The sequence below is a fragment of the Gossypium hirsutum genome, chromosome D04, assembly GCF_007990345.1.
Source record: "Gossypium hirsutum isolate 1008001.06 chromosome D04, Gossypium_hirsutum_v2.1, whole genome shotgun sequence".
Taxonomy (NCBI): Eukaryota; Viridiplantae; Streptophyta; class Magnoliopsida; order Malvales; family Malvaceae; genus Gossypium; species Gossypium hirsutum.
Window position 1 is genome coordinate 40,288,550 of NC_053440.1, and position 124,252 is coordinate 40,412,801.

The following is a 124,252-nucleotide window of genomic DNA, read 5'->3' on the forward strand; positions in this document are numbered from 1 at the left end:
CAGTTTGGAAAAACTCCCAAGTTACTTGCTCTCGGGGCACAATAGAAGTCAGAGTACTCCACCAATAGTAGGCAGAATCACGTAGCAAGGAGATAGCACACTTTAGGCATTCATCGGGTGTACAAGATAGCTCATCGAGTACCCGGATAGTGTTGTCCAGCCAAAATTCAGCTTGCTCGGCATCATCGCTATCCATAGCCTTAAATTCAGTAGCCCCATGTTTTCGGATTCTGTCAACTGGGGGCTTATTTGACCTTATTTGGTCCGTTACCGGTGGTATTGTAGGTGCGGGGGTAGTATTTGTCGGGAATGGAGGTTGTGGAACAGCCATATTAGTTCGAATGTATTGGTTAAACCAATCATTCATCACGCTATAGAATGCTTGTCTAGCTTCATCATTCGGATTACTAGCATTAGGTTGAGAGTCTGCCGGCACTGTCCCTTGTGCGGGAGCAGGCGCTACACTCTCAAGATCATCAGCTACCTCTCGGTCACGATCGGGATCCATTACTATAAACACATTTACAATTGTCGGAAATCACCACACTATCAAGTAATCACATAAAATGGCATGTATAGCTAGACCCAACACATTACGGTAGTCCTAGAATCGACTAAACCGTAGCTCTGATACCAATAAAATGTAACACCCCGAACCCGAGACCGACACCGGAGTCGGACACGAGATGTCAACAAGCTTTGAAAAATTTTTCCAGACACTGCCCAGTCTGAGTACTAGTCGCTTCAAAAATCATATCTTGAGTTTCACAACTCGAAAATCAGTTTTGTGATTTTTCCCTGAAACTAGACTCATGTCCCCACCTATGTATTTTTTTCTAGAATTTTTGGTCGGGCCAATTAGTACAGTTTATTAGTCAAAGTCTCCCATGTTACAGGGGTCGACTACACTGACCTTTTCCCATTACGACTGGGATATCTCTCTGCACAGAGCTTCAATGCTGATGCCGTTTGTTTCTATGGAAACTAGACTCAGAGAGGAATCCATACATATATGGTATGACCCCTAATTATCTCTGGTAAATTTATAGTGAATTTCTAAAGTCGGAACAGGGAATCCAGAAACTGTTCTGGCCCTGTTCCACAAGAACCCGAATATCTCTTACTGTACTGTTCCTATGATTGTTTCGTTACTTCCATATGAAAGTAGATTCATCAAGGTTCGATTACATAATTTATTCACTATTTAATTCCACTCCTACGAATTCTTGTGATATTTCCAATCCACACCACTGCTGCTATCAGCTTCTGTTTTCAAAGTAAACCTTACCTAATTTGGGGTTTCATGGACCAACTAGGGCCTTGTCATACATAAGCCCACATATGATCATACTTAGCCATTCTAGTGGCTGGTCATTTGCTCAACACTTCCATTCCAACTATAGTTACATCATGAAACCATCTATACATTCATAAATACGAATGGTCTAATGCCATACTCCACTTCTACAAGCCATTTTCGCATGGCTGTACACTTATACATTTCATAAAGTACTCGAAAGACAACAATGGGTAGTCCTATACATGCCATATCAAAATTCAACCAAAATAGTACCCAAAAGAGCCTTTGATAGTGTGGGTGACTTCGACTTCAAGATCCCGAGTCCGATAGCTGGAGAACCAAAAATCTATAAAACAGAGGAGCAATGTAACGAGTAAGCAATTTATGCTTAGTAAGTTTGAGCAAGGAATTCCAGCATGCACAAAGAATAGCACACATTTAGCTATACGGAATATTTCATAATAAGCAATTTACCGATATCAAACTTGCTTCACAACATTAACAACCCTTATGTACATACACAATAAACTAACTCGGCCGAAGGCCGGTAGCTCGTTTATCAACTGAGCGAACATTTATTTGTAAGGGCTCGATTAAATTTAACACATACGTAACATATCCCCATATTGGGATGTTTTTCGAGTATTCGCTGGAATTTTACAGCAAGCTCATTCATTACCAAATCACGTACCTTCGGGATTTAACCGGATATAGCTCCTCGTTCAAATGCCTTCGGGACATAGCCCGGATTTAACAACTCGCACGAATGCCTTCGGGACTTAACCCGGATTTAACAACTCGCACGAATGCCTTCGGGACTTAACCCGGATTTAATAACTCGCACGAATGCCTTCGGGACTTAACCCGGATTTAATAACTCGCACGAATGCCTTCGGGACTTAACCCGGATTTAGTATCTCGCACAAAGGCCTTCGGATCTTAATCCGGATATATTCACTTAGCACAAAGCCTTCGGGACTTAGCCCGGACAGCATTCAATTAATCATGCACATCTAACAATAATTCATGGCACATTCATATTTCATTTTCGTTTACGAAACTCAAACACAAGGCACATATTGTCCTTGCACATTCGGCTCAATAGCCACACATAGAGCATGATTTAATCACATCGAAATTTAAGCTCTCTTACTCAAGAACTTACCTCGGGTGTTGTCGAACGATTCCGCTAGCTATTCAACCACTTTTTCCTTCCCTTTATCAGTTTTATTTCCCCTTTGCTCTTGAGCTTAGTCAAACAAATAGATTGATTTCATCATTTAGGCATCAAAAGATGAACACAAGGCACTTAGCCCATATTTATACATTAGACATTAAAGTCTCATACATGCAAAAATCATGCATCAACACTACATATTAGCTAATTTCTTTCCCCTTGGCCGAATATGCATGTCCATTTTTGGGGTCGATTTCAACACTTAATACACACATATACACACTAGTAAAGCATCCTCCCCCTTTTCATCAATTTAACACATGCATTGCTCATTAACATGCAAAGTTACATTCGGCCTTAGCACACATCTTGCTAGCCGATTCTTCTCCATTTAGCAACCAATGCACATATGTGCTCACACAAAAATGCTAAAAAGGAGGTTCAAGAATCATCAAGCCATCATCACATGCATCATTAACAAGCTTCATATTTTGCATGCAATGGCATTAACACAACCTCCACCTAGGCCGAATCTTAACTCATCCTCATGCCTCAACACCACAACATCAAACATCAACCAAGAATGATGCATCCATGGTCAAGTGCCATTTCCATCACATAGCAAGATTTAGACCATGGGTTAGGTAGAACTCAAGCTAACAACTAAAACATGCATGCCTCTCATGGAACATCATCAAACATACCTTAGCCTAGCTACATACATGGCCGAATCTCTTCACCTTTCTTCTTCTTTCCTCCTTAAAATTTTTGGCCAAGGATGAACCAAAGGATGAGAAAATTTTTCTTTGTTTTTCTTTCTAGTTTTGGCAAGCATGAAGATGAGAAAAGGATGAACAAAATTCCCCCTTTCTCTTCTTTAGCTCACGGCAATGGGGGGGGACAAACACTACACACACATTTTTTTTTTCTTTTGTTTCCATTTCTTTATTACCCATACTCCTTATTTTATTCTTCCACTAACAAAACATGTTTCATGACATGTTTTGCCCATCATTCTTTGTCATGGCCGGCCACTACTCATTAGGGGGGGGGAATTTGACATGCAAGTCCCCCCCTTTGTCCACATGCACCAATAGGTCCTCACACATTGACCTATCACATTTTAGAATTTTCTCACATAAGTCCTATTGACTAAATTCACATGAAATCAACCAAATTGAAGCTTGAAATTTTCACACATTCATAATTACATATTCTAGACAATAAGTATCACATTCAAACGTTTCAGTGACTCGGTTTAGCGGTCCCGAAACCACTTCCCGACTAGGGTCAACTTTGGGCTGTCACATTTTCTTTGTTATTTTCGGCAATGGTGGTGAAAAGATGAACAAAATAATGTTCTTGTTTAATTTAATAACATTATTTACAAAGTTACTTTAATGCCATTGATGAAATCATTACAAAATCATATAATGGATGACCATTTATGTCATTATCCACTAAATATGGTCTCATCGCATCATAAGGACCTCATATTTAGTTAATCATAGCAAATAAACACTTAAACAGTTAGTATTCCACTTTTGCATTTTATGCGATTTAGTCCTTTTACCAAATTAAACATCCAAACGATAAAATTAAATCACAAAATTTTCACACATACATGCTATCATGTTGTAAACACATAAAATAATATTAAAATAATTTACAACTTCAGATTTGTGGTTCTGAAACCACTATTCCAATTTAGCTAAAACCGGGCTGTTACAACTCTTCCCCCTTTGGGATATTCGTCCCCAAAAATCCTACCAATGAATAGGTTTGGGTATTGCTTTCACATAGCATTCTCGGTTTCCCAAGTAGCTTCTTCGACCCCATGTCGATGCCATTAGACTTTCACTAAAGAAATTTTCTTATTTCTCAGTTCTTTGACTTCGCGGGCTAATATTCTGATTGGTTTTTCGTTATACGTCATATCTGACTGAATCTCAATCTCAGAAGGGGAAATCACATGTGAGGGATCAGATCGATATCGTCAAAGCATCGAATCATGAAATACATTATGAATCTTTTCTAACTCAGGTAGCAACAAGAATCTATAAGCAATCGGTCCAATTCGCTTGATAATTTCATACGGCCCGATGAATCCTAGACTTAACATGCCTTTTCTGCCAAATCTAATATTTTCTTCCACGGAGATACTTTCGAAAACACTCGATCCCCAATCTAAAACTCAATATCTTTTCATTTCAAGTCTGCGTACGATTTCTGACAATCTGACGCTGCTTTCAGACTATCACGAATCACTTTCACTTTCTGTTTAGTCTCTTTAATCAAATAGACCCCGTGAATCTTATTTTCGCTGAGCTCCGTCCAATGCAAAGGTGTTCGGCATTTGCAACCATACAAAGCTTTGTAAGGTGCCATTTTTATACTCAATTGAAAGCTATTATTATAGGCAAATTCAATCAATGGCAAGTATCGTTCCCACATACCTTCAAACTCAAGAATGCAACATCTCAACATATCCTCAAGTATCTGAATAATCTGCTAGGATTGACCATCTGTTTGCAGATGAAAAGTAGTACTAAAGTGTAGCTTTGTACCCAGTGTATCTTGCATTTTCTACCAGAAACGCAATGTGAATCTTGAATCTCTATTCAAAATAATAAAAATAGGAACTCCATGTAATCTCACAACCTGAGAGATGTACAACTCTGCAAGCTTATCAAGTGAATAATCCGCGCGTACTAGAATGAATGAGCCGATTTAGCCAGTCTATCCTCAACCATCCATATTGCATCTTTCTTACTTGATGATAGAGGCAAACCCAAAACAAAATCCATCGTGATTTTCTCCTATTTTCACTCGGGAATCATAATTGGCTGTAGTACCTAGACGGTACCTGATTCCCAGCTTTGACTTGCTGACAGATTAAACAATTTGAAATAAATTTAGAGATATCACGCTTCATACCAGGCCACCAGTAAAGCTGTTTTAGATTGTTATACATTATCGTATTTCCCGGATGAACAGATAACCGACTGCTATGAGCTTCATTTAAAATCATCCGAATCAACTTTGAGTTTCTCGGGACACAATTTCAGCCTCTTAATCTCAAACAATCATCAACATCAATCCAAAATTTTGAATTAGGGTTCAAATCACATTGAGCTCGTTTTGCTAACATTTCTTTATCAAATTTCTCATCTTCACAAATCTGTTGTAGAAACAATGATCTCGCTTTCATCTCAGCTACAATCGCACCATCATCAGATAGGGCTAACCGAGTATTCATTGCACGTAGATCAAACAGAGATTTCTAACTTAAAGCATCAACAACCACATTAACCTTTCCCAGATGGTAGTCAATCACTAGCTCGTAATCTTTTAACAATTCTAACCATCTTCGCTGTCGTAGATTTAGATCTTTCTAAGTCATCAAATATTTTAAGCTCTTGTGATCAAAATAAACATGACATTTCTCACTGAACAGATAGTGCCGCCAAATCTTCAACGCGAACATGATAGCTATTAATTCTAAATCGTGCATCAGGTAATTCTTTTCATGCGACTTTAATTGTCTCGAGGCATAAGCTATGACTTTGCCTTCCTGCATCAAAACACATCCCAAACCATTTAACAATGCATCACTATAGATTACAAATTCTTTACCCGATTCTGGCTGTACTAACATTGGAGCTTTAGTCAATAGAGCTTTCAACTGATCAAAACTTTTCTGGCACTTGTCCAACCACTTGAACTTAACATCTTTCTGAAGTAGTCTCGTCAACGGTGTTGCAATCATTGAGAAACCTTTCATGAATCGTCTGTAATAACCGGTAAGTCCCAAAAAATTCAGACTTCAGATACATTTTTCGGAGGCTTCTAATCCAATATTGCTGAAATCTTACTCGGACCAACTCAAATACCCGATACTGACACAATATGCCCCAGAAAACCAACTTCTCGTAACCAAAACTCACATTTACTGAACTTTGCAAATAGTTGTTTATCTCGCAAACTCTGTAGCACTATTCTCAGATGTTCAGCATGCTCAAATTCATCACGGGAATAGATCAAGATGTCATCTATAAACACAACAACAAATCTATCCAAATACAGTCTGAAGATCCGATTCATTAGGTCCATAAAAATAGCAGGTGCATTCGTTAGTCCGAAAGGCATAACTAGAAACTTATAACGCCTGTACCTAGTTCGGAAAGCAATTTTTGACACATCAGAGTCTTAAACTCGTAGCTGATAATAACTCAATCTCAAATCTATCTTAGAAAACACTGTACCCCTTTTCAGCTGATCAAACAAATCGTGTATTCATGGCAGAGGATATTTATTCTTGATGGTCACTTTATTGAGCTGTTGATAATCAATGCACATTCTCATAGTTTCGTCTTTCTTTTGCACAAACAAGACCGGTGCACCCCAGGGAGAAAAACTCAGTCATGCAAAACCACTATTTTTCAACTCTTGTAACTGAGCTTTCAACTCTTTTAATTCGGTCGGTGCCATTCTGTACGGAGCTAGCGATATCGAAGTTGTTCCCGACACTAACTCAATATCAAATTCAACTTCTCTGTTCGGTGGCAAACCCAGTAACTCTTCAGGAAACACATCTGGGTATTCACACACAACTGGTACTGATTCAATCTTCTTTTTGGTCACTTTAGAGTTGAGTACATAGGCAAAGTAAGCTTCACAACCCTTTCTCATATATTTTCGAGCTAACATCGAAGAAATCACTGCCGGTAAACCATTCAAATCATCTGACTCAATTCGGATAATCTCATTCTTCTGACATCTCAAATCGATTGTCTTTCGTTTTCAGTTCACAATCGCATCATGCAATGTTAGCAAATCTATACCCAGAATTATATCAAATTCATCAAATGGTAACAACATCAGGTCCGCCAAAAAGAAAAAATCTCAAATCATCAATGGACAGTTCTTGCACACTTTATCTACCAAGACACACTTGTCTAAGGGGTTCAATACTCTAATCACAAATTCAGTAGACTCTACAGGCAAAGTCTTACTGGATACTAAATTTATGCATATATAAGAATGAGTTGATCTTGGATCTATCAATGCAATCATAGTAGTATCATAGAGAGTGAAAGTACTGGTTATAACATCTAGAGACAAAGCTTCTTTGCGAGTGCGGATAGCATAAGCTCTAGCAGGTGCGAGGGCTTCAGACCTAGCAACAGTGTCTTTAGTTCCCCTCTAGCCACCACACACATTACCCGTGTTTCTGGGTGGTCTACCTTTAGCTGCAGTGGTACTCGGCCTCGTATTCTGCACTGTATCTTCCTCGGCCAACTCAGGACATTCACGGATAAAATGATCTAATGATCTACATTTGAAATAGGCTCGATCATTCAATCTACAATTACCGGGATTTCGTTTACCGTAATGTTTGCACTCAGGTTGATTTGGTCTGACATTTCCAACACTAGCTATTGAAGTAGCTTTCAAACTCACAAGTGGTCTATCTCGATCTCGTCTAGAATAACCCACAGTAGCCTTATAACGGCTAAAATCATCTCAAAACTTCTTTGATGCTGACTGAAATGACTTACTCGATGATCTTTTTCATGAATCTCTAGCTTCAAAGTCACCTTTTCTTTTCTCTTTCCCAAGTTCTTCAGCTTTGCATGCTCGTTCGATAAGTACCACAAACTCTTTTATTTTCAAAATCCCGACTAACAACTTAATGTCTTCATTCAAACCGTCTTCAAATCTTTTACACATTATAGCTTCAGTAAAAACACATTCCCGAGCATATCTGCTGAGTCTCACAAATTCTAGCTCATATTCTATCACTGTTATGCGACCTTGTTTTAACTCAAGGAATTCTTTGCATTTTTATATATGAATCTCTGACTGATATATTTCTTCCGGAATTCAGTTTAAAGGAACTCTCAGGTAACCTGTTCTTTTGGAACCATTGATATTAATGTATTCTACCAGTGATATGCAGTGTCCCTTAACAATGGTACAACACATTTGATACATTCATCAGGAGTACAAGATAATTCATAGAACACTCGGATCGTATTATCAAACCAGAATTCAGCTCACTCGACATCATCATCAACAATAGCTTTGAACTCTTCGACCCCATATTTTTTAATTTTATCAACCAGAGCCTTATTTAATTGCATCGGATCAGTAACTTGAGGTATCACATGTATTTGGGGAGGATTAGGCGGGGGTAGAGGTTGTTGAGCAGATGGATTTATCTAGATAAACTGTGTGAACCATTCGTCCATCATCTGAAAAAAGGCTTGCTTTGCCTCTCCCTCTTGGCTACTAACAACAACTCTAAAATCAGACTGCACTGTCCCGTGAGTGAGAACAGGTGCATTACTTTCAACATCGTCAGCTACGACTCAATTGGGATCCATTTGCTATACAAAAACACATTTTGAATTGACAGGAATCATCACACTATCGCAATTCATATATATATGGCATGTATAGCTAGACTCTCACATACTATGTTAATCCTAGAATCGACTAAATCGTCGCTCTCATACCAATAAAATGTAACACCCCTAACCAATACCCGTTGTCAGAAAGGGGTTATGAGGCATTACAAAACATAATACAGTTCAATACATACATTTATCAAAAATTATCACATTATAATTAATTTCATAAAATACTCTCATAATATACTTAAATCGAGCATACCGCTATTAAACACCCAAAAACTACAGCTAAATAAACATAATTAATTTAAGACATCACAAGGCATTCAGTCATACATTTGTAACATTTAAACATCAATGACCATGACACATATAATACCATTTCATCATCACATTTCGATACCATTTATCTCATTCAAATAAGCAACTATAACTAATTTTATATATGCTCAATTCGTAACAGAATCATGCAACCGTTTTTAAATACATTTAGCCTAAACAGAACATACTAAATTCGCATGTTAATCTCACCAAATTAGAAACTACCACTACTATAAAAAAATACCAAATCAAATCATACCAAAACCTCAACTATATCTTATACTAATTATACCAATTTCAATTTTCGCAATGTCAATCATATAAACAAGAAGACATGTCTAATAATTTGGCCAAATGCATACAGCATCACAAAACATATATATACATTCATACCATATACCAAAATCTCATACTTATCAAAATGAGACAAAGAAATTTTCATCATTCACAAACCAATTCACAAGGCAATTTTATACATCAAAACACAGGTTAATAATAATTCACACCAAATAGTCAAATTCACACGGCATAGCATAGCCATCACATAGAAAATATGAACACATACTAACATTAACATTTAACCAAATAATTAACCACATGACTATACCAAATTTGCCGAATCTCAAGATAGATTATAAACATCACCTATCATTTGTCAATTCACAAAATAAGCTCATCTACATAGCCAAATTCCAACAACTACACCATTTATAAACCAACTTACATGGCTACAATCACAACCCAAAAACATACCACATGATCACTAGCCTATACATGTCATATACTATAATTACAAGCTTCAAAAATACCAAAATGACGATCAATAGTGTCACAACGATTCTTGACGATCCCTGAGCTCGAGCTAGCTTCGATAATCTAAAAAAATAGGGAAAGAACACACACAAAGTAAGCTTTCAAAAGCTTAATAAGTCATATGCAAATAAATAGTCATAAAAACATACATTTTCTATTTCAATTAAGTCGAATATAACTAGTCTCAAACACATATAGAAACACTTTTCTCATGTATTTCACTCTGTCTTATTAAACAACATCACTTACCTTTTTCTTTCAAAGCTCATATCAATTTCACACATACCTGAATCGTTTATCTCTTATACCCATTCCGTATCGTATCGACTTTTCCTGTTGAACCATTCGGAATCGTTTAGGATACTTCGAAGCACATATATCACATACAATGTCATATCCCAGATATGGTATTATATGTTATCGCGTATCGATGCCACTATCCTAGATAGGGTTTATACGAAATCATATATGATGCCAATGTCGCAGACATGGTCTTACACGTAATCTCATATCGATGCCAATGTCCTAGACATGGTCTTACACGAAATCACACCTCGGGAGTCCTAATGTCATGACATTTGTATCCTATAGTATTCCTAAGGTTCGTACTGGACTTTCGGACGTCGTAACTCTATCAATTTTGGCTCGTTTTCATGTTTTCAACATTTGATACAATTCAATGCTAATCAAGCAAAATTAACACAACTTAAACACATTTATTGAATATGAACTTACCTTGGATACGAAACAAACGGATCGAATCGACTACTCGATAACTTTCGATTTCCCCCGATCTAAATCTGATTCTTTTTTTGTTTCTTGATCTATATAAATTCAAATTTAACTTATTTAATCTTGTACTCATTCAATTTCATCTAAAAACACATAAATGGGTATTTTTCACTTTAGCCCTTAAAATTTTACATTTTCACAATTTAGTCCCTATTTCAAAACTACACAAAATACACAAAATTTCATCATACCAAAGCATAGCTAAATCTTCCCTAGGTCCCTAAAATCCCATTAATTCCATTTATTCCACATTTCAATCCCCCCAATTTACAAATTTCACAATTTAATCCATAATAAGCATTTTTATCAAAAGAATCACTTAATAAAATATGATAATCTATCAAAAAATATTTATTTTTCATCATCAAAAAATAAAAAAAGTTTGAATATTCATCAATAGCATTTCACAAAATCATCATCAAATTCAAAAATTAAAGCATGGGCTAGCTAGAATACAAAGCAACGATTTCAAAAACGTAAAAATCATCAAAAACCGAACTCAAAACATACCTCAATCAAGACTTCAAAGTGCCAAACCTAAAAGCTTCAAAATGGTTTCTTTTCTTTGTTATTTTCGGCAATGGTGGTGAAAAGATGAAAAAAATAATTTTCTTGTTTAATTTAATAACATTATTTACAAAGTTACTTTAATGCCATTAATGAAAACATTACAAAATCATATAATGGATGACCATTTATGTCATTATCCACTAACTATGGTCTCATCACATCATAAGGACCTCACCTTTAGTTAATCATAGCAAAAAAACACTTAAACATTTAGTACGCCACTTTTGCATTTTACGCGATTTAGTCATTTTATGAAATTAAACATCCAAACGATAAAATTAAATCACAAAATTTTCACACATACATGCTATCATGCTGTAAACACATAAAATAATATTAAAATGATTTTATAACTACAGATTTATGGTTTCAAAACCACTATTCTGATTTAGCTAAAATCGAGTTGTTACACATGTGACTAGACATGATATAGGGTGTTACATTTAATGATATCAGAGGTACAGTTTAGTCAAATTCTAGGAATGAACGTAGCATGTATTAATTCTAGAAATACATGTCACTTTATAACATGTGATAGTGTGATGAGTCCTGTTCAGTTAGTGTGATGAATCCTATTTAGTTTGACTTGTTTTCTTATAGATTAAAGATGTCAACTGAATCCAATCAAGCAGAATTTGATGGAATATAGAGTTATATTCTAGCCATCGATCAATAGGCTGCTCATAATGTGCTTGAGTTTCAATGGCCCAAAGAAGAGGCTCATAATGCCTTTTTGAACATGACAAAAGATATTTTTAATGCATTCATGAGAATCAACTCCACGACAACCTCCATCCCCTCATTCTCAAAGCCCTGTACAAAAAATATTCACAGGCTTTCTATGGATAAAGCCTAAGCTAAAGAGTTTCGTGGTAAAGTGGGTGATTATCCAGCCAGATTTGAGTATTGGTTAAAGCACACAAAGAGAGTTCTGGATGAAATGTTGTGTCCTCTTGAAGATTGTTTGAGATGTGCAGTGTCACTATTAAAAGATGAGGTTTTTCATTGCTGGTCGAATCTAATTGCGGTTGTACCAAAAGAACAAGTTAACTGGGAATTCTTTAAAATTGAATTTTGAAATAAATATGTTAGCAAACGATACATTAATGAGAAGAAAAAGGAGTTCCTCGAGTTAAAATAGAGAAATAGATCAGTTGCTAAATACGAGCTCTAGTTTGTACAACTCAGTAAATATGCTCATAAAATTATATATACTAAGGAATAAATGTGTATCCACTTTGAAGATGGATTAAACGATGAAATCAAGTTGTTGGTTGGTGCGATAGAAATTTGAGAATTCGTATTTTTGTCTGACCAAGTTTAGAAAATGGAAGAAGTATACAACCATAAGAAACAAAATGAAATGAAAGCTCGTGATTTTAGTAAGCGTTAAACATCCAGAACATTTTTTGCTCCCCTACAAAAGAAAATGAAAGAATTAAGTACTAGTACGAGTAGTGTTCGAAATGTAAGTAGACCTGAGTGCAGTCATTGTGGCCGAAATCATTTTGGAGTTTTTAGTTTGAAAGACTAGTCCTATTTTTTTTTGTGCATCTCCCTGTCATTTTAAGAAAGATTGCCTGAATCGAGCTTAATTGAATAGATATCAGAATGCAAAACATTTTGTTACATCTACGAGAGGTAGACGGCCAAGAAATAGTGGCATAGCTGGAGTTACTAGAAGCGGAACCAAAGATACAGAAGTTCGATCTGAAACCCGAGCTTCATATATATACACTATGTTAGTAACGAAAAAAATTTTACTGGTTGAGTCAACTAATTATGTTATTAAAGTAATAAACCCTTTAAGCCAAAGTGTTATAGTTGGTCTAGTTTGCAAATAGTGTCTACTGAAAATTCAAGGTTATGACTTTACTGTTGATTTAATGTTACTGCTTTTTAATGAGCTTGACATTATTCAAGGTATGGATTGGTTGACAGTACACGATGCTGTAGTGAATTGCAGATAGAAGCGTATTGATTTGAGATGCCAGAATGGTAAATTGATTTCTGTTGAATTTACGAAGTCTAATTATGTTGTAAACATTATTTTGCCAATGTCCGCACAAAAATTGATTAGAAAAGGTTGTAACGCGTTTTTAGCCTATGTTCTAGATTCCAAAGTATCTGAAAGGAAAGTTGATCAGGTACCAATAGCTTGCGAGTTTACAGATGTATTTCTTGAGGAATTATTAGGTTTACCACCAGAGCGAGAATTTGAGTTTGTTATAAAATTAGAGTCAGAGACTGCTCTGATCTCAATTGCTCCGTACAGAATAGCTCTAGTAGAATTAAAACAATTAAAAGCTTAGTTGGAAAAATTGATTTACAGAGGTTTTATTCAACTGTGTGTCACCTTGGGGTGCACCTGTACTGTTTGTGAAAAGAAAAGACCGAACAATGGGGTTATGTATAGATTATCGGCAATTGAATAAGGTCATGATAAAAAATAATCATCTGTTGCCTTTTTTGACGATTCTTTTTACTAGTTGAAATGTGCTATAGTATTTTTGAAGATTGACCTCAGATCTAGCTCAGTTGCGAGTTAAAGATGTTGATGTGTTGAAAACAACATTCACAACCCGTTATGGACATTATGAGTTTTTAGTTATGCCTTTCGGATTGACTGATGCCCCTATAACATTTATGGATTTGATAAATCAGGTTTTTCAACAGCATCTTGATAGATTTGTTGTTGTTTTTATTGATGATATCCTAATCTATTCTAAAATTGAGTTAGAGCATGCTCAACATTTGAAATTTGTATTCCAGACGATTTGTTAAGAATTTCTTGATAATAATTTTACCGTTGATGAAACTAGTACAGAAAGATGTTAGTTTTGTGTGGTCTGCAAAATGTCAACAAAGTTTGATCCATTGAAAAGTATGTTGACAGAGGCACCAGTGTTAACACAGCCTGAATCAAGGAAAAAATTTGTTGTTTATAGTAATACTTCTTTGAATAGTTTATATTATGTACTGATACAAGAATGCAAGGTCATTTTTTATGTCTCCTAACAATTGAAATCGCATGAAAAGAATTGTCTAACACATGATCTTGAATTGACAATTTTTTATTTTACTCGAAAGATTTGGCGACACTATTTTTATGGTAAAAAAGAAATGTCACGTGTTTACCAATCATAAAAGTTTGAAATACTTGATAAATCAAAAAGAGTTAAATTTGCGACAACAAAGATGGTTTGAACTACTAGAGCACTCGGTTGACCTTGAGTTATAATGGTTTAACTATTACAAAGCTAATAGTTAAATCGTTATTTATTTAGAGAAATTGTGAGCTGCAAAGAAAAGATTAAAATTCATTAGCTAAATGGGAATAGATTCAGAATTATCAGATCACTACAGTATTAATACTGAACAATTCTAAGATTAAACAAGACAATTTACACAAGGCTCATATTAGCATCTACTTGATTCACCTAGGCAACAACAAAATGTGTAATGACTTGAAACAGAGTTATTGGTGGCTGAGAATGAAATGTGAAATTTTAGAGTTTGTACCAAGATGTCTAGTATGTCAACAAGTCAAAGTTGGGCATCAAGTTCTATCCGAGCTATTATGGCCTGCTATGATTTCCGAATGGAGATGGGAGTGAGTCATGACGGGTTTCGTATCTAGGCTACCTTTGATGTATAGAAAGAAAGACTTGATCTGGATTATTATTGATAGACTAAAGAAATCGACTCATTTTATTATAGTCAGAATAAATTACTCGTTTAAAAGGCTAGTTGACTTACATGTACCAGAGAAAGACAGATTATATGGAGTGCCATTGTTTATCATTTATGATCGAGATCAGAGATTCACCTATAAATTTTGGATTAAGTTTCTCAAGGCTCTAAGTATTAAACTTAACTTCAGTACAACATTTCAACCGTAGTCAGATAAGTAGTCAGAGTTGATTGAGAACAAGTTAGTTTGGATAGATTTGACTTGGAAAATCGAAGAGTCTATGAGAATACAATAGCTAAAACTACTATCAAGTGAGAAATTTTGAGGACGAAATTTTCTAAGGGGGGAGAGTTGTAATAGCTTGTTTTTCAGTGGTGTCAAAAACAGTGGTTTCGAGATCACAAATTCAACGAGTGAGTCTATAAATATTAATATTTAATATTTACGAGTCAAATATAATATTATATTAAATTTTGATCTGATAGTTTTTGTTAATTAAATGAATAGGTAAGTAAAAGTGGTTTGTCCCTAAAGTCAAGTGGTTTTGGAAAATGAGATATCGAGACCTCATTTCTATAATCCAAACCCGTAAATATTTTGAAACGGAGTTATTATATAGGTGTACTGAAATTTAGTCCAGAAATTTTAACATTTAGATAGTTAATTTAGTAAAAAAGACTAAATCGTAAAAGTTAATTAAATTGAATTGCTATTAGTTTATTTATGCTTAATAGCCATAAAACCATTATTGGAAGGCCTTACGTTGCAATTAGACCATATTAAGTTAGCCTGGGCGATTAGTGGGTTGTTTTTAAGTATTTTATATTTTAAAAAATCATTTAATTAAAAGTAAAACATGTTTTATAATAAAACAAAAGTAGAAGCCATTTTATTTTTTAATCATCCTTAACTTATTCCAACCGAAACTCTATAGCTAGAGAAACCAAAGCTTCGGCCAAGGTTAAAATCAATTGCATGATCAAGAAATGAATTAGTCAGTTGATAATCGAGAGAAAGAAAAAGTCGTTGAATAGTCATTGTCGAGGTGTTGATAGCTATTGTGTTTTGGTAAGTTCGTATTATGTTTATTATGTTTGATAATTAATTTATTGATAAGTATGATCAAATAAATATTTATAATCATGTCGATTAATTGAAGTAGTTTTGAAATTGAAAAGTAACGGATTGAAATGAAAAGTTTGGTATGGTATACGGTTACATGGATATACATTAGTATACGCAATGTATGTAATCAATGTGATCATGGTTTAATATTTGAACATGTGATGACCACGAAAAATAGGATAAAGCTCGTGTGAACTTAGTGAACAACTAGGATACTAATGACATGTCATTAAGGCGTTTCAGGCACTTTGTGCCAATGATTACAGTTCCAGGTACTATGTACTGGTGTTTCAATTCCAGGCACCCTGTGCCGATTTTTACAGTTCCATGTACTATTTACTGATGGTGGATGCGGTACCGATAGCTCGAGTCTTGCATGTGTTGTGGATTCTCTAAAGCTTGTATGAACAACATCGTGTATTGTTTAATGTCCCATTTGTAAGCTTGTGTGAGCATTACCCTTTCACGTATCTGAATTCAATTTACTATAGTTCTCTGGGCAAAGCAATTGATTATTGAAATGAAAATGAAACAAGATGATATGATGAATTATGTTATGTTGGTTATAACTTGGTTTGTGAATCTTAGCATGTTATGTTTTGATGATTTGATTTATTCAGACCTAACCATTTGATACGATAGGAATTATGAAACAAGGCAAATGAATGTTAATTCTATGTTTTGAATGATTTGTAAACTTAAATTGACAGGTATGTGATGTTTTGTTTTACGAACTTACTAAGCTTTACGTAAGCTTACCCTATTTGGTTTTATTCATTGTATATTGTCAGACTCTTTCTGTCGATTGGAACATCGTTGGAGATCACACTATCTGGCAACTCTTTAGGTAGCTATATCTTTATTTTGGTCGGTTATAAGTGTCATGTAAATAGGGTTTGGGTATGTTTATGTTAATAGGTATCTTGGTGATGTTTTGTGTCATTTGAGATGTAAACATGTATATGGTTGTTTTGGTAACTTGAATTGGTAGCATTCTACTCGATGTCTATCTTGATAATTGTTGTGAAATGGTCGTTTTGTTTTGGTAATTTATGAAAATTTGGTTGGGTTGTGTTAGCATTTGAAAACTTGGTATTAACAAATGATTTTGGCATTTGGTATTTGTGGTTAGTTGATGAATAAATAAGCTTGATAAGTTAGTTATGTTTTAGTTTGGAACACAATTAAGAGAGTTTCGTGGGAATTTTGTGAGAACTTTGTATGTTGGGTTTGGGTTTGTTTTTATTTCTCTATCTTGTACTCTTCTTCTTTAGATATTTGTCATTTTGGTGAAGTTTTATTTGTCATTGGTTTTTTATCATCTTTAAAGGAATTTTTTTCATGTAAATATTTGTGTCTAATTGTTTCTATTCATTCTTGTTCGTTGCTTAATTCGAGTTTATTCCAACACAAATTTATACATTAATCCTAATAAAAGATATTCATGCAAAAATAAATGCTTCAACATGTGTATGCTACACATTAAAATACGTTTAAGAGAAAAAAAGTCTCATCGATTCATTTATAATCAACCATTTTAATAGTTTGACCTGCTTCACAAAGGAAGTAAAAGCGTAATTTTGAAGAGAGAAGGGAAAAAAAGCTATAAATTTGCATTTTGACTACAAGAAAAGAATTTTATACTTGATGCATATTACAAGAATCTCTCATATCTCCTCAATTCCCGTCTCACCGTCATGTGAGACTGAAGTCAAATCCAAACACATATTTGAAGATTGTTGGATGATGTCTTCGGTTAACAATGTGATATTTAGGTAAGAAGAGCCCCCAACTTCAATAGCTTTTTTTGCCTTCTCTCCAAACACTTTAGCACGTTTCCTTCTCTCTATTCCTTCATTTCCTTCATCAATCAATTGGTATATCGCGTTTTTAACTTCTTCTATTTTCAAAATGAAACCAGATTCCTCATCGCCAAACATCGTAGGTTTTTCAATTCCAAGGTTGACTCCGATTTTTAATATTTGTACTACAAGTTTCTGGTTGCAAAACTGGTCTCCAAGGAGCGGCAATGTTATCAATGGGACGCCAGCAGAAATACCTTCAATTGTTGAATTCCATCCGCAATGAGTTAGGAAGCCTCCTATAGCCGAGTGTGACAAAATTAATACTTGGGGAGCCCATCCCACAATTATAAGCCCCCTTCCTTTTGTTCTTTCCTCAAATCCATCCTCTTTAATCCACTTCTCTACTTGGTTTGATGTTGCATTCTTTCCTCTTAAGACCCAAATGAATGGCTTGTTGGATGCCTCTAACCCCAACCCCAACTCTTTTAGTTCAGGAAACTTGATAGTACTGATGCTTCCAAGGCAAGCATAGATTACAGAGTTGGGTTCTTGAGAATCAAGCCACTTCAAATACTCTTGCTTATTGATTGAAGTCTTGTTGCCTCTTTTATCCGTATCCAACTCATTTTTGTGGCTGAGAGAAACTGGACCAATACACCAGGATTTCCTTATCTTCTTGTACTCTCTGACATAAGCTGACTCCAGCTCCTCGAAAGTATTAATGATAACCCCATATGATGCTTTGTCAGCTTCTGTTAATGGTTCCATAATTGCCTTCCAGGATTCATCGCGGATAAGAGGCAACTGGGCTTTAGTAAATTCGACCTTTTCAGTCAAGCCAGGCACCCTGAAGTATTCCGAATCAGATGTTATGGTCTGTTGGAGCAAGAGGCAGCAGCAGCAAGCTTCAGCAGAATGCTTGTTTGGCAAGTCTCGTGACTTGTAGGAGAAACAAAGCAGAAAACTCAAATGGATTTTTAAGCAAAACTAAAAATGGAGAGAATATGGATGAAGACTTGTTGAATTCATTCCTAGAACTTCAAAAATGGCCCAAAGCCAATACATAAACAAGTTTACAATCTTGACAAAACAGTAGGTTGACCTAAACTTCACCTACTACCACTAATACACATAGTAACTTGTGCTAATTAGCTTGAACAAATAAACAAAGCTGATTTATCAGCTCAATCAACATCAAAATTACATCAAGCATAAACCTAACATAGTTATAAAGCAACTAAGTTACATTACACTAACTTAAAATTACAAAATGAAACATAAACAGCTTGCTGACTAGGTAAACCAGCAGCTTCTGCATGTAGTGCCTTTGACAGTCTTGGTTGCTGCATGCTGACCATAACTTCAATACTCCTCCTTGGTTAGCATGTTGCAAACTCCCATATTAGCTCTCAGGTGTTGAAACTTGGAAACACTTAGTGCTTTTGTTAAAATATCAGCAATTTGCTCTTCAGAACTGCAATGTATCAGCTTAACAACATGAGCTTGTTCCATTTCTCGAACTGCATGAAGTTTGATGTTGAAGTGCTTGGTCCTTCCATGAAAAACAGGATTCTTTGCAATAGCAACTGCTGATTGGTTGTCACACATTATCTCAGTTGCTTCCTTTTGCTCATGATTGATATCTTTCAAAATTTTTCTAAGCCATATGGCTTGATTGACTGCTGCAGCAGCAGCCACATATTCTGCTTCTGCAGTCGACTGAGCCACTACTCCCTGCTTCTTTGAGCTCCAGCAAATCATAGCAGAGCCTATGTTGAATGCATAACCTGTAGTGCTCTTCATGTCATCCAAGGAACCAGCCCAATCACTGTCACAATATCCAACTAGCTTCAAGTTCTCAGCCTTGGTAAACTGCATTCCATAGGACAAAGTTCCTTTGATGTATCTTAGAACCCTTTTTGCAGCTCTAAAATGACTTTCATTTGAACAATGCATAAACCTCGAGAGTAGACTCACAGCATACATTATATCAGGTCTAGTAGCAGTCAAATACAACAAACATCCAACTAGACTTCGATAGGTTGTTTCACAAACCTTTTCATGCTTGTCTTGGCTCGAGAGTTTTTCTCCAACAGCAACTGGTGTGCTGGTTGCTTTGCAATTCTCCATTGAGAATTTGTTGAGAACCTTCATAGCAAAGGTCTTTTGACTTAGCCAAATCCCATTCTTAGCTTGGTTTACTTCCATGCCTAAGAAGTAAGACATCAATCCCAAGTCTGACATTTCAAAGTGCTGTTGCATTTTGACTTTAAAGCTGCTTAGCATCTCATGATCTCCTCCTGTCACCAGTAGGTCATCGACATATATTGAGACAATGAGCTGAGTTTCAGCACTAGTTGATTTAACATACAGAGTTGGCTCGCTAGGACTTCTTTCAAATCCTTGACTGGTCAGATAGCCATCTATTCTGCTATACCAGGCCCTTGGAGCCTGTTTCAAGCCATACAAGGCTTTGTTGAGCTTGTACACCATTTCTTCCTTGCCAGACACCTTGAAACCTTGAGGTTGCTCCACATAAATCTCCTCTTCAAGGAATCCATTCAGAAATGCTGATTTTACATCAAGTTGGTGTATCAGCCACTGTTTTTGTGCTGCTAAGGCAACTAGCAGTCTGATAGTGTCTAGCCTGGCCACTGGTGCAAAGGTTTCCAGGTAGTCTGACCCATACCTTTGACTAAAACCTTTCACAACCAATCTAGCCTTTAACTTGTTTAGGCTACCATCAGCATTGTTCTTTACTCGATAAACCCATTTGACACCAATAATCTTCCTGTTTGTTGGTTTATCAACCAGACTCCAGGTCTGATTCTTTTCAATCATTCTGATTTCTTCAATCATTGCTTGCTTCCAGTCCTCCTGGTTTTCTGCTTCTTCAAAGCAACTTGGTTCAACAGTAGCCATTTGTGCTCTTTCATAAACATCAGCCAGTGATCGAGTGCCTCTGATTGGAACATCATCCACATCCATTTCAGGTGTGTTTTCATCATTTTCAACTTGGTCCACTGCGAGATCTTCAGCCACTGCCTCTGGTTCAGCCTTCTCCCAATTCCAGTGTCCTTTTTCATTGAAAACAACATCCCTGCTAACCAATATCTTATTTGTAGCAGGTTCTAGGATTTTGTAGCCCTTCTTAACCAAGCTATAGCCGATCAGGATCCCTGCTTGAGCTCTTTTATCTAGCTTGCTTCTCTTCTCAGCTGGAACTTGTGTGTAGCACAGACAACCAAAGGTTCTGAGATGAGCCAGTGATGGCTTAAACTCAAACCAGGCTTCAAATGGAGTCTTTTCAGCCAGAGCCTTGGTTGGGAGCCTGTTTTGGAGATAGACTGCTGTGTTAACAGCTTCAGCCCACAGAGTTTTGGGCAAATTCTTCTCAAACAGAAGACATCTTGCCATGTTCATCAAGCTTCTGTTTTTCCTTTCACTGACCCCATTCTGTTGGGGTGTATACACATTAGTCAACTGGTGTTTGATACCTGCTTCTTCACAGTAGGCTTGGAACTGAGCTGAGGTGTACTCAGTTCCATTATCTGACCTCATTGCTCTAAGTTTGCAACCAGACTCAGTTTCAACAGCAGCTTTATACTTCAGGAACACAGATGGAACTTCTGACTTCTGTTTTAGAAAATAAATCCAGCAGTATCTTGTTAAGTCATCAATAAATAAAATAAAGTACCTGCTTCCTTTGAGAGACTCAGTCTTCATTGGTCCACACACATCTGTATGCACAAGCTGGAGCTTCTCTGATGCTCTCCATGTTGTGCTTGTTGGAAATGGCATCTTGCCAATTTTCCTTGCTGACATATCTCACAAAGCTCATCATTCTTCACTGAATCGATGAAATTTTCTGCCAGACCTTCATTGACCATGCGGGCTATGGATTTGTAGTTTGCATGTCCAAGCCTCTGGTGCCAGAGTCTCGAGTCATCAGTGGAGGCTATGCAGGCTGAATGTGAGTCATTTGGCCAGTCTACTTCAAAACATTTATCAGTCATGGTGACTGTTATGAGATTTGATCCACTTGGATCAAAATTTGACATTCTTTCTCCTTGAAAACAACTGAGTAACCTTTCTCAAGTAGTTGAGTTATACTGAGAAGGTTCCTATCGATTTCAGGTACCAAAAGTACATTTGAAATGATTTTGCCACCTGTAGAGGTATGAATCAGCACATCTCCTCTTCCTTCAGCATTGATTAACTGACCATTTCCAATTTTTACTTTGGTTTTGCAGGTTCTGTCCAGGGTTTTGAAGATAGTTGCATCTGGTGACATGTGGTTTGTGCACCCACTGTCTAGAAGCCAGCCCTTTGAACCCTTTTTCTGATTTGCTGCACATGACACAGCAAAAACATGTTCTTCTTGATCACTGCTTTCTTCAGCTACTCGAGCTTCTGCCTTTTGTTGCTGAAATTGATTCTGTCTTGGTTTGCTTCTATTCTTGCAAACTTTTTCAGCATGGCCTTTTTTCTTACAGTGTTGGCATACTGCATCTGGTCTAAACCAGCATCTATCTTCTGGATGACCAGCTCTTTTACAATGTCTGCAGAGTTGATCACTGCTCCTAGCAGCATCAGGCTTATGCCTGTTTTTCCAGAACTTTTTGCCTTTATGAGTTTTGATGCTCGAGGCTTCTTTGGCTTGAAAAGCCCCTTCCTGGTGCTCCTCTTGTCTGCTGGCTCTTCTTTGCTCTTGTGCATACAAGGCATTGATTAGCTCAGTTAAGGAGATAGTTGTCAAGTCCCTTGAGTCTTCGAGGGATGAAATTTTAGCTTCATACCTCTCTGGTAGAGTGGACATGACTTTCTCAACCATTCTAGCTTCACTGAATTGCTCTCCTAGGAGCCTTATGCTGTTTACAACAGCCATAATCCGATCTGAGTACTGCTTAACTGTTTCTTCCTCTTTCATTTTGAGATTTTCGAAATCTCTTCTCAAGTTGAGCAGCTGTTGTTGCCTTGTTTTCTCAGTCCCCTGAAATTCTTCTTTCAGCTTGTCCCAAGCCTCCTTTGGTGTTTCACAGGCCATGATCCTCATAAAGATCACATCTGTCACACAATTTTGTATGCATGACATGGCCTTGTGCCTTTTTGTTCTTTCATCAGTGTGTTGCCTTATTTGAGCAACTGTTGGATTAGCTCGAAGAGGTGCTGGCTCAGCATCTGAGTTGACAACTTCCCATAGGTCGAATGCCTGCAGGTAAGTCCTCATCTTAACTGCCCAAATGTTGAAGCCCTCTCCATTGAAGACAGGTGGTGAAGCTGGTGAAAAACCTGATGATGCCATCGTTTTGATGTTGAACTACAACAGGTCCTCTAAGAATACGGCTCTAGATACCAATTGTTGGAGCAAGAGGCAGCAGCAGCAAGCTTCAGCAGAATGCTTGTTTGGCAAGTCTCGTGACTTGTAGGAGAAACAAAGCAGAAAACTCAAATGGATTTTTAAGCAAAACTAAAAATGGAGAGAATATGGATGAAGACTTGTTGAATTCATTCCTAGAACTTCAAAAATGGCCCAAAGCCAATACATAAACAAGTTTACAATCTTGACAAAACAGTAGGTTGACCTAAACTTCACCTACTACCACTAATACACATAGTAACTTGTGCTAATTAGCTTGAACAAATAAACAAAGCTGATTTATCAGCTCAATCAACATCAAAATTACATCAAGCATAAACCTAACATAGTTATAAAGCAACTAAGTTACATTACACTAACTTAAAATTACAAAATGAAACATAAACAGCTTGCTGACTAGGTAAACCAGCAGCTTCTGCATGTAGTGCCTTTGACAGTCTTGGTTGCTGCATGCTGACCATAACTTCAATATGGTCTCAAGTATATTGGAGGATTTTAAGTTGTGATCACAAAGAAGAGAAAAGCAACAAAATCCATGGAACGATATCCTTGGAACCTGAAACTTGGTAGCAATTTTGTGAGTATAATGGAGGCACATGTCTGAAATAATGCAATTGGGTTTTGGTGTCATCTTCTCAAATATTTTATGCACTGCTTCTTCCATCTTGTTTGCTGCAGTGAATAATTTGATTATGTCATTCGTTGAATACAGCATGTCTACATTCTCAACCCCGTCTTGCAATCCTACTTCTTTGCCAGGAAACTGGAGTTGTACTAAACGGATAGGGCACCCCGACTCAATGGCACGGGCGATTGTATATTGGACTCTCTCTGCATTATGAGGTGTTGTAACTATAGTAACAATCACATTACATTGTGCTAACAGTAGGCCAATATCTATCATGGGGATCAAGTGGCCTTGAGCCATGAAAGGGAACAACACAAAGTGAGGCTGGCCGGATAGGTAACTCATAGAAATACGAGTAACTGGAACACGAAAGTTAATTTGTAATAGAAGGGAATCAACATCTGTTATATATAGCGAAGTTTGAAGTTCTTTTCAGAATGGTATACTTGGCTGCTGATCTAAGAGCGTGCGTAAGAATATTGTTTTATAATGTAGAAGGATAAGATTGGCTTGAAAAAGTTGAATTCTGTGGACTGTCGAGCTTCGATGTAAACCATCTTTTTTCTGTTCCATTTCAGTCTGTACCTGACCAATGACCCTGAGTTTGGTCCTAGTCTTGGGACATTAAACATGTCTGTCACATCTTATGGCGATCGCCGTAGAACAAACAGACGAACAAATAAAAAGAAGTTTGAGACGGTAATCAAGTAGAGATATTGTTTGTGGAACTTGGTTTAGGCCTGGAAGCTTTCTATCAACATTAAAACAAAGTCACCATATTTGGAAAATTATCCTCAGCAATTGGTGCATTATCAATAAGTTTCACCTACGTTTCGTAGGCTACAACTCAAAAAAGAAAAAATTGGGGTTTGTCCTGCTCTTGTAGGTGGTAGTCTATAGATAGACGTATCATTTTCTAGTAATATTGGTAGGATCGGTATCAATCTGTTTCAATATACCATTTTGAATTTACAATTATTTTTTAAAAAAATATTTAATATATGTTTAAAAATGTATATTTATAAATATTAAATAAATAAGATTAAATCAATTTTAAATATAAATACTCATTAATAAATTTCATAAATTCAATCTAATATGCTTTCAACCCAAGTGTATCATTAGAACAAGTATCATCTCTTATTTCATTCTCTATTTGTATGGTAAATTTGAATAAAGACCCACTTGCCAAACTTGCATATCTCATAAATCAGTACTGCGTCTTATGGTTTTTTTTTCTCTCGGTATAATGTAATTATCAAACAAATTTTACAAACTCTTACACATAATTCAAGAAATCTAGTTTTCTCTACCAATATTTTTGTTTGGAAGGGGACCGAATCAAATCATAATAAAAAAAGAATAATGAAGTATATGAGAACACTCGCAATCTCCATCCATTCAACATGGTCTAACTTCCTCAAAATACAATAACCAAAGTAACTAGAAATGGTTGAGCAGTGGTGATAGCTTGTTTATTTTGCATATTTCACGTACTCAATTTGACTTATTTTTGAATTAATTCCTACTAATTGGTAAAATTTATGTTTAAATATTGTCAGGAACGAAATTCAAATGTTGTAAATCAAAGACAAGCAAAAGAAAGAACATTAAATTGAAGCATGGGAAATAGAAGATGCGTCAAATCGTAAATTTGAGACATTTGAGAGGAAGCCAAATTTTTAACCTTGTAAAAGTCAAATTTAGAAAATAAAATCTGATGTTATTTCATGTAATCAGTGGGTAGGTGGAACTAGCCTAATTTTAATATATGGTTTATGTATAAATAGGTGGCATGGTACACTTGAAAAGACACACCTTGATTTGGCTAGCAATTAAATATAAAATTTGTTTCCTTATTTTGCGTGAAAGAAGTGCAGGCCAACTTTTGTTTCCATTTCAATTTTTGGCTTAATTGTTTCCCAAGCCCTCCCCTTTTCATCTATCACTATTTTAATTTAAATTCACTTCCATAATCAACCAAAGAATGATTAAATTAATGCTTCATTAAATTCAAATTAGCTTTAGGTTGGTATTCTTTTCGATCAAGAATCGTGAGAAAATGTATCTGCATTAAAAATCCTTCAAATTGGTATTCATTATCTCTTCGGAATATCAAGATTGACAAATTCATCTCTTAAAGTTAACTCGATTTAAATTCAAAAAGTGTGTTGGCTTGGAGTCATTTAACTTGATTTCAATTCAAAAAGCGCATTGGCTTGGAGTCGTTTTGGGGTACAATTGGGAAGACGAGTCGGTCATGCTGTATTTGGATTCTCGCAAAAACATCCCAAGCGGTTGAGGTCGTTAATCCAAGTTGGGCTCTTCAAAACACATGGTTGTCAGGGTCTTGAATTGTGAACGCGTGTATCGTGGTTAAACAATCGGTAAGGGTTGGTTTGCAGGATGTATCGGGATCAACTACGAGAGGAAGAATTGGTGATTAAGACGTTCTTAGTTGCTATAACTAGCTTATAGTTTGGAGGAGAAAACTAATTTTGAAGGACCGACTCAAAAACCGGAATCCACCGAGTCAAGGGCTATGGCTTTATAACTCTATCTACAAAATTCGAATATATTTCCCAATTTAATTTAATTTTCGATTTATTGAATTGTTTATTTTTGCTATTTCGTTTATTTAATTTCTATTCATTTCAAAACCCCCTAATTTATTTACCTTTCAGTAGGTCGTTTGGAGTTGTGGGCACGTCTTTTGTCACGATTATCGGCACGATAAAAATTTTGTTCACAAGAGAAACACGAAATTTGATCATAATCATCAATCCCTGTGGAATCGACCCTACTACTCTTTACTACTGTTTAGAGTTATTTTATTATAGGAATTATTTCTATTTTAAGGTTTTGACGCCCATCAAATTTTGGTGCCATTGTTGGGGACTAGAAATATTTTTTTAACTTTTGTTTGCTTTCCTTATGACCAGATCAGAACTGGGGTCTCTAGAATTTGAACCAAAAATGGAGAAGTTGGCTTGAAAGTTGCGAAGAAAAGCCATTCGACACGGTAAACGACCACATCGCAAGTTTGAAACCCTATCTTACATCAAGGACATTTTCCCATTCGACGAACCAGACGAGTTGGGAGAGCAAAATATACACCAACTCACAGCAGCCCTAGATGAACAAAACCCCTATGTATAACTTATGCAGCGAGAGGAACGCCATTCGAGTTGAAGTCGGGCCTGATTCATCTATTGCCCACCTTCCTTGGATTACAAAATGAAAAGTCACATACTCATCTCAAAGAGCTTCATATGGTTTGCACGAGCATGAAACCTTAGGGAGTAACCAAGGATTAAATTAAACTTCGTGTTTTTCCTTTCTCGTTAGCCGACTCTACTAGAGAATGGTTATTTTATTTACCTTCAGGATCTATCAATACATGGTCTGACATGTCTCGTTTATTTCTTAACAAGTTTTTTTCCAGCAGTCGAATTAAGGAGGGACATTATAGGAATTCGAAAAAAGGAAACTAAATTGCTCTATGATTACTGGGAGCTATACAAAAAGTTGTGTAAGTTACCCACAACATGGATTGAATGAACAGTCACTATTGCAGTATTTCTTTGAGGGGTTACTCCCGATAGAAATGAAAATGATAGATACTACTAGTGGAGGAGCACTTGTTAATATGACGCCTCAGAGAGCGAGAGATTTGATTTCAACCATGGCTACAAATTCTCAACAATTTCGACCGGCTACATAACCTACGAGACGGGTTCATGGGTTAAGTTCTCTATCTCTAGAAGATAAAATTGATAAGCTTACTAACGTTATTCAAAATTTTCTTATAGATAAAACATGTCTAGCACGGTTATGTGGAATTTGTGCCATGCCAAACCACTCGACGAATCCATGTCCCATTTTACACGAGGGTCCAAAGGAACAAACAAATATAGTCAGAAACTATTCCGGGCCACCCCAAAGGTGATATGATCCTTATTCAAACACCTATAATGTGGGGTGGAAAGATCATCCAAATCTGAGCTACAGGTCGAGTCCTCGATGCAGTCAACAATACCAACAAAGGCCACTTGCGAATCAATAGTTACCACCTAAAAATCATCCTTGGAAGCAATAGTGGAAAGGTTATCCAATAGTACCGAAAAATTCCAACAGAAGATGGAAACACATCTTTAAGAACTAGATAAACAGATGAGTAAGCTTGCGCTTACAGTGAGTCAATTAGAGTCGCAAGGAAAGTTGTTGTCTCAAACTGAATCTAATCTTCGACATAATGCAAGTGCTATGACGTTGTGAAGTGGAAAGGTTTTGGAACCCATACCTGGCATGAGTCATGCCCACGATGCTGGTCAAGACGAGAAGAAACTTGACTAAGAGGCTCTAATGGAGTCAACACCATAAAAACCATTTGCAACACTATAACGAATTGTAACGTGTTTACGCAAGTGTACATAGTCGTTCAAGTAATAAGTAAAAATGAGTTATCATCTCCACAGGGACTATATAAGCTTAAACATTTAATTGCAAAATTATAATTAACAATTTGATGTAAAAAAACTCAATAAATTTGGATAGTGTTGATTACATACATTAAATGCAAGAGTGATCCCTAATGCAATTTCTAATCTAAATGCAATTTACCAAATTGTATGAATGAAGTCTTTAGCAACAAAAACAATCAACATTAAATGGGCTAGGATAATTATATTAATCAAATCAATTTACTTTCATCATGCTAACATGTTTGGAATTATTTCCATGGCAACTCGATCTCTTATAGGCTTGGAAACCAAATTAAGTCCTCTCGAATCTTTTACTTAGTTAAATATACAAGTTACTGATCACATTAGACTAAGGGTTTCTTGGCATTTATGCAAGGTCATAGGGACATTTACGTTTACAATAGTTTAATTACATAAATTTAAAAACCATGCAAGATAATAGAGCTAACTAAAGATATTATGAACCTTAACGTAGTTGGTTTTAATGACCTAAATTAAGCATTGCACTTATGCATCTACTAGCCGTCGCCTGGTTAGGATCACTAAGCTAATCTAAGTGCACCCAATCACGTATAAGTGAAATGCATCATGATATTAATTGAAAACATAATCGACTGAGGCACAAAACATGTTAACATGAATTAAATAAGTCTCATTAACTTAATATAATTATTTTAGCAAATAGGATTTAAAACTTAATAGTTGATGTCAAAAGCATAAAACTCAAAGCAAACATGTTAAATAGATAATCAAAAGGAAATAGTAGACTCAGTTCAGTAGCCTTTCGGATCTATTCTGACTAATGTGCTCAACTCTACTCAATTCAGCAGCATTCCGAATCTATTCTGACTGAAGCGCACCTCCGTTCTGATTGAATCTTCATTTGCTAAGGGTTTAAAAGGTAGCCAGCCAAAGAGTGATTTTGACAAAGCTTTTGAGGCTAAAGAAGGGAAAGGGGGTAGACGGCTAAAGAATTGAGAAAAAACTAAAGTGTGTGAGAGAGGAATGTTGAGAAATAATTATGATGGAAAAGTGAGGAATGGTAAGGTATTTATAGGTGAAGGTAAGGGGTTTAGTGTACTAAAAATAGGTTTAAATTTTCTTCCTTCCCTCTCTCATGTGGTTGGCCATGCTTCAAGGAAAATGGGTGACCAAGTCTTCTCAATTTGAATTCGAATTTCAAGCTGAAAGTAGCTATAGAGTGGACGATTTCAATATAGAAGTTGTCCAATAACTGAACAAACATGTCCATCTTTTATCACCTTATTTACTGGGTCAAGTAGTCAACCCCATGCCCAAAATTTCATAGTCTTGCTGTCCATATGGATAATTTGTGCATGACCATATTCTATTTATTTAAATCATGTCTTCAATGGACCTCCTACATAGTAAAAAGTACATAAATTAATAAATTAACATGAATTAATATAAAATATGGATGAAAATCATGTAATTAAGCATAATTTCACATACTTTCTAAATTCATGTCTAAAATTACTAATTAAGTAAAATTCACTTATTTCAATAATAATTACTCAAGATAAACACATGTATTAAGTAAAATATGGTAAAAATATATAGAAAAACCCTATATAATTTCGAGTTTACAAATACCACCTCCATTTCCTAGAAGACTTTTCCAATACAAGGAGGAGCAAGAAGAGAATTAGATCCTTGATATCTTTCGAAGGGTGGAAATCAACATTTTCTCCTAGATGTGATTAAGAAAATTTCACGATATGTAAAATTCTTAAAGAAATTATGCACGAGTAAGAAGAAGCTTCTAGGCAATGAAAAGGTAAGTGTTAGAGAAAATGTCCCTACAGTTTTACAAAGGAAAATACCAACTAAATGTAGGACCAATGTATGTTTTCCATGTCTTGCAAAATAGGTAGTGTCGATATTAAAAAAGTCATGTGCAACTTAAATTAATGTTATTCCTTTGTCTGTTTATAAACTACTAAATGCGGGTCCTTTAAAGGAAACATGTGTAATCATTCAACTTGCAGATAGGTCGATAGTGCATCTGGTAGGAGTGCTAGAGGATGTTCTTGTCAAGGTAAACAAACCAATTTTTCTTGCAGGTTTTTACATTATCAACATGAAGGATGATAACTCAGCCAATTCTTCTAATATACTACTTGGGAGACCATTTTTGAGTACCGCACAAACAACGATTGACATACAAAGTGGGATACCCACTATGGAGTTCGAAGAAAAAGTGGTGAAATTTAATGTTTATCAGGCCATGAACCGTCCTAGCACGATTACTAATGTTTCTAATGTTGATATAATTAAGCCTTTAACTGAATTGCATTTGGAATATCATGAGGAAGATAAATTACGAACTACTTTTTATAGAAGTCTAGACTTTGATACCATGGAAGAACTAGAGGAGTGGATATCTATCGAAGAGTCTGTTCATGAAATAGTGGCTCATATAGAGGTATTGCAATTACAGAAAAATTCAGGTAAAACTTTTAAATTGTCTCATTCACAAACTAAGCTTTTACTATCTATTTTGCAAGCCTCAGAATTGGAACTCAAACCACTTCTTGACCATTTGAAGTACGCTTTTCTAGACCAAGGAAATACCTTGCCAATAATAATCTCGAGTAAACTCTTGAAGTTAGAAGAGGAAAATTTGGTATGAGTTCTTAGAGATTATAACGGGGTGATCGGGTGGACGATTGCCGACATAAAGGGTTTGAGTCCCTCAACTTGTATGCACAAAATTCTAGTTGTAGAGAATGCAACTCCCAAAAGAGAGACCCAAAGATGTCTCAATCTACCCATGGTGGAGGTAATAATGAAATAAGTTCAAAAGTTACTTGATGTTGGGATGATCTATCCCATTTCTAACAGCAATTGGGTCAGCCTAATTCATGTAGTGCCGAAAAAATCAGCGTGACCGAAATTGAAAATTCAGCAGGTGAGATGGTTGCCACTCGGGTCCAAAACGGGTGGAGAGTCTGCATAAATTACAGGAAGTTGAATTCTTTAACTTGGAAACATCACTTTCCACTTTCTTTTATTGACCAGATGTTAGAACGTTTAGTTGGAAAGTCTCATTACTGTTGTCTTGATGGTTACTCAGGTTTTTTCTAGATTCCAATGGTATCGAAGGATCAAGAGAAGATGACATTTATGTTCCCCTTTGGCACATTCGCCTATAGACGGATGCCATTTGGACTTTGCAACGCACTAACTATGTTTCAAAGACGTATGGTAAGTATATTTTCTGACTACGTCGAGAAAATAATCAAGGTATTTATGGATGACTTCACTGTGTATGGTGAGTCTTTTTATATGTGTTTGTCAAATCTTGCAAAAATTTTAGAAAGGTGCCTAGAATTTAACCTTGTTCTAAATTATGAGAAATGTCCTTTTATGGTTGATAAAAGATTAGTTCTAGGTCATACCATTTCTACTGAAGGAATTTCTATTGATAAAGCAAAAATTGATATTATTAACTCACTTTCATACCCCACAACTATGAAGGAGATTCGTTCTCTTCTTAGTCATGTTGGTTTCTACAGGCGGTTCATAAAAACATTTTAAAAATTGCACAACCGCTTTGTAATCTCTTACAGAAGGACAAGAAGTTTGAGTTTGACCAATCATGCAGGGATGCGTTTGACACACTAAAACATAAACTTATCTCATCACCAATAGTTCAGCCACCAAATTGGAATTATCTTTTTGAAATCATGTACGACGGAAGTGACCACAGCGTAGGAGCAGTCCTTGGGCAAAGAATCAAGGAAGAACCACATGTTATCTCTTATGCATCTAAGAACTTGGATGCCGCCCGAAGCAATTACTCAACCACTCAAAAAGAATTTCTAGCTATAGTCTTTACTTTGGAAAAGTTTCGGTCGTATTTATTAGAACTAAATTATTAATTTCTTTGACCATGAAGCTCTTAAATATCTGATCGGGAAAAAGAAAGCAAAGACAAGGCTTATTAGATGGATATTACTTTTGCAAGAGTTCGATCTCAAGATTAAGGATAAGAAAGGACACGAGAATCTGGTAGCTGACCATTTGAGTCGAATACCTCCGCCAAAAGTTGTCACATCGCTTAAAGATGATTTCTCGGATGAAAGTCTGCTTTCTGCTCAAACAATTTTTCCTTGGTAGGCAGACATGGTGAATTACCTTGCAACAGGTATAATTTCTTCTAATTTATCACGATCTGAAAAGGATAAGATCAAATGAGAATCGTGATACTATATTTGGGATGACCCCTACCTTTGGAAATTGTTCTGATAAGTTAATTCGACGATGCATTGCAGAAATTGAGTTAAAATCAATTCTATCTTTTTGTCATTCTTATGCATGTGGTGGACATTTTGGCCCTAAACGAACTATGCATAAAGTACTTGAATGTGGACTATATTGGCCACATATTTTTCGTGATGCATATTTATTCTATAAAACTTGCGAAAAATGTCAACAGGTAGGAAATTTGAGCAGAAAAATGAAATGCCTCTAACACCTATACATGTATGTGAAATTTTTTATGTATGGGGCATCGACTTTTTGGGGCCTTTTGTCTCATCATTCGGTAACATTTATATTTTACTTACAGTTGACTATGTGTCAGAAAGGGTGAAAGCTAAAGCCACCTATCGTGCTGATGCCAAAATTGTAGTGGATTTTTTTAAAGAGTTATATTTTTTCCAAGTTTGGCACATCGCGAGCTTTGATAAGCAATCAGGGAACAAATTTCTGCAATAAGGTAATCGACACCCATTTGAAAAAAATATGGGGTAGTGCAACGAATTTCTACAGCTTATCACCCTCAATCAAACGGTCAAGCGAAAGTGTCAAATTAAGAAATCAAGTTGATTTTGGAGAAGACCGTTAAGCCAGATAGGAAAGATTGGAGTTTGCAACTAAATCATGCACTATTGGCTTACCGCACAATTTATAAATGACCCATAGGTATGTCTCCTTATCGACTTATTTTTGGCAAACCATGTCATCTTCTTGTAGAATTAGAACACAAAGCATTTTGGGCGGTTAAGCAATGGAACTTGGAGCTGGAAGCTATGGGTAAGTATCGTAAATTACATATTCAGGAACTTGAGGAAATTTGACAATAAGCATATGAAAGTGCACAAATTTATAGGGATAAAATCAAGGCATACCATGATCAAAATATAACCTGTAAAGAATTTGTGGTAGGGCAGAAAGTATTGCTTTATGACCTTACACTAAGAATCTTTGCAGGTAAGCTCCGGACTAAGTGATTAGGGCCTTTATTTATAACTCACATATTTTCGCATGATGCAGTCGAAGTCAAAAGTGAAAAATCTAGAAAAATCTTCACAATCAAAGGACAGCAATTGAAGCCTTTCTATGAAAATTTCCAAGTCCACATGTTTGAGGAAGTAATCCTCGAAGAGCCGATTGAATAATTTCCAGGTCGTCGAGCTAACGATGTTAAACAATAGCGCTTATTAGGAGGCAACCCAAATTTATTTTATTTTATTAAATTTTTGAATTTTATTTTAGGTTGAAAATAAAATGAATAATAATCGGATTATAATTTAATCCAGTTAATGTGATATTTTATAGGGACGTAATGGAGGTTGTCAATCAGATACTAATGGTGGGATGGGCACGTCGTGCTAACTACTGACATTTATTTTCCTGCAAACAAAACCCAACACCTCTAACCCAAATAAAAACACCAAAACCCAAATCCATTTAATCTACCTACCCCTAAATTAATACCAACACAACACCCAAACAAACCCCAATTCCCCAAAACCCAAACTTAGCCCAACGAAACTCAAAAGAAGAAAAACGAAAGGAGGGTCGAACGTCCAATAGCCCAAAGGAAGAAAAAGGGAAAATAAGGCCCAAACTGGCCAAAAAGAAAAAAGAAACCCACAAACTCCCCACCCTTCCTCTCCATTTCCGTTTCTTCTTCATCTTCTCCACACAAAAAACCCTAACCCCTTTAACACCATAGCACCGCTACCATCGCCGCTCAACCAGCCGTCATTTCTACACACCCGCACCATCACACGAGTCAACACGAAAGAATGCCATTTTATGAGAATCGTCACTCGTCTCTTTCCTCCTTTCTCACCATCGAACATGGACCCCACAGCATCACCACAATCTCGTTGTGTCTCTTATTGCCGACTAACTCCCTTTCTTCTCCTTCTCATACACGTTCGTTTCTACCGTTAGCACCACCGCCATTAAATTGCAAACTCCACCACACTCCAAACACCACCAATTTTTAACAACACCAACCCCCACTCCAACATCTTTAACCAGTCGTTTTTTCTACAACCCCCACCACCACCCTTCAAAAGTCGACCCAACCCAAATCCCTACTACCCAACCACAAAATACTAGTGAGAGCCATCATCAACCACCGTTAACTGCCACCACAAATAAGCATTTCTATTTTCCAAGTCTGACCGCCTACCATGGTTCGAACAAGAAACCAATCGACCTATAAATTTCTAGCTTCGCTCAATCGTAGATGAAATTGGTTTTCAATACCGCCAGTGGTCGATTTAGATGATGAAGACTCAGAACCATCTCTATCCTCTACAAGACGAACAGTTCCACCTACTAAGAATCATCGTCGACGAAACCCAACTTTGATTGTGGCAGAACGTTCGCACAGTAGCCCCACTACTTCCGAAAGGTTGATTCCTAACTTACAACATGTTTTACCTTTACTAACATACTATGTAGGTTATTCTGACGAGGCTGGGACTTCTAACTACCATGGCAAAGGTCCTTCGACTAGAAACAAGTATGTTTCTCAGTGCCCAACACGGTCGTCCACCACTAGCGGGCATCGACCACAAATTTTTTAGTCAGTGACGCCTCTACATAGTAGTACTGACGCTGCTAGAAATTTGAGTCCACCACACGGCTCACCTAATGAAAATGTTCAACCATCCTAAGACAATCAACGTAATAGGTGAGGCCATACCTACACTACTCCCACCGAAGGACGATTACGAGGGTTTCTAAATTTTACAACTCTAGAGCATCACACAAGATACGACAACATTCGACAACATCCACTCCTGGTCTGTAAGTAAATTGATCTTTACACTCTTGACATGTTAAATATACGTGATGTTGTGTTGAATTATTTTGATGCTATTGGTTGGAATTTATTTGGAAATATTTCGTGTACTACATATTATGAACTAGTTTATGAATTCTACACAATATTTAGCTTTAATATTAATGCATTACGAACTGTTGAAACTCAAAATTTTGTCCATTTTTGATTACTTGGTAAAGATTTTAGGATGTCGATTTTAGATTTTAATGTCGCCATAGGTTTCATTAACATTAACGATGTTCAAAACGATTTTTACCATATTGCTTTAATGGATATACCAAGCGATTTTGATGCAACTATTGTCTATTCTGCTTTAACTCATTATGGCAATTAACTTTATAACCCCAAAACCTCTAAGGACTTGTTGGTGCATGAACCCACTTTGAGATACATATATCAGTTTTTAGCTTTTAGCAATTCTAGTCGAAATGATTCGTCATCTGTTTTAACTAAAATAGAATTTTTTTTGTGGTGCAAGCATTCTAGATTTAAAGTTAATTTAGGATATTGTTTTGCACAAAATTTTCTTTCTGTTTAACGCTCTAATTAACCATTAATCCTTGGCCCATATATTACAAATTTAACCTCTCAACTTTTTCCCTCTGAAGTCGATTTATCATCCTTAACATGTGCATATACTATGGATAATCTAGATGAGTATTGTTTGGATTCTATGGGTTTGTTTACCAGCAACCCTACTGCGTATTATTTTGTTCCTCGAGGTGCACGAACTGCTCATAGTAATAGGATCTTTTGCCAACGTCCCAATTTCACTACTAAGGAGAAATAGGAGTAGCCTCCTTCATCTGTAGAGACACATTTAAGCTGGATCGAAGCTCGACTTGAAACAATGGAAACCCAAGTCTCCACGATCCTTGACATCTTGCAAAGTCATTACTCCCAGCGGTGACAATAACATTAGAAACACATGGGGAGTATACTTAACCTTTATCTATGCTTGCTATTTGAGTTTCTATACTTTAATTCATATAAAACATGCTTGAGGACAAGCATCAGTTAAGTAGGGGGATTTTAACTAGTTAGTATGCATGGTTGACTTTCTTTTGCTGCATGTTTTTCTCTCACAGCTATTAACTCTTATGTTGGACTATTCATGAAAATTGACTGTTTATAATTGCTTGGTATGAATATTGTTTTTACTTGTAAATAAATAATTTCTAAAAAAAAAGAAAAAGAAGAAGAAGAAAAGAGGGATCGAGTTATGAGTGAAGATTTCAGAAAAGTGACCGAATTTAGTAATCGAGATGAGGTGCTTGGGTTGTCATCTCATCTCGCATAAAAAGATTTGAGTGATGAACCGAAAACTTGCAAATATTCTGCTAACCAAGCTGCCTTGAGTAGGGTAAAATAGTCTATTTGGAGACATGTCAAATTGAGTAACCGAGGTAGGGTGCTTAGGTTGTCATCCTAGTTCACGTAAAAAGGTTTGACTACATCCCAAATTTACTGCATAATTAATTAAGAATAATACTTTGCAAATTTTGGTTCAAACTCAATTTAGTGAAATGATTTAATTTACATATTTGAATTTTATAGAAACTTGTTGATCAAACTAAGTATTTGAGCACTTATTCATTTTTCGCCTAATTGTTTGCATTGATCATGGTTGTAGAAAATAGGCTTGATTTCTAATAAATTACTGAATAATTTCTAATTAGGAACGAACAGTATGCTTGAGGACAAACATAAGCTAAGTAGGGGATTTGATAGCTTGTTTATTTTGCATATTTCACGTGCTCAACTCGACTTGTTCTTGAATTAATTCCTACTAATTGGGGAATTTTATGTTTATATATAGTTAGGAATGAAATTCGGATGTTGTAAATCAAAGACAAGCAAAAAAGGAGTAAATTTAAGCATGAGAAATAGAAGAGGGGCCGAATCATAAATTTGGGATATTTGAGGGGTTGGCCAGATTTTTGACCTTGTAAAAGCCAAATTTAAAAAATAAAATTTAATATTATTTCATGTAATTAGTGGTTGGGTGGAACTAGCCTAATTTTAGTATACGGTTTATGTATAAATAGGTGGAATGGTACACTTGAAAAGACACAACTTGATTTGGTTGGAAATTAAATAGAAAATTTGTTTCCTTTCTTATTTTGCGTGAAAGAAGTGCAGGCATTCTGCCAACTTTTATTTGCATTTCAATTTTTGGCTTAATTTTTTCCCAAGCCCTCCCCATTTCGTCGATCACTATTTCCATTTAAATACACTCCCATAACCAACCAAAGCATAATCAAATTCATGCTTCACTAAATTCAAATTAGCTTTAGGCCGATATTTTTTTCGCTCAAGAATCATGAGAAATTGTATCCGCACTAAAAATCCTTTAAATCCGTATTCACCATCTTTCTAGAATATCGAGATTGACAAATTCATCCGTTAAAGTTAACTCGATTTCAATTCAAAAAACGCATTGGGTTGGAGTCGTTTTGGCGTATAGTTGGGAAGACGAGTCAGTCGTGCTGTATTCGGATTCCCACGAACAAGTTAAGGGAGATTTTGATCGGATTTAAACGTCTCGCACGGTTGGGGTCGTTAACCCGAGTTGGGTTCTTCAGATTTCAAGGCTGCCAAGGTCTTGAATTGGGAACGCGTGTATCGCGGTTAGACAATTGGTAAGGGTTAGTTTGCAGGGCGGTTAGCAGGTTCTTAGCTGCTACAATCAGCTTATTGTTTGGAGGAGAAAACTAATTTTCGAGGATCGACTCAAAAACCGAAATCCACCGAGTCTAAGGCAAAGGCTTTATAACTCTGTCTACAAAATCCGAATTTATTTCCCAATTTAATTTAATTTTTGATTTATTGAATTGTTTATTTTTATTTCTACTATTTCGTTTGTTCTATTTCTAGTCATTTTGAAACTCCCCTAACTTATGTATTTTTCAGTAGGTCGTTTGGAGTCGCGGGCATGTCTTTTGCCATGACTATTGGCACGACAAAAATTATGTTCACAAGAAAAACATGAAAGTTGATCATAATCACAAATCCCTGTAGAATCGACCCTACTAGTTTCTACTACTGTTTAGAGTTATTTTATTGTAGGAATTACTTTTATTTAGTGGTTTCGACGCATATCAAATGGAAAAGATTTTGATTAGTGTACCAGCTGAATCCGAAAGTGACTCCCATGAGTCTATCACTGGTTTTAGCTTCAAAAGAATAATTAGGAAAAATGTGTGCTCACAGTCCTAGCTTTCCTTTACACTAACGGATACAAAATTTTGAGTAGGTTAAGCAGCACTATGAAAATCTACAATTATGAATAACATCGAAAAGTTTACAACTCATTATCTAAAATTTCGAGTGTATGTTAAATATTTTGAATACTATTATGTATCACCATAGAAATTAGAAAGTAATAGATTGAATTCTATAAGTTTGAATACCGTAAATTTAGATAATATTTTTATTACAATTAATAATGAACTTTATGCGAATATAAAGCCTTGAATATTCATTATCAAAATTTACTTTGTTTTATTATTAACAAGTTTATAAATACAAATCTATTATTCTCTTTGATATGAATCCAGATTAAATAACATTATTTGAATCCACAAATTTAGTATTTCCGTTTGTGAATTTGTAATCAAAATATGTTGAATCTTATAAATAATATATTGTATATTCGCAAATATTTAAATTAGGATTTTAATGCATTTTCCGATATATTGATACATTTATTTATTTGGTTTTTGTTTACCTATTTTATGACATTATGGTATTTAAAATTCTTTTGAATTTTATATGTTAATAATTGATACTATATTCATATCATCGTAAAAACACAACGTTCATAATTCTTTTAAACAAGTTTTCATTAAAAATTTTGTAGCTCAAATTGTGTAAAAATCATATTAAAAATTTAAGTTTTTGAAACATTTTATGTATAATTAATTTTACAAATAATTTATATTAATTACTTAAAAGGTATTTAAAATTTATACTTCATGTATTATTATATTAGATCATGTAAATACCATATAACTTAATTAATTTTTAACTCAAAAAGTAACATTTTAATCTTTAACCATAATTTTTTGACAACAATTAAATATGGAACACTAAAAATTAACAAATCATACATTTTTACTACACTATTCAAAAGCACTTTTTAAAAAGCAACAACAATGAAGAATCAACCCTAAATCAACCCAAATGGTGGGCAATGAAGATTGCAAAAATATATGGTAGTTCAATTGTCAAGTCTTGTTAAATGGTTACTAGCTTTAGAAGCCATGCAAATACTTTAATTCTAAGCCTTGAGACACACCAATTTTTTAAAGTGAACTAATTTGAGAGAAATTATATGATAGCTTTTCAGTATTTTTGAGTGTGAGATGTAAGTTTTTCAAATTGTGATTAAGTGCTAAAACACTTACCTATCAAACAAGGAAGGGTAGTAAGTTCCATAAGAATTTACCTTTTGGAACATAAAATGAGTAAATCTTTCAAGGTTTATTCCACAACTTTAGCTCTTCATTTACAAGCTCCACTTTTTTCCAATTCTTACTGTAACACCCCTAACCCGTATACGTCGATAAATTAGGGTTACGAAGCGTTACCAGATAAAACGCAACTTAACACAGACATTCAGTAGAATTCAAGAATTTTACATCTATGTTAAATTAGTCAAATATGAAGTAGGTATATTTATAAATTTTACTTTAACCTTTTATAACAAAACATAACATTTCAGTTCAATTAAACCATAAGAAAAATAAGCTAGTTTCATATGGCTATTAATTATATATATACAGTACATTAAAGTACGACTCCCAAAATATTATCTAGCCTATACATGCCATAAGTTAAAATTTAAACGTTTTAATACCGAGACAGTAGATAGAGTGATGATCTTCGCTAACGATCCCCGAGTCTGCAGCATGGTTTTTATCTATAAAACAAATGGACAAAAACAATCAAAGTAAGCTTTTATAGCTTAGTAAGTTTATAGCATATCTAAAATACATATAAACGAACATATGTATAAACATTATATGCTTATAATCAAGTTACAGGCATAATCATTAATTGCATATACTGATTTCTAATATGCTTATCATTTGCATTTCATCGAATGCATATCTATGATCTTTCAAATACATATGTCAAAAGCTTATATTTTTACTTATCAACTACATGAGCCAAATGCACATCTATACTTCTATCCACATGTGCCGAATGCATACTTGTATATTAACAATTTTCATAACAACCCATATATGTGCATACTTACTAAACAAAAGATCCAAACATTTATATGCTCATCAAATACATATAAACAAATGTTCATATACCTATCCATTACATATAACCCAAAATCATTTATATATATATCAAATGCATATAATCACTTAATTTAACATATTCACCGGCAATTAGCCTGCTAGGCTTATAGCCTGATTCAGATCACCGGCACTTAGCCTGCTAGGTTTATAACTTGATTCAGATCATCGACACTTAGCCTGCTAGGTTTATAACCTGATTCAGATCACTGGCGCTTAGCCTGCTAGGTTTATAACCTGATTCAGATCACCGGCACTTAGCCTGCTAGGTTTATAACCTGATTCAGATCACCGGCACTTAGCCTGCTAGACTTAAAGTCCGAATTATTTCACCGGCCTTAAGCCTGCTAGGTTTTAAACCTGAACATTTCAATTTCACATATACGAAATACTCCTCAAGTAATTCTTTAATGTAATCACATAATTGTAAAAGATCATATTCAAACATAAGAGAATTTATAAAATTCTATCTTCAATTCAATTCAAACATCTATAAATTGTATGCGCACACATATATTCATATACATTACTACTTAACTAAATTTAATACAAAACTTTACATACCTAAATACAGTTATTCGAACCTAACTAAATATATATATGTAAGTATACATTTGATGCAATCCATATATGTACATATATTTAAATATATATACTTAACACTTAACATTGAATTTTATTAAATACCTATTCGAATATAAACATATATGCATCAATTCATATAGAAACACCCATTCGAAATTTCTTATGCATATACAATATACATACCTTTTTTTCAAACTTAAAAATTATACATAATTGTACATATACTTATTTTCGAAACTTATTTTGCATTTATAATCCCCATATCACCAACTATTTTCAAATAAGTCATAAACATATATATATATATATTGAAATATTTAAACAATGTATATACATATATCTATGTACTATTCTTCATTATATTTATTATCAAAACTTATATAAATATACATCCTTATAGCCGAATATAGCTTATACACAATTACTATCCATATTTCAAGTCTATTCAACCAAAGTATGCTTGATTATAGATCAAAAATAATTCAATATAGATTCATACACACATATATATACAAATTTAGTTCCATTTAGTAGCTAGTAGACTTACCTCGAATAACAGCGGACACGATCGACTATTTAATTACTCACGTTTTCCCCCGATCCAAATCTATTTTCTTCATTTCTTGATCTAAACATAATCAAATTTAACCTTTTTATTCATCAAAACATTCAATTAAGTCCAAAAATACATAAATGGGCAAATTACCATTTTGCCCCTAACATTTTACACTTTTTGCAATTTAGTTCTTTTTGCACAAAACACAAAATACACAAAATTTGCCCACACTAAGCTAGGGCCGAATGTTCCTTGTCTTCATACAAGTCCACACATTTCATTTATTTCACATTTTAATCCCTCAAAAATTCATTTTCACAATTTAGCTCTAATTTCTCAAATTCACTAAAAATTCAAAGACAAAACATGTTAATCTATCACATTTCTTTCATTTTTCATCATCAACTATCACAAAGTTCAAGCATTCATCAATGGCACATTTCAAAATCATCAACAATTCACAAAATTAAGACATGGGTTTTGAATTATTCAAAGCAACGATCTCAAAAACGTAAAAATTATCAAAAATCGAGCTAAAACGAACCTTAAATCAAGCTTGAGTATGGCCGAACCTATGCTTGTGTTTTTCTCTTCTTTCTTTTCTCTAGTTTTGGCTAAACAAGGATGATAACAATTGAATTTTTCTTTGTTTTTAATTAACATATATTAGTATTTTATTTATTTACCTTATTAACCTTTAATAAATAATTTATATTTCATATAACATAAGGATATAGTTGTCCATAGCCACCCACTAACATTTAACTGGTCTAATTGTCATTTAAGACCCCCATTTTTAAAAGACAACAACAATTAGGTATTTTTAGATTTAACCCCTAAATTTTCATTTTACACAATTAAACCCTTTTTATCGAATTGAACATTCAAACGATTAAATTTCCACACGAATTTTTCACACCTATAACTTAACATATAATAGACACTAAAAATAATATTAAAATATTATTCTAACTCAGATTTGTGGTCTCGAAACCACTATTCCGATTAGGGTCAAAACTGGGTTGTTACACTTACTATATACAATTATATACACATGTACATACCAAATCAATGTCATGAATTAACATATAATAGCCATTCAATGGTTCACTAACAATGATGCTATGAGACGCATGACCTTAGTTAATCCCCTTTTTAAATCCATTCTTATTTTTCATTTTATTAATTTTAATCTCTATACTTGGAATATGCATACTTTTCAATATCTAACTTTGAATAAAAATCTGATTTCACATTCTTTCATTATAGACTCTATACTTCCTATTCATAACATAATTTCATAATATATTTTTCACTTATTCAATTTAGTCTCTAATGTTACAAAGTTAACTAAAAAGCTTATTTAACTTTACAATTTAGTCCTTATCATGATCTAAGCTTAATACCTACCAATTTCAAGCCAAATTCATAATTTTTTAATGATAATGTAACAGACATTTTTCAGTGGTGATAGAACAGTGGTTTCGGACTACAAATTCTGACATGTCTGACCGTAAATATTATAAAAATAATATTTACGAGGTCATTAGGGTCGTATTAAAATTTGGTTAAGAAATTTTAACGTTTAGACAACTAATAAAGAAAAAAGGACTAAATTGTAAAAAGTACAAAGTTAATAGCTATTGATGTTTTGGAGTCGATTTGATATTTTATTAAAAGAGGGGGGTTTAATATGGCAATTAAACCATCCCAATGGTTAGTGGGCTGTAATGGAGATTAAAAAATTGATTAAAATATGTTATAATGGTAATTTTGTAAATAAAGTGAAATTCAGTAAAAGAAAATTTAAAAACAATTCATCATATTCTTCATTTGGAATTTTTTTGGCCGAAACACCATGAAAGGGGAGATTTCAGACGTTTGGATGGTGTATGTCCTTGCATGAGTGATTTTTTTAGTCTCATTTTAATGAATTTTATGTTTTTGAGATGGTTACAATTAGGTCCAACTAACCCGTACCTTTGTTTTTGAAACTGTTCAAAATTTTCAATGTTTTCATTGATGAATATTGATTGTTCTTGATGTTAATGATGAGTTTGATGTATTTGCTAGTTTTTAGTTAAAGGATTAAATTGTTAAAATGTTAAAATCTCATGGTATAATTGTGAAATAGTGATATTTTAGAGACTTTTTTGAAGCCTTAAATATTTGGCTGGATGTAGTGATTTTTAAAAGTGGCTAATTTGATGATTTTCGAGTTAAGGGACTAAATCGCATAAAGTGTAAAAATTAAGGGCAATTTTGTAATTTTTGTAAATAGAAGGGTACAAATTTTAAATTTTATTAATATATGAGTTTTAAGCTAATAAATGAAACGAATTATATTTTAGATCAAGATTCTGTTGATATACAGGGAAAATGAAAAGTAGCGGAATAGTCCCTAAACTTTTACAACTACTGCAATTTAGCCTAGGTAAGTTCGTACAGTTTAAAATTTTATATATAATGCCTAATGAATTATTATTGTATTATTGGATGTTAAACTATTATAATGGTGATATGAAATTGTTTAGGAAATATGCTTTAAAATGTTATTCTTGAGCCGAATGAATGTTGGATAGAGTATAGTTGGTAATGCAAATGGATTATATTGCATGTTAAATGGGATTGATGGAGAGGAGGACGTTACATGATTTACAGTTATTTCCTAAGTATACCGCAGTTTAGCATTTGTTGCAAACCATCGGGTTATACTATCCTGATACTGTGTGTTACAGGGCGAATGTATAGCCTATGGGCTGAGCACTTGGTGCCGAGGCATGTTTTCAGTTGGACTAGCTCTTACAAGCGTTTGACGTGTTCCCATTGGTTTACCTATGTAACCATATCCATATAACATTTATCGGGTGGTAATTCTCGTATTAAAGTATTGTATTGAATTTTTGGATAGTCTAGTATTATTCATGAATTCTTGGTAGTAACTTATTTTGAATCTGATAGACCTCTTATGAAATTATTAAATGAAGCTTGTACTCGAAGTGTATAAACTCACTAGATATGAATTGTGTCTAATAGGAAATACTGACCATTAAGTTTTAATAGTTTAAAATATCATGTTTAGTTTGGTAAGATTTACTATTTTTATTCATCGAACTTACTAAGCCTTATAAGCTTACTTGTGTTACTTTTTGTTTTCTTGTAGATATCATTTTGTGGAACAAGCGATCGGATCAACCTTCGAGTCACACTATCTAGTTGATTTCGGTAGTTTTTGGATGTGTATTTTGGCATATAATGCACGTAGTAGGTTGAGATGCAAATGTTTTGAGATTTGGTATGTATATATGATGTGGCCTATCATAAGTGTGGTTGCTTGTAAGATTAAGATGTGAATGACATGGTAATGTTATGTGTTCACTTGTATTGTGGTTAGTTTGTAATCTTTTTACATTGTTAAGGTTTGGAGAAACACTTTGATATGTTTAAAATGGGTAGAAATGTGTATAATTGCGCTAGGTGTGAGCTAATGTTCTATATTTGTCGCATGAAAGTATACCTGTTGTCTTAAATTGTTTTGTTTTGATTTGAGGTGCCTGTAACACCCCTAACCCTTATCCGTCGTCGGAACAGAGTTACAGAGCATTACCAGACTTTACGGACTAATTACAAATATTTCATTACCTTTATTATACAAAACAAGAATCAATTATATAAAACACATATTGTCCCTTAGATGGGCATTCGAGACCCAAAATACACCTTAGAAGGTGAATTGGGACTAAACCGGAGACTTAGGGATTTTTTCCCAAAATCTTAAAATTTTTCTTAGAAACTGGGGACACACACCCGTGTGGCCGGCCCGTGTCTCAGGCCTTGTAGGCATTCGATGTGAGGCACACAGCCGTGTCCTAGCCCATGTCCTTACCCGTTTAACTCTCTGACTTGGGTCACACGGCCAACCACATGCCCGTGTGCTAGGCCATGTGCTAAAACTTGGGCATTCTATTTCGAAATTTTAAGGTGCAGGGGACACACGGCCAGACTGCACGCCCATGTCCATGGCCGTGTGTCACACACGATTGTGACACACACCCGTGCCTCTGCTCATGCGGACGAAAATAGATAATTTTCAGGCCACTTTTCTCACCCTTTTTGACATCAACCTACACACAACATTTAAATACACTAATATATCCCAACCAAGCAATCAAAACCAACCAATACGTGTTCTAAACATAATATAACATTGCATATACATCAATTACTTATACTTACCCATTTAACTCATTTCATTGATTTATCAAATTCTACTACTAATTACACACATATAAACATATAAGATTCACAACCACAATTCGAACTATTTCATTGTCAAACCAACCCTATACATGCCATATAAACCAAAATTTACATTTCAAAAACTACCGGATTAAACTGGATAGTACGACTTGATGTGTTGATCCGATCTCTCAATCACACGTTAATCCACAAGAACATAAAACAACACGAGTAAGCTTAATAAAGTTTAGTAAGTTCAATAGATTAAACTTTGATCTTACCGAACTTAATATAATAAACTAAATTGTAAATAAATCATGCATTCTCCCTGTCAAATACAACATAAGTCAATGAACACACTTACTTCAGATCAATATCATTAATAATTAATATATCTTTCAATTCATTCACATAGGTTTTTTTACTAATTCTTACTGCATCGAGGAATTACTTACGGATGTGAGTATATCATTTTCTTTATGCCATAGTCCAACTATGGTCTTACACATGCATTGTCATGGCCCAGCCATGGTCTTAAATTCGTAGTGTCATAACCCAGTTATGGTCTTATCATCTTAATGCCATAGCCCAGCTATGGTCTTATTTATAAATATTGTCATGGTCCAACCATGGTCTTACGTTCAAAGTGCTATAACCCAGTTACGTTCTTTTCATTAAAATGCCATAGCCCAGCTATGGTCTTACAAATAAACATTTCCATGGTCCAACCATGGTCTTATCCGTCAATTCATCCTTTGCTATAAAATGATTATACTCTATCCTACATTCTACTTGTTTTAAGCATTCATTTCAATTTCATATTTTAACAATAAATTTTAATTTCAATAATAAAAATATGAATAAATACATTATATCATTCATAAATCAATAAATAATCATGAAATTTTAACCATACGAACTTACTTGGGGTAGATTTGTAGAATTTGTAGTAGCTTAGGGACTATTTTGCTAATTTCCCTTTTTTCACGATTATCTTCAAGCTCTTGATCTAAAATATTAAATTATTTATTTATTTATTAGCATATAATTCAATTCTAATTCACTTCACAATTTTATACCCTTCAATTTTAAAATTTACATAATTACCCTAACTTTTACAATTTTTACAATTTAGTCCCTCACCAATTAGCCTATCAAATAAGCTAATTTTTCTTAATTAATAATTTTATAGATATTCTAAGCTATCACACAGCCTTTTATAAACATAATTTAATACTAAACCGTAACATGTAATCTTTTTCACAATTTGGTCCTAAAATCAATTCCCCTTGAAATCACTTGATAAAATCATCATATAAAAAAATTAAAGCTTACAATTCATGTTCATTCATCATAAACATCTAGCACTCATAAATTATAACTTTCAAAATTACCCATAGAATAAAAAAACTAATGAAATAGCTAGTTGGACCTAATTGTAAAAGTCTTAAAAACACAGAAATTACAAGAAAAAGGCAAGAATTGAACTCACTTGTAGCAAACATATGAAAGACCAGCTTAGAAGGACTCTTCTATGGCATTTTTGGCTGAAAATTCATGAATAATTGTCAAGATTTCTTTTAATTGTTGTTTTATTTATTTAATTTTACAAAATTTCCAATTTTACCCTTATTTCACCTAATTTCCTATTTTTTTTCTAGCTAATGTCGCCTCAACCATCCTCTTTGGGCTAATTTTCCCTTTTAGTCCTTCCTTATTTATGACTTGAGCTATTTAATCATTATTTCTTTAATTAACAAGTTTTGCACCTTTTTCAATTTAGTCCTTTTTAATTAATTAACTATCAAAACGTTAAAATTTTCTAACGAAACTTTAAAACTAACTCAATTACATTCCAGAAATATGTATAAAAATATTTACGACTTGGTTTATGAAATTGAGGTCTCGATACCTTGTTTTCAAAATTACTTAACCTAATAATTCCTTCTAAAACACAAATTATTAATTCAAAAGTTTTCCTAAAATCACATTTAACGCATAAATAATAAATAATAAAAAGTTTAAACTGACTCGTCTGTTTTAGTGGTCTCGAACCACTATTTTCGTCACCACTGAAAATTGGATTGTCATAGTGCCTTTGAATGACATATTGGTTAGAAGGTTTAGGTTGTTTGAATTAATATGTTTTTGAATGTTTAAAGTGTTCTTAAGTTAATTGAATGCAATATCAATTGGGGTAACTTATTGGAGAGTTTAGGTTTTGAAATGGCTTGTTTTAAGGGTTCCTAAAACTCGTTTTAAGCCTTGTAAATGTATCCTATGATTGAATTTCGATTATTTATTTTATTTTAGTTAAATGTTTATTATAATGACTTGATGTTACTTGTTTTAAATTGTTAACGTGTCATAGTATCCCATAACCCTAATTTAGCGACAATGACGAGTGAGATGTTACGTTTAGTGGTATTAGAGCTATGATTTAGTTTGTTCTCAGACTGAACGTAGCGTATTAGAAGTCTAGAATTACATGCTAGATAAATATGTGATAGTATGATGTGATTGATCTGATCTAACCCTTATTTTTCTTATAGATTGTAAAGATGTCGGTCGGATCTGGTCGTGCTAACACCAATGAGGTAAATACCAATGTACCGACTTTGGAACAAGGAACAAGTCATAGTATTTCGATTCACGAGTATCTAAAAATGAGATTAAACAATCTCCATCCCTTATTATACCTCCTATGGCACCTCCACATCCTCATATAACTGAATCTAGACGATGACCATCGATTGACAAAATTAGAAAGTGTGGTGCTGAAGAATTTTGAGTTAGATTGGAAGATGACCCTATTAAAGCAGAGTATTAGCTTCAAAATATTTTGTGAGTATTTGAGGAAATGGATTTTTCTCCTAACGGCTATCTTAGATATGTTGTTTCATTATTGAAAAAGGAAACATATAGTTGGTGGACTATATTGACAACAGTAGTACCAATATATAAAATTTCTTGGGATTTCTTTCAGTCAGAGCTTAAGAAGAAACATGTCGACAAATAATATCTGGATAAAAAGAAAATAGAATTTCTCAAATTGAAGCAGGGAAATAAATCAGTAGCTGAGTATGAGAGAGAATTCATATATCTCAGCAAATATGCTCGAGAAATTGTACCTACTGAAGAAGAAATGTGTATCCAGTTTGAAGATGGCTTGAATGATGATTGGAGAAAATGAAATTTGAGAATTTGTTGTTCTATCTAATCGTGCACAAAAAATGGAAAAAAGTATATAATCTCAAGCTATAAAGAGATAGACGGGCCTGAGAATTTAACAAAATAGACGGGCCTGAGAATTTAACAAAAGAAGTTCCTCTAAGTCGTTTTTTGTACCATCGTCAAAGAAAACCATAGAAGAATTCAATCGTGCCACATCAGCATCAAAGTATCCGAGTAAAAGTAAGTCAGTTTAACATGATTTAAAGTCTCAAATGAAGCCTATTGATAGTGTGAGAAGTGTTCGGAATGCTCCGAAGACAGCCTGTAAACACTGTGGAAAACTTCATACTGGTGAATGCAAACTAAATAGGGAGCATGTTTCAAATGTGGTTCGACTGATCACTTTCTGCAGAACTGTTCGAGACTAGCGAGAGATAAGGAGGATCAAAATGAAAAGCAAACGTCAACGTCTTAGAAAGGTAGATGTCCTAGCCAGAGCAGTAATACCAAGACTCCTCGTACGGGAATGAAAGACACAGTTGCCCGGTCAGAAGTTAGAGTACCTGCTTAGATGTACGCTATCTAAACTAGAGAGGAAGCTACTGTGTCTGATGTGATTAATGGTACACTCTATCTCTTTGATGTTACTATGTATGTACTGGTTGACCTTAGGTTAACCCACTCTTATATTTGTACTACATTAGTAACAGATAAGAATTTACCTTTGAATTGACTTAATATGATGTTCAAGTTACTAATCCACTTGGTCAGAGTGTGATAGTCAATTTAATTTGTTGTAAGTATCCACTGAAAATTACGGGCTGTGAATTTCTTGTTGATTTGATGTTATTACCCTTCCGGGAATTTAATATTATTTTAGGTATGGACTGGTTAACATTACAAGATGTTGTGGTTAACTGTAGATAGAAATGAATTGATTTGAAATGTCAAATGGGTGAGATGATCTCAGTTGAGTCTGACAGATCGAGTAGTACTGCCAGAATTATTTCAGTTATTTCAGCACAAAAAAATTGATACGTAAAGGTAGAAAGGCATTTTTGGCATATATACTTGATACCCAAGATTTAGAGTTGAAATTAGATCAGTTACCAATTGTTAATGAGTTTACTTATGTGTTCCCTAAAGAGTTATTAGGTTTTCCACCTGAGCATGAAGTTGATTTTGTTATTAATTTAGCACCTAGAACTGCACGGATATTGATATCGCCGTATCGTATGGCACCAGTTGAGTTAAAAGAGCTGAAAGCACAGTTTCAAGAATTATTAGACAGAGGGTTTATTCGGCTGAGTATGTCTTCCTGGGATACACCTATGTTATTTGTGAAAAAGAAAGACAGATCGTTGAGATTGTGCATTGACTATAAACAGTAGAATAAAGTTACAATTAAAAATAAATATCCTCTACCACGTATCGATGATTTATTTGATAAGTTAAAAGGTGCAACAGTGTTTTCAAAAATAGATCTCAGATCATGATATTATCAGTTGTGGGTTAAAGATTGTGACCTACTGAAAACTACTTTTTGAACCCATTACGGCCACTATGAGTTTCTGGTAATGCCATTCAGATTAACGAATGCTCCTGCTGCTTTTATGGATTTAATGAATCGGGCTTTTCAGTCCCATTTGGATAGATTTGTGGTTATGTTTATTGACGATATATTGATCAATTCTAAAACAGAATCCGAACATGCTCAACATCTAAGAATCGTGTTACAGACTTTAAGAGAAAAACTGTTGTATGCAAAATTCAGTAAATATGAATTTTGGCTTCACGAGGTTGGATTCCTAGGACACATAATATCAATGGATGGGATTCAAGTCGATCCGAGTAAAGTTTTTGTTAGTGTTAATTGAAACGGTCCAAAGAATATTTCAAAGGTGCGAAGTTTTCTAGGTTTAGCAGGTTATTACTGTTATTTTGTTAAAAACTTCTTGATAGTTGCATCGTCGATGACCAGACTGTTACAGAAAAATGTTGATTTTGTTTGGTCTGATAAAGGTCAAAAGAGTTTCGATTAATTGAAAAACATGTTGACAGAATCCCCAATATTAACTCAGTCTGAATTCGAGAAAGAATATGTTGTTTATAGCGACGCATCTCTTAGTGGACTTAGTTGTGTTTTAATGCAAACCAGGAAAGTAATAGCATATACTTCTCAACAGTTGAAACCACGTGAGAGAAACTATCTAACTCACGATCAGGAATTGGCCGCGGTTGTTTTCACTTTAAAAATTTTGGAACCCTATCTATACGGTGAAAAATGTCACGTATACACCGATCATAAAAGCTTGAAATATTTTGTGACTCAAAAAGAACGAAATTTGAGACAAATACGGTGGTTAGAGTTATTAAAAGACTACGATCTAGTTATTGAGTATCTTCTGGGAAAAGCTAATGTGGTTGCAGATGCACTTAGTCAGAAATCATTATTTGCCTTGAGAGCGTTAAATGCTCATTTGATTCTGAATAAAGATGGTTCTGTTTTAGCATAATTGAGGACTAACCTATTGTTTCTTCAATGAATACGAGAATTGCAAAATGATGACTTGAAATTAGTAATGAAATGAAATTTGGTTCAAAGTGATTTAACTACTGAATATACTATTGGTACTGATGGTATGTTGTATTATCATGGTAGATTATGTGTTCCAAATAACCTAGATTTGAAACGAGACATTCTGTCTAAAGCTCATAGTAGTACATATTTGATTCATCCTGGTAGCGCTAAAATGTATTATGATTTGAAACAGATGTAGTGGTGGCCAAGGATAAAACGCATAACTTCTGAATTTGTAGCTAAATGTTTGATTTGTCAACAAGTGAAAGCTGAGCATTAGGTATTGTCGAGACTATTACAATCTGTCATGATTCCTGAATGAAAATAGGTGCGAGTCACGACGAATTTCGTATCTGGTTTACTTGTAAATCCAAGGAAAAAAGATTCGATCTAGGTGATTGTTGTCAGATTGACCAAATAGGCTTATTTTATTCTGGTCCGGACAAATTATTCACTTGAGAGATTAGCGAAGTTAGATATGTCTGAGATTGTTAAATTACATGATGTTTCGGTATCTATTATTTTGGATCGAGATCCGAGGTTCACATTGAGATTTTAGAGTAAACTTCACGATGCTTTGGGCACTACCCTCAATTTTAGTATAGCATTTCATCCTCAGACTAATGGGTAGTCAGAACAGGTGATATAGATTTTAGAAGATATGTTACGGTGTTGTATCATTGAGTTCGAGGGTAACATAGAGAAATATTTGTCGTTACCTGAGTTTTTTATAATAACAGTTATCGATCCAGTATCAAAATGGCACTGTTTGAAGCTCTATATGGTATTGGTCTAAATTGAACAAATCCAAACTACTTGGGACTGACTTGATTCGTGAAACAGAAGACAAGGTCCGAACCATTTGAAATTGTCTGAAAGCTGCAGCTGATCGTCAGAAGTCGTACTCAAATTTGAAAAGAAAACATATTAAGTTTGTTCTTGGTGATCGAGTGTTCTTGAAAGTCTCCCCATGGAAGAAAGTGTTGCGTTTTGGTAGAAAGGGAAAGTTGAGTATGAGGTTTATCGGGTTGTATGAAATTATTAAAAGAATCGGCCTTGTAGCTTATAGATTATTTTGCCTCCTGAACTTGAAAAGATAATGTTTTCCATGTTTCAATCCTAAGACAGTACATATCTAATCCTTCACACGTGATTCCTCATAGTGAGATTGAACTGCAGCCATATTTGACTTGTTCCAAAGAACTAGTACGAATCTTGGCTCGGGAAGTAAAAGAACTTCGAAATAAATAGGTACTGCTAGTAAAAGTTCTGTGGCATCAGCACGGTACTCAAGAAGTTACCTAGGAAACTGAGGAATCGATGAAACTACAGTATCTGAATTTATTTTAAGGTAACAATTTCATGGACGAAATTTCCTAATAGGGGAGTTGTAACAACCCGTTTTTTCAATGGTGACGGAACAAAGATTTCGGGATCATAAATTCCAACATTTCGGTCCATAAATATTATTTTTATAATATTTATGAGGTCATTAAGGTCATATTAAAATTTGGTTAAGAAATTTTAACGTTTAGACAACTAATTAAAGAAAAAGGACTCAATTATAAAAAGTGTAAAAGTTAATAGTTATTAATTTCTTAGTGCCGATTTAATATTTTATTAAAATAAGGGGTTTAATATGGTAATTAAACCATCCCAATGGTTAGTGGGAGGTAATGGAGATCAAAAAAATTGATTAAAACATGCTATAATGGCAATTTTGTAAATAAAGTGAAATTAAGTAAAAGAAAAGTTCAAAAAAATCATCGTCTTCTTCATTTGGAAATGTTTTGGCTGAAACACAATGGGAGGGAAGAGCTTGGAGGTTCGACTAGTGTATGTCCTTGCATGAGTGAGTTTTTTAGTATTGTTTTTAATGAATTTTATATTTTTTATATCGTTACAATTAGGTCCAGCTAACCCGTACCTTTGTTTTTAAAACTGTTCAAAATTTTGAATGTTTCCATTGATGATTATTGATTGTTCTTGATGTTAATGATGAGTTTGAAGTATTTGTTAGGTTTTAGTTAAAGGATTAAATTGTTAAAATGTTAAAATATCATGGTATAATTGTGAAATAGTGATATTTTAGGGACTTTTTTGAATCTATAAATATTCGGTTGGATGTAGCGGTTTTCAAAAGTGGCTAATTTGATTATTTTCGGGTTAAGGGACTAAATCGCATAAAGTGTAAAAGTTAGGGGTAATTGTGTAATTTTTGTAAATAGAAGGGTACAAATTTTAAATTTTATTAATATGTGAAATTTAAGCTAATAAATGAAATAAATTATATTTTAGATCAAGATTTTGCTGATATACGGGGAAAAAGAAAAGTAACAGAATAGCCCCTGAACTTTTTCAACTACTGCAATTTAGCCCTAGTAAGTTCAGTCGGTTCAAAATTTTATATATGTAATGCCTAATGATTTATTATTGAATTAGTGGATGTTAAACTACTATAATGGTGATATGAAATTGTTTGGGAAATATGATTTAAAATGTTATTCTTGAGCCGGACGAACGTTGGATAGAGTATAGATGGTAATGCAAATGGATAATATTGTGTGTTATACAGGATTGATGGAGAGGAGGATGTTACATGATTTGCAGTTATTTCCTGAGTATACCGAGGTTTAGCATTTATTGCGAACCACTGGGTTATACTATCCTAATATTGCGTGTTACGAGGGTGAATGTATAGCCTACGGGCTGGGCACTTGGTGTCGAGACGTGTTTCGGTTGAACTAGCTCTTACAAGCGTTTGACGTGTTCTGGTTGGTTTACCTGTGTACTTATATCCATATAACATTTATCGAGTAGTAATTCTCGTATTAAAGTATTGTATTGAATTTTTGGATGGTCCAGTATTATTCATGAATTCTGGGTAGTAACTTGTTTTGAATATGATAGACCTCTTATGAAATTATTAAATGCAACTTGTACTCAAAGTGTATAATCACTAGATATGAATTGTGTCTGATAGGAAATACTAATCATTAAGTTTTAATAGTTTAAAATATCATGTTTAGTTCGGTAAGATTTGCCCTTTTTATTCGCCGAACTTACTAAGCTTTATAAGCTTACTTGTGTTACTTGTTTTCTTGTAGATATCATTTTGTGGAATGGGCAATTGGATCAACATTTGAATCACACTATTTAGTTGATTTCGATAGTTTTTAGATGTTTATTTTGGCTTATATGGCATGTAATAGGTTGAGATGCAAATGTTTTGAGATTTGTTATGTATATATAATGTGACCTATCATAAGTGTGGTTGCTTGTAAGATTAAGATGTGAATGACATGGTAATGTTGTGTGTTCACTTGTATTGTGGTTAATTTGTTATCTTTTTGCACTTTAAGGTTTGGAGAAAAACTTTGGTATGTTTAAAACGGGTAGAAATGTGTACAATTGTGCTAAGTGTGAGCTACTGTTCTATATTTGTGGCATGAAAGTATACCTTTTGTCTTAAATTGGTTTGTTTTGATTTGAGGTGTTTTTGAATGGCATATTGGTTAAAAGGTTTAGGTTGCTTGAATTGATATGTTTTTGAATGTTTAAAGTGTTCTTAAGTCAATTGAATGCAATATCAATTAGGGAAACTTGTTAGGGAAGTTTAGGTTTTGAAATGGCTTATTTTGAGGGTTCCTAAAACTCGTTTTAAGGCTTGTAAATGTATGCTATGATTGAATTTTTTATTTATTTATTTTATTTTATTTAAACGTTTATTATTATAATGACTTGATGTTACTTGTTATGAACTGTTACCCTAATCCGACGATGGTGATAGGTGAAGGTGTTACAAGTAACTTGCTAAAAACTAAACAATTGAAAAAATTGATACATGGGCTAGCTAAATTAAGCTCTCATGATCGTGAATCTATAAAAATTACAAGAAAATGGTTTAACTACCTTATCAAATTGATAGTTGAATGTGAAAGGAAATTTTTGAAGCTTTCTTCCTTTTCCATCTATGGTGGACGGTGGGAGAATGAGGAAGATGATGAATTCTCCACTATCTATTATATTTATACTTTAATTAGGCTTTAATTAATCTAGTTTTAATTAGCTTAATTAAGCTTATTATTAATTAACCTAAGTGGAAACATCATCAACATCCATCATCTCATGCTATGAATTTGGTTTATTTACCATTTTGATCTTTTAGATAATTGTTATTTAGGTCCTCAAGCCTTTTTTAAATTAAAACTCAATAGCAATTAGACTTTTACAATTTAGTCTCTGAGTTTTAATCAATTATCTTTTCGGCTAAATTGCTTAACCAATATTTATTATATTATCATATCTACTCCATAAATATTCCTATTTTATATTTACGGACTCAATTTATGAAAATAGAATTTTAAAATCATATTTTTCGAGACCACTAAAAGTCGAATTGTTACATCACTAGCGGGGGAGAGGGGAGGGCTTATTGACCATGGGTAGGGTTAGGGAAAGAAAAAAAGAAAAGAAAAGAAAAAGTAAAGATTATTTCAAAGTAATTCCTTAAAAAAAATGTTATAATAAAATGCATACATAGAGAAATCAATTATGTAATGTGCATATATAGAGACATTTTCTAAATGTGATAATTAATTTTTAAAAAATTTATGTTAAAATTAAATTTTAAAATATTTAATATTATAGATAATATATAAAAGAATATTTAAGTTAAATAAAATGGGAAAATTATCTAATTATTTTTATTTAAAATTTAAATATTTTTATTATCAATGAGAAAAAATGATGTTATAAAAAATGCTTCCATGTAAATATTTAACTTCAACAAAAATCCACCTAAAGTTTTTTTTTTCTAACATTAATTCTATTAAAAATATTTAAACATCAAAATAATAACAATAAAATCACTTACGTGTTTTTATACTTAAAGAGTTATCGCTCGTAAATGTTTTAAGTATATTTTGTACGATTAGTTAATATTAGAGGCGCTCATGGGCTAAGCCAGGTTCGGGTTAGTCCAACCAAAATTTAGTCCCATTTTTTAGGCTCGGCCCGAAGAATGGGCTTAAAAATTTGCTTAAAGAGTAACCGATGATCAAATTAAACTTCGAGCTTTTCCTATTTCATTAGTCGACTCCACTAGAGAATGTCTATTTTATTTATCTCAAAGATCTGTTAATACATGGTCTGATATGTCTCGTTTGTTTCTTGACAGGTTTTTCCCAACAGCTCAAATAGCCGAATTAAGGAGAAGTATTGTCGGAATACAACAAAAAGAGACATAATCACTTTATGACTATTGGGAACGATACAAGAAGTTATGCGCAAGTTGCCCACAACATGGCCTAACTGAACGATCGCTTCTTCAATATTTCTATGAGGGGTTACTCCCTATGGAAATGAAGATGATTAATGCCGCTAGTGGAGGAGAACTTGTTAACATGATTCCTCAAAGAGCAAGGGAATTAATTTTGACCATAGCTACAAATTCTCAATAGTATCGACCAATTACAGAACCCATAAGAAGGATTCATGAGATAAGTACTCTATCTTTAGAAAATAAAATTGAAAAGCTCACTAATGTAGTTCAAAATTTGATAGTAGCAAAAACAAACCCAACTAAGCTGTGCAGAATTTGTGACATGCCTGATCATCCAACAGACTTGTGTCCAATCTTACACAAGGACACAACATAAGTCAATGCCATTGGAAACTTCCCAGACCCACCTAAAAGGCGTTATTATCCATATTCGAACACTTACAATGCAGGGTGGAAGGACCACCCAAATCTAAGTTATGGATCGAACCTTTGATACAATCAACCGTATCAACCAAGGCCACCACCTCCTCAACAGTATCAACCCCCTAAGTCATTCCTTGAAACCATAGTAGAGAGGTTAGCCAACAGTACCAAAAAATTCCAAAAAAAGACGGAAACACATTTTCAAGAGCTAGACAAACCAATGAGTAAGCTTGCGCTTCCGGTTAGTCATTTGGAAAACCAAGGGAAATTTTTATATCAAACTGAGCCGAACCCACGTCAAAATGCAAGTGCTATGACCATAAAAGATGGAATGATTTCGAAGACAGTACCTAGCATGAGTCATGATCACATCGTTGAACAAGGAGAATAAAAACCCAAACCAATAGCTCCCATAGAGCCGGCACCTCAAAAACCATTCATTGTTTAACCCCCATTCCTTGGTAGGCTCGCCTAAATTAAAAATGAGCAAGAGAAAAGAGAAATCCTTGAGACATTTCGAAAGGTAAAAATTAACATTCCCTTGATGCAATCAAACAAGTTCTACGCTATGCAAAATTCTTGAAAGAATTATGTACCGGAAAGAATAAACTCCAAGGAAATGAGTGGGTAAATATGAGAGAAAATGTCTCTACAGCACTACAAAGGAAGATTCCGCCTAAGTGTAAGGACCAATGTATGTTTTTTATATCTTTCAAAATAGGTAACATTGGCATTAAAAAAGCCATGTGTGGTTTAGGAGCGTCTATTAATGTAATGCCTTTATTTATTTTAAACTGCTAAACATGGGTCCTTTAAAAGAAATAGGGGTGATTATTCAGTTGGCAGATAGGTTATGTGTGTATCCAGAATGGGTGTTGGAAGATGTCCTCATTAAGGTAAATGAGTTAATTTTTCATGCAGACTTTTACATCATCGACATGAAGGGCGACAACTCAAAAAATCATTCCGATATACTACTTGAAAGGCCATTTTTAAGCACTGCACGTACAAAAATTGATGTTCAAAATGGAACACTTACCATGGAGTTCGATGGGGAAGTGGTAAAATTTAATGTTTATAAGGCGATGGACCAACCTAGTACAATGTCAAATATCTCTAGTGTTGATATTATTGAACCACTAACAAAATTACATCCTGAATATCATGAAGATGATAGGTTACAAACTATGCTTTGCAAGAATTTAGACCTTGATACTATGAATAAAATGGAGGAATTAATGGCATTCAAAGAGTCAATTCATGAAGCTGTTATTCTTATGGAGACTCCACAAGTTCCTAGAAGTCAAGGTAAATATTTTGAACTGTCACATTCTAAAACTAAACTTTTGTCTTCTATTTTGCAGACTCCGAAACTGGAATTCAAACCGTTACAAAAACATTTAAGGATTTCGATAAAGGAAAAGGAAAACTAGAATGGAGAAGCTCAAAGACACCTCAATCCACCAATAATGGAGGAATCCAGAAAGTGCTTCAAGGACAATAGGAAAAGGTTGAAACATTTCTATAAGAACTTCCAAGTGCACGTAATGAAAGAATTAATTCTTGAGAAGCCAAATGAATAACACTCAGGTTGTCGAGCTAACAACACTAAACAAAAGTGCTTTTTGGGAGGCAACCCATATTTATTTATTTTAATTTATTTAATTTTGAATTTAGTTTAATTTATGTTGAAAATAAAAAATAAAGATTATTACTTAATCTATTTTATTGTGTTGTTTTCTAGGAATGATGGTAGAGACTGTCTTTTTCATCCAAAAATAAATTAGATTTAGATTTCCATGGTGTGTGCACGTCTTGTCAAATTTCAATGCTACCATTTGCTAAAACATACAGCCAAGACCAAATCGGCTAGAATTAACCCAAACCAGCCAGAACCAATCCAAACTGCCTAAACCACCCTCCGTCAAATTAAATATACATGGGGAGTACACTTTACCTTTAACTTTTGCTATTATTTTAATTTGCACATTGAGGGCAATGTGGGCTAATTAGGGGGGACATGCCATGCTATTTCTTTTTTGCATGTGTTTATTCACTAAGATAAATTCCTTAATACGTTTCAAAAATGAACCTCCAATCCTTATACTCTTAGTTTATTTAAATAATTGGGTGAATCATAAATAACTATTACTCACTTGATCAATACATATTTTGTAGAATTGAAACTATTATGACTTAGTCAATGTTTTAATGTAAATTGTTGGCTCTTTTAAACTTGCCTAATGAAAGTACTCATTTAAATAAATAAATAAATAAATGAAAATCTGCTAATGACTTCGTTAAGAGTGAAGATTCGGAAATGTGACCAAATTGAGTAACCGAAATGAGATGCTTAGGTTGTCATCTCATTTCACGTCAAAAAGTTTGAGTGACAAACTGAAACTTGTAACACTCCGCTAACCGAGCTACCTTGAGAAAAGGGAAATAAATTGATTAGAGACATGCCAAATTGAGTAACGGGGTGAGGTGCTTGAGTTGTCATCTCATTTCACGTAAAAAGATTTGACTATGTCTCGGATTTGTTAAAAAAACATGTCGAATGGAGTAACTGGGGTAAGGTGCTTGGGTTGTCATCTCATGTCGTATAAAAAGATTTGACTATGTCTCGAATATATAAAAGTAAAAATAAAAAATATTGAGTACGATTATTGTACAAGTTTGATTAAGCCTAAATTTAGTGAAGTAGTTGAGTTTGACATAATGTTCGAAATTTTATAAAATGTTTATTGATTGAACTTATCAATTACTTATTTTTTATTCACCTAATTGTTTGCATTACGTTTGACTGAGGAAGGGGGTTTGATTTCAAAAAAGATTATCGAATGGTTTTTAACAAACATCATGCTTGAGGACAAGCATCGACTAAATAAAGGGAATTTGATAGTAAGTTAAATTTGTGCTTTTAATGTATTTATTTTTGACTAATTTTCGAATAAGATGCTACTAAACTTGTGTTTTTCTTATCAGGGATGAAATTGGTGTGCCAAAATTCAAAATCAAACAAAATAGACTAAATTATAAGGGAAAGCAAAAAGAAGGGCCAAATTGAAGAATTAAAAGAATTAGTGGTTGTCTGTTTCAAATCAGATTATTTTTTAAATTGTCAAAATCCTATAAATAGTTTGAATTTGATCCTTAGTTTAAATTTTGATTTTTAAATTTTAAATTTTAGTTGATATTTTTTAGGATAAACATGCTAAATTTAGCATGAGGAATGTGTTGGTGATACTTAGTGTTGGTGATACTTGAGGACACACTTGGTTTTAGAATAAAACATTTCCTTTCTTTTTCTTCATTTTTACATCAGTAAATTTTAGCATACAACCATTCATTCTTTTTCCATTTCAACATTTTGAGTAATCTTAAACCCCTCTCCCTTTACACCTTCCACCAATTCCATTAAAGATCATTTCCATACACCAACTAGCATGATTAACTTTATGTTTAGCTAAGTCCCTTTTAGCTTTAGTCTGGTTATCGCTCCGACAAGATAATCATGAGATATGAACCCACACTAAAAACTTTTCAATTCGGTATTCACTATCTCTCCGTTACATGGGATAGTACAAATTCATCCCTTAAAGTTGATTCATTTTCAACTCAAAAAGCGCGAGTTGGATTAGAATAGTTTAGCATACAATTGGGTCGATCGTGCTGTACTTGAATTCTTGCGAACAAATTGGCGTGTTCAATTGGAAAAAGCTAGTTGGATTTCGTCAAAGGATGTAGTGATCGGATTTAATTGACCCGCGCTGTTAAGGCCATTAGTTCGAGTTGGGATTTTCGCAAAGCTGTCGAAATATTAAATTACGTGCACGTTTCACGTGGTTAGAAATTCGACAACAGTTGATTTACAGGTCGTACCGGAATCGACTACAAGATGGAAAGTTGACGGTTGATGCATCCTTGGTCGCTATAACCAACTTATTGATTGGAAGGGAAAAACTATTTTTCAAGGACCGGTTCAAGTTCGGAGCATACCAAGGCTGAGGCTAAATTTTAATATATTTAATTCCCTAATTTGATTTAATTCACTTAATTTTATTTTGCAATCTCAAATCCGTTTTTATTATATTATATTATATTATTGTTTATTTTATTTTCTCTATCAACTAAATTCCCCCTTTCATTTATTTTACAGTTTTACACGCACAGGTCGAGGGCACGACAACTACCTAGACTCAGAAATTTGGTCAAGGAAACAGGAAAATTAGTAACCCAGTCCCTGTGGGATCGACCTTATTACTCTATACTACTATTTAATTAAGTTAAGAGTGTAGGATTTTATATTTGGTGGTTTCGACGCCCATCAATTACAATATATAGTTTGAGATGAAAAATATACCAAAAGACATTTTTATTGTATTAACACATATTTTTTTGCATTTGTAAACTGATTTGGTGTATTTGACTAATGGTGGGTTTGGATGAACGGTGCGGTGTGGTGCAGTGCTGTGTGTTTAGTTTACTTTTTGTCTCACATTACAATATCATTACAGTATTTAATCTTACCATTACTGCTATTTTTATATTAACTGCAGGTAAATGCACCGTCCGTCTAAACTCACCCTAAATATACTATATATATAATTGGTATTAGATATAAATAAAAACGTTATTAATTTCTTTTATTTTTTTTCTTTTCCTTTAAGAGACCATAGTTGTTCCATATTTTAGTCATTTACAATCTCATACGTAAATGTCGTTTTGCTTTCATGGGTGGGAATGAGATATACTTTTCGGGTTTTCCCATACTTCTATGTAAGTTAGAATCAATAAAGATATAATTTACCCCATATTTTTACCTTTGAATTTGCCTAAAAACTTCAAATATGTAAGGAGATTTATTTCCATATTAATTCTGATTAGTTGTCTACAATATTATTATTTATGAGTATTTGCAATGAAGTCTCTTAAAGTAATGTTTTCGTGAGGTGCTTTGTCTCTTGTATTTTGAAAAAGAGTCCAAGGAGGTTCATGGAGTTTAATGAGCGTCTCGATTGATATAAATACAATTTGCAAGTTTATGGGATAAGTGTTAGCATTATGTAAAATATTAATTAAGCATGACTTTACCTTGTGAGACTTCAGGTTATATCTACTATCAACTGATGCGCTCTCTAAATTCTGCGAACTCTTTAAGTTTCTTTGGAGTTTGGAAGACAAACCCCCCACAAGAACAATACATTCCATTGAGGGAGTGAAACATTCCATAATAGATAATCATTTTCAATAAAGTTCAAATCTTATCATATCAATTCGATTTAAATTTATTGTATATGTTTTATAAGGTAACGGTAAATTCTAATATATTTTAATTGTTAATATAATTCTAGAATTATAACTTGGAAAATAATATTTCTCACAACATTCCATTATATAATATTATGGAATAGGTATAGCTAAATAATTATTGTATATGCAAGTGTATTTTTACCCTGTTTTTTTTGGGGTCAAAGGACCATAGTAATTTCTTTGGTAATTAAGGACCACAGTAATTTAGGTTTTCTCAAAAAAAAAAAGAAGATAAATTTGGTTGGATACAAAATAAGATAAACTTAAACAGGTGGTGAAATCATAATTAAGGTAAAAGATACGCTTCTTCTTCTTCTTCCATTTATGGCATCCTTTTAATATAAAATCCACTAATAAAGTTATGAATTTCCTTTTCAATTGGTTAATTTACTTCTTACACTTAAGGTATCCTTTTAATATAAAATCCACTAATAAAATTATGAATTTTCAATTTGATACCTTACAAATTATGCCTTATTTGTTTTTACCAAAAATAAATAGCTGTTTTGTATATAATCCCCATTCTAAAGCATGTAAATTGTATATATCCATCTAAAACTTAAGGTTCAAGCTTCAATGGGCAGTAAAGCAATTTTCAGTCTTGTCCTCATATTAGTTATTTCAGGTTGCTATTATCCTATTTTTTTTGTTAGTATCAATGGCAAATTAGGCTTAACTCAATTGATAAACATTAAGATTTGTCTACTTGAATTGCATAGATTTTTGAAGTTGAGAGACTGACATCTTAATTGCTGATCTAAATTTACAGGTAATTTTGTGCAATCTGATTTAACCTTCAACTTTGACAATGAATGCTCATTCTCTGTGTGGCTATCAGCCAGTCCTTCCATTGGCGATGGTGATCCCGAAAGGGGGCCAGGCACATTGGAAATATTCTCCATGCCAGATCCTTGGACCGGTAGCCTCTGGTTACGGACGAAATGCTCGTACGATGCTTCCCAAGTTAATTTCACTTGCGAGACCGGAGACTGTGGGTCTGGCTCGGTCGATTGCCAATCTCCACCACCAAAACCACCAGTGACACTCCTGAATTTCGACATTAACCAGAATGTGGTCTCTTACGAAGTGAGCCTGAACCATGGGTTCAATGTGCCAGTCCGAATTCAACCGATTGGTGGCACATTGGCTGGAGGGTCCGGAGTGTGCCCCGTAGTTGACTGCATCAAGGATATGGGAGATGTGTGCCCTCCATCCTTGGTGGCTATAAACAAAAATCGAGCCTATGTGGGATGCAATAGTCCATGTGATGCGTTGAAAGATCCCAAATATTGTTGCACCGGAAGCTTTACGGGGCAGGCTTGCCAGCCTAATGACTTCTCAAAAAGATTTAAGGAACTTTGTCCGTTGGCAGATACATATCCGGGAGACAACGATCCTCCAATATACAAATGCAGTGGGGCAAGTGCTTACAATGTTACATTCTGTCCTTTATAACTGTACCAATTCAGGCATTGTAATAATTCTTATTTGCAGCGCTTAACTATAACTAAATAAATGCAAAGTCCTGTTGTTAAATAATCCTGAATGAATCAAATTAAGTTGAACCCAGAAAAAAAACTGTTATTTTGGTTGACAGCAGAGTATTGAATACAGCAACAGAGTTGGAAAAAGGTAAGTAAAATAAAAGACACGAAACGTGGACCATTTCAGCCCAATTTCTCACGTTGTAACTGGTAAGCATCTGACTCAAGACTCTCCCCTCTTCTTTTATTTTCTAATTCTAGGGTTCCTCTTGGAAACCCTTTCCCCCCCCTCAATCGCCTAACTGTCTACATCAATGGCAAAGAAGAAATCACCCGGGAAGAAGAAGCAAAAGGTAAAGGGATTGAATCAAATTGAAAATGCTCCAAACTTCAGTAAGCTGCCCAGGAAAGCTGAACCTATGCCTTACTCTTTTTCTTCCCATGCTTCCCCATCCGCTTCTGGTATTTCAATTTCTCTCTCTCTCTCTCTCTCTCTCTCTCTCTTGCGCATATTCTATCACCTTTCGTATCTTTTTGGTGTAATTTGGTATGTTTAAATGTTGCTGGAGTCACAAATTTTATGTTACTCTTGATTATAGAGGAAGGATTGTTCCTTAAAGAATGAAATTCTCTTGTGAATTGGGTAATTGTTACGGTGTCAATGACCCTAAATGGATATCTTGGATATTATTTGAGGAGAAATATTGAACGTCGTAAATTTTAGTGCATCCATTATGAATAATTATGTATTTGCCACTTGTTCTGTTTGCATAATGATCTTATTTTATACGGATAATTCTGTATAACAACTTGATAAGAACAGAACTTGTTAGGTTCTGAAGTTCTTTTAAGTGTATTGTATGATTATTCATTCAGTCTGTTATCACTTTCTTTGAAGTTCTGATTCCAAGATAGAGAGACTGTTTTAGTTAGCAATGCACATAAGCATTTTGGAGAACTGTAACCTTTAATCTTGGTAACTGTTGCACAGGTTCCTTGCAAGAGTGCTCCTATGATAGAGATGAAGCTTCCAGTGTAACCTTAACTAATTTCGATGATAAACAGGATGGAAATAAAGTGGATGACTCAATTGCTTTCAGTGGCTCATGTGATAAAAGATCAAGATTTGTGTTAAATTTCTATGAATTTCCAGCGGTAGAAGCTGAACCAATTGCTCCAGATACAGTTAGTGATCCATGCAGTGGTAGAGTGGTCCAGTATGTATAATGCTATGGGCAGTTTTCTTATGGTTGCTTTCATGTTATATTCTTTATTTACTTGAGAACTTTCTTTATCCCTTTTTTCTTGTTGAAGTAGGAAAGTTGTGGAACAAAAGAGTGATGTGAAGAAGTTACAAGTTAGAGGAAGCACTGGTGTTTGCATAACTCCAGGAAATGCCGTATGGGCCAAAACAGCTTGCCAAGTGTGGTGGCCTGCTCAAGTATGATACTGTTATTTGTGTGTTGTTTCAAAATATGACATATAGATGATCTTTTTGTTTTGTATATACAGTCATGTGCGTGAATTTACAGAATCCATAGCTGCAGTTATATATATATTGATTGTAGGATTTGCACTTTTTCCCTTCATTTTTGTTGATTTTTTGCTTTCTGGCTGTTGATGTGCATGTTCTGTAATTAAAAAGGGAAAAGAATTGTTGGAAGCCCGTTGGCACTTCTCTTCAGAGTTCATCCTATACCTAATTTTATGCAGAATGGATTGAAATTCTTTCACCCAATATCAATGGCTTTCAACTTGGAAAATGAAGTTCTAACCTTTTCAATTCTGAATCTTTTTGTACTGATCTTTTCTAATGGAGATAGAAACTTTGCATATGACTAAAGTACAGCAGCTAACAGCAGGTTTAATCATTTAAGTATCGTTGACTAATACCTGTAACTTTCTTAGCCAGGGAAAACTTCTTTTGCCCATCTCCATTTGATAATTTCAGTTTTGACTAGAAACTTCTCGTTCTCTTCAGATATGTATTTTGCATGGAACTATTTTTCCCCTCTTCAGAAGTACTCTTAAAAGCTCTTACTTGACATTACAGATCATTGACAAAAGGTCCGTTTTAGTTGATTCAACAATCCAACAAACCGAGGAACATGTTTTAGTAAAGTTTTATGGAAAACATGACAGGTATAGTTCCCCCATTGTAAGCTAACGTAGCTTCTATCCTAGAACTGTGAAAGTTTTGTTGTTCTACAGGATTTTTTCATTATCTGATCTTAAATATTAGCTAATTTCTTTTCAGTGCTTGGATTAATGCAGCAAGAGATCTTTCAATGCTTGAGGATGTAAGTATAGGCTTTGTCTAGCCATGCCAAAATTATCAGTATTGATTTAGTGTAATAAATATTATCGTTTCCTTAGAACTTGCTATAAAGAATCAGCTTTTGTTCCTTCTTTTTTTTTATTCTTTCTTTCCACCTGTGATATTCATTTGAAGTATCTAGGAGGCTTGGATGGGAATCCCTCCTTTCTTGGTTTGTGCAATGCGAATGGAAATTTTATGGTGATTTTGAAAGTCACAACTAGATATGATAAAAGAAATACTGGTTCTATGATATACATATATGGGAACTTGATGTTATCTTTAACTAATTTTTTTTCAGCACATGAATTACAGGTTGTGTGAAATCTACTTCTAAATAAGTGTTTTTCCTTTTTGCCAGTGCTTTGAAGAAAGGAGCTGCAATTTTATGGAAAATTTTCAAGATGCTTTGAAACAAGTATTGATTATTTCCATGAAATGTGCCATTTGTTTTCATTGCTTCATTTTTCAACTTCTGCAACTGTATTCTTGCCTAATTGCAGGCAATAGTACAGAGGAAGAAACATATAAAATCATGTAGGCAGTTGCCTGGAAGCCCTGATCCTTTCACTCAATCTGATCGGCAAGACAAAAAATCTGGTATACTTGAAAAACAGAAGACAAATAAATTGAACTGAGGAAGATACATGATTTAAAAGTTGGGGATATTCATCATTGCTTCATTCTTATTATCTCCTATACTTATTGTAGATCAAAAGACTGGAATACAGACAGGTCTTACATGCCACTAGTCTATCCTCCATGATATACAGAAAATATCAATCTCTTCATTACTCTTAAATCTGATTGAGACTCTAGGTGTAGTTATAAGTTCTTTGTCTAGTTGCCTTGCATTAAGACACTTGGGTTATCCAATTCCTTCATACTATTATGTATTAATCCGCATTCTTTAAAAAGTGAATCGAACTTAATATTTAGCATCGTTCTTGTTTGATTCATAGGCATTCTTATAGGTCTACTATAGTGTTATTCTTCAATTGTAGATTGAAAATTGATAGCATCTGTGGTTTGAGCATCTGGGCCCCATTACTTTGATGGTTAGAGGATCAGGATGCTAACTGCTTGTGGGGTTTGCAATACCCAATTCTTATTGCAATATTTCACCCTAATATGTTCCTACTTTCATCGACAAGCAAATATCAATTACATTTTCCTGTCTTCTTATCACCTGCAAAATCTGTTTAATTTCTAGAAAGAAATATATGTTATTTTGATGAATTTAGGTTCTACTTAAGACCTCTAATGCTTTTAATTTCCATGGTTTCACCAGAGAAAGAACTCTTCATCGTTCTTCTAAACCCAGCTTAATTTGGAACAGGTAAACATGCTTCATCATTATCAAGCAAAACTGGCAGTAATTTAGTCAGACAAGTAGGTAATAAGAAGGAAGGCAAGCCAAGAATTCATCTTAATGTGAGTAGCCACTCAAATTCTTGGCCAACTTGTCTTAAACTATTTGCTCATAGCTATCATTAAAAGGTTTGATAATATTGTTTTTATAGGGTGCTAGATTTCCATTGAAATCTGGTGAAGGACCTCGGCGGCTAAAAATTATGCGGTATCTTGGTCTCACAGCTCCAATGGGATCTCCCTTCTAATCAATCACTCATTTAAAACTTGCTACAAAATGTTGTAAAAATGTCCAATTTTTAGTTCATATTACTACCATATGATTATTTTTATATTTACGTTTAGTAGGTCCATTGTTTGTTGTCAATGAATGTGTTTGATAATGCATAGTAAATTTTTACTATTGAAGAAGAAATTTTTTTATAGTTTAATTATTTTAATGCGTTTGATAACTCATACTAAATATTACTTAATACGAAATTTCAAACAAAAAAGTGTTAAATGTAGATAGAGAGTTTCTTATGGTTTGGAATTTAGTTTGTAGGCAGAGAAGTTCTTATAGTTTAGAGTTTAGGGTTTTAGGTTTGTTCTGGTTTGGGGTTAAGGTTTAAAGGTTTTAGATTTAGAACTACGCATACAGTATGAGATTTGAGGTTTGGGTTTAGAGATTTAGTGTTATGCTTACGGTTTAGGATTTAGTATATATGAACTAAATTAGATATTTAGATTTAAGTCTATTCAGCGTTCTCTAAAATCCTAACTATTTCCAAATTATTTCCCCATCTCTAAAATTGAATTTTAATTATTTTTTCCCCATCTCCTTTAGGGACTTATTGTACTACCATTTCCATATTCAATGACAGTATGTATTAATTAGGTGATGGAAGTGCAATTTGATGATGGGAAAGGTTCACGGTGATGTTCTGTCTGTATTTGATTTTATTGCCATTTCCATTAGCCATTTGTGAAAAGCTTGTTTCATTCATAGATTATAATATGATGATTGATCGGTTCACATCAATGCTATATTGTGAGTTCTGTGATGTTTCCAAAGAGGTTAGTTATGCTTCAACTTGATAATTTGAGATTTATTCTATTCATGGATATGTTTCGAGTGCCATGCTGTTGAAGTTTCTAAAGATTGATTGGTTAGATTAAGGTTTCCTGGTGATATGGGTAGCGGTTAATGATGACATTTTTTTTGGTGTTATCTCAAGCTTTTTGTTTGGTCTTGTTACCATAGGTGGCAGAGTTGTTTGGATCAATAATTAAGTGGGATCATGTTTGGAATGTAAGGCATGGAGTTGTGTTTCGTCATGTGGTATCATTTATTTGTTTGAAGAGGATTATAGAGTTGTGTTATTATGTGTTTTTATCTCAGTTATGGCATAAAGGTGTAAATGCTTGAGACTCTGGAATTTTTGCCGAAACAGAATGCATTTCTTGTCATTGAGTCAGACTTTTGTGGTGTTATTAATTAGGTTATTTCTGTTTTGCTTGAGCTTAGACTCCATGGGAAAGTAATGAAGATATAGATGGTTTAGTTAGAGTCATTGGTAGTGTTTGCTTTGTAAACTGCCTAGGGAGGTAAATTGTACTGTTGATGCCTTGGCCAAGCTGGTATTGACAGAACCAGCATGTTTAAAATCTGATGATGGCTGCTTATGATGGAGATGCAACTGCATTGTTTCTTTGTTGATCAAAGTTCTCTATAGTTGTGTTGTTTAGTTTGCAGAATGTTGTATTGGCATCGTAGTTGCTGCCATTCTGCTTGGAAGTCTCTTGTACACTCGAGCTACAAAGCTTTCAAGTTTTTTTTGTAACTCCGATTTATTTAATAAAATATGATTTGGCTTATAAAAGAATCAATATTTGTTTTCTACAAAGCTTGTTTTTCTTTTCTGTTTAATTTAACATTTCTTTTTCATTGATGGTAGAAACCTCCAAAAGTTTACACAACTAGTATTTGTCCTGAAGAGGAAATGCATTCAATCTTCCCTAGCTAAACAATGTAAAAGTGTAGAATTTATAAGGACTATCATAATAAATTTAAGAAAATATATGGTTATGTTTCTCTTCTGTATCACCAAAAAGATAGGTGAAAATCATTACCCTTTTTTACTTGTCTTAGTAACTTCCTTGTCCCGTACTGGAATTCGTTATCTTCTTTCTTGATTGATATATTTGTTTATTTTGTTTTCATTCATTATCATAAAATGTTGTCCTTGTAAACTTGCAACAAAATTTATTTTTTTATCCATCAAAAGAAATAATCTTGGCAAGATTTGTAATTAGTTATTCCTTTCAAATTTTTACACCCCTATAACAAGTTTCACTTAATTCAATAATCAAGAAAAGTGAACAGTGAAATTTTCTAATAAAAATATAATAAATTTTATCAGTTTAAAATTTAACTATTAAACAGTTTAATATTTCAATTTATTAAAGATGCACCACAAAAATTTGTGAGTTTGAGATATCATTTTTGTAGGTATAATAATTTATTTGGACTTTCAAATTTTTTATAAAAAGAGTCATTTTAGTTTTCTATTTGTTATTTTGCCTTTTTTAGCCTCTATAATTACATTGTTTGTCAAATTACCTCAAAATGGACAAAAAAAATTAATTTCTGTTTACTTTGCTAGCGTGGCATACATATGAACCCTACGGCAACAATTAATTAATTTTTAAATTTTTAAAAATAAAAAATAATTATAAAAATTTAAAAATAATAAAACTATTTTTAAATTTTTTAAAAAATAATTAATTGCTAACATTTCATATGTGGACTGCAACATGGATGTCATGTCAACAAAGTGAATAGAGGTTTAACTTTTATTTATTTATTTTGGGATGATTTAACGAATAATGCAAGTTCAAAGGCTAAAAAACTAAAATGACTTTTTTATAAAGTTGGAGGACCAAATAAGTTGTTATACCATTGTTTTATTTATGCTAATGGGCTGTGGCCACATGGTATATGTACCTGTGTTCAATCTTAAAATCTCAAGAGCACGGAAGCTGGGGTTGCGCCTTATCATCCTTGACTTGGACAGCTTAGTTGCGACGCAGCTTATTCGAAACAGGTTATCAGCACAGCATCACTCCGAGGTTCTTCGAACTATTATTGGTCTCCTACAACTACCTTGGAAAGCTAAAAGTGCAACACACGTATAAAGAAGGGAACAAAGTGGCTGATCGATTAGTGTCGATGGCATACTCATGCTCGCTGGGGGTCCATTCCTTCTTGTACCTACCGGATGAAGTTCTTCAGCATCTACATAATGATAGCGTCGGTTTAGCTTGTCCACAGCTAGGTTGATTTTGATTTTCTCCTCTTGTACACACACACACACACAAAAAAAAGAAGAAGAGGATTTCGGACTAGCAGTCGAATAAAAAAGAGTACATCTTTTTTTTTTTTTTTTTTTTGAAAAGAGGTTAGCAACATTAATCCCCTCACCCTGATAGCTTTTCGTAAAAAGCAAATGGCTGTCCACTAAATGTAAAAAAAGCCGACCTTAATACCATATTAGATGGGACATGAAAATAACAGGATAAAAAGTAAAATTAGAAAAACTATAAGAATGTGCAAAGCATATAAACAACAGTACTAACATTTTCTTTATTAATGAATGCAAAACAGATAAAGCCTACTCCTGCTGCTAAGGTTTCATGGACAGAAAGTGATAAGGTAATTAGGTGCACCAGAGCAGGTAAAAATGCTAGTTTTATCATCATAAGCGTAACTATAAGCCTGAGGGCACTGGTTCTTGAAAACCATCGAGTAATTTGTGGGTTCACATTTCTGGGGTGAATTGTATTCACCAGAGCAACAGTACTTAGGCTGATTGAAAGCTAGGCATGCGCTTTTGCAGGCTATGGCATTCCCACAAGATGCTTTAACAATCAGCTCTGGTGGGCAAATTGCATTCACATTTGCCGAACAGCTAGTTATGGTGCAGTTTGGACCCGAGCCGCCTTGTGGGGTTACTGAAATCGGCAAGTTAAAGCCATCTACTAGGCTGATATCATAGAAATCTTGTCCTCCATTTGGTGCTAGAGTGAACTCTACAAGGGTTGCAGGAGGGACAGCACCTACACCATTGCAGGCAACCTGGCCCGACCCACAGTTTGCAGTGGCACAAGTGAACAATCCGGAGGAGGTTGAGCATTGGGTTCGAGCCCAGAGTCTGCCTGACCAAGGAGCAATAACAGTAATGGCATTCCATGCTTGTGGGGCTAACTCGAACCCAGTGTTGGACAATTGAGGTATACCAGCGCCAGTAAGTGTTCCTGGCCAGACAATGAATGGACAGTTGTTTCTAGTGTAGAGAGTTGCCATGTGAGACTCTGCAATATAAGAAAATGATAAAAATTCTAGAACCATTACAGCATTTGATAAGCATTAAATCTTGCAAATGAAATGGTAATGAGTTACTAGAGTTGCAGAGAAAGAATGGTACTTGAGGTTTGTTTGTTACCTGAGATTAGGGTAAGCAAGGAAAGGCCAAAGATCCATGACTTCATCTTTGCTTAAACAATAGATTAATTAATTGTTTCCTTTTCGTTATTTAAAGAGCCTTAGTATAAGAACTGATAAGCATGCCCCGGAAACAATGTAATCTTCAATGCATACGGAATTGGATTTTAACATGGACTATATATAGACTTCTATCGCAACTAACTTTGAAAAAGTCATGATTATATTTAATTTTACTAGAACTAACGCTGCTTATGCTGGTGTTTTCTATTTTTAAACAAAAATAATTTTGAATTAAATTCTACTAAATTTTTTTATTACGAAATACTAATCAATGTTCAGTGTTATAAGATAAGGAGAGTAAGAAAGGAAAAAAAATTATGGTATTTTATTAATCAAATAGGGATGTTAACAATTTTTTTTAAGTTTATATTTATAAATATAATAAATATAAATAAAATAAAAATCTATTTCTAATATACATTAAAGTTCACGGTACATCAAATGTCTTATTCTAGTGGGCATTCACTTCTATAATAATAAAATATTTATAACACTCCTTGGATGTCCATCTATGGATAATGTGTCTTATTAAACCTTATTAAGAGAAAAACCCTGTGAAAAAAAAAATCCTTAGTGAACGAAAAAAGTACACATATCTATAATACGCATCACATGCTGCCTCATTAAAAACCTTACTAATAAAATCTAGTGGGACAATGTAATAGCCTGATTTTCAGTGATGCCGGAAACAATGGTTCGAGGCCACCAAATCCGGCAAGTAAGCTCGTAAATTTTATTATTTAACATTTACGAGTCAAATATGATTTTAGAAAGGTTTTTGAATTAGTAATTTGTGTTTTATAATGATTTATTCGGTTAAATGATTTTAGAAAATGAGGTATCGGGACCTTGTTTCTATAAACCGAGCCGTAAATATTTTTATAAATATTTACGGAGTGTCAAGTATTAAAGTTTCGTTGAAAAATTTTATTGTTTTGGTAGTTAATTAATTAAAAAGGAATAAATTGAAAAATATGCAAAATATACTAATTATAATAATTAAGTGATTAAATCGCATGTTTAATAAATAAGGAAGGATCTAAATAGCAACTTTGCCTAAAGGAAAAGGATGAGGCGGCATAAGAGAAGAAAATAATAAAATAAATCCATTTAATGGAAAAATGGTAAGTAAATTGAAATTAAATAAGACAAATTGAATTTAAAAGAATTTGTAGACATTTCTTCTTCATATTTTCGGTCCAAATAGAGAAGGGGGAGAGCTCAAGCTGGTTTTCCTATTTTTGCTACAGATCAAGATCGGGTGAAAAATCGATGAAAATAGAAAATTACCAAAATGCCCCTGAATCTTGGTATTTCTGCATTTAGCCAGGTAAGTTTGTATGAACTATATTCTGTATAATTTTGATTAAAGTGAATGTTATTTGGTGATGGATATTATATATATGTGTGTTCTATTGTTGGAATTGAATTATTATTGGAAATATATTATCGAATTTAATACTCAGTTTTGATTGAACGCGGGATTAAGTACAATCGTTCTATGCCAAAGGATGAATTGACGGATAAGACCATAATTGGGTTATGACACTATGAACGTAAGACCATGGTTGGACCATGGCAGTGTTTATATGTAAGACCATAGCTGAGCTATGACATTCTGATGATAAGACCATAATTGGGTTATGGCACTATGAATGTAAGACCATGGTTGGACCATGACAGTGTTTATATGTAAGACCATAGCTGGGCTATGGCATTCTGATGATAAGACCATAACTGGGTTATGGCACTACAAATGTAAATGATGAATTGACGGAAAAATGTAAATGATTAATTGACGACAAATCAGCCAAGTAAACTAATGTTCAGCATTTGTTGCGAACGTTCGTGTTTACTATCTGTTTAGCTCTCATGAGCTTCTGTTTAGCCTTCGGGCTTCTGAAAATGATGTACTCATATCCGTAAGTTGTTCTTCGAAAGGTAAAATATCACGAGTTTTCTTGAATGATATATATGTATATGAAGAAATGGTAAGAGAATGATATGTATTATGATATGTATTTATATCAATACCTTGATATGTTGATATATGAAAATTATGTAAGTGGAGACAAGTAATAAACTCAAGTGTAACATGTTGAGATAGTAAGGTTATCGATGTTGAAATTATATGAAATATGTTCAAGTACGCTAACAAGTTTGTTGTTTGATGCTTAGGCAAATGCCAAGCTATTGGTTGAATGGTAATATGTTTAATTATAAGATGCATTGAAATGGTAAGTGCTCAAATGAAAATATGCTTGTGTTCATGAAAGAGTGGTAAGTTTAAAGTTATGTAATTTCTTAAGAAAAGACCTATTATATGATTAATTCGAAAAAAGGCTATGTTTAAATGTATTAGCTTGTGGCTACGATTGAATGATATGGTTATGACTGGTGTGTTATGCATATGGAATGAGTGTAGAAAGTAAATAAATGCAAATGAAAATAAAGAAATTCGAAAGAGTATAAAGTTGTTTAAACTCCTATATTGCTAGGGATAATTGTACAAGTGATGATGTGGATTTATTTACCTTGTGAGTTGATGAATATAGCCACATGAGCATTGTGGTATCAATATTAAATTATTCTTGATAATTATAAATTTCATATTTGAAATGAATGAACATGATTAAAGTTTATACAAGCTTACTAAGCATTTATTGCTTACGTACTTGTTTTTGTTTACTTTTCAGATTATCGGAAGCTCAATTGGGTTGGAAGCTTGTCCGAGTTTTATCACAGTATCCATTGGTTCTATCGATAATTTTGGATGATTTGATTCTGCTTATAATGGCATGTATAAGTAAATTTGGCCAACGTTGGCTCATTAATGTTTTGATTTTGATTGGTTTCAAATATGAATGCTAGATGAAATGAAATGTCTGATAATTAATTTGTAAACTCCGGTAATGCTTTGTAACCCTGTTCCAGTGACGAATTTGGGTTAGGGGAGTTACAGACAAAACCTCGATTATGGGAAAAAATTATAGCGTGTATTTTATTTCCCTCATGAGAACATCACATGATATCTCTAAGGGTAAGTTTGGATGGGTGGTGCGTTTACCTGCGGTTAGTGTAAAAACAACAATGGTGGTGAGATTAGATACTGTAGCGATACTGTAGCATGAGACAAAAAGTAAGCTAAACGCACCGCACCACACTCTACCGTCCATCTAAACCCACCCTAAGTCAATGCATACCAATTCCATTGACTAGCTTCTCAAATGTGTTAGTCAGTAGTGCTTTAGTGAACAAATCCGTCAAATTTTCACATGAACAAATTTGTTAAACATCTATATCACCATTCTTTTGAAGGTCACGAGTGAAAAATAATTTCAGTTAAATATATTTCGTTTTGTCTCCTTTGATGTACACCCTCTTTTCAATTGAGCTATGCATGCTACATTATCTTTATACAAAATAGTTGGAATCATTTTTCTGGATGATATACAACACATCTGTAGGATATGTTAGGTCATCAATCTTAACCAAACACATTCACTACTGACTTCATGCATTGTAATTATTTCTTCATGGTTTAATGAAGTAGCAACTAAAGTTAGTTTTGTTGAGCGTTATGATATAGTTGTACCTCCGATTGCTAATACAATTCGTTTGAAAGCATGCTCTATGTGGATCAGATAATTATCCTACATCACATAGCCGATCAATTGTGATTTCAACCATTTGGATAGAATAACCTATATCAATAGATCCTTAGAGATATCGAAATATTTGCTTAACTTCGTTCTAATGCCAACAAATTGCAGAAGAACTAAATCTTGTTAATAAACTTATGCAAATGCTATATCAGGTTGTGTACTATTAGCAAGATACATTAATGCTCATATAGTACTAAGATATGGTACTTTGGAACTAAGAAGTTCTTCATCATTCTCACGAGGATGAAAATGATCTTTTTTTACATCTAGTGATCTTACAATCACCGGGGCACTTAAAGAATGTGTTTTATCCGTATAAAATTGTTTTAAGATTTTTCTATATAAGTTGATTAATGAAGAAGAATTTCATTTGAAAAGTGCTCAATCTGTAAGCCGAGACAAAACTTAGTTTTTCTAATATTTTTCATCTCAAATTCTTTCTTCAAATAATCAACTGCCTTTTGAATCTCTTCATGAGTTCCAATAATACTCAAGTCAACAACATACACAACAATTATAACAACCTCTAATTTTAATCTTTTATAAAGACACACGAGCATGTTGGGTCATTTTTCTAATCTTCCTTCAACAGATAATCACTGAGTCAATTATACCACATATGCCTAGATTGTTTCAATCCATGTAAAGATTGTTTCAATCCACATGAATGGATGGTTTTAATTAGTAATTAGACCATAAATGCTCGTAGTGGACGGTTTAGGTAAGGTATGTTTTGAAATTTCAATTATTTTTATCGTACAACTTTGTGAAAAGCCTTGTGCTACTAATCGTGATTTGTATCGTACAACTTTATTTTTCTCATTTTGTTTTCACACAAAAACCCATTTATATTCAACAGGTTTTACTCATTTTGCAGTTCAGACTATTGGTCTAAAAACTTCACATTTGAAAGTAAACTTATGGTATGTTTGGTTCACTGGAATGGAATAGGGTTGTAATGTAATATCTATTCTGTAGGAATGAAATAAAGTTGTAATTGTATGGAATTGCTATAAGAGTAGTTTGATTTGATGGAATGGAATAATGGTGTAATGATATTCTTTGGAACTGATTAGTCTACCACGCGTCAAACAGGGCTTACGTTCATTTGCACTACCAAATTATCCTATAGAGACATCAATTCTTATTGGGGTTTCTTCACTTGGTATATGAGATTTAGTAACTCTTTTCAGGCCAATAAATGCATCTAGCAATTTATTTGCAATATTTTGCAAATGTATTATCTTTTGAACTTCTAGTTTACATTGATTTGTTTGAGGATCTATATGAGATAATAAAGATGCATTCCAAATAATTTCCTTTACAAACTATTTATTTCTCCCCCAGATTTTGATAATACTATTTCATAAAAATGTCAATTGGCAAATCGTGTCATAAATAGATTTCTTATCATTGGTTCAAGATATTTAACTATAGGAGATTCATAATTAACATACATTTTCAATCTTTTTTGAAGGTCCATCTTTGTGCATTGTAGGGGGAGCAATTGGGACATATACCACACACAAGTATCCTAAGATGATAAATGTTTGGTTCCTAACCAAAAGCCAATTGCAATGAGGAGAATGAATGATAACTTGTTAGCTTGATGTGTTCAACTATTGTAGCAAATACATATAAGTTTTATAAGAAACCATCAAATTTAAAATTCTATGACAAACTAGTAACAAATTATGTAATATTTTAAAAATAATGTAATTAAAAATAATAAACTTTATTTAAAAATTGTACATAATTTATGTAATTCATATTTATATCTTCAAATTTCATTTTAGGGCACCTTATTTATTTATAGTTTTACATTTTAATTATAGTTTCATTTTTGTTTTCTCTTTAAAATTTTTAAATGAGATATCGTCATTTTTTATTAGTAATTAGACCATAAATGCTTGGAGGGTTTTAATTAGTAATTAGACCATAAATGCTTGTAGTGGACGGTTTAGGTAAGGTATGTTTTGAAATTTCAATTATTTTAAAGGGTAAAATAGTAAATTAATTAATAAGTAAAAACTAAAACAAACAAAACATGTCATCTTCTTCATTTTTGTTGAAGCAATAGAATATCACCATTGCTAAGCTCTCTTAGGGTTCGACCAAGCTTATTTTGATGCATGGTATGTGCTTTTCAATCCTTTTTTTAGTAATTTTTATGTTTTTGATATCGTTGTAGCTTAATCTAGCTAACCCGGGGACCAATTCATAAAATTGTTAAATATTTAGAATTTTACCATGGATGAATTTGTGATGTTCTTGAATTTTTATGATAGGTTATTAAGCTTGATATTTAAACAGGACTATTTTGTAAAGTGGTTTTAGTTAATTTTAAAGTTTAAGTACTATGTTGTTAAAATTATAAAATATCGTGTAATTTTTGTAATAAAGTGATAAAAGTTGACTGTTTAGGGACCATATAGAATTTGGCACAAGGAATTTTGGGTTAATTTATGATAATTGTGAGAATTTTAATTTTAGGGATCAAATTGAATAAAAGGTGAAAGTTTATAGTAAATGTATAAAATATCATAAAAGAGTTAATTGCATGAATTTAGGTGTTTTAATATGTTTAAATTAGTTAATTTAATTAAATTATTATATTTAGATCAAGAAACAAACTAGTCTGTTGATAAATAGGGGAAGGAAAAAGTCATCGAGCAATCATCGTTGCATGCCATTAGTTATCACATTTTAGCAAGTTCGTATCACATTTGTAATATTATCTATGTTAAACTTATTTCTTGTTTGATAATATGAAATCTAATGTTGTGATGGTTAATGATTCAGAAAGATTAAGTTAAGTATGAAATGTCTCGGAAAAGCAGAATAAGCACGTATGAACTTAGTGAATAGTTAAGATACAAATAACATGTCATTAGGGTGTAGCAGGCTTTTTATCAGTGTATATTTAGTAGGCTTTAAGTCGGTGTATATTTAGCAGGCTTTGTGCCGGTGTTTTATTTAGCAGGTACTATGTACCGGTGATGGATACCGTACCGATGGCTTGAGATCTTACATGTGTTGCAGATTCTCTGAAGCTTGTGTGAGCAGCATTACGTATCGGTTAATGTCCTTATGTTAGTTCGTATGAGCATTACCCTATCGTGTATCCAAAGTTGATTTACTATTATTCTCCGGGAAAAATAATTATCTATTAAAAGGAAAATGGAATGGGATATCATGACGACTTATATATCGATACATGATTATTTGACGTTGTGTTTTAATGATATGAATTATCCAGATTTAATTATTTCTGGTAGTTGGATTGATGGAATTTGATAAAGGAATTATTAGTTGCATTGTTATGTATGATATGTTTGATTTTACAAACTTACTAAGTTTATTTGAAATCTTACTTTATTTGGTTTATTTCTTTGTAGATTGTCGAACTTTTGCTATCAATTGGAACATCATTGGAGATCACACTATCTGACAATTCATTCGATAGTTATTCATTAATTTTGGCTCAATTATAAGTGACATGTAAATAGGTTTGGTTTATGTAAATTATAAGTATTTTGGTTGTATGTTGTGCACTTAAAATTATGGTGTAAATTCTTGTTGGTAGATGGTTTGATTATCTTTGTAACTGTGGATGCAAATGGTGATGTTTAGATAATTCAAATGGTTATTTTGGTATGTTTAAGTTAAGGTGCAAATTTGAAATGTTTGAAGATTGATAAATGGTGAATTTGGTTATGTTATGTTATGCATTTAGAATAAGGTATTTGAACCTTTAAATGTTTGGTTTATGGATGAACTTTGATATTTGTTATCTAACGTTTATAGTATACTTGAATGAAGCCAATTTGTGTACATGTTGTGATTGAATAGTTGTTGTTTATATATTTGAATTGTAGTGCCAATAAGCACATATTGGTTAGACACTTAGGTTGAGTGCGAATCGTTATGTTTTTACTCTTTTAGGCACATTTTGGATATGTTTGGTTGTTGGTTATTGCATTGCTTGGAGCCCAAGCATTTGAATGTGAGCTAGCTTGATTTTGAAGGATATTTTGGGCACACACGGCCATGTGATTCTTTAATTTTGGTGCAGTTTTTTCCCCACACAATCACAGGATGTTACATGTCTTGGCGACACGACCATGTGACCCTATTTTGAATGGCACACGACCGGGAACATAGTCTAGCGACACGGCCGTGTGACCCTATTTTCGAATTGTACACGTTCTAGCCACATGGCCATGTCATTGAGCCACGTGGCTTGGGCTCTGTCACACGGCCGTGTGACCCCTGTTTACACATTTTACTTAATTTTTTGTAAAGTTTTAGTTTAATCCAGATTTGATCCCGATTTATTTTAAATGTTCTGTATGCTCAATTTAGATCCCATATTGATTGAATATCATGAAAGTGATTGCATATGAACTATTTTGGTTATGTTTGATTAAATCATGACAAATGTTAAAGTTTTATAACTGTAATGCCTTATAGCTTGGTTGGTGACCAGACCGGGTATAGGGTGTTACAGTTTCAACAAAAAACAAACTTATATCGAGGCTAGGACTAATAAGAGGGAGAGCCAACATCATGAGACAATAGAGATGAAGAAAACATAAGGCCATGAAGGTTTTACTTTTGAAGAAATAAGAGTTATAGAGCATAATGCCCTAAAGGAAGTTGAAACAAAATTGGTTGTTATGCAAGGTGTAGTTGATACGGATAAACTTAGTTGGCTAGAACATTGTGCTATTGCTTGGATTAAATATAGGTCATCCTTGTATTCTTTAAAGGAAAAGCTTCTGTTAGAATGAATTGATTGTGTGAATATTTTTAAGCTTTCTGAACATTTGATCTTACTTTCATTCAAGGACAATGACTTGTTTCAATCTTTCAAAGACTCAAATTGAGAGATTCTGTTTAAATGGTTCATCAAGGTTGAGCAGTGGAGTGATGAGATTGTTGATGCTAAACTAAGCCTTACTGATATAATAAATTAAAGTGTTTTTGAATAAAAGTAAAGTTGAGCAATTTCATAAAATCAAGTTGAAATTGTTTCAATTAGATGAAAGGGTGGTCTTTCAACGTCCAAGTTGCTGCAAATTTGATGCCCACTTTTATGCATGCTAACACAACTTCTAGTCTAATGGCATGGGGTGGGGTTTCTCTCTTAGCTCTTGGTGACAAGTGCAGTGGGAAAAGAAGGTTGTTTTATAGGTGTTTTTATTTATTTATGTTTGGTTGGGTGTTATGAACGGGTTTTTATTGTACTATTTTATGATTTTGGTGTTTCTTTTTGTTGGCTTTCATTTTTATTGGGAGTTGTTTTATGGTTATGTTTTATAGAGAGTTGTTTTACGTTTATGTTTTGTTTGGATTAGAGTAGACTTGTTCATGGGTCGGGCCACCCGGCCCAGCTCGAAGGCCCGCCCAGAATATGAGAGGGTTTGGATAAAAATATAGGCCCAAAAAATGGGCTTGGACAAAAAACTAAGGTCCGTTTAAAAAAACAAGCTAGGCCTCGGGTAAGACATTTTTAGCTTGGCCCGGCTTGGCTTGGCCCGAATTCACGAAAGGACAAAAAAATCTGCTTTTTTTATTTTTAATATTATTTTCTTGTTATTTTCTCCCTATTTTGCTATCATTTTACTATTATATTGCTACTATTTTGTTGTTACTGTTTGGTTATTGTATAAAAATTATTTTATTGTTAGTTTTGTTATTATTTTAAAGACATTTGTTAATTTTGTTATTGTAACACCCAATTATTGCCCGGTTCAGTAAACACAAAAACAGATAAAGATAATAATAAATAAATAAAGGCTCAAATGTCCATTACATTGACCCAATTTAAAAGCCCAAAATTATATACCAAAATCCCCACTAAACAGAGACCCAATACAAGTCCTGGCCCGAAACTGGCCCAAAGCATACGAAGAAACCCTAGGGATTCTAAGGGGCAACAGCACCGCAAGCCAAGCTCCCCGGATCTCCGTGACCTTCACCTACAAGGAAACAGCAGAAAAGGAAACAAAATCAAAGATTTTGAATCAAATAAGAGATTTGTTCTTTTATTTATTTTTATGATTATGGCTATAAAAAAGACCATTGTAACACTGTGAAGGGGATTATAAAACCAAATAAAAACTGAGGCTTTTACTTTCGCAATACAGAGAGCATAGTCGATTAAAGGTTGATACTTGTAGTTCTATTTTATTTTTCCGTTATATCTATTTAATTTTTTCATTTATATCAATAATATAAATACAAAAGGAAAGAAATAACCTTTCTTTTTGGAAGCGCCATACGACGGCCGAGAGAGCCACCCCGAGGATCGGTGGCTAGAAACCAAAAGGTTTCGTGTGGTTTTGAACCTCTTTGCTGACATTTTGAAGGATTTAAGCCTAGATTTGGGCATAAGGAGGTCGAGAAGGCTAAAAGGGGGATTTTCCCCTTTTTCGGGCACCGCCGACGGTGTTGCCGGCGCTGGAGATCAGCGTCCGGCACGGTGGTCGACGAAGGGCCGATGACCGACTGATGGCCAGAGGATAGACTGAGGGGATAGAATTTTTTAGGGGTTTCAGTTTTTTTTTTGGTATTGAAAATGAATTTTTTTTAGATATTGGGGGCTTATATAAGGTACCAAAACGGTACCGTTTTTGAGAGCCCCCAGATGCCTAAAACGGCGTTGTTTTGGGGAGGCTGACCCGACTTCGACCCGACCCGGCCTAGGATCCACTTGTTTATTAGCGGAGGGGTAAATTGCATTTTTAGCCCCTCCGCCTTTTAATATATTTCCAATTAGGTTTTTTATTTTTTTAAATTCGGCCTTTAATTTATTTAAAATTTCAATTTAATCCTTTTGAACGACGCCGTTTTAGAGGAGAAGGGAAAATTTCCCTTCCAGCCCCTCTATGTAATTCGCGCGTTCAATTTAGTCCTCCAGACTTTATTTATTTGCGGATTTACCCCATATTTTTACTTACAATCCAATTTAGTCCTTTTTTCATATTTTTCTTAAAATCAATATTTCTGATAATGTAATTGTTTTTTATTTTATAATTTTCATATGTAATTATTATTATTTTATATATATATGTTTTTTATGTATGTATTTATACCTAAAAAAGACTAATATTTTTCGTATATTTATATGTACACATGTTTTATTTATTTAATTAATTTTGATATTATTTTAATTATTTTAAACTTATATATTTTTATGTGTACATGTATACATTTTTTTTGTTTATTTCAATCATTTGTTTATTGATTTATGTTTGCATATTTTTATTGTTATCTTGCCCATTTATTTGATATTTTGCATGTCATTATCTTATTTATTTGTTTATTTATTCATATAATGTCTATGAAATTGTTGTATTTATTATTAATATTTGTTTGAGGGGCATCTATTCACATATTCAACATAGCATTACACTATCCTTTTATTTAATTTTAAAATAAAACGTTTCAAAATAGAGATAATACTCGTATTTAGGATGTCTCAAGAAAAGTAAGCCCTAACGTATTGGGTTCCAATTTTTTGTAAAATCTAACAATCGAGGATTGCTCTTTAAATAAAATAAAATAAAACTTATCATCGGGAATTTAATGTGTTGGGTCCTAACGTATTGGATGTGACACGTTGACTGCTCGAGATAAAGATTTTTTTTTTAAAATGAAATAAAGGAAATATCGAATATTTGGGATTTTAATGAATTGTGCCCTAACGTATTGGGCCGCGATTTCTCTATAAATTTTAAACAATTAGGTGTTTTCTTAAATTCTATTACACAAATTCTTTGACTAAGTCATCGTGAAAAGAGTAAAATATTGTGTCCTAACGCATTGGGTGTGATGTTTTTTCTTTTCGAAATGAGAAGGTCTTAATAAATTAAGGATCGCATTTTTTTAATTCTCGACATTAAGACACTAATTAATTAACTAGGTACCAATTTTGGGCGTTACGAGGGTGCTAATCCTTCCTCGTACGTAACCAACTCCCAGATCCATTTTTCTAAAACTCGTAGACCAAAGCTATTTTTTAGGTGATCCAATCACACCTCAATAAAAGATTGGTGGCGACTCCTAATTTTTTTTTAAAGTCGACAACCTAAAATTTTTGTTTTCAAAAAAGGGGTTTCGATAGCTTGGCGACTCCGCTGGGGACTTTTTAAAAAAAGTAAGAGAGTCGAGCCACAAAGTTGATTAATTTTTGTCTTATAGTCGAGAAAATAAAATTTGTTTTAAAAATCCTCTTGCATTCATGCTTAATTGATTTAAGTACTTTAAATTATCTTGCATTGTACATTACATATACTGGATAATTTTACCCTTTAAGTGGGAGCGAGAAACTAGTCTTTCGTGAGGTTTTCACCTCCGTGCAGGGTAGTGGACCGCTTTCGAGATACATCCGTACCTATGTCTTCGTGAGATTTTCATCTCCGTGCAGTCATAGGGAAATGCATTCCCCTGAACCGAACTTGATCCATATAAGCCTGCAATGGGTGAGGATTGAGGAATCTGCTGGTTCAGGTACCTTTACCTTAGAAGCCGAACTTCATATAGTGAACCTTAGGAATCCATCCTAGGTAGAACTATACTAAACCCTAGTAGATATCCAATTAGGGATTTTACTATTTCTTGATTATATCTTATGTTTTTATGTGATACTGACTTTTTGTGTTTTATTTTGATTGCATGACATGGCATTTCATTTTATCATAAAAGGTGTCAGTCCATATTCAGTTGCTAGATAGAAGGCTTATCATGGAAAGAGGGTTTCTTGATAAAGTGGAGGACAATGCGGCTGTCTGAACTTGGTCTGAAACAACGCAACAAGAAAAGGGTGATAGTTTGGCTGACGGGCATGTATCGGAGTTATGGGACTTTACGCATATCAGTGTAACTCAAAACAATTTGCAAGAATTGAAGGAAATCTGGGGTCAGTGGAGTGATGAGGTAAGACATCTATTTTATAATAATTATGGGGATCTGCCTTATTTACTTGATGTAAATGTAGACAAGCATTTGTTTCAAGCCCTCGCCCAGTTCTGAAATCCTGCTTACAGCTGCTTTACGTTTGGGAAGGTCGATTTTATGCCTACGATAGAGGAATATATGGCTTTACTCCGATGTTCAAAGTTTCAAGTGGACAGGGTCTATTCGAGAGCGGTAAATGTGCCAACCTTTTCAAAGAAGCTGATGAGTGTAACAGGAATGAGTGAGCAATGGGTTGTCGCACGAATTAAGCAAAAGGGGGATAGTAAGTGCGTTCCTTGGAGAAGCTTGAAAGATGCAATTCTCACACACCCAGATGTAAGAAAAAGGTTAGATGTCTTTGCTTTAAGTATATACAGTTTGGTTGTCTTCCCTAAAGCCTTGGGGTATGTGGATGAAGCAGTCATAGATTTATTCGACTGGCTCGATAAGAAGGTTACACCGACTCTAGCAATTTTGGCAGAAACTTTCAGGTCATTGAGTGCATGACGGAAGATGGGCGAAGGTAGATTTATTGGATGTGCACAGCTTCTACTCGCATGGTTTCACAGTCACTTTTGAAAGGTGGATAAAGTTTCGTATCGGGTTTTCTCTGAAAATTATTCACCACTAAAAGAGATAGTAGCCACACCGATGAGAGACGACATTTCGAAGGAGAAGTGGATGGCAATTCTTTAAAATCTTCAAGAGGAGGACGTTGAGTGGAGAGCTCCTTGGTTACTTCTAGATGAGATCTTGTATAGGTGTGGTAGTTTTGATTGGGTTCCTTTGCTGGGTATTTGGAGAGCTGTTGGATATGCCCCATTATTGGTGCTAAGGCAATATAGGTCAAGGCAATTTATACCTGGGACCCAAGGGATAGTTGATTGTGAATTTTCGTACAAGGATGATGGTTATAGAAAGAAGATTCAAGAGATGTCTAGTGCGTGGAAACAGACTCGCCGAATGAAGAGGCTAGCTGTGGCTCCAATGACAACTCCTGAGTACCATGAATGGTGGGCTAGAAGGATTAATGATAATACACCTAAGTTAAATCAGGAAGACAACCAGTCAATAGAAGAGCATTTGCGAGTCATTCCTTCTGAGTTGGAAATCATAAGGCAATATTTTGAGAGAAGAAATGCAGATTTAGAGAAAAAGATAGAGTAAATGGAGGCGAAAAAGACGAACTTAAGATTGGATATAGATGTTCAGAAGCTTGAAAATGAGAAGTTAAAGAAAGAGAAAAATAAGGCTGAGGAGGAGTTGGGTAGTCTGAAGACGGATTATAAAAAATGCGTTTGACAATGAGAACTGCTAGGCTAGGAAAGACTTCAGAACAGTGGCGAGCAGAAATCTGAGAAGAAAAGGACAAAGCCGATAGATGGGAACAGAAATTTCAGGAGATGTAGAGACGAAATAAAGTTTTAGAAAAGAGTTTGTCAGAAAGCCAAAAGGAAAAAGGTGAGCTAAAGGATAAGGTAGTTGTGTTGGAAGGATGTCTTCGTCAATATCGAAATCGAAATTTGGCGATCGAGTTGAAAGCAAGCTTGAACAAGATTGAAGAAATGAAGAAAAGAATCGAAGAGCTAGAAACGGTGCTGCAAAATTGTGAGATCCAGATCAAGCACTTAAAAGCAAACGAGAGTCGTAATAATGAACAACTTCACCACTTTTAGAGTCAAGTTAGAAGCAGAGATCATCTTATCGAGGAAGCTGTGGTACAGATTCGAGAAGTAGCTGATCATATACAGACTTTAGCAGTACAGGCTGACACACTGAGTGTGAAGTATGAATTAGAATCGGATCGGGGGCAAGAATTAGCTTTGTTACTTAGAAAGATTAGAGTTCTGGGTACTAGGGCGAAGTCTCATTTGTAATTCACTTTATGTAAAGGAATTTAATTTCTAGTAAAGTTTTCTTATATGGAATTGAATCAAAATTGGCGCCTTTCTGCATTCATTTCATGCATTGCATTGTTTCATATGCATTAAAAAATACATCAAGGGATTCTAATTAATTTAAATCACTCCTCAGTTAATCTAGAAACCAAGCAACCTACCAAACACCGCTACGGTACTCGATCGAAAACTAAAGACATGGATCAAAGGCTAGAACAGTTCCAGAAGGAAATGCAAGAACAAATAAATGAGCAATTGGAGAAGATTCAACAAAAGATGATGGATAAAATGATGGAATCTAAGGGGAGTATGATGGCTAAAATAACTCAATTGTTGACTGGTGGAGTTGATAAAGGGAAGGGCTCTGTGCTCAATATTGAAGAAGGAAACAGCGAGGGACCTATTTATTCCCTAGAACTTACTTCTCAGCAAGCGGAGGTATATCTGCGCAAATCCTCCATCACTATCAAGCCTCAGGGCGGTGCTGTAACACCAATAAACTTTCAAGCTAGATAAGGCTCTAACCCTGGAGACAACCTTGCTAATCCCGCTATCCCTGACTTCGACGAGATAATTGAGAAAATGAATGGTGAATTGCTGAAACAGCTCGAAGAAAAGTATAAATGGCTGGAGGAAAAACTTAGAGCGATAGAAAGTACTGAGAGCTACCATGGAATTGATGCTAGAGAATTGAGCTTGGTTCCAGGTTTGGTACTTCCCCACAAATTCAAAATGCCAGAGTTCGAGAAGTACAACGGAACTAGTAGCCCGGAGGCCCATATTACTATGTTCTGCAGGAGGATGACTAGATATGTTAATAATGACCAGTTGCTGATACATTGCTTCCAGGATAGCCTCGCGGGGGCTACATCCAAATGGTACAACCAATTGAGTCGTACCCAGATTAACTCATGGAAAGATCTAGCACATGCATTCTTAAAACAGTACAGCCATGTGACTGACATGGTACTTGATAGAATTACTCTGCAGAACATGGAGAAGAAGCCTGGTGAAGGTTTCAGACAATACGCACAGAGATAGAGGGAAGTTGCCGTCCAAGTTCAGCCGTCTCTTCTAGAAAGAGAGATGACGATGCTTTTCGTTAATACATTGAAGGCCCCATTTATTACACATATGTTAGGGAGTGCTTCCAAAAGCTTTCCTAACATAATCATGGATGATGAAATGATAGAAAATGCTATTAGAAGTGGGAAAATAGATGCTGGAGAAAGTAGCAGAAGGTTGTCCTCGAAGAAGAAAGAGAATGAGGTTAACAATACAAGTTCATATTCAAAGAGGATTACGGTGAATCAACCGGAAAAAGGGGCTGTTAACCAGCAAGGATCATCAAAGCAGAGATCTGATACAAGACAAAATACAGAGAAGATTCAATTTATGCCAATTCCAATGTCGTATAGGGACCTATATCAGAATCTATTCAATGCACACGTGATTTCCCCTTACCACTTGAAACTTTTGCAGCCTCCATACCCCAAGTGGTACGATGCAAACGCATAGTACGACTATCACGCGGGAATTGAGGGGTATTCTATAGAACATTGTACGGTGTTCAAAAAGCTGGTAGAAAGACTTATAAGCATGGGTGTGGTTAAATTGGATGATTTGCCCAATACGGAGAACCCATTACCTAATCATAATGATAATGGAGTGAACATGATAGGTGGGAGCATGGGTAGAAAAATCAAGGAAGACATAGCAGAAGTGAAAATTCCTTTGAGGTGGGTCTAGAGAAATATGATAAAAAGGGGATTGATTGTTCTGAATTCAAAGAGAAGCTTCGAAAGGGTGGAAAACTACTGTGAGTTCCATCACGAGGAGGGACATGAAATCCAGGAATGCGCAGAATTCAGAGCTCTGGTTCAAGGCCTGATGGATAATAAGGAAATGAAATTTTATGAAGAAGTTAAGGAGGAAGGGAGCATTTGCACCTCCGAATCTTTGAAGGTTCCAAGAGTAGCGCAGCCTGTGGTCATTATCTCGTGACCAAAGAAGGATGAAGTGAGAATGCCAGTAATGCCAAGAATCATAATAAAGAAACCTGTAACCTTTTCTTACCACGACAGTAGGAAGGTTCCATGGAGCTACGAGTGCAATACAACTGTCCCAGGAAAAGAGACTACAAAAGACCAATGTGTGAGTGCCAATCCAGAACCTATGAAAGGGGTCATAATAGTGGAGCAAAAAGGGAAAATAGTTGAGCCAGTGAAGGAGGAAGAAGCTGTGGAATTCCTCAAATTTTTGAAGCATAGTGAGTATAATGTCGTCGAGTAGTTGCATAAACAACCAGCTCGCATATCTGTACTAGCCTTACTCTTGAATTCAGAAGTACATCGAAATGCACTGATGAAGATGCTAAATGAGACCTATGTGTCCAAGGATATTTCTGTCAGCAAACTAGATCGGTTGGTCAATAATATCAGTGCTGATAATTTCATATTTTTTAATGATGGTGAAATACCTCCTGGGGGCATGGGATCTACCAAAACTTTGCATATCACTGCACGATGCAAGGGGCATATTTTGCCAGGAGTATTGATTGACAATGGATTGGCTTTGAACGTATTGCCATTATTCACACTCAACAGGCTACCCATAGACAGTTCGCACATGAAAACATGTCAAAATGTAGTGAGGGCGTTTAATGGTACAGAAAGGAAGGTAATGGGAAGAATTGAGATACCCCTACTGATTGGCCCAACAGTTTATGAGATAGATTTTATTGTGATGGACATCAAACCTTCCTACAATTGTTTATTAGGAAGACCATGGATACATTCGGCGGGGGCAGTACCGTCATCATTACATCAGATGTTGAAGTTAGTGTCAGATGGTCGGCTAGTGACAATAAATGCCAAAGAGGATATAATAGCAGCTGTATCCAATGAGACGCCATACGTGGAGACCAATGACGAGTCAGTAGAATGCTCATTTCGATCTTTGGAGTTTGTAAATGCGGTATTTGTTCCTGAATGGAGCAAAATTTTGGTGCCAAAATTATCTAAAACTACAGAGATGGGTTTACAGTTGTTGGTAGGAAAAGGAGCTTTACCCGGAAGAGGGCTAGGGAGATATCTTCAAGAGAGGATTGAGGTTCCAGTGTTGAAAGAAAAGCAAGATCACTTTGGCTTAGGATACAAGCCAGATAGAGGACAGAGAAGGAAGAAGATAGAAAAAAGGCAGGAAAAGAGAGGGGCGCGCCTAAATGGGGAAGAAGCTAAATGGGAGTCAATGATAATTCCCCACATATCCAAAACTTTCTTATCTGGAGGAGTTATTCATCATGAGAGAAAGAAATCGGTTGAAGGAAGCATCGAAGAGACGTTAGGAAATATACACATCAATGCCATTCATGAGCATGTGAATGAAGAGAGGAGCTGGTTAGACATTCGTCCTTATGAGCCCGGGAGTGTCCTAAACAATTGGACTGTGGAAGAAATACCTAAAGTCTTTAGAGCTGTCTCAGAGTAATGTTCAGAACAAACTTGTTGTTTTAGCCTAGAAATAACAAGAATTCTTTTGTGAAATAGGCTTATGTTTAACATCATTATTTTAATAAAATACATCTTTGCAATTGTTTCGAGTAAATATTCTTTCATTCTTTCCATACAAGTAAATATATTCTTTCATTGTACAAATAATTGTACATAAATTCATACATTCTTTTGTAACCATATTAGGTCCCTGTGTATCAATGACGTGAATGACGCCGCTACGAACTCAGAGTGTCCTTTTGAACAAAACATGTGTTTAGAGGGATCGCATGACTTTGAAGGTGATGAAGATTGTGGTTTATCTCTAGACTTGTTCAGGATGGTAGAACAAGAGGAAAAACAAATCCTACCTCACAAAGAATCAGTAGAAGTTGTGAGCTTAGAAGAAGGAAAAGAGCTGAAAATTGGAACTGAGATTTCTACAAAGATAAGACGAGACCTCATTGAATTACTCCGAGAATTCAAAGACGTCTTCGCATGGTCATACCAGGATATGCCTGGATTGAGCACTGACATTGTGGTACATCACCTACCTATAAGGGAGGTTTGTAAGCCAGTTCAACAGAAGCTCAGAAGAATGAGGCCCGATATTGTGCTTAAAATAAAAGAGGAAGTCAAGAAGCAGTTTGATGCTGGATTTTTACAGGAGGTCAAATATTCTGAATGGGTAGCTAACATCGTTCCAGTTCCCAAAAAAGATGGAAAAGTACGAATGTGCGTGGATTACAAAGATTTGAACAAAGCAAGCCCAAAGGACAATTTCCCATTGCCACATATTGATACTCTGGTCGATAATACAGCGGGATATTCGCTGTTTTCTTTCATGGATGGGTTCTTAGGATATAATCAGATAAAGATGCATCCAGAGGATATGGGAAAAACTACATTCATTACTTTGTGGGGAACATTTTGCTATAAAGTAATGTCATTCGGATTAAAGAATGCGGGAGCAACATATCAAAGAGCCATGGTAGCCTTGTTTCATGATATGATGCACAAAGAAATTGAGGTATATGTTGATGATATGACCACCAAATCCAGAACAGAGGCGAAGCATGTACAGGTCCTGAGAAAATTGTTCTCAAGACTAAGGAAGTTTCAGCTCAAACTCAATCCGACAAAATGCACTTTTGGGACCAGGTCAGGAAAGTTATTGGGCTTCATAGTCAGTGAAAGAGGAATCGAGATTGACCTAGACAAAGTCAAGGCAATACGAGATTTACCCGCACCACGTACTCAGAAAGAAGTTTGAGGTTTCTTAGGAAGACTAAATTACATTGCTCGGTTCATTTCACAGTTGACCGAGAAATGTGATCCCATATTTCGCCTTTTGAAGAAACATAATCCAGGGGTTTGGAATGAAGAATGCCAGGGAGCTTTTGAAAAGATAAAGCAGTACCTATCCAATACTCCAGTTCTATCACCACCTAGCCTAGATAGACCCTTGATTTTGTATTTAACGGTGTTCAACAACTCCATGGGATGCGTGCTGGGTCAACATGATGCGACTGGAAAGAAGGAAAAGGCGATTTACTATCTCAGCAAGAAATTCACTAATTGTGAGATGAGATATTCGCCTATCGAAAAACCATGTTGCACCCTGATTTGGACGACCAAGAGGTTGAGGCAATACTTACTCTATCATACGACTTGGCTAATTTCAAATTTAGACCCTTTGAAGTATATGATGGAGTCAACAGCATTGAATGAAAGAATGGCTAGATGGAAAATCTTGCTCTCTGAGTTTGATATCGTATATGTAAGTCAGAAGGCCATCAAGGGGAGTGCAATAACAGATTTCTTGGCTAGCAGAGCTTTAGAAGATTATGAGCCCCTAGACTTCGATTTCCCGAATGAATATTTGATGTACGTGGCAAATGCTGAAGAGGATCCCTGAGAAAATCATCCTTGGAGATTAAATTTTGACGGAGCATTGAATACACTAGGCAATGAGATTGGGGCAGTCCTGGTATCTCCGAATGGAGATTATCATCCTTTTACCAGTAAATTAGCCTTTGATTGCACTAATAACATAGCTGAGTATGAAGCTTGCATCATGGGTATACGGGCAACCATAGAGTGAAAAATCAAGACATTAGAAGTTTACGGAGACTAAGCATTGGTTATATACCAACTAAGAGGGGAATGGGAGACAAGAGACCCTAAGTTGATCCGTTATCGGAGATTGGTTTTGGAATTGATCAAATAGTTTGGAAACATTACCTTCTGTTATCTCCCACGGGAAGAAAATCAGATGGCTGATGCTCTTGCTACTTTAGCTTCCATGATTAAAGTAAATCAGTTGAACGACATGAAGCCCATTCAAATTAGTATTTATGAGATCCCGGCCCACTGTTACAACATTGAAGAAATAGAGAATGATAATCGTCCCTAGTACCAAGATATATTGCTATACGTGAAGAATCGCGAATATCTTGATCAGTCAACGGAGAATGATAAGAGGACATTGAGGAGACTAGCTATTGACTATGTCTTAGATGGAGAGATCCTATACAAAAGGGGAAAGGATCGAGTACTGTTGAGGTGCATGGACGCTGTAAAGGCTAAGGAAATTTTAGAAAAAGTCCATGAGGATGTTTATGGTACGCACGCTAATGGATTTATAATGGCTAGATAGATCATGAGATTGGATATTGCTGGGCCACCATGAAAAGAGATTGCATCAATCATGCCATAAATGCCAAATTTACGGGTATAACATGCACGCGCCTCCTTCACCTCTTCATGTTATGACTTCTCCATGGCCTTTTTCCATGTGGGGTATGGACGTCATTGGACCAATATCACCGAAGGCTTCTAATGGACATCGTTTCATTTTTGTGGTTATTGACTATTTCACTATGTGGGTAGAAGCAGCCTTATATGCTAATGTCACAAAGACAGCAGTCAGTAAGTTTTTGAAGAAAGAGATCATATGTCGATATGGAATGCCTGAAAGAATCATATCTGACAATGCACTGAATCTGAATAACAGCACAATAGCGGAAGTCTGCAGTCAGTTCAACATTAGACACCATAATTCGTCACCGTATCATCCAAAAATGAATGGTGCAATAGAGGCGGCAAACAAAATATTGAGAAGATTGTGGCGAAGATGGCTGAAACTTACAAGGATTGGCATGAGAATTTACCATTCGCTCTTCTGGCTTACCGAACATCTGTCAGGACTTCTACTGGGGCAACACCTTTTTTTTGGTTTATGGAATGGAGGCAATTTTACCGATCGAGGTTGAAATTCCTTCTCTCCGGGTATTGGCTGAGCTAAAGTTGGATGAGGCCGAATGGATCCAATCTCGGTATGATCAGTTGAACCTGATTGAAGAGAAAAGACTAAGAGCTATTCGTCATGGTTAAATGTATTAGAAGCGAATGATGCGAGCTTATAATAAGAAGGTTCGTCCTAGAGAATTTCATGAGGGGGATTTGGTTTTGAAAAAGATCCTCCCTTTACAAAAATATTTCAGAGGGAAATGGATGCCGAACTGGGAAGGACCTTATGTTGTGAAAAAGGCTTTTTCTGGAGGCGCTTTGATTTTAAGTGAAATGGATGGCAAAAATCTTCCGAATCCTATAAATTCAGATTCGGTCAAGAAATATTTCACTTGAAGGAAGGAAAATGTCAAAGTGAAAACCCATGAAGGGCACTCTGATTTCTTAAAAAAAATAGGGAGATGGAGAGGCCAAGGTGAAAACCCGAAAAGGGCGCCTTGAGACCAAAGGGGGTTTGAGTTGAAAACCTGAAAAGGACGGCTCAAACACTGTCAGATTGGGGGCAGATGGTGATCCTGCTACAACAAGAAAAGGATATATGACGTCTTAGGGCATCGACAAAGTACTATAGATCCCCTAAACACATGTTATATTCAGAATGGTTCTTGGTTTGTACGGAGAAGTTCAAGCGGCTATATCCAAGGCACCTAGTCTTCATATTACTTGTATCAATTTTGTTTGTTCTTATAAATACTTCATTCTTTGCTGTTCTTGAATACTTTTTCCTTTCAAGACACTTGCTATCAATAAATTCCTTTTCTATTATGACCTGAATTAATTCATCTTTTACTCAATATTTTGCAAGCATGTCACATTAGAATAATGATGGATGGACTAATAAACTTTCACAAAAGAAGTTTTACATATTACTATGAGAATTTCTAAACTTGAAACAAGACTATTGTCTAGAACACACCAAGTTTAAAAGAGAAAGTCTAAATTAAGATTGTTTTTTTTCGGATTTGGTTGTCTAAATATCGGCAAGAAGTCTTGGTTGAGTAGGAAGAAGTTCCCTATGAAAAGAAAATTCTTCATTTGTGCATGAGCATTTGGTAGGACACCCTGAGAATGGTGTAAAAGAATTTCATGATCTGCATGAGAGGATTGAGAGGAGTCAAATTTTCCTACCATTAGGCCACAGTGGGAAAAAAATGGTATAAATTTTGCGTCCTAGTGGATTGAACTTTGAAGTTTACAGTAGAGGCAATCTGACTAAATGAAAATTCCAGCTGAGCGAAGGCATTACGGCGCGTCAATGATAAAACCTTAATAAATGTCGAGCAATAATAAAGAAGGATCGCTATAAAAAAAAAGACATTCCGCATTCATGCAAACATCATTCATACATACCTAGTTAGGAGCATTTGACTCATTCTGATCATGACATCCTAATCACTAGGCATGATTAGGTTCATAAAATGAATTATACAGGTCATGTCCCTAGGGAACAAACCGGCGAAACACCAAGCCTTGTCTCCCTGAGTAGCAGCGGAGAAGGTTGAAGATTGTAGATCTTATCTCCATAAGCAATAGTGGAGCAGATCAAAGACGGCAAATCTTATCTTTCCAAGATAGTGGAAGCAGATTTAAGCCACAAAGCCTTGTCTCCCTGAGCAGCAACGGAGTAGGTTGAAGATTGTAGATCTTACCTCCCTAAGCAGTAGTGGAGCAGATCAAAGATGGAAAATCTTATCTTTCTAAGATAGTGGGAAGTAGATTTAAAGTCACCAAGCCTTGTCTCTCTAAGCAGCAGCGGAGTAGGTTGAAGATTGTAGATCTTATCTCCCTAAGTAGTAGTGGAACAGATCGAAGACGGCAAATCTTATCTTTCCAAGATAGTGGGAAGCAGATTTAAGCCACCAAGCCTTATCTCCTTGAGCAGTAGTGGAGAAGGTTGAAGATTGTAGATCTTATCTCCCTAACCAGTAGTGGAGCAGATCGAAGACGAAAAATCTTATCTTTCCAAGATAGTGGAAAGTAGATTTAAGCCACCAAGCCTTGTCTCCCGGAGCAGCAGCGGAGTAGGTTGAAGATTGGAGATCTTATCTCCCTAAGCAGTAGTGGAGCAGATCGAAGACGGCAAATCTTATCTTTCCAAGATAGTGGGAAGCAGATTTGGGAAGCAGATTTAAGCCACCAAGCCTTGTCTCCCTAAGGTTGCAGTGGAACGGATTAAAACCTTGGATCTTATCTCTCTGAAGTTGCAGAGAGCAGATCGGATCTAGTCTTATTTCCTTAAAGTTGCAGTGGAACAGACTAAGCAAGTAAGTCTTATCTTCCTGAAGTTGCAGTGAAGTAGACTGAAGATGGCAAATCTCTCGGAAGTTGCAGTGGAGCAAATTAAAGCCGATAATCCTATCTCCCTAAAGTTGCAATGGAGTAGATTGAAGCATTAGTTCCTATACTTCTGAAGATGCAGTAGGAAAGAATGAGGCTACCCGAAGAAGAAAAGTACCAAAGTCCAGCACGACCGGGCAAAATTGGGCATTTTTAAAGTCTTTGCTCTGTTCCTGTTACACGATAACAAGCAAAGAGGAGCAGCTGTAACACCCAATTATTGCTCGGTTCAGTAAACACAAAAACAGATAAAGATAATAATAAATAAATAAAGGCCCAAATGTCCATTACATTGACCCAATTTAAAAGCCCAAAATTATATACCCAAATCCCTACTAAACAGAGACCCAATACAAGTCTTGGCCCGAAACTGGCCCAAAGCATACGAAGAAACCCTAGGATTTCTAAAGGGCTACAGCGCCGCAAGCCAAGCTCCCCGGATCTTCGTGACCTTCACCTACAAGGAAACAACAGAAAAGGAAACAAAATCAAAGATTTTGAATCAAATAAGAGATTTGTTCCTTTATTTTTTTTTATGATTATGGCTATAAAAAAGGCCATTGTAACACTGTGAAGGGGATTCGAAAATCAAATAAAAACTGAGGCTTTTACTTTCACAATACAGAGAGCATAGCCGATTAAAGGTTGATACTTGTAGTTCTATTTTATTTTTCCGTTATATCTATTTATTTTTATCATTTATATAAATAATATAAATACAAAAGGAAATAAATAACCTTTCTTTTTGGAAGCGCCGTACAACGGCCGAGGGAGCCACCCCCGAGGATCGGTGGCCAGAAATCGAAAGGTTTCGTGTGGGTTTGAACCTCTTTGCTGAAATTTTGAAGGATTTAAGCCCAGATTTGGGCATAAGGGGGTCAAGAAGGCTAAAAAGGGGATTTTCCCCTTTTTCGGCCACCGCCGACAGTGTTGCTGGCGCCGAAGATCGGCGGCCGACGCGGTGGCCGACGAAGGGCCGATGACCGACCGATGGCCGGAGGATAGACCGAGGGGAGAGAATTTTTTAGGGGTTTCGGTTTTTTATTTTGGTATTGAAAATGAATTTTTTTGAGATATTGGGGGCTTATATAAGGTACCAAAATGGTACCGTTTTTTAGAGCCCCCAGATGCCTAAAACGACATCGTTTTGGGGAGGCCGACCCGAATTCGACCCGACCCGGCCTAGGATCCGCGTGTTTATTAGCAGAGGGGTAAATTGCATTTTTAGCCCCTCCGCCTTTTAATATATTTCCAATTAGGTTTTTTTTATTTTTTAAATTCGGCCTTTAATTTATTTTAAGTTTCAATTTAATCCTTTTGAACGGCGCCGTTTTAGAGGAGAAGGGAAAATTTCCCTTCCAGCCCCTCTATGTAATTCGCGCATTCAATTTAGTCCTCCAGACTTTATTTATTTGCGGATTTACCCCATATTTTTACTTACAATCCAATTTAGTCCCTTTTTCATATTTTTCTTAAAATCAATATTTTTGATAATGTAATTATTATTTTATTTTATAATTTTCATATGTAATTATTATTATTTTATATATATATGTTTTTTATGTATGTATTTATACCTAAAAAAGACTAATATTTTTCGTATATTTATATGTACACATGTTTTATTTATTTAATTAATTTTGATATTATTTTAATTATTTTAAACTTATATATTTTTATGTGTACATGTATATATTTTTTTTGTTTATTTCAATCATTTGTCTATTGATTTATGTTTGCATATTTTTATTATTATCTTGCCCATTTATTTGATATTTTGCATGTCATTATCTTATTTATTTGTTTATTTATTCATATAATTTCTATGAAATTGTTGTATTTATTATTGATATTTATTTGAGGGGCATCTATTCACACATTCAACATAGCATTACACTATCATTTTATTTAATTTTAAAATAAAACGTTTCAAAATAGAGATAATACTCGTATTTAGCATTTCTCAAGAAAATTGAGCCCTAATGTATTGGGTTCCGATTTTTTGTAAAATCTAACAATCGAGGATTGCTCTTTAAATCAAAAAAAATAAAACTTATCATCGATAATTTAATGTGTTGGGTCCTAACGTATTGGATGTGACAAGTTGACTCCTCGAGATAAAGATTTTTTTTAAAATGAAATAAAGGAAATATCGAATGTTTGGGATTTTAAGGAATTGTGCCCTAACGTATTGGGCCGCGATTTCTCTATAAATTTTAAAGAATTAGGTATTTTCTTAAATTCTATTACACAAATTCTTTGACTAACTCATCGTGAAAAGAGTAAAATGTTGTGCCCTAACGCATTGGGTGTGATGTTTTTTCTTTTCAAAATGAGAAGGTCTTAATAAATTAAGGATCGCATTTTTTTAATTCTCGACATTAAGACACTAATTAATTAACTAGGTGCCAATTTTGGGCGTTACGAGGGTGCTAATCCTTCCTCGTACGTAACCGACTCTCGAATCCATTTTTCTAAAACTCGTAGACCAAAGCTATTTTTTAGGTGATCCAATCACACCTCAATAAAAGATTGGTGGCGACTCCCAATTTTTGTTTTTTTAAAGTCGACAACCTAAAATTTTTGTTTTCAAAAAAGGGGTTTCGACAGTTATTATTTTAGAGGCATTTGCTTATTAAGTTGCATTTATCTTAGTGTTATTTAAGTATACATATTTTTTAAAATTTATTTTCAATTTGTTGGGAAATATTTATTTTAATTTTTTTAGTATTTTTGATGTATTATATATATTTTAAAATTATATAAAAATTAATATGGGCCAGACGGGTCGGGCCTAGGTTTTAGTATTTTTATCTAGGTCGGGATTTGGCAAAATTTTAGGCCCATTTTTTGGGTCGGGCCTAGCAAATGGGACTAAATTTTTAGTTGAGCCCGACCCAGCCCGGTCCATGAACACCTCTATATTAGAGTTGTATGACTTTGATTTTGTCTTTTTTTTTAATTTTTATTTTGCGATTCAAAATATAGTAACTGATTCAATAAATTTATGTTGTTTTAAAATATTCAATGCGTTCTTCGATTGAAGAAGTCATTTTTTCAGAGAAAATTATGTGCTTTGATGGGATTTTTACGAATAAAAAAAGATTGTGATCAATTCGATAATGATCGAGTGACATTATTTATTCGATTCAAGTTGACCTACAATCCTCCGTTATTAATATGGATATCTCATATTTGTGTTTTTATTTATGGTTCTTTTAGTTACTCTTGTGTTCCAGTTTAATAAATTTATTTTTGATTGAAAAAAAAAACACTAACTAAATACTCTAAAAGTTAAATTATTTAAATTATTTTTTTTACCATTTCAATTATATTAATGCTGAAATGTTATAATTTTTTTAAATAAATAAAAAATATATTTTTTAATTGATATATTTAATGAAAGCAATGTATTGTATAAAAAACTAGAGTATATATGGTTACTGCCAAACCAATCTTTCTTTCTATTTCCAGAGATTGGAAACAAAGTATTTATTACTAATTAGTTAGGGGCAAATACTACTATTGATATATATAGACAATATTACAAGAAGGTTACCTAAATTATCAGCTAAGTTTAAAGAAATTAACATAAATAAAAAGTAAATAAACAAATATCAATTTTTAAGATTACCCATGATTTTGTAAATAAAAAATTAATCTTCAAGGACAAAAGGTGATAAGGTAATTAGCTCCACCAGTGCATGAGACCAAAGCAGACTTATCATCATAAGCATAGCTGTAAGCCTGAGGGCATTGGCTCTTAAGAAAATTGGAGTAATTAGTCGGCGGGCATGTTTGCGGGGTGCCAAAAGATCCAGTGCAGCAATACTGAGATTGATTGAAGGCCAAACATGCGCTATTGCAGGCGATGACGCCACCATCGGAGCCTTTAACCTGTAGTTCATTAGGGCAAACTGCATTCACATTGTCGGTGCAGCTGACTGGGATGCAGTTACCTGAACCATCGGCTGATTGTGGGGCGATCGAAACAGGCAAGTTAAAGCCATCGACAAGGCTAATGTCGAAAAAATCTTTTCCATTGTTGGGTGCGAGGGTGAATTCTGCTAGGGTTACAGGTGGGGTCCCACCTGCGCCGTTGCATGGAACCTGACCAGAGGCGCAGTCGCCTGTTTGACATTGGAACTTGCCGTTGACGTTTGTGCGTTGAGTTCGAGCCCAGATGCGGCCAGACCATGTGGCTGGAACGGATAGCACTGATGAAGCTTTTGAGGGTAACTCAAAGCCGGTGGTGGATAATGGAGGACCTGAACTTGTTAGAATTCCGGGCCAAACTGTGGAAGGACAGTTGTTGCTCAACGTGAAGGTTGCTGCTTTAGTCCCTGGCATTAAATTGGGGTATTGAACCAAGTAGTTATCATCAATATTAGACATGAAAATCCCACCAAAAATAACTACTTCAATGGCACCCTTTTGCAAAGAAAAAAGAAAAGTGATAAAGGGAAAATATGGAATTTACCAGAGAAGAAGATGGCCGCTAGAGAAACGGCAAAGATAAGCTGAGCCTTCATCATCACTAAAATTTGTTCGATTCTTATGGTGAGAGCATCAGTTTAGACCTAAAAGATAGATGCAATACTGCTGTGTGTGTGTGTGTGTATATACATGGATTAATAGGCTCGAGCCTTACGGTAAACATAAATAATCTTAGATCACGTTAATTAATTGTAAGAGTGATGGGGATTTTTTTTTCTCCATATTCTTCTTCAGAAAAGAAATAAAATCTTTGAAAGCCTACCGGGATTTTCTAGAGAAAGATGGAAATTAATTAGTATCCATAATAGTCTTAGATATCGTGTTCCGTATTTATTTTATTTTTATATAATTGTGGGAATATGTACGCATATTACTAAACATCTCAAATCAAAGGCTTTATAAGGTTTAGTGTAAAATATAGTTTACACTTATGATTTCTAAGAATTTTCACTACGCTTAATTATAAGCTTTATTGTTTATATATGTATTTTTTATTTAGTTTATTCTTTTTTTCAGTTTTAATTACAAAATAATATAAATTTAATTACAAGTGTTATAAAATTAAATATATTTAAATTTTTCATTAAAAAAATATTAATTGACTTCAAATATTTAATTTTATATTTAATTAAATTATATATTAACCTTTAATGAATTTATTAAAATATTTTATCTACAATTAATTAGTTATCAACTTACCATTATTTAGAAAGTTATGGAAAAGAAACTCAATCAAATATAAAAGTAAAAAGGATTAAAGAATCATCTAAATGTTAATATATACAATTAAATTGAAATTTAAATAGTTAGCATGTAGTTGCATAAAAATTATTAAAAAAGAAAAAGAAAAAGTAAAAAGAAGAGATAAAAAAGCAAAATATAATTAATATTGATAGCAAATTTTTAAAAATAAATTTACAATTAATTAGGCCTTAACTTAAAAGGTAAGATTAAGATCATAAGAACTTTAAAATTATATGTTCGAGTCTCACTTCATATAAACCATGTTGGGTTTTCAGTCTAAATTTATTATGGTTTGTGTCCCACGTAGATTTGCCCTGGACTAAGTTTGGATATATTTTAGTTACCAATTTGATCGTGTTTTATAATGACTAATTTTGGTTATAATTACTCGGATGTATTCTTTATAATTGTAATGTAACTATATTTATAATTGTAAAAAAACTTATATATATTAATTGAAAAATGTATTATGTTTAATATATGATTATATTAGAATACAACACAATTTCTAATTAATTTAACAATGATTAAAATTTTTTTTATAATTCATTAGATTTTTATTATTTTTAATTTGAAAATTATTTAATATAAACATTATCAATAACAAAAATAAATAAAATAATAAGTAATCAATAAAGAGTAAAGTTTTCCTTTTCTTTAAAATTCAACTAATAAATAAACTTTAGGGAGGATTAGTGCATTTTTCATCAAATCAAACCTAAGGGGTAAATGAGTATTTTTCAAACCAAAGACTAAGTGGATTTTTTTTAATCAAATCTCATAGGGGTTTGAATACTTTTCCCAAATCTTAATCATGAATATTAAACATTTTTTTTGAGCATATTTAATTAATAAGTACTAAGAAAACAAAATAAGAATTAACAACATAAAGATTTTTATTACTCATGATTCATAACTATTAATTTTTATTTTGTAAAATTTATGGTAAGTAAGGATATTCTCACAGAAACATAGACAAGACATTGATTATTAAGAGATTTAGAGAGGAAAATGTTATTACACAAATTTATGTGGATGACATCACTTTTAGATTAAAAAAGTAGACAACCAAAGATTATGTTATGAAACTGATGAAGTCAAATTTTGAAGAGCATGGTATGTAAGTTAACATATTCTCTTGACTTTTACGTGGAGGAGCCTTAAGGAACGGACCTTTGTGTTTCAAGAAAAGTACACCAGGAACTTGGTGAAAAGTTTGGAGTGAATGAGAAATTGAGAGCACCAATGGGAATGAATGATGAGGTATTCAAGGATGAGCAAGGTGTTGCAACTGATGTTACAACATAACGAAGAAGGATTAGGATCTTACAGTATTTGACTACAAGTTGACCACATATTTGCCACAACGTGAGAGTATGTGCAAGGCAACCGCCAATCTAAAAGAGAGCCATTTGAAAATAATGAAACATATTATTAAGAATGTAAGTGGAACAACATATTTTGGTATATGGTTTTCAAAAGATACCAACATGACTTTGGCTAGTTTTAGTTATCTTGTTTGAGTAAGAAATATAAATGATCGAAAAAGCATATTAGGAGCTTGGTTTTACTAGAGAAATAGCCTGGTGTCATGGAATAAAAAAAACAAAGATCAATCTCGTTATCCACAGATGAAGTAGAGTATATGTTTAAACTCCTCTTGCAACTATCTACTATGATAGCACCAATGCAACTAACATCTCGAAGAATCTAGTACTTCATTCTCGAGCTAAGCATATTGACATCTGCCCCATTCCATCAGAGAATTGGTTGAAGTAAACACTGTTGAATAAAGTGTATATCTCTATTGATAAGCATCTGGGTAATAAATTTACTCAGAGCTTAGATGCAAGTAGGTTCGAAAGGCTTAGGAATGACCTTGAGGTATGCAAGTTGTAATGTGGGCCTATGTAATGCCCTAAAATTTTTTAGTTCCCCGTACAAGACTTTTCCGGGAATTTTATTCGTAAATCCAATGAGAAAATCCAATTCCAATGGATTTAATTATTTTTGAATTGTTGGGAAGTTATTAGAAAATATTTTAAGTTATTTTTAGGGTTTCAAGCTTTAATTGAGTAAAAATATGATATGATGGGTAAAATGGTAATTTTTCCACTAATGTTATTTTGTTATTTTGGAATGTTTATGATTAAATATTAGATTTTATAGTGATGTGTGGTGATGAGATGAAATTTTGACTTTTCTTGTCATTTTCGATCCCTTTTACTTTTCAATCTTTCACTATTTCCTTGCAAAACCTTAGAAAAATCGTATTTGAACCATTTCTCATCTTTATTATCATCATCCACACACTTAGGGTTTGAATTCTAGTGTGAGAAGGTAAAATTTTGGGTAAGAGTTCTTGTCATTTAACATCTTTCTCATCCCATTACATGATTTAATGTTTTTGTTTAATTGTTGAACCATTAATGTTGATATTATGTTTTTTACTTTATGTATTAATGTTAATATTTAGATATGGAAATGGGAAATATGTGATAAGATTATGTTGAAAGATGCTAATTTCTCATACGAGGTCTAGTGACCCCTTTTTACATGAATTATGGTTATGAGAATTCATTGGATTGCTATGAATATGGGAAAAGAAGTTATAAATACTTCTTATGTCTCTATTGAGCCTATGTAAGCTTGGTAGAAAGGTTGACATGTCAATCAGAGTTTTATATATGATCTTATTGGAGTTTTGTACTAGTGTAACATGGGGTTCGGAGTTATGTATTTGATACCTGGAGTTCTGATATGTTAACTCGTGGTCTAGCATGTTATGCTGACCATTAGGCATACACTACCTTTTCGTAGGATCTTATGATATACTTGGAGTTTTGTGCCTTCAAGAAAAGCACCTCGATGCTCATATGATGTATTTAGATTTCTAGTAGTATCTGAGTCATATTTTATTGAGATTACAATTGGCATTAAATTCGAAATTTACTAAAAAGTTAATAACGAAATAAATAGTGTTAAAGTACATGATTTTAATGACTTGTAAATTTTCTTTGTTTGAAATGAAAGAATTGCTTATTATAACCTTTAAATGGTAAATTATGTGATGGTGAGAATGCCTATTAAGTTATATGTTGCATGCTATTGTACTTTTATATGATTTTAAATGTTTTGAAAGCCCTCAAATTGTTTTAATTAAATTTATATTATTTAATAAGAATGCTTAAAGCTCGAAATTTAAATAATTATAGGATTTTCGTTTCATATATGCTCCAATAGCATCTCCCATTTGTATCATACATCGCAATGGGAAAAGGGTGTTACAACCTATTTTAATAGGCACAATTCAAAAGTAAAAACAATTCCCTTTTTTTATAACTCACCTATGATCATTTAATTTTAAAATAAACTTATTTTTTGGAGGGGTTTACATTAAAGGTCATTTTCCCTAAAATCTACTTAAATATTTATAAACTTGTTATATATCTAAATAGTAGAATACATGTTTATCTCAATCTCTTGTAACCTAAAACTTGTTTTCTCTTGAGTTGTATCTAGCGTTGTTGTTTTCCTTCAAGCTTATTGAAAATTTCAATTCAATATGGCAAGAGAAAAATTTCAACAAGAATGATGATAGCTTTAAAATAGAATAAGTTACTAATCTTGGGGGAAGAAAATAATAGGGATTCTAGCCTTAAGAGAGAATGATTCAACAATGAAAGAGATAATGTCACAAGTTCTAAAGAGTACTCAAGTGATGAAAGAACTCCTTCACCTTCTAAGGCTCATAGCTCAGAGTTTTAGATCAAAAGGCACTCAACTAGCTAGAACCCTTAGAGATTTTTTTATTATTATTTTGAAAAGAGGGAAGTTTTTGCATGTCTAGTTGCAATTAGTGCTTCTGACAAGGGTACAAAAAATTCAAGTTAATCTTTAGAGAAGAATGATCTTGGTATTGATAATGTTACTAGGGCTATATCTTCCTTAGTTGACACCTTAGTGAACTCTACATATTATTTTTAAGATTGAGAATGATGGAATAGAAGAACTTTGTATTTCTGATGAAGATAAAAATGTTACATCTAATGCTCCAAAATCTCTTGAAGTGTAACTAATTTAAGTGAGTCTATAGGAAACATCAATAGAACTGTAACACCTCTAGCCCGACCCAGTTGTCGAGTCTGAGTTATAGGATGTCACTTTCATTGCTGGAGCAACTACGTCAAATCCATAGTAAAACAATCATTTGTACATTCTAATACAAGCTAATTGCCTTTAAATTATGATAAACAACCAAATCCAAATCTCAATTGAGCTTACGAAAGCTCTTTTGATTACCTAAGCATGAAATATGACCAAATTGCAAAGTTTTAAAACTTCAAGGTCAATGTCATGACATTACTTTCTCCACATCATGATGTTGTCAAAATAGTATGTCACGTCATGACCTCAGGCCACTCAATATCCCGACGTAACTCACTATTTTGGCCGATGTTGTGATAAGCTAAGTTGCACGTCGGGATGTGGACTCTATTTTTGGTAAGATTTGAGCCATTTGGTACATATTCCAAGTTTTCCATCCAACCTATTCAACATATGCATGAAAGACCAGATTCAATTGGTCCAAAACATACCTGAACCACACTCAACAAGTTTAAGCATCCATGTTCAACCATTTATCAAGATATTATTCACCTCAAAATCAATCAAACCTTAACATTTTCATACCGTTAGGGCATAACAACCAATCATTCAAACATCAAGTTATACCTATACGAAATCAACTTGAGACATGCCATTTCAATTCAATTTTGACCATTTTCATATACCATACATACTTTAAAACATTTTAAACAAAATAAGTCATTCTAACTATGCATCAACCATTGCCAAATCATGCCTTTCAACACCATGCATCAAAGAAACTTTCAAACCTATCAAGCTTTTTGTACATTCAAATATGTACCATATCAATTATATACATGCCATAATACTTGACTCAAAATGGTTAAAAAGCTACCAAAATGTGGATAGTGTGGGCTTTATATATCGATCTGGCTTGACGCATTTCGCAAGATGATGATCTATAAGGAAAAGGGAAAACAAACGAGGTAAGCAAATATGATGCTTAGTAAGTTCACAAGCATTAAAAAAAAGCTTACCTTAGTTTACAACTAAACATAACAAGTTGTTTAACTTGGCAAAGTTTGCCTAAACATGAAAAATTACAAAACAACAAGGTGAGTTTAACATATAACCATATCATATAGTAATTCAAATATATATTATTTCAATTCACTTAAATCAACATTTCAATGCCATTCTCATAATCATTTCAACATCTAGCCATTTGAATACCAAATTCATACCATTCTATTGCAATTTTTCACTTTTCATTAACCATTTAGCCTGATTATCTCTAATGAATATATTCGGGTACATGGGTAACTACACCACACCAGATTACTCATCCGAGTAGTAACTACACCACACCAGGGCATCGAAGTACAAAACCCTATATTATGATTAACCATGAAATAATTTGAAGGGATAAAAATAAACAAATAAATAAAAACAAACAAACAAAATAAATTAATAAACCAATTAGGAAGATTAACTTACTTTAGGGTTTGAAACTAATTTTGGATTAGGATTTTAGGGTGGATTAGTCATCGATTAATCAATTATTATCTCTTGGCCTCTAATTAACTAATTGATTGGTTGATACTCACTTGTATCCCGACCTCACTTTCTCAACCAGGATAGATTATGATTTACTCAGTCCGAGTTATCTTTCAATCTTGTCTAGCCTATGATAACTTATTACGGTTATCAAGCTTAACAGTTTAAGACCACATAATTTATGCCAACTAATCCCTCTCAAGAAACCCTAAATCCTTTATTAATCACATCCCCATCCACTCATCAATCTCCCCTAAGGAATTTAGCCACTCATGTTATTCATGATTTCTCTCTCAATTGAATAAACCATGTAAAGGACACGACTGATTCAAAGGAGAAAAGAGACTTGAATAATCATGGATTGATTATCAAATAGGGAATAGAGTAGTAAATCTCTTGATTAGAATGAAGAAATAAAAAATGCAAAAAACATAAATTGAAATACTTTAATAATATAAATAAACTCTTGAATCAAAACCGATTTCAAGAGGAAAACAAGAAAGTATTGAAAAGCCAAAAAGAAAATAAACTAAAACTACTTCTAAACTACGAGGGTTTTTGAAGGCATCTAGGATGACTTAGTTACATTAAAACCCTAATTTCTCATTTATAGTGGTGTTGGCAATCCAAATTAGGTCTTCGACACATCTTAGGTCTTTGTATAATACTCGACAAGCTTGGGCAGCCCGTTGGCCTTGAGTCGCGCTACACCCCTTGCATGGCGCAACACGACATGCAACTTTATCCTAATTTTGTGCTTTCGGTGCTTTGACGTCTCGGGAAGCTTGTACATCACTTGACCTTTGCTTCTACATCAATCGAGCCTTTATATCTTCATCCTACACACTCAATTAAACCAATTAGCACAACCTAAGGCTCGTGTCGTCCTATTAGGTCACAACACCTATAAAATGTGTTAAAAACACTTATTTTTATTAACTTTATATCTAAAAGCCTAATTATTGAAAACATAAATTAAAATTCTAAATTGCTTAGAAAACAAACTCCTTAAGTGAAATTGACTCGAATTGACTACTACATTTGACGACAGGTCAATTGTTTACCCCGTGTGCTCAAAATGAATTCTCAAAATTCTAGAGTCTAGAGTATATTTACAGTTTTAGAAATTACAGTAGTTAGTTATGGACCATATCGGAGTCTTAGAATAATTTTGAAAACATTACAAAAATAATTGTGGCATGGTACTCAACGAAACCCCTTTTTAAAAACATGCATGCATACCTCACTAAACCCACAGTCCAAGTTTAAAATCTTGAGCTCTAATACCACTAAGTGTAACCACCCCAAACACAGCCCAAACGTTATGGTTGAATCATGAAAGTTACATTGGCCACCAAGTTTGCCCAATAAAACATTTAGGTTTAGTAAAAAGAGTTAAATAGTACAAATCTCAATAATTCTTAAAAGAAACCATCACTTGTTATGAAGGGTATTGAAACTTATTAAAGTACTGATATGTGTTGGGTATTCTATCAAACTTTGAAAATTTTATACATAACCTTTTTATAAGGTTTTGGTATATATATTATTTAACTCATTATAAAACTGGTGAGAATCATTTTTAGAAAAAAAAATTTATTGTTTCAAAATCACATTTGAAATCTAATTCGTTTTAAGAAAATATTAGTTAATTTAATTATTTCATTTATTTAATTTTAGCTACAAAATCAATAGGAAAATTCATATTTGTACCATTTTAGAAATAATTTAAAATAATATCTTGAAAACCTTAATCATATTCGTTTTTATTATAAAAAAACATATAAAGTCAAATCCCAAAATTAACACCTATAGAAAATAATAAAGTCCATGCCAGAGTCCGTTTGTAATAATGCAAAAACCAATATAATTTGTAAAATAAAGTTTAAAATATTTTTATGTAAGTCTGATGACAGTGCTCCATATTTTATGTCTGAGTCCTAACCTCATGAGTTATCTGGTAATATGGGAAACTAAAGAATGAGCTATGAAGCTCGGTGTGGTCTTAATGCAAAAATAGATAAGTACTTAAGTAGTAACGTAACATACGAATTGCAAAACAATAGAGCATAGTAGTTTATCAGTCTCATGGTAAATTTTTAGTGAATATACAATATGTATGAATATAAGTACATTATTCCTACCCAATTGTTTTCTACACTCCACAGAGAACTCATTCATCCGTGCACACCAAAGTAGTAATATGCAGATGAACTGCCAGTTTAATAATTTATTTGATCAGTGAACCGGTTTGACATATAAAGCATGTACTTCCACCTTCAATTTCCCAATCCTAGTGTAATAGTATGACAGATTATTGATGACAGAAATGGTAACAGTAGTAGTAGCAACAGTAACATATTATTTATTAAGCTGTGACAATACATATGTGTCAATCTGTATCTCATGCATGTAATAGTAATAAGTTAATCAAATAGTAGAGTCCAACATAGATGCACAGATTATCCATATTATATACATAATCCAACAGATCACAGATTTCAGAACAAGTATGGTAATAGGGTCACAACCGAGCTTAGAAAAACTCTAAAATAAGTTGGGGATTGTATAGGGACAAAACTGAAACATTTCACAAAAATCCAATTAAAACTATAAAAAAGAGGTCACACGGTCGTGTGGCCTGACCGTGTAAAAGGTTGATGTTGTGTGACATTGAGGTACACGGCCATGTGTCTAAGTCGTGTGACATCCCAAAAATTCAAGTGTTTGGTTTGTTAGATTCTGTCATAAATTAATATCTATTTTAGTGGTTAGAGGTTTCTAATCTGTGTCTGAGGCTTTGGGTTCAAATCTTGGCGTAAGCAAAAAGGGTTTATTTTTTCAATTTTCCGTCAATAGTGCATGGGGTGGAGTTGGTTTGAAAATCAATTACTGGGTAGTTATCAAGTTGTGCGATATGGTTGTTAAGGGATTTAATTTTATTTTATCTTATTTTCATTTCTTTTTCCCAACAATCCCATGTTTGATTTTTTTCCCAAAAACCCATTATTCACACCACCAAATTTTTTTTGCTAACCTGTTCCTTTGTGTTCAATTGTTCTGCTTCATTTTTTCTTCAATATCTACCTTTTTTTTTAATGTTTTCATCCTTGATTTGAGTTCTTGGAATATTTGGTCATTCTTTCAGCTTTTAAATTCTATTCACGTTTTGGGTGGTGATTATCGCAATTGTTCATCATGTAATGTTGCATTTACGGGTGTGTTGGACTTTAGGGATAATTTTGAGGTTCATTCTGGAATCAATTTTATTATCATATTTGTTGATTATATTTTTGGGTTGTTGACAATGGAGAATCATGAGGATCAAAACTCCCCCATGTGGATTAGTGGTGTTAGAAATTGTTCTGAAAGTTTGGGTAAGTGTTTGAACGCTTGGGTTTTCGAGTTTCGATTTAGTAAAGTATTAATTTTCATTGTGACTAAGTGGATTATTTTGGTTAAATTGAGGAATCGTGGCTAATTTGAGCGTTAATTGTTGATTTTAGGTATAGAGATCTCGTAGTTGCTGCCGTATTAGAATCGAATCAAGTGTGTAACGAGAAACCTAAAAAATAGTGAACAGTGAAAGCCGAAATTAAGGACTGTCGATGCCACACTACCGTGTGCCAGGCCGTGTGGTAGGCTGTATGCGTCACACGGCCGTGTGACAAGTCATGTGCTAGGCCATGTGTGATGTACGATCTAGGCCATTTTGGGCCGTGTGCCAAGTCGTGTGGGCTATATGGGCAAGGCAATTTGGGCCGTGCGGGTCACACGAGCCTGTGGGCTGAAAATTCAATTTTTTTCCTAGAGCCATACATTGATCGACTGTAGGCCTTCCGTGGGATCGGTATGTGATAATATAAGCTATAAAACATGAATTTTGTTAATTTGTTTGTATGAAACGTGATGTAAACACGTGTATAAAATGTATAAGGTTCATGTATTGTGATGTGATATGTATGGTCTGTTATGTATGGCATGTTTTAGGTTTGTCATAGGAGCATGTATGATATGTAAATTTTGGCATATGTTATTTCTGTTTATATCTGATTATGGGACGGGATATGTATTATGTGGAAGAAGTGTTTTGTGAGATGCGATAACTCACCCATTATACTGGCAACATTGCTGCGAATTTGCTGAAAAGTGTCATAACAACACTAAGTGATAGGGGGTTGTGAGCGGGCCAAGATCGGGTTGTCAAGTCACGGGAAATTCCTACGAAGGCTCTAGACGATCAGATATGAAACAAAATAGCAAAACTTAGTTAAAATCAATTAGATCTGACAACTAAAACACCCAATCAATAAAGGAGCAACCAAGAAACAAACGCCCTTAAGAATAACAAATCTTGGACGCAAAAAACACGGATTTGTGATCGAATTAAATCCCAATCTGCCGAATCTGAGAAGAACAAACACAAACAGCAAGTTAATCTTAAAAGTTCAGCAAATCGATGGAGTAAAGATAGGGTTTGGGACGACAAGAACAAAATAAAGATTTAAAAATCAAAAACGATCTTTGAAGCCCAAAGAGATAGCGATTTTCCCAAATTGAAACAGCAAGTTAATTTCACCAAAATTCTAGCAACCGAATTCAACCAGTGATGACAAAAGAGAAATTGACAAGAACAATGGAAAATAGTGATCTTGAACGATCTTTGCTGCCAAGAAAAAGGGGCTGATCCATTTTTTAATGATGAAGATGGCTGGAAACAAAACAATAAGATTAAATATTTAAGATAAAGAATCGACACAAGCAGAATTTAAAAGAAAAGAATTGAACAGCAAGTAATTAGGATAAGTCCTAAGAAGCCTTGAAATTTTGAAAGATTTCACAACTCCCTTCAAATGGCTCTAATCTCCCCTCCAATGAAGATCAATGGCAAGAAGAAGGCTGAAGATGGCTCCCACAATCAAAAAGATTGCTAAAACTACTTCTAAAGAAAACTCAAGAGAAAATTCTTGGAGAACTCAAAGAGAATTTTCACTCAAAGCAAATCTAAAATTTTTAATGTAATTGTAATGTGTGTAACAAGGGTGGCGGCCATGCCTATAAATAGGCCTTATAACTATTTCCTAATCTCATTAGGAAAACTTAAAAAAAAACCTAATTAACAAATTTAAGAGGGAAATTCGGCCAAGGCATTTTAATGGGCTGCTTGGGTCAAATTTTTACATATAATACTCTTAAAGTCTAGAAATTAAATTAAACAATTAAAATTTTTACAAATTGGGCCACTTTAAAAATTTGGCCTGATTTTCAACTAAGTATGGTTTGACTTCTTGGTTGGGCTTGGAATCCTCTTATTGGGCCTTGCCTTTAAGAACTTGGGCTTATAGTCCATCTCCTACCGAAATTGGCTCGTTGATGCTCGTAACAGAGATCCAATACTCTTTGGCTGCAAGATTCAGTTTCTTGGACCAAGATTTCCAAGAGTTCAAATCTTGATTTTCTTGATTCTTGAAATCGCTCCAAATAGCAAAATTGGGCCAAGATTCGGTTTCTTGATTTTCTTGAAAACAAGAAAGTGAATCTTGATTTTCTCTTTCTTTCATGTACGCATCTAAGGCCTTTGTGATTCGTATCACTAAGTGGTGTGTAGGGTTGCATAGGTCTTTAAGACCCTACATGGTGTGTAGGGATGGTCGGAGATAGTGTGTAGCGGATGGGGGTAGGATTGTAATTTGCATATAAATCTGATTCTGTATGAGATGTACATCTGTATCTGCTCGACTATGTAGTAAATCTAGAAATAAATAAGTAATTTTGTTTTCTGTTAAGTTACACACTGAGTTATAAAAACTCACTCTCTGTTTGTCTGTCACTTTCAGGTAACCCTCAGACTTAGGCGGGTTGGTGCTACGGGAGCTCGGTTATGTCCATATTTTCGTAAACTTCTTTTACTTAAATTAAACTTATTTAAAAATCTAGTTTGAGAGTTTTGTAAAATTTGGACTCTCTCTGGACATTTGGGATAAATTTTTGTTTTAGACTTTTAGTTTCGATTTTTAGCATGACACACGATAAAATGACCATTTTTATGAAATCAACAGTTTTTGAGAAAACAAACTCGATTTTCCAAAATATAATGTTCTAGGAATTTTCCGCTACAACATATTCGGTGTTATTAGGAAATATAAACAAACAACTATTTTAATTAAATAAGTGTGACAAACATGTTTTCAAATAAAACGAGTTTTTTAAGTAACAAAGGTTCACGCTATTTTTAATAAACGAAAGCTGGATTTCAATTCATTTTATGTAATCACTTCAAATTCGACCATAACGTCCAGATCGAGTTTAGGGTGTTACATTTAGTGCTATCAAAGCCAGGTTGCAAAACTCGGGCTGTGAAATTTTTGGTTCAAAATTGTATTTCTAAAAATTGTTTTCCAAGTAAAGTCTATTTCTAAATAAATTCGAAAAGTAAGTCTGTGGAATACCGAGTCTCTGGCGCTGATCTTGTATGTACTTCTGACTTAGAAATGCTTTAGTCTAGAAAACTCTGATAAGATACCTAGAGACTGAAACATTTTTCAGACTCCTGAAATTTCTTTTAATAATTATTTGAGGCATAAAATACATGCTAATAAATACTGAAACTGATACATAAAACTTCGTATTGTAGATAATCTGTTAATACGATGAGTACTCATGGAAAACGTGGTTGTAGTACTCGTAGGTGAGGTGGGCGTCGTAAAGGGGCTTGAGCTGAGTCGTCCTCGATGGGTAATATGCCCAATCTGGATACGAGTGAGACACTGGCTACACCTACTACTAAGACTGGGTCTTAAAGTCGTTCAGCTGGGATCGACAAATTGTCCCAAGCTATGCTTAGAGTGTTGGAGAGGGTCGCTGGACCCCATTTTGGTTTTGGGAGTTGTGGGTCGGTCATTGAATGACTCTAGTCTAACGGCACTGAATTGTTTAGGGGCATCACTAGTGTCCCCCCGACTGTGGCCGAGTATTGGTTGGAGGCCACCAAAAGGATCATGAATGATATTTACTACACCCCTGAGCAGAAATTGAAGGGTGCAGTATCTCTGCTTCGTGATGAGACATATCAGTGGTGGTTAACGGTTGAGGAGGGTACTCAGCTAGATCGGATTACCTGGGATCAGTTTAAGAGCACCTTTCAGAGTGAATATATGGGGGCGAGTTATGTGGATGCTCGTAGACACGAGTTTATGAACCTTACCCAAGGGGATAGGATTGTGGTCAAGTTATGTGGATGCTTGTAGACACGAGTTTATGAACCTTACTTAGGGGGATAGGATTGTGGCCAAGTTTGAGGCCAAATTTCTGAGACTAAGTCGTTATGCTCGTAGGATGGTGTCGAGTAAGTATGAGAAGTGTGTCCCCTTTGAGGAAGGATTAAGGGATAATTTGAGAGTTCTGATAGCTCCATAAAGGAGAAAAAATTCACCGTCTTGAAGGACAAGGTGAAGACTATTAAGGAGGCTAAGCGTTTTGAGCGTGAGAATAGGAACCATGAGAGGGGTAAGAATAAAAGGGATGCAGAGCCCTCTAGTTCTGCTCAGAGGCCTAAGAAACGGGCCAGACCTAATGGGCCTTCGAGAGTTGGGGTTCCAGTTGCTCCTACTATGGCTCAATCGTGTAGAGATTGTGGAAGATGCCATTCGGATGAGTGTTGGAGGAGGTTGGGAGCGTGTCTGCGATGTGGGTCGATGGAGCAATAGAAACACGAAAATATATATAATTTTTCATGCCCTTTTTAACTCAAATTCATGTAATTTCAGTGTAATTCTTGTCAAAAATATATATAATAGTTATAAAATAATTAAATTTCACTTATATTAGTAAAATATTTAATTTTAATTAATTTATAATAAATTTTGATTTATTTTCGACAAATTCACACAATAGGTGAAAGTTGGCTCGGCAGGCACTGCTAGAAGCACAAAACCGAGAAATATTTTTGAAGCATTGAGGTGAATTAATTTTTTAGCATAAGACGGTCCAAATAATGAATATTAATTCATAATATAATTAAACTTAATTTTAATCCAATTTATTTTGGGTTAAATAATTATTATTAATTAAATTATGAAAGGAGGTCCAATTGTGCTAAACTGAGAAGACCGATCCAACCAAGCAAATGGGCTGCCCAAAACCATCCAACATGCTGACCCAATTAGCTCAAATTAGCTAATTACCTGAATTGCAAATCAGCCCTTGAAGTTTTCTTGAAATTGCATTCAAATCATTCCACTTATCAAGCTTTTATAGATTTGCCCCTGGCTAAATTTAACAAGTTTGAAAGCTTCAAACTTGCCACATGTATGGCCGGCCATGGGGGGAGTTAATGCCTGCTGATTTTTGCTATTTTTAGCAACCTATCAAGCCTATAAATATCCCCTTTTTCTGCTCATTTCAAACACACCTTTCACACCTTTCATTCTACACTTCTCTCTCTTTTTTCTCTCTTCCAAACCTTCCTTTGCTTTTCAGTTTTCCCTTCCATTCCCTTGTCGATTTCCCCTCTTGGAAAAGAGCCCTTCACCACCATTGGTAGCAGCATTCAAGTTCTTGTAGAAGCCTCAGTTCAATAAGAGCAAGCGGAGAAGGAGGAGCGGAGCAAACTAGTCAGACTTCGGAGAAACACCGGAATTGATTCTAGTTTCCTATCATTTAACTTTTATTGTTGTTGTTATGAACATGTCTATGAATATTTTTTATGTTGTTATTCTTAATTTAATTAATATGACTTAAATTTAATTCGTGTTAGGTTGATTGCATTTCGTCCACTTAAGTTATTAAAATTATGTTTGTGTTGTTATAGGTCTTGGTAAATTGTTTGATTAAGTAAAACCATGATTATGTTATTCTTGCATTACAATTGTGAGATAACTAATGAATTAATTATTAATCATGTTGAAATTGTAATTAATTGACACAATACTTAATCAATGTATGTTTAATCTTCTAAGGTAGCTAAGGGTTAAATTAGCGACAGCATTAAACGGTACATTAGCCTTACATAACTTGCAAGATTATTGTGATTAAATTGTTTCAATGTAGGTATATATTGTTACATCACTTAATCTTTTACTTGCTTATTTAAATTGATTAATTTTTTGAATTGATATAGTGATATGTTCAAGAGACTAGTTAATTTAGTAAGTCTTATGTGCTATAGTTAACAAATTACCAAGTTGCCGTGAATTTATTCGTAACAACATGATCATTGTTTTAGAAATATTAAGTTAAGGAATGTAATTAATCTAACACAATTATGTTATCTTGGTTAAAATCATCTTTTGAAGTCATTTATTTTTATTTATTTTATTTTACTTAGTTAAATTTTACTTTTCAATCACTTACTCAAAATCAAACTATTTTTCTTCACCAAAGTGTTTTTAATTCCATTCATAAATAATTATTTTCATAGCCTCTGTAGGTATGATAACTCGACATTTACTTATCACATTATTACTTGTTACGATTGTGTACACTTACGCATTTCCATCGTTCCAAGTTTTTGGCACTATTGCTGGGGGCTGTTTTTAAAAAATTCATTATTTCTGGATTTGTTAATTTTGCATTTTTGTTTTTTTTTTTGTTCAATTTTAACTTAGTTAATTTTTTTCTATGTTGTTTCATGTGTTTATGAGTATTGATTGAATCATCGATTTATTCCCCGTAGACCCTGTTGAAAGAACTTTTCAACAACGAAGAAGACAAGTAGTTCAGAGAAGGACCGAAGAGATAAACTACGAAAATCTGAATCAAGGAAACGGAACAAACTCTGCTCAAAATCCTATCCTTATTGCTGATCATAGGGATAGATCTCTAAGATAGTCTATCATGCCAGTGTTTCATGATCTTAATCCTGGTATTAGGAGACCTGAAATCGAGGCACAGTAGTTTGAGCTGAAGTCAGTTAAGTTCTAAATGCTTCAGACAATGGGTCAATTCAGTGGATTGCCTACCGAAGATCCTCACCTTCACTTAAGAGTGTTTATGAGTGATTCTTTCAAGCTAGCCGGAGTATCTGAAGATGCAGTTAAATTTATTCCCATATTCACTGAGGGACAAAGCTCGAGCTTGGTTGAACTCATTACTAGCACATTCTATTACCATATGGCAAGAGTTAGCAAAAAAGATTCCTCATGAAGTATTTTAGGCCTAGAAAGAATGCGAAGGTGAGGAACGGGATCACTACTTTCCAACAAATGCATGACGAATCCTTGTATGAGGCATGTGAAAGGTACAAAGAACTATTACAGAAGTGCCTTCATCATGGAATCTCGTATTGAATCCAACTTGGGACATTGTACAATGGTCTCAATGCTCACATGAGGACGGTAGTAGACGCTTTTACTAATGATGCTCTCCTTTCTAAGTCTTATAACGAGGCTTATAAAATCAATGAGAGGATTGGCAACAACAATTATCAATGGCCAACCAATCGAGTAGCGTCAGGAAGACGAGTCACTGGAGTACATGAAGTGGATGCACTCACTTCACTAGCATATCAGGTATCTTTGATTTCTTTAATGCTTGAAAAATTTACCACTAATGAGTTTAATAATTTTACAGCTCATCCACCGAATCAATTTGAAAATGTGGCATGTGTTTATTGTGGGGAAGGACATTCATTCGAAGAATGTCCATCAAACCCAGAATTATTGTATTACAAGGGTAAATAAAACCAAAATCGAGGAAAGAAAATACTGCAATCCAATTTTTATAACCCATCTTGGTGAAACCATCCTAATTTCTCCTAGAGTAACCAAGAGGCTAGACCCAGTACCACTTATGCCCAACCTAAACTGGCCCAGCCACTTGTTTTTAGCCAACAGGTTTAGAAGAAACCTCAAGCTGAACCTTCCAATGGCTTAGAAAACTTGTTGAAGGCTTACATAGCCAAAAATGATGCCTTAATCCAAAGCCAAATAGCCACATTGAAACACTTGGAGAACCAAATGGGCCAGCTTGCAACTGAACTTAGGAACCGACCACAAGGTGCTTTGCCTAATGATACGGAGAATCCAATAAATTCAAGGAAAGAGCATTGTAAAGCATTGACATTGAGGAATAGAAAGACATTAGAGCCTAACACTGTCAAAGTTGAAGAAGAGTCAACTGATGCTCAAGACTTAGTGGAAGTTCAATTGAGTGTTAAAATTCCAGCTTCACCAGAACCAGGATCTACAAAATCCGATAAGGTAACTTCTGAACCGATCAAATCTGACAAACTAACAACTTTATTAGGTGCAGAATTGCCACTGAAGATGAATTAACAAATTCCAGTAAAGAATCCTCCACCACCCTACCCTCAAAGACTTTAGAAACAAAAGTAGGAAGTCCAGTTCAAGAAATTTCTAGACATACTCAAGAAACTTCATATTAACTTTCTGTTGGTAGAAGCACTTTAGTAGATGCCAAACTACGTAAAATTTATGAAGGATATCCTGTCTAAGAGACGAAGACTAGGAGAATTTAAGACGGTTGCCTTGATGAAGGAATGCAGTGCATATCTTCAAGAAAAACTACCCCCAAAGTTGAAGAATCCAGGATGTTTTACCATATCTTGCAACATTGGAGCAATGTATTGTGGTAAAACACTATGTGATTTGGGTGCAAGCATCAACTTGATACCCATGTCTATATTTAGGAAGTTTGGGATATGTGAAGTTAAACGTACTACGGTTACACTTCAATTAGTAGATCAATCTTTAGCACATCTAGAAGGAAAAATCGAGGATGTATTGGTACGTGTAGATAAATTTATTTGTCTTGTTGACTTTGTTATTCTAGACTTTGAAGCAGATAAAGAGGTGCCAATCATCCTAGAAAAGCCTTTCCCAGCAACTAGAAGGACCTTTATTGATGTTCATAAAGGCGAGTTTACAATGCATGTTTAGGACGATCAGGTAACGTTTAATGTTTTTAAGTTTGCAATTTCCTGACACAGTTGATGATTGTTCTGCAATACCCAAGTTAGAGGAATTAGTCATGGAAAAGGAACTCAACTTTGTTGAGGACCCATTGGAGAAAATTTTGAAGTCAAACTCTCTAAGTGATGAAGAGGGGGAGGAAAACTTAGCTTTGCTAGAAGCTAATCAAAGTGGATTTAATCTGGAATCCTGCTTTGAGTCTTTGGAATTAGGAAGTAAGGATTATACCCAGCCAAAAGCATTAATTGAGGAGCCACTTAAATTAGAACTCAAGGTATTTCCCTCACATTTAAAATATGTTTATTTAGGTAATGCTTCTACTTTGCCTGTGATTGTTTCAGCAGAATTGATCGAAAAGCAAGAAGAGAAACTCATCCTAGTGTTGAAACAATTCAAGAAGGCGATCGGATGGACCATAGTTGATATTCGTGGCATTAGTCCGTCTGTATACATGCACAAGATCATCATGGAAGATGGAGAGAAAGGGATGATTGATGGAAAACGAAGACTAAACCCCATCATGAAGGACATGGTAAAGAAAGAAATCATTAAGTGGTTAGATGCAGGTATAACCTACCCCATCTTAGATAGTTTGTGGGTAAGTATGGTTCAGTGTGTGCCAAAAGAAAGGAGGTATTACAGTTGTTGAGAATGAGAATAACGAGTTAATACCAACTAGAACAATTGCGGGATGAAGAATTTGCATCAATTACCGGAAGCTGAACAAGGCGACTAGGAAAGACCACTTTCCTTTACTGTTCTTGGATCAAATGCTGGATGGACTCGCGGGTCTAGAATATTGTTGTTTTCTTGATGGGTACTCAGGGTATAATCATATTACAATAGCACCGGAGGATCAACACAAAACAACATTCACATACCTATACGATACATTTGCATTTGGACACAAAACAACATTCACATGCCTATACGGTACATTTTCGTTTGGAGACATGCCATTTGGTTTATGTAATGGACCTGCTACAGTTCAAAGATGTATGATGTCAATTTTTACTAACATGGTTGAGAAGTACTTAATTGGGAAAAGTGTCATTTCATGGTACGAGAAGGTATTATTTTAGGGCATCGGATAAAAAGACATATTATCGAGGTAGATAAAGAAAAGGTAGATGTTATTGAGAAACTCTCACCTCCAACATTTGTAAAGGGTGTTAGGAGCTTTTTGGGCCACACCTATTCCTATCGGAGATTTATCAAGGACTTCTCTAAAATTGTTAAACTTTTATGCAATTTATTGGAGAAGGAAACGATTAGTTTCGACACCAATCATCGTCACACCAGATTGGGATTTTCCATTTGAACTGATGTCTGACACAAGTGACTTCGCAATAGGAGCTATGATAGGCCAATGAAGGAACAAAGTTTTTCATCCCATCTATTATGCAAGTCGGAGTCTGATTGGAGCTCACTTGAATTATACGGTAATAGAGAGAAGGAGTTACTTGCTATTGTGTTTGCTTTTGACAAGTTTCGATCTTATCTTGTAGGTACCAAAGTGACTGTCTATATGGATCATTCAAAAATTAAGTATTTACTTGCCAAAAAGGATGTCAACCAAGATTAATCCGATGGTTACTTCTACTCCAAAAATTTGATCTAGAAATTCAAGATCGAAAAGGGATAGAAAATCAAGTAGCAGACCACTTGTCAAGATTGGAGCCGCAAGAAGAAAATTCTCCACTTATACCTATTCAAGAGACATTTTCAGACGAGCACATACTTAAGGTAAATTATGTCCATAATACCCCTTGGTTTGCTGATTTTGCTAACTATTTAGCTTGTGGTTTGATGCCAATTGATAAAACGTATCAACAAAAGAAAAAGTTTCTTCACGATGTGAAGTACTATTTCTGGGAAGAACCATACTTGTTGAAAAAGTTTGCAGATCAAATGATCAGGAGATGCGTGGCAAAAGATAAAGTACATAAGATTTTATATCATTTCCACACAGCTCCAAGTGGGGAACACTACGGCTAAGGTATTGCAAGCCGAATTATTTTGGCCAACACTATTCAAAGATGCGTATGCTTATGTAAAGAGTTGTGATCGATGCCAAAGGGTTGGAAATATCACCAACAGAAATAAGATGCCCCAGACAAACATCATTGAGGTAGAATTATTCGATGTTTGGGGTATTGACTACCTTGGTCCTTTCCCTCTGTCTTTCGGTCAGAAGTACATATTGGTAGCAATAGACTACGTGCCTAAGTTGCTTTAGGCTGAGGCATATCCGATGAACGATGCCAAGGTTGTGATGAAGTTCTTGCAGAAGCATGTGTTCACAAGGTTTGGAACTCCTAGAGCCATCATCAGTGATTAGGGATCCCATTTTGTGAACAAATGGTTGAAATGGTTACTCGACAAACATGGACTGAAGTACAAGGTTGCCACAGCTTACCATCCGTAGACAAATGGTCAAGCTGAACTGGCGAACAAAGAGATAAAAGGCATACTCGAGAAGGTATTTTATCTGAACCGACGAGATTGGTCCAAAAGACTGGACGATACTTTATAGGCCTACAGGACAACATACAAAACACCTTTAGGGATGTCACCCTATAGGTTGGTTTTTGGAAAAGTTTGCCATATACCCTTAGAGCTAGAACACAAAGCTTATTGGGCTCTCCAATAACTTAACTTGGATCTTAAGCTTGCTAAAGAGAAATGGATGCTTCAACTCAATGAGTTAGAAGAGCTCCAAATGTTCTTATACGAGAATGCCAAACTATTTAAGGAAAGACTTAAAAGATGTCATGACAAGCACATTCGAGTTCGATAATTTGAAGCAGGTCAACAAGTCTTGTTATTCAATTCCATATTAAGGTTCTTTCTAGGTAAGTTAAAATCACGTTGGTCCGGTCCATTTATGATCCACCAATTTTTTCCATATGGAGTTCTCGAACTTGAAGGAAAGAGAGATAATTTTTGAGTCAATACTTAGCACTTAAAATATTATTAGGGGAATAAAATTGAGTGGGATAAAATGTCATTCATTTTATCAGATATTTAATTTTTTCTCGTTTTTCTTTTTAAATAAATGATTTAGGGTATATTTTCAGAATTAATATTTTTAAATAAATTATGTTTAGGAGATTGGAACTTAAGTAGGATCGCTTGTGACCCCTCCAATCTTTCTTGGGAATTGATTTGACCATAATCTTCCAATAAATTAATCCCTAAATGGAAAATTAAATTTTTAGTTTTTCAAATAAAAGGGTCAATTTTGATCTAAGTTTTAATTACAACTCAGTTTTCAAATTTTCTTTAAGTCTAGGTACCTAATTGAATTAATTGCAAAATTTTGTTGCTCTTGTTGTAAATATTTAAATTAGCTCTCTTTTTGTAAATATTTTTAAAAGGTAGTTAAAATAAAAGTTTTTAATTTAATTTTAATAAATAAAATGATAATAACTAATATATATTATAATAATATAATATATTAATTATTATCAACTTTGCATGGAATTAGGATTAGTTTAAATTTGATCATATTCTAATTAATAGTTTTTATTTCAATATATTAATAGCAAATAATATTTTAATATTCATCATATTAATTATTAATTGTTTTTAATTAACTTTGTGTGGAATTAGGATATATAATATTTTAATTATTAATTTGTTCTAAGATTTTTAATAGAACTTCTAGCCTCTTCACGATAAATTCCACCAATCTTTTCCACTATTCACATCACTTTAACCCACCACGCCAACACCTACCATCAACACACTAGCAGCCCCAACACGTGCCAATTGCTGCTTCCCGCTCCAGCCCACGCATGCCAATAGCTCAACAGCCTGCTTCGCTGCACTTGCCTTTACACCCATCTCCAAAGTAGCTCCCGCACCAGCTCGTGCGCCCAGCAACTCGCCAGGCCTTTCTCGAAGCACTTGCCTATTGTCTGCTCACCAGCCTTTGCACAGTAGACGCATTCCCGGCTACTCACGCCAGGCTCTATACATTGCTGCTATCTTCATCACACCAAGCCGCGCCTAGCACATCACTACTCCCCTGCATGTCGTTGTTGCCCTTGCCTCTACCCTGTGCACCCCGTCAAATTTCCACAACACTTCCACCACATTTAGCCGATAGCCCTTCCAACCATCCCTCAATTAAAATCTTTTTGCTTCTAATTTTATTTATTGAGTTTTTAGTTTTTATACAAAGGTGGTAAGAAAGTTTTCTCCTAAATTTTAATTTGTTATAAATATTTAACTTTTCAATTTATTTTGAATTGTTAATATTTTATAATAATTGAATTTTTGAGAAAATATTTGTTTTCATCTTATATTCAGGTTAATCATGCCTCGCAAGAGAACTCGTGCCTCTGTCCAAATTGAAGAATCACAAAATAAATTTTATTGTGAATAAGCCAAAGCGAGATATGATAGCATTTTCAAGAATCAACAAAAGCACCCAGAAAAAGGCTTTAAAAGAAAGCATCTATATTCATTTCTTGGCAAGCATTCAAAAAATTACTAAATCCCTTAATTGGGAATTGTTTTGTGAGAAATGACCTAGTGTAGATGAAGAGTTAGTTCATGAAATTTATGCGAATTTGACCTCAAGCGAATTAATGGAAGTTTCTGTCTAAGGAATCAAGGTGCCAATAAGCTCAAACGCTATTAATCAATTCTTTGAATTACCTGATTTTGAAGACAATGAATATTCCTCTTTGATGAGAAATATTGAGGCTGAAAAACTACAAGAAATTCTTGAGGAACTTACAGTTTCGGGTTCTAAGTGGACTGTGTCAAAGCATGGAACTCACACATGTCGTAAAGAATATTTTTCACCATTAGCAAATGTATGATTCTATTTCATTCTATTTAGCCTTATGCCTATTTCACATGGGACCACAATTTCATTAGAGCGAATAGTCTTGTTATACTCGATTTTAACTGCAAAGACGATTGATGTGGGAAAATCATTCTAA

The 124,252-nt window shown here is 34.4% G+C and overlaps 5 protein-coding genes and 1 non-coding gene across 9 annotated transcripts; 2 read left to right on the top strand and 4 right to left on the bottom strand.

Annotated features, from left to right (window-relative positions):
- Positions 1-17,802: 17,802 nt before the first annotated feature.
- Positions 17,803-24,741, bottom strand: LOC107898239 (UDP-glycosyltransferase 73C1). Its single transcript, XM_016823767.2, has 2 exons — positions 23,867-24,741; positions 17,803-18,887 (listed from the first exon to the last, which is right to left on the bottom strand). The coding sequence occupies exons 1-2, from the start codon at positions 24,364-24,366 to the stop codon at positions 17,876-17,878; spliced, it is 1,512 nt and encodes a 503-aa protein (XP_016679256.2). The 5' UTR covers positions 24,367-24,741; the 3' UTR covers positions 17,803-17,875.
- Positions 24,742-63,627: 38,886 nt separating this feature from the next.
- On the top strand, positions 63,628-68,698 carry LOC107899498 (uncharacterized). 4 transcript variants are annotated; one of them, XM_016825227.2, is made up of 11 exons: positions 63,628-63,717; positions 63,862-64,786; positions 64,903-65,038; positions 65,568-65,793; positions 65,891-66,017; positions 66,630-66,718; positions 66,834-66,876; positions 67,255-67,311; positions 67,397-67,493; positions 68,233-68,327; positions 68,417-68,698. In XM_016825227.2, exons 3-11 carry the CDS (start codon positions 64,996-64,998, stop codon positions 68,510-68,512), a joined length of 873 nt encoding a protein of 290 aa, XP_016680716.2. In that variant the 5' UTR covers positions 63,628-63,717; positions 63,862-64,786; positions 64,903-64,995; the 3' UTR covers positions 68,513-68,698. The 4 variants fall into 4 exon arrangements, with proteins under 4 accessions (XP_016680716.2, XP_040947087.1, XP_016680714.2 ...); XM_041091153.1 differs by having other exon boundaries at positions 65,894-66,017; XM_016825225.2 differs by having other exon boundaries at positions 63,862-65,038.
- On the top strand, positions 63,669-64,547 carry LOC107899499 (thaumatin-like protein 1). Its single transcript, XM_016825228.2, has 2 exons — positions 63,669-63,717; positions 63,862-64,547. The coding sequence occupies exons 1-2, from the start codon at positions 63,669-63,671 to the stop codon at positions 64,545-64,547; spliced, it is 735 nt and encodes a 244-aa protein (XP_016680717.1).
- Positions 68,699-71,865: 3,167 nt separating the features above from the next.
- Positions 71,866-72,895, bottom strand: LOC107898449 (thaumatin-like protein 1b). Its single transcript, XM_016823921.2, has 2 exons — positions 72,749-72,895; positions 71,866-72,617 (listed from the first exon to the last, which is right to left on the bottom strand). Exons 1-2 carry the CDS (start codon positions 72,792-72,794, stop codon positions 71,938-71,940), a joined length of 726 nt encoding a protein of 241 aa, XP_016679410.1. The 5' UTR covers positions 72,795-72,895; the 3' UTR covers positions 71,866-71,937.
- A 27,245-nt stretch (positions 72,896-100,140) lies between these two features.
- LOC107898448 (thaumatin-like protein 1a) lies at positions 100,141-101,012 on the bottom strand. Its single transcript, XM_041091154.1, has 2 exons — positions 100,958-101,012; positions 100,141-100,820 (listed from the first exon to the last, which is right to left on the bottom strand). The coding sequence occupies exons 1-2, from the start codon at positions 101,010-101,012 to the stop codon at positions 100,141-100,143; spliced, it is 735 nt and encodes a 244-aa protein (XP_040947088.1).
- A 16,521-nt stretch (positions 101,013-117,533) lies between these two features.
- LOC121216613 (small nucleolar RNA R71) lies at positions 117,534-117,640 on the bottom strand. Its single transcript, XR_005912794.1, has one exon. It is a non-coding gene; the product is annotated as a small nucleolar RNA R71 (small nucleolar RNA).
- Positions 117,641-124,252: the final 6,612 nt, after the last annotated feature.

Coding starts and splice junctions, on each gene's coding strand:
- LOC107898239 (XM_016823767.2), bottom strand. CDS start 24,366: ATGAGTTACCTATCCGGCCAGCCTCACTTTGTGTTGTTCCCTTTCATG. Junction 18,888..23,866: donor TCCTCCAATATACTTGAGAC/CATATTGAAGTT, acceptor GCTCCAACAGAC/CATAACATCTGATTCGGAAT.
- LOC107899499 (XM_016825228.2), top strand. CDS start 63,669: ATGGGCAGTAAAGCAATTTTCAGTCTTGTCCTCATATTAGTTATTTCA. Junction 63,718..63,861: donor CCTCATATTAGTTATTTCAG/GTTGCTATTATC, acceptor CTAAATTTACAG/GTAATTTTGTGCAATCTGAT.
- LOC107899498 (XM_016825225.2), top strand. CDS start 64,891: ATGGCAAAGAAGAAATCACCCGGGAAGAAGAAGCAAAAGGTAAAGGGA. Junction 65,039..65,567: donor TGCTTCCCCATCCGCTTCTG/GTATTTCAATTT, acceptor ACTGTTGCACAG/GTTCCTTGCAAGAGTGCTCC. Junction 65,794..65,890: donor TGCAGTGGTAGAGTGGTCCA/GTATGTATAATG, acceptor TTCTTGTTGAAG/TAGGAAAGTTGTGGAACAAA.
- LOC107898449 (XM_016823921.2), bottom strand. CDS start 72,794: ATGAAGTCATGGATCTTTGGCCTTTCCTTGCTTACCCTAATCTCAG. Junction 72,618..72,748: donor CTTGCTTACCCTAATCTCAG/GTAACAAACAAA, acceptor CTTATATTGCAG/AGTCTCACATGGCAACTCTC.
- LOC107898448 (XM_041091154.1), bottom strand. CDS start 101,012: ATGATGAAGGCTCAGCTTATCTTTGCCGTTTCTCTAGCGGCCATCTTC. Junction 100,821..100,957: donor AGCGGCCATCTTCTTCTCTG/GTAAATTCCATA, acceptor ATTTAATGCCAG/GGACTAAAGCAGCAACCTTC.